This window comes from Pygocentrus nattereri, chromosome 16 (assembly GCF_015220715.1).
Source record: "Pygocentrus nattereri isolate fPygNat1 chromosome 16, fPygNat1.pri, whole genome shotgun sequence".
Classification (NCBI taxonomy): domain Eukaryota; kingdom Metazoa; phylum Chordata; class Actinopteri; order Characiformes; family Serrasalmidae; genus Pygocentrus; species Pygocentrus nattereri.
Genome location: NC_051226.1, coordinates 9157298 through 9265659, shown reverse-complemented (window position 1 = coordinate 9265659; position 108362 = coordinate 9157298). Strand labels below are relative to the sequence as shown.

Below are 108362 nucleotides of genomic sequence, written 5' to 3'. Positions count from 1 at the left end.
TTTGAGCCATTTTGGAGCCATCTGTGACTGGCAGTTAGAGTCTGGAGTGTTTACAACTGACAAATAGAGAGAGAGAGAGGTGGGAGGGCGAGTGTACGTGTAAGTGTGCTTGCGGTCACTATCATAGTAACAGGAACATTTAGTTGCGGGAACGCTCCTGTGAAATCTGGTCACCTCAGACATGAACAGATTCCCAAAATGGAGTCCAGTCTGATTCTGTCCTGTCCTCAGCCTTGATTCTGGGCTGCTGTATTGCCTGAGCAGTGATAGCCAAGCTCACACTGTCATGGAATTTCTGGAGGTAATGCTGAGTGTCCAGTTTAAATTACAACACTGTTGTGGAGGCAAATTTAGCACCGTGCTATTATATTGATTACATCACATATAAAATAATATACAAAATAAGTATAATTTGAAAATAGCTGATTATGAGTTAGTCGTCTGTTACAGTTGCTCATTAGACTGAATGGGATTTTTGCCAGTGTTCTACAAACTTGTCCACTAAAGCTTGCAAAAACAGTTGCTATGAAAGAACGCATTTGTGCTCAGAGCATGGAGAGGCCTGTAGAACTCTCTTCATACAACTGCACATTGAAATTGTACCAAATGTTGACATGAGCATAGATGAAGGATGCAGCCATCCTCCGAGTGGCTTGAGACCAGTACATATAGGAGCTGTTGTTTTTTTTGTTGCACATTGAATTAAGGCCAGAGCAAATTGACAAAACATTCTAGAACAGTGTGAATGGGGAGAGAACATTGTAGAACAGTGTGAATAGAGAAAACCTTCTAGGACAGTGTGAATGGAGAGAGAACATTGTAGGACAGTGTGAATGGGGAGAGAACATTGTAGAACAGTGTGAATAGAGAGAACCTTCTAGGACAGTGTGAATGGGGAGAGAACATTGTAGGACAGTGTGAATGGGGAGAGAACATTGTAGAACAGCGTGAATAGAGAGAACCTTCTAGGACAGTGTGAATGGGAAGAGAACATTGTAGAACAGTGTGAATAGAGAGAACCTTCTAGGACAGTATCAGTGGGGTAGAACATTGTAGAAGATTGTAAATGGGGGAGAACATTCTAGAACAGTGTGAATGGGGAGAGAACATTCTAGGACAGTGTGAAGGGGGAGAGAACATTCTAGGACAGTGTGAAGGGGGAGAGAACATTGTAGTACACTGTGAATGGAGAGAACCTTCTAGGACAGTGTCAATGGGGGAGAACATTGTAGAACAGTGTGAATTGAGGAGAATATTCTGGATTCTCCTGACATTCAAACACAGGTGCGGCACACTGACCGAGCGCTTGTGTTTGCTAGTGTTTGTTTGGTTGATGTGCTCTGGCCTGTAGCATCACTGAGGGAATGTAAGAGAGGGAACAGATTTACTGTTTGAAACTGTCTGCTGATGTAGCAATATCTGTGACATTTGTTTACATTAACACTGATTTTTCTTGTAAATGATGTTTTAGTGCTTTTTATTATTCATATGCTCTTTCCCTCTTAAGTCTACAGACTCTTAACTAGTCATTAGCTTTTCCTTTGCTATCCTTGAGAGAACGGCAGTGGTTCTAATATGTGCAATCTTTGAATGGTGGATCTTTGAATTCTTGATAGAAACTTTAAAACTCTCGCATTACCAAGAACATTAAAGCAGACTTAAAGAATAAACTCTACTGACAAAGCATCCTGGTGATCGCTTTGCTGCTTCAGTACTGTAGCTCCTTTAGCACATTTTTTATCATATTTTTATTTGATCTGATGGCTTCAGTCTGATACGCATATGTTTTGTTCTGATTTTAATGCCATCATCAAAGCCACTGGATGAAAATGGTTCAAATTAGTAATATTTAGTATTGGGATTGCACTATTATTTTGATTCATGAATTATTTTATCACAAAACCAGTATTATACAAGATATTTTGTATTGAACTTTATGGACTGTTTTGTTTTTTTTCTGATTCCTTGTCATTGTTTGGCACACATTGTATTCACAACTGTGTCTTGTGTTTAACTGCCCACAGGGATCATAGAGGAGGAGAGTTTTAGATGGAGCTAATAATAATCAGATGAAGAGGTGGATAACAGCATATCGGAACTGCTGGAGTTTAACCATTTTTACCCAAGTCATTGTTTTCAGCTCTGCTTAAACTCCTTCAATTCTATTGCTGTGTTTACATGTCGGTGTTGAAGAAACCATTGTTCCATGCCTCACAGCTGTGCACAACCAATGGCAGTATGCAGCCATACAGAAACGTTGCCATGGTTACACTTCTCATTTTTGTAGTATTATATTAGGTGCTCCCAGACTTCAACAATGAGACGGTCAGTGTGTGTGGCTCTCAAAAAATCAGCATACAGTATCACACCTTCACGGTCAGTGGTTGATTTAACTCTTGACGGATATTTCCCCTGACCACTGCGGTACTCTGCCAATTTTCCATCATCTGTCCATTGAAAACAATGGAACATACCACCATGATGTGAAAGCAGCATTAGGGCCATACATGGGTCCACACTTCAGTCCCTCAGCATTAGATATATGATAATATATAATAATAATTTATATATATATATATATATATATATATATATATATATATATATATATATATATAGTTTCATAGTAGTTCCCAAATCACACTGAATGTGTCATATGGTTAATAACTACATATTAAGCCTAAGGTTTAAAGGAATACTCAGCCACTTTCTATCTGCTGCATGTGGAGCACCCAGTTGATTAACATGGACTATCATTTATCCCTAGAACACCTGTTGCCTTGAAACGCACTCATTAAAGAAATCAATGGGCAGGTGCTTCTCTGTTTTACCGGAATCTAAATTATGTTCATGACTCGGGAAATTTCAGCCCACAGATAACTCACGAATAAAACTGATTAAATTAGAAAAAATAAAACCTTTGTAATGTACATTTGGAAAACCTGCTTTCCAAATGTTTCACATGCCGGTCAGCATTGGTATGGTCATGTGCAGTTATTACACTAATGTCACTTCCACAGCTCGCAGAGGCCTTGGGTTCAATATGGATCAAATAACAAGCCTACCTGCAGTCTGATAGACAGAATGAAGCACTTCATGCAGTAAATGCAGTGGTTACAACAAAAATGGCAAAGCAGCTTGAAAACACACACCAGAATGTAACAGTGTCACCTTCTGAAGTGGAACAGAAGCTTGAATATGAAGCCAATTTTAGCTTCAGCTGTTTCAAGCTGTTGTGCCTGTTCCCTTTAAACACTGTATTTGCTGCATGTAGTACTTTAGATCTGTCCTTTAGACTGAAGGTTTTCTCTGTAATGTAAGGCTCGGTACTTGAAGCCTTGTTGAACCTCACAAGTTTAAGTAAATACAGGCCTGCTTGTATTACAAAGCACTTTTGTGAAATGCAGCTAACAGCGAAACTGAAATTTCTACTAAAAACTTGAGAGTCAACTCGACTGTCATATATCGATTGTGCACTACAGATGTAGTAGACAGAGCTTAAGCTGAAAAGTACGCGAGTATTCCTTTAAGGGGTTAATGGTGGGGCCCTGATTTGGATATGTATGCATAAAACTCTTGAGATTTCTGTCCAGATGCCCTTCTGGACTGGATAAACTGATGCAGTCCCCTCTCTGGCTCTGGTCCTTCTCTCTGAGGTCCTCATGTGCGTGTCTCTGTGTTGAAATCTGGCCATGTGGGGATGGAGATTAACAGCAGCACAGCTGGCCCAGTGTTGATTGTGTTTATTAGAAGATGATTGATGGTCCTCAGCATGTGCAGGGCTCCAAGCTCTCTTCATCTCACACCAGATTGGGTTTCTTGCCCGATCTGATTGAAGAGCTGACCCTGGATGAATTCAGTGTCTTTATGGTTTCTTCTTTCACACTGAATAATCAGAATCAATTCTCTCAGCATCTTAAATGAAGAAGAGTATACCGTCGAACATAACTGATTCATTTTTTTTAAAACAATTTTTTAATGAGGTAGATATTGTAGATATGAGCTACTTAAACATATAACAAATGGTGTTGGTTATCTCATTTGAAATAAATCACAACCGCATATTTGTGTGTGGTGCACTGCATTGTATAACTGTGTCATTGTACTGGGGAGTAAATTGGAGTATGAAGATTGCAGTTGCAGTACTAAAAGCATTTTGAATGTGAGACATTCTGCCATGCTGGCACTGGACAGGTGCATAATGTTTCTTATGCTTTTTTTCTAGTAAAATGTTCTGTTTCAACCAAAACTGATCAGCTCGTTTTTTTCTTCTTCTTCTTGCTTATCTCTGTCTGTGTCCAGCAATTTGCTTAAAAGGCGCATATCCTACACTTCATATGCATTTTACTCTCCCCTTTATGAAATTTGTATGGTTTTCTGCTTTAAGAAATTCAATCATTTTCATACGATCATTCCCAAACCCTCTTTATCCCAGGAAATTTTTCTTACTGTGCCTTTAAGACTGATATATGTAAATGATCTCTGCTTTGATTGGCTGCCTTGTACTGCGCCTTATTTAAAAAGCAGTCCAGGTTTACACTCTGCTTAAACATTCAGCATAAATGGGCAGGGCTTAAACTGCTGTATGCTGAATAGGCAGTAGTGCCTAAATGCATTTTGGTTTTTGTGACATCACAAAAACAGTTAAACATTACATACATTCCATAAATAGACTGTGGAGTGAACAGTACTTTTAATGAACTTTGTCTTTACATTCTTCAACAAATTCTTATTTTTCATAAAACAATGATATTGCCCTTTAAAGGGGAATTTCATCGATTTTTTTAAATTTTGGGTTGTAAACTGTATAGTGGTGGGGATAGAAACCAGTAGTCAAAATGTCTGCAACACAAATGTGGCCATTTGATTTACTATCCAAAATGATCAGTGAAGCTACATAAAACAAAATCATAAAAAAATGAAGAAAATATGTTTTTGGTAATTATTTTGCCTTATAACACCTGTCATGTACCTCTCCACCATGAATATATTTAATACAATATGTTTTAGCCTCAAAACTATCATAAAACAATGTTTCAGGCATCGTGCAGCACATTCATAACCACATCATGTAATAACTCTTTTGTGAGGGAACTTTTAACGGCTTTAAACCCTTCAGACATCTGGTTCCTATCACTACCACTGTGAACAATTCCAACTCTGTAAGTTTCTCTAGAATGGAGCATTTCACATCCAAGCACTCTGAATGAGTGTTTATAGCTTAACCATGTCATTATGCAGAAATTTGCTAAATCAGTGGAATACCCCTTTAATGCTACACAAATGCCCCCCTGCTCTCTTTTGTTCTCTCTCTTTCTGTTTCTCTCATTTAATATCTTTTTTTCTCAGGATGCATACACTGTGCTGAAGCCCACAGTAAACACGTTTCTTGTAAACAAGCCTGAATGAATTATCAAGCTGAGCTCAGTAAGGGGGCTGGAGCATCAAGAGCTAACATCAATCAGAGCTCCGCCGAGGGTCCCTTAGAAGGAATAAGCTCATATCGTGCTGGGAGTGTTCTTGGGTGAGGGTGAGGGTTCTAATTTAAAAAAACTGGAACTATGAAATGAACAGACCTCTTGAATGCAAGATATGTGCGGCTCTTACCACAGCGCCACTGAGGACTTCATGTAGTCACAGAATCTGCATACCTAATTGAAATTGCTGCTTGTTTTTTGAGGCTAAATTCGAAATAAGTCCACTTTAATGAGCCAATGCTCATTAAAGATAATGAGTCCGAGAACTTCATTAGTGTTCAAAGTATGTGTAAGGCCTCATTATGTAATAATGCTGCAATAACAGCATTTGAACTCAGTTTTGATGTGCATTATTGTGGAGACACAGGCCACGGCTGGATTTCACTGATCAGTGGTTGCTTGCATGGCATCTTAAATCATAAGTAATTTTTGACCATAAGTTGTCAATTACACATCCCTTTAGCTTAAGGGCAAACTGAGTTTAAGATCTTGAGTTTAATCATTTAAGTTGTCTGTCAAAACTATTTGAAATTTACTTACATGGGAACTTCATAACACATGCATAAGCACTGAATAACAATTTTATAAAGCAATGTAAGAATGTTCATAAACAGCTTATGCCAGAAATTGCGTGATGATATAAAATATTTTAAGAAGTAAATGACACTATATTGACTTAAGAGCCTCTAAACCAAAGTGATAGATATTTTTCCCATTTATTACTCTGTTATGAAGCGTCATTCCAAAGTTATGGAACTTAACAAGGTGGAGGCCTAGTTAGGAATGCCGTATGTATCCCATTATGTATATTTCTAGAGTTAAAGTACAAAAATACAGTTTCTATTAAGTCTAGTATTAGGTTTGTGTGGCTGCAAACATGAACATATAACTCTATTTCTCATGTCCACAAACATACATGGCCTCCTAATAGAAATTGCAAAATAATATCATGTACTATGTACAGTAACCCTTAGCAAAAGTACCTTTGATGCTTAAGTTCATTTAAAAGCAAGTTATTTTACACTTTGAATTCAAGTAGAAATACAGACAAGGGACTTCTACCCTTACTGGAGCACAGATGTTTTATGTGTAAATATGTATATTCATACATATGAAAATAAGTATGTAAATGATTACTAAATACTACATAAAGGTGTCTTACATGAATCAAATGCCTGTTACGTTAGTTTAAGGCCCCTCATGTCATTCACTGTCATTTACTTTTTATATTTAATGTCATCTTGTGAGCAGTGAGGTAAGCTGTTCATAAATATTCGGGCATTGCCTTATGCTTTATCATTATTCAATGCGTTTGCATGTGCTTATATCCCTACATAGGTAGCCTTCCAATAAAATGTTACCAGTTTTTGTAAGAGCTGTCAAAAAGTGCATAACTATAAGACCGTAAGAGCTAAGCCTTCAATTCAGGCCTTAAATCTCAAAACTCGGTCAAAACCGAGGGAAAAAAAAAACACCTTTGATGCTAATTTCTGTTAGCATTCTTATGGGAATTGAATAGTATGTTAGCGCTGAGCTAACAGCAAATCACATGAACATTTTTTTATCCACTCGGGATTAAATGTAGACATTTGAAACTTGCAAATGGCATTACATTTCAAGCTTATAACAGACATTAAGTTAAGTGATACTTTTTTAATCCCACAAACGGGGAAATTCCACCTCTGCATTTAACCCATCCGTGAAGTGAAACACCACATACACAGACTAGGGGGCACTTGCCCGGAGCAGTGGGCAGCCCTATGCACAGTGTCTGGGGAGCAATTGGGGATTAGGTGTCTTGCTCAAGGATACCTCAGTCATGGACTGTCGGCACAGTTAAATACATTAAATATGTTAAATATATTAACATATATTTTACTTTTCTTTCAGAGCCTTAAGAGCCCCCCCGAAACCCACTGGTCAGGCTACCGCGATTCACAGTCAGTGATGTATTTTGGAATTACAGAAGTCCTAGAGTGATGTTTTTCTCACAAAATTGGTCCTGCCTATCATTAAGCCTTCTCTGAAGGCCTACATTATTCTCTGAGGGCTGAAGCAGGCTTTTATTTTAAGTGCATTTTCAGTCACCAGGCTTTTTATTCTTTTACTCAGCATAGGAAGACCTGTCAAAATTATCTGTGGTAATGGACAGTATGACACAAATGCAGCAGATATAGATTAAGTTGAAAATCTCTAGAGTGCTCCTTTAAAGAAGTGTAATGCCATGCATGCAGGTGCAGCCTTTAGCTTGGGTGACTGTAAACCTGAAGTATTTAACTCAATAAATATTGAAAATGTATTATGCAAGTGGCCACAGGAGTGCAGGAATGGAGGAATAAAGAAACTCAGGAGAGTGAGTCCCGGGCCCTTTCTCTGCCTGAACTGGAACTGAGCCAGCTGTCTAGTGAAAGTGAGAACAGTGATAAGGTGATAAATCTCTGGGCTCTGCTGTTCGCTGCACTGCCGGAAGACAGACGGCAGGCCGTGACAGGCTGTCAGCGGCCAGCCGCCGGCCTCAGCCTGTCAAGGTCAGCAGGTCCCTGCAGTGCTCTGTGGCCTTCCCCCAGCATCACATACAGCCTCTAAGCAGAGGGATGCATGGGAATCTAATACATCCAGCATTTTATAAATAAACTGGACTTTAATCAAGGCTGTAGTACCATTTTGGGGGTTTTAAATGTATTACAGTTTGGGGTTTAAACAGACTGTTAAACAGTCTGCAGTTCATTCTGCACCAAAACAGGTGCTTCTTTTGTTATGCTGTCAAACTTGTAAAATAAGAAGAACTATATTTTAAAAAGGTTCTAGACAGAACCATATACAATACATTCTTCATCAATCTGAAGAACCTTTTCACCATGCAAAGGACCCTTTAAGCCTGGCACACTAAGCTGGGGACCTTTCAGACCAAAGTGTTTTGTAGCTTAGCTTTTACCCTCATCCAGTACTCTAAATTCAGTTCATGAAGGCTTTGCTAATTAGCTGATGGGCTGAATCAGGTGTGTTTAATGAGTGCTGAAGTCTGCAGTGTTCTGGACCCTGAGGACTGGAGCCTGGCACATCCTTTAAGCCTTCAAATGGTTCTGAGAGTGTTCAAGGTTCTTCACAGAACCTTTGTCTTCACTAAATAAGCCTTGAAGAACCAGCTTTGTTTAAGAGTGTAGGCTTTAGCCAATGCTGTATTATATATATATATATATATATATATATATATATATATATAAGGTTTTTGATTTTATAGCCCTCAGTTCTTCAACTGATATCATCTTTATCCATTTTAGTACTTTAATATCTAAGAATGCACTGTAGTGAGTTGTTAAAGTGGACCAGAAGGATTAGCTCTGCCAATTTTGTTCTGTGGAGCAGCTTTTTTTATGTCTGCAATTTGTCCAAATTGTCTCACAGTGCTCTTTACTGTGGTTTTCATTCAAAGTGACCAATCCCTCTTGCTGCATTTCCAGCAGCAAAGATTATATTATATCCACACCATTGTCCTGCTGCCCTCTTAATGCGTGTGGCTGGTGATGCCAAGTGTGTCCATTAAGTTTTAGTCAGTAGAAACTGTTCAGAGTGCATCCTCAGGCATCCTTTCACCTGTTTTTATTTCTTGTTCTATCTTTCTGTTGTCTCAGCTCTTTCTTTCTCTCTCGAGGTCAAAGCCGTTCTCTTTTTAAATGAGTGGACCAGATGACAGCAAAGGAAAGAAAGTATTAAAGGAAAGATTATGTCAAAATGAAAGGAGCCCAGAAAAAAAAAACCTTTGCATCTGCAGAAGTCTGCACTTTTTACACTGCTGAGTTGCTATTTATCCACCTTTATTCCACCAGTCGCCTAGTAAACAATTAAACATGGCATCTGAGTCTGTGTTCCTTCTACAATCAGCACAGCATGCTTGCTGATGCAGGAATCTTATCCTACACGCGCCACACGAGACCCAGTAGCGGGGCGTTCATGCAGTTTTCTAGAACCATTTCCCCTCAGGAAAAAACAGAAAAGGCCATTTATAACTCTGCTCTTTCTTAGCCGAGTCAGAGGCCCCTGGAGCTGCAGTAATTATAGTATCGCGAAACATGCAATTTTCAAACACAATGCCCTAATACGGGCTTCAAAAGAGTAATAGTGATGTCTTATTTAACTGTTCTACATGTGCTCTAGTTTCATGCCTGTGCAAAGCAATAAGCAGCTAAATTAATCAGCAAATTCGTTTGTCACAGCAAATCTGTCACAGAGCTTTGCACAGTTTGTCAAAGCCTCTTTTAAAGAGATAAACACACTTACAGACGCCATTTAGAAAACAAAACTGCAGTCAGTGGCTTCCGACTGCGCGTAAAAAATGTAAGACTCCACAAAGTCTTAAAGGAATGGTTTGCTAAAAACTCAAATTTACACAATTTCCCACTCACTCCAGATGTAGTCAATGAGCCAAGACATGTTTGGTGTCCATAATTTGCTTCTTTAGCGCTGGAGCTACGAGGCCAACGTTGCTGACAAACAGCAGAAGTCAATAGACACCCAAATCCTTTTGTGTAAATAGACTTCTTAAGTCATTCTGTGGTTATTCTACCCATATTAGAAACCCTGCTTCTAAGCAGAAAGCAAAAATGAAACAGTGTTTACAAATATCTCCCTGTGCTGAACAAAAATGTTCCAATCCCAATATATTTTGTTCTATGTACATTTTTCGGTGGCATGTTATTTTGTGTGGCCCTTTCAGATGAAAACAAAAAAACACTCCACGGACTCTCAGTAACATGTCAAAAATATATGTGGGGTAGGATTAGGGCCAGGGTTAGAATTAGGTTTGGGTTGCGGTGAAAGGGTTAGGATTAGGGCCAGGGTTAGGATTAGGTTTGGGTTGCGGTGAAGGTTAGCGTTAGGATTAGGACCAGGGTTAGGATTAGGTTTGGGTTGAGGTGAAGGTTAGGTTTAGGATTATGACCAGGGTTAGGATTAGGTTTGGGTTGAGGTGAAGGTTAGGTTTAGGATTAGGGCCAGGGTTAGGATTAGGTTTGGGTTGAGGTGAAGGTTAGGTTTAGGATTAGGGCCAGGGTTAGGATTAGGTTTCAGTTGAGGTGAAGGTTAGCGTTAGGATTAGGACCAGGGTTAGGATTAGGTTTCGGTTGAGGTGAAGGTTAGGTTTAGGATTAGGGCCAGGGTTAGGATTAGGTTTCGGTTGAGGTGAAGGTTAGGTTTAGGATTAGGGCCAGGGTTAGGATTAGGTTTCGGTTGAGGTGAAGGTTAGGTTTAGGATTAGGGCCAGGGTTAGGATTAGGTTTCGGTTGAGGTGAAGGTTAGGTTTAGGATTAGGGCCAGGGTTAGGATTAGGTTTCGGTTGAGGTGAAGGTTAGGTTTAGGATTAGGGCCAGGGTTAGGATTAGGTTTTGCATAACGAAAGTAACATATTAACAGTACATCTATTTACTGTAAGAAACAGAACATCTACAAGATATTTACTTCAATGTATTCAGATGCTTCACTACTGCGACTTCACTGATGTCCTGTTGATGTATTACAGATAATCTGTTAAGAGTTTATTAACCATCTATAAAGGACCACTCCAAATAAAGTGTTACCTACAGTATTTTTCCCCTGAGTGTCACAGGGTCCTCTAAATTATAAAGTCATTTAGCAGCCAAGATTCAAATCACGCTACAAAGCTAACACTCTTGCCAACTGCAATGGCATTACAGGAAAGAAGGTCTGCTGTTAAACACTGTCAACACCAGCTACTCAAACTGCAGCCTTAAACTGCCAAAGCAACTCACTAAGCACATTTGACAAAGCTTGCTGGTTTGTGTGGTTTGTTTTGGTGAGTCCGTGAGTTTTATGAGGTCAGGTCATTGTGCAGCAGTGTTCGTTTGCACATAGCAACATCTGTATTTCAGCTCCTTAATAGTCTTGTAACATTTTTGTTTAGCACAGCACTTCCAACACTGCCTGCTCCCAGTGTACAGCTACATGGTGACGTTTGGTCTTTTTTTTGTTCACTGTAAGTCATACTGTGTCCTAAGCCACACTGACAAGTCTGTGTGAGCTTAATTAAGAGCTGGACATGATTTGACAGTTTTGGGTTGTATTTTACAGTAAAGATTTGGGTTAATATTGACTCCTAGCATTAGTGTTTATTAGCTGCATTAGCGTTGTAGCTATATGGCTAACCTAAAGAAGCAAAATGTGGACACCAAACGTGTCTTGGCTGAACAACTACATATGGGATAAGTGGAAAATTGTGTTAGATTTTTAGGCATTTTTAGATTACTTTAAGGCCTTAACATTCCAGGCTTCTTACATACTAAGGCTTATTCTTCATTAGCTGCAGGGACTTCAATGCAAACTAATGGAGCTTTTCTTAAGTTATAGAAGTGTGTAATAAAACTTTGGCTTGGTAAGGGATTAAGATAGTGTGCCAAAAAAATAATAGCAATTGAAGGGTTTCCTTCCAAGCTGCATTATGAACCACTTTTCAGTCATTTCCTTTCTTTTTTTTCTTCTGGTTTCTTTATAATATGCCAGCAGTTATTCTTTTCAAAAACTTGTTACACTCAAAATTATTACAAATGAATATACAGAATTTTGGAATGAGTCTTCAACCCCTCCCCCTTTTAACTTAATGTTTAATAGCCATGTTTTCCTTCATCACCATCATTTCATTCCCCATCTGCTGGACCGCCATGTTCAACACACATCAAATATCATGCTGGGTTCAGCACTGAGTGACCAAAAATTAGCTGTTAAACATTCAGCAAAGGGTATTAAAAGGGAATTGCCCCATTTTTCTGTAGTAACAGCCTCTACTCTTCCGAGAAAGCTTTACACTAGATATCAGAACATTGCTGTGTGGATATGATTGCATTTAGCCACGAAAGCATTAGTGAGGTTGGGTACTGATGTTGCATGTCTAGTTCTGGATCACAAACACCACACCATACCAACTCAATTCCAAATGTACTGGATGGAGCTCCATCACTCCAGAGAATGCAGTTCCACTGTTTCATGGTCCAATGCTGGTGGGCATTATAGCTCTCTAGCTGCCACTTGGCATTGGGCATGGTAACCTTAGGCTCACGTGCAGCTGCTCCAGAGTGTCCCACTCTATTGGCAATACTTTTCTATGGAGATTATATAAGCTGTATGTGTGCAGCTGAATGCCTGTGTCAGCAATAGGTGCACATTAAAGAGCTGAATTCACTAAATAGAAGGGGTGTTTGAATACTTTTGGAAATGTATGGTGTATTTACATTCACAAGTTTGAGTGCGGAAAAAGAACGTTTACACAATTTTTAATAAAGCACTATTGGAAAAGTCATATAAATTTCACACGTGAATAAACATACACTGTGTTTGCACATTTAAGATTGAAACTGTGTTATTGTGTAAACGAAATACTTGCACATGCATGGTTTTTGCACAATTCACATGTGAAATATGTGCGACTTTTTCATGAGTGCTACCTTTGGCATGTATTTCTTAAATGAAATGTGGTTTCTGCTCATTGTAAATTCTCCATCATAACTCGTAGCTGTTTTTTATTGCCTTGTTTTCGCTGGGGGTTTCAAACTGCTGGTGGCCTCCAAATTGATTTTTCTGCTCCACATTTATCAATTAACTGACAGTCATGTCATCCAGACCATGACTCTCATCCTATGGGGTTCAGAAACTCCAATCTATCTTCAGATGTGTGCCTTCAACAGAGCAGTGTATCTGTGGCCTCATATAAACTTCAATTACAGACTAAACACAGCCAGTAATGTAAGATCCAGTATTAGAGCAGCAAAGCAGAGCTGAGGCAGCATACGAATATCTCCACTCTCATGCAGTCTTGACTGTAATTCACTACAAATCAAACTCTATTTCCACAAGCGCCCTTATCCTAAAGCCTTTCAGCTAAGCCCAAAGGTCTCTGCTTTCAGAATTGAAGCCTGAAGGCTAATGTGAGATGTGAGCAGTAATTTATTATGATTCATGTCCAGAATAATTATGGTAAAATAATCAAAGGTCGGAGAATGGTATGTGCTTGTTTTTGTACATTTGCAGGACAAAAATATCCTGACTTTGTAGAAAAAAATATTCTAACACCCCAAAAATGTCTTTGTTTAAAAATAATTAGAAGTTTTTTTTTCCTCGACACTTAAAAAATAATAACATAATGCCTTGACTGGAAATCATATGTATATATGAAAAATATGTGGAACATATTATTACTTATATACAGTCCCCTAAATGTTGGTGCTCCTGGTAAACATGTGCAAAACAGACTGTTAAAAACGTTGTTAACTTATCCTTTTCATTTCATTCAAAATAGTACAATGGGGAAAAAACCTAAATCTTATCAGAAAACATTTTTCTCAAAATTTTCTATTGGCACCCCTTCATTTAGTACTTTGTATAGCCTCTGTTACTGGTATAGGGCCCTACAGTATACCAATAAGAGTCCTTGGGCAAGACTCCTAACACTACTTTTGCCTACTCGTGCAAACTGATTAAACTCTAAGTTGCTCTGGATAAGAGTGTGTGCCAAAAGCTGCAAAAGGCAGATTGGGTTTATGCCACATCTTGACCCGTATCTGGTTAATTTTATGCATTGCACTGTTGCCGCGATTGGCTAATTTGATAACTGCACGACAAAGAGCCATACAGGGGTTCCTGTTAAAGTTGCCAGCATGTCTGTTACACGCTCTGTTTTGTAGCCATGTGCTTGTGTTTTTGTTTTGGTTCTTGTGTTGTAGCCTTTATCTAGCCCTTTGTTTCAGTCAGTGTCTGTCTGGTCTACTCGCCTCTTTGTCTGATGTAGTGGTGCTTTCCCTGCCTCGTGGTTTGTTTGCTCTTTGTGTTGTTGTTTAAGCCTTGTAGTTAGTTACTTTGTACTTTTCTAGTTTGTTTGGTTATTAAAGTCTGCTTGCACTTTTATCCAGCCTCCCTGCTCAATCCATACATGACAGAGCGAGTGCATATATTACGCTATGACCCCTCATCCTGAAAATTACAGCACCACAGGACTTAGTTAAAGATCTTTATTCCACAATCTACCAACTGATGTCAATCAAGTTATTTAGCAAAATGTGTTACCAAACACTATATAAACAAGTAGAATCAGGAATATAAACAGCTGGATTTGATACAGTAAGCAAAATATATTCTAGTATAGAAATGCTAAAACAAAGACATTCTGAGACAGGCTAAGACAACTCGGTGTACAAGGACAGAAAACAGGAAATAACAAAGGTACAGGAATATTCATGTACTCTGAATCCTGAGAGAGCACTTATTCAAGTGCCAGACTAACAGTTTCCTCCAAGTGATGAGAAGGGCTCAGAGGAGACGAGACTATAGTTGTCCAACTGGTGTCAAATCTTTGAAAGAACACACTGAAGTTTAATTCAGCTACAATTACATTTAAGCTGCTTGTGTATAAACTCCCCCAATGCATGTAGTACAGCTGTCTTCATGGAAAACTGGACTGTTATACCTGCTGATTGGAACATAATCCAGAACAAACAGGCTGAAAGTGAAGTGTGCAAGCTTTCTAGGGGAATTAAATGTAGTGTATAAAAGTAGAAAAATAACTCATTCACTCGCACACATCTCTCCAACACAGGTCACCTCGTCTATACAACTTTACGCCCAGTATTCTCCCACATTTAGGGTGCATTTTAAACCCTGTAGTACAAGAATGCCTGGGTACTTTACTCCAAATCACTGTGCAACATCTGCAAAGGTAACTTCTTAATTCCAGTCAATGTTAAATTACACTAGGAGTAAACCTAGATTAGCCTGACTTCCACAGACGTGAGGAATCAGGAGTTGGTCCTGTTTGAATTTGGCCTTTGAATAAAGCCCATTGTCACTAAAACAATGTGGTCCCCCTAAAGAAAGGTTTCATAATGAAAAAAGAAAGCAAAAGCTGTACCGGGGCCTGAGCCACACGTTCACGGCAGACATGGCATTCATAGCATTGAAAGGATCTTCACTGGTCATGTCCTTCATAGCAAAAGAGTTGAAGTAGTTGTTCCTCTGACCATATCGCGCTTGTTATGGTCCACCACTGCAGGCACACCAGCAGGCAGGTCCATAAAGTCCTTTAGTCTGGGACTGTCAATTGAGAGCTTAAAAGCTTTGCCCTCACCCTGTGGTCAGTTGAGAATCTGGTGGCTCCAGGCTCTCCGCTATGTCCTCCAGCTCATCCAGCAGCTCAGAGAACGATGGCCGCCGATATGCATCCATCTGCAAGTAAAGGTTTGGGGTTACAGTTGGTTGTGCAACATTTTACCTCTTGTGGAAGCCACAGAAGGAGAATAACTCATAGAAGCTGCAGGTGATATCCAAAGCATGGTGTTAGCAAGCCACTTGAATTTATCACAGGCAAAGGTTTTAATAACACCCTTACCTGTGATGAAATCACTGTAAAGCACGGTTTCTAGTGCCTGATTACTTTAATATATCCACATAAGCCGTTAACTGCACCAGACATAGACACATATACACCTTTATGAAGGCTTATTCCAATAAGTCATAAAACCTCCTCAGGTGAAACGGCATCAAAATGGACAAAAGCATCCCTTTATGACAACTGACACTTGCCGGATTAAGCCTTTATTAGGGTTGAAACGATTCACAAAATTCATCATTAAATTTAATACGATACATTTTTTAATACAGCTAAAATACAGAATGGCTGAAAATGTGCTTTATGTATAGCACAAATACTAAAATGTTAATGCTTCCATTACCTGCATACTAGAGCATTCAAGGTTATAAAACAGGAAACAAAATTTGTGCTTTATAGTGTCTCTAGCCACAAGCTAATGTGGTAATAATGACAGAAAAATACTATTTGATACAATACGATATGCTGTATTATTACTTTCCTAGCCTTTGTGTAGTTTATGTAGGTTAATGTCAGTTGACATAAAAGGCTTAAGCAGGTGTCATGTTGCCTGATGGCCTGGTGGCTAATGCCACACTAAACAAAATATTCATATGTATATTGTCTGTAACTTCATCTATATACTGCACCTTCAATAATATAGTATTCAGCATCCCCAGATTATTCCTTTCAATGTGTGTACATAAATAAGGATAGAGGATAAAAGCTGTAGCTGTTGTGCAAGTCCAACGTAATGGAAATAATTATGTAATGGAAATAAACTGAATAGAATAACACCAATGCTAACTCTGGACTTTAATGGTTAAAAGAGGTAGATAACAATAACAAGCACATTGCTAAGAATAGTGTGCCACATTCTATGCAGCGCAATGCAATGAAATCCAGTTTTCCACACAGCACACAGTTTTCAATATTAACGCCTCCCTGCTGTTTCTCTTACTTACCAGGCAGCAGCTGGCAGACAGCTCGAGCACCCGCTGTGGACAGCCCTGCACCAACTCACTGAATGCTTCAACATCCAGCCCGTAGTCCTACAGGGGGAGCAGCAGGACCCTCACATTACTGAACTGTTTACACTCACGCCTACTGGTGTTAACACACTGCTGTATACCAGCAGGTACTTTAAAAAAAAACAGCCAAACTTCTGTCTCATCTGAATTAGTCATGCAAGACATGGAAGGACATCAACAGTATCTCCTTTGTATGTGTGCTGATATGTATAATTCAGGACTTCACACAGTCATAATGCTACATTCTGCTCAATGTCCTGAAAAGCTGTTTCAGCACTTACAGTGATAATGAAGGGTGACAGAAATGTAATTCATTCATATGGTGATGAACACAATGCATGAAAGCTGTGAACATATCACTACTGATTAGTGGAAATACCCCAGAGACAATTCCCTTAATCTGCTTCTTCTCCGGCCTAAATAGAGCTTGCTGTCCATCAATCTTAATGATGCAACAATGGCCATATTAATGTACATGAGGGGCCAATCACCCTCTCTGACATTCCCTTCATTTGCACATGGCACAGTTGGACAACGTTTCTTTATTATTGTAGATGTCAAATAAAATCCTTATTTTTTACACCATTTAAAAATGCAAGCCACCATTTAATATGCATAAACATCTCATGAAGAACTAGCCAATAGAAATGGCCCAAAATGGTTTGCAATCAAAATCTATTACAGTAACTTGCACTAATATTATTTGTATTTTTTACCCATTTGAGGTTATGACAATTATCCGGAACACATGGACATATACTTATGCAAATGGAAAATAAATAAGTAAACCATATATGCAGTGGAGGATAAGGTACACTAATCCTGCACTTGAGTGAAAACAGTTATAGGCTTTGTAAAATATTACTCAAGTGGAAGTAGAAATATTTTTACATTTTATGTAAAATGTTATGTAAAAATTATATTTCTACTTACTTTAAAGTACAAAATGAACAGTATCTATTAAGACCTGTATGGCTGACATGAAAAATGGGGCTTGAAATCAGGCAAACTTTCTTGTTTATTAAAAAAAGTGTTATAAATGATAATCAATTTACACAGAAGCAATTTTACAATTTTATATTTCAGAGTAACTCAGTATCTGGTCTTCCACACTGGGTAATCTATCTGTTAAATGACTAAATGTAAATATTTAATCCACCTCTTCTTTTGTGTCTGTAGGATCAGGAAAATTGTACAATTTCACTCCCCCCTCCAATCGCCTGTAAAATCAGATATCTGGTTTAAAAATTCCCCAGAAAATGTTATGAATTGTTATATTGTTGAGTTGTTAAATGCTGAAAACGTGTCAGATGTGACTGGGCCAAGTTACAGCTGCTATGCAACAATTGTAAAATCAGTAATTAGAGGAGAGGTTTAGTGAAAACTACTATGATCAGTTTGCTTTAGTCTGAAAGTGATTCATATTCTTTTGGATATTTTTGAAAATCCAGTTTTCTCATACTTCAGGGTAACGAGTGATGATACACTCCTGCAGAAAGTAGTGGAGTAAAATGTAGGACATTTTGGGGTAAATGTAAAAGTCTCAAAAAAAGCAAATACTCTGATAAAGTACAGATGCTTAGAAGAAAATACCTAAGTACAGTAACAAAGTACATGTACTTTTACTCTTTGCCTCTGCATATAATCCATTTTTACTTCCCAGTATGTAGTCATATACAAACATTTTAACACACAAGTCTCATTACGGTTTGTTTTCTAAATGATTATTTCCTAAATGATAATAATTTAACACATCCTCTATAAGGAACAAAGCTATATATGAAATTCTTAAAATTATAGTGCACAATTCCTGAAAAAAAATCTAAAATGAGCCATACCGTTTGCACAGGCCACAATTTGTTTTATTTTGTTCCTCACTGTTAGAAATTGAGCCAATAAACAGTAAGTGTGCATTAAAATGTGCAGAAGTGTGCTCTGTGTAGAGGATGCGTTCACTTATCTTCACTTATAGAAAAATCTATAAAACAAGCAGTTTGAGCAGGGGTGCTCAAACATTTGCATATGACTGTAGGTCTGTATTTGTGAGATCTATTTACCCGTGTTCTGGGCAGCACCTCTGGGTCGGCAGGAATTCTTGCCAGTATTTCACACAGCATGATTCCAAAAGAGAAGACGTCCACCTGGAGTTAGAGAGACATGCAGACAGTCACCGTGAGGTCAGACCAAGCTGTAAATACACTGGTGCTAACAGTGACCTACTTCCTGAGATACTAACAGTGGACTGATTGCTCTTTATATAGCGGCCTAGTCTCTGCTAACCTCTAACTGATTCAATAGCACCACAATCAGAACTACAAAATACACTTAGTCTGATGTCTGATTACACACCACAGACTAGTTTCCAGAAAGCATTACAGTGCAAAGATCATGCTAACACAGCAGAGACTATCACATAAAGACTCTCTCTCACAGATGATCTTATATAACATCTCTGAAACAGCTTGAAATACTAATTTTATCAAAAACAAGATAATATTAGATAACATAAACTCGTTGAAAGTTTCCATTACAGTAGTGTCCTTATCTTTTGGATAAAGTAAATTAAAATGTCCAAGGTTCACCCTATTAAGGGGTAACACTTTACTGCAGTCAGTGTTCGTGAAGCTGCACATGTACGTAAGCTTGTCGTAACAACTGAAACTTAAGCCTACATATACATTTTTAAGGGCCAACAGGTGTTGTCTGTCAAAAAGACTGCATTTGCCAACTTTGATGGTAAGTTAACAAAACACCCGTGTAAAGTCAAATCATTTTTTTTCTGACACTGATTTGAATAATGACAATTATTGGTCACAGCACAATTACAACACCTGACTTTGTGTATCACAGTGACATAAGACTGATGATGTGACCTACCTTAAATCTTATAAATCATAAGATGAAACCAGCACAAATGTAAAAACATCAGTTACAAAATGCCCCTTTATCACAAACAATATCTACTGGAGTCTCTCAGTTGGCATGATGAGCTTATGTAGGTGTTATGTAGCCTTGTGAACACTGCCATACTGTGAAGTGCTACTGAAAAAAAGTAATGCATTCAGTATACTTTATCCAAAGGTGGACATCTTTTCCACAAATATAAAATATATTTTATATACACTACACTAATCCATAAATAATAATCAATTCATGTGGAAATTATGTGCACAGTGAACAATGGATATTAAGTGCATTACTATTCCAGTGCGGCCTGTTTTTTTACCTTAGCTTTCCTCTAGTGTTATTTACAGTATCATTTGACTTTTTCTAAGAAAATATGTATTTTTAATTTCCTTATTTTAGTTTAGGTTTCCTTCCTTTTCTCAATGTTCTCAGCTCCTTTGTCTTCTGTTTCTTTTCTTTGTAATGCATGAAAAGTGTTATATAAATAAAAATGATTAATATTGTGAGTAGAGATGGACTTGTCCAGGGTGTATCCTGCCTTCTGCCCGATGACTGCTGGGATAGGCTCCAGCACCCCCCTGCGACCCTGACGGAGAAGTGGCGTGGAAAATGGATGGGTGGAATATTGTGAGTAAAGTACCTTGCGGTCATACGGTTCTCCTCTCAGCATTTCAGGAGCCATCCAGAATGCAGAGCCCACCAGAGACATCTTCCTGTCTGGATTGTTTGCAGGAAGGTCCCCCACCTCTCTGGCCAGACCAAAATCTGTCACCACAGCCTCTCTGCCCCGCGTGGTCACTCTGATTAGACAGTTCTACAAACACAAGATCAGATTTCATACAATGAAATTCACACCACAGAGAACAGTGCAAAAGCAGTCAGAAGCAGTTTCACCTGTTCTTCTCTCTCCAATGCTCCAGTAGTATTATTTTATGGGATGGTTAAGATGAGGTATTACAGAAACCCCACCTATTTAATAAAAAGGATTTTTTTTATTCCACGAGGTTGTGCTACTATCTGACCACCACAAGGGGGCAGTGTTGATTTATAGTATGACATATCAAACCAACATAGGAGGTTTCTATTAACATCTTGGTGATATCCAGCTCACTAATGTCAGTGAACCATACACATCTGACCCGGGTCATCTTGTCACCAACACATTAACCACACAGACAAAAGCTCCAAGTATTTGATTCTTGTCCAAATGCTGCATAAAAAATAATGTAAGCAATAAAATCCATATTAAAGTGTAAAAATAGTGTGACTGACATCAGCACAGTTTAAATGTAGTAGAGGAGTAGAGGAGATATTCTTGTTTAATTTACCAAATTTTACCAAAGTTTGGAATCATTTGTTAACAATATGAAGCCAACCAAGGAAACAAACACATGAAGAACAAAATTGCAACAAAAATAAAATAAAGAATGCCTTATATTTCATAGTGTTGCTCAGGCTTGAGGCAGATAAAATAATAGCTAGATGAAATAGATAAATAGATAATTACAGAATTTACCAAATATAATAAATTCAAATCCTTAAAATATTGAACAGAACATCTAAAAAATACTCTTTGGTGTTAATTTTACATGATTTAAACCAAAGGTTTTATGCTGTATTGATTATTATTTTATATATAAACACAATTGATATGTAACAAATGATTCCAAACTTTTGAATGATGGTTAATATATTTCATAATTTGCATTAACCAGTCACATTTGTGGTTGTTTGATTTAGACATGCAAGTTATGTTGTGGTGGATGCAGTGTAGGTTCACTGGTGATTTTTCATAGTAAACGGAAAGGCTACATCTTTTTCACATTGTTTTGTAGACATTTTGTGTGTTTCCCATCACTCTACAGAGATCTGGTTTTCTAGAACAGAGCATCTCACATCAAACCACTCTGAATGAATTTGTTCACACCTCAGCAATTGAATAATGCAGTTTTAAAAATGTTGTGGAATTCCTCTTTAAACCTTCGGAGGAGCCACATTTGAAAAGCTGATATATTTTGCTTTAATTCAACAACTTCTTGTTTCTCCAATTTTGTCAGGGTCCATGAAACACAACATGTCCACTTCATTACACAAAACAAGGAAACATCTTTTCATTATTTTAGAGTTTTTTCATTATTTATGGTTAGAAAGTCTAAGCTTGATGACAGGCAGTGTGGCAGACCGGTTTGATCAGTATATAGAATTGAAATTGTGGAGGGCAAAAAAAAAAAAAAAAGATTTCCAGACATAAAAAAATTCAATTAACAGGCTCATTTGGCACTGATCATGTGGAATGATTAATCATGATCTCAAAATGTTTGTTTCATGCAAATTACTTTAAAAATGTGGCAAGCCATTTAACGTGATGCCGCTGTGTACATCACATACAAGCTACATAAAATTTCAGCACCACTTAAAATGCTTCTGGCACCTTTGAACGTTGTAAAAAAATGCATAAGAGAGAGGCGGAAAAAGGATGCAGCTGGTCTTTCATTAGACTAGTACACATCCCACCCTCTCTTCATGAGTCTCTGTAATTAGAGGGAAGACTGGAGAATCAGAGACACCACCGGCCTCCACCCAGTTACATTCTCACCACACACAGAGGGAGCAATGGTGCTTCTGATCTGAAGGCTCAGGAACACGAGAGGGGTCTCAATGGGTTGTGCATGCTTTTCTGTCCACACACGTCAGGGACAGAAACAAAATCCCTTCTCTGCATTTTAAATATACAGTGGCCATCGACATATCACTGTACTGACCTGCCGTCAACGGAATGGAATCTGACCCTGATTCAGTGTGCCTTCACAGCAACAACAACAGAGCCAACCAGAGCAAAGCCTGTACAGTACAGAGAGGTTTTATCTACAGCAGCACAGCGCAGGACTGCTCTGATTCAATCAGTGAGAGACGCCAGGCCCTGTGGTGTGTGGGTGAGTGTAAGTACATGTTTAGCTGAGTGGGCTTAAGAGCATATGAGTGTGTGTGTGGAAGTGGGGAAATGAACAGGGTAAGTGAATAAATGATTGAAAGGCACTTTGATGGGACGGGTCTCTGTGAATTATGTGTTTGCATACAGGTGTATTAGAGAGAGAGAGTGTGGATAAGTGTGCCTGTGAGTGTATTCACACATGCAGCCCCTAAATGCTATTTCACAGAGATATGCACTTTTGCACAGAAGCAGCCATGTGTAGATTTTAGCTGCTTCTCTTTGAACTCATGCACAAAACACACTCTCACTACTTTTCACCTCACAAAATAAAACAAAAACTTAAATAATAAAAGCCATGTCAACTCTAGCAGGTATTTGACTCCAGCTTGTGTTCACACTTAAGCCCTTTACTGTTTAATTACTGTTAAATTCCTGAGAAAGAGTGCATGTGCAAAAGGGGCTTATGTGTGTTTACATTAAGGCTTCACATGGTGAACATAAATGTGATGCTTGATAAAGATGTTAGCAACAGGAATGATGACATTAGAAGGGAAAACCTATGAATATAGTTTCAGTGTATGAAAATAGTTTCAGATTTTATGTGGTGAGTATTTAACCTGCTTTAAGCAAACAGTAAAGCACATATATGACATATTTGAGTACATATTGTAAGGCCACTAGAAAAATATGAAATATTTTTTCTCTCTCTCCGTACACACACACACACACACACACACACATGTATATATTTATGTACATGTAGGTTAGCAGTTAGATGATGTGTGTGACTTGTAACTGCCTGTATAGCAGAATGATTGTCACTTTGATGAAGGAGACTGGGATTTGAGCCCAAGGACAGATTCCTAATGCTACATTATGGCCAACATCATTGCATCTTTCTAGCTAAGCATGATTACTGTATTTTGATCCATTCTGTCATCTCTGCACTTAACACTGTGCATTAACTGTGACAACACGATTAATAGTACAGCCCTGGTTTACATATATGTAGGCATACAGAAGAAAGACACTGAGAACGTGAATGTGCATGTGAGTGTGAATTTATAGCAGGTTAAATGTTGTGTACAGGAGCTGTGTACTAGCATAATAATGACTGACCTCCCCATCTCTCCTCTCCACAAACAGAAGGTTCTGCCTGCTCTCTGCTGCAGCCTGGCAACCAGGACAGTAAAGCTGTCTAGACACTCATTTCAGTGTTCAGCATTTGAAATGTGGCTGCAACTCTCTGCTACAAACCACTGCACATTCACTGACTGCTTCAACACCAAACAACGCAGACTCATTTCAGTACAAACACTCAGTATGAACTAAAATATACACTCACCCACTTTATTAGGTACACCTGTTCAGTTGCTTGTCAACACAAATGGCTAATCAGTTTATCACATGGCTGCAGCTCAATGCATTTAGGCATGTAGAGGTGGTCAAGACAACTTGCTGAAGTGCAGACCGAGCATCAGAATGGGGAAGAAAAGGGATTGAAGTGACTTTGAATGTGGCGTGGTTGTTGGTGCCAGACGGGCTGGTCTTTCAGAAACTGCTGATCTACTGGGATTTTCACGCACAACCATCTCTAGGGTTTACAGAGAACGGTCCGACAAAGAGGAAATATCCAGTGAGTGGTCAGTTGTGTGGACGAAAATGCCTTGTTGATGTGAGAGGTCAGAGGAGAATGGGCAGACTGGTTTGAGATCATAGAAAGGCAACATGAACTCAAATAACCAACCAAAATCTCTGAGGAACGTTTCCAACACCTTGTTGAAAGTATGCAACAAAGAATTAAGGCAGTTCTGAAGGCAAAAGGGAGTCCAACCTTTTACTAGCAACTACCTAATAGTTAAATAATAATGCCTAAATAATAATGGCCGGGGAGTGTGTTGTTCAGTTTATATATATTGTTGTTTTCAGTATACTCCAAAATCTAAGTAGAATATTTTTCTATATTTTAAATAGGGATGGGCATCGAGAACAGTACTAAAGTGGCACGAGTTCCTGACTGGTCAGGACTGAAATATCAGTAAGTTCCTGGAGAAATGTTGCTGCTATTGGTATTTATGTGTAATGTTAATTTATTCCACATAGCAAGCATTTTCAAATGGTTGGTGCTAGACTGGATCAACAGGAGTGGCGCTCTGCTCTGTATGATGAAAGTGTTCACTTACCTTGGACGACCTTAACCATTTAATATGCCATGCGTCATGGCCTCACTTCACTAATTTAATGATAATGCAGCTAAAACCACTATATGTAAAACCGTAGTTGCCTGTAAAGGTGGTGCTGTGGACCAGTTTTCAGTGAGCTCATGAAACACTTACAAATACAACATTCTGTAAATCTGAAGCAGTGTGGCATATTTGCTTTAGCTGCACGTATATGCCCTTAGTGTTGTGTTGTTTCGGTTCCTGAGTGGTGCAACCATGCAAGGGTCATGTCATCTAAAAAAAAACTATCATCAGAAACACTCCTTCAATGCCTGTCAATCAGTGGAATCTGTGCCAAGCTCATAGGAATGCTTGGACCAGTATCGTCCACATCCTAAAGATACTCATCCCTAATAATAAAATGTAAATAAAATGTAATAAAAGAAGGTCCTGAGATCATCAGATCAAATTAGTCTTGAGCCTCACATAACTGCCATACCAGATGTACCAGAAACGAAAAACTGGTGTAAATTTCCATAACGAAGAGAAGGAATGCTGAACACATTTCTTGAAGTTATATGAAAAGAGGCTTAACACAAACAAAACACTCCTTCAGTGCCTGTCAATCAGTGGAATCTGTGCTATGCTCATAGGAATGCTTGGACAGAATTGGCACAAACAAGGTCCAGCTGGAGAAAAAAGCAAAAAGGAAAATAAACCTTTTATGCTAAGAAAATATCTCTCTATGCACCATGTTAAGTATTAATGATGACATTAATGCTTAGATGTCACAGTTATCATCACAGCAAACACGATATTTTGATATTAATAGTTCTCATTAGTAGCTCATTGAAGCAAGTAAATTTTCAATCAATTCCACATTTGTGTTCATAACTGGAAGAGGAGATATTTTATTACTATTTGGGTCCCACTTTATATTGTCACTAATAACTGTTTAGTTACACACTAACAACAAAACAACATGAAACAACAACATAACTACTGGTAATGTTTTCACTGTGACAAATGGATTACAGAAGTATAGACTATGTAAATACACACATGCATCAACCTCAGTTTTTACTAGTTTAGATAGTTTAGCAGCTTATTTTTCTAACATAATTACACATGTGCAATTGTGACATTGCAGTTCTTTCTCAGACTTTATTATCCATCTTTCAGACTCAAATAAATGCTGTGGTGTTCTCACCTTGGAATTGAGGTCTCTGTGGTAAATATTCTTGTAATGAAGGTAAGCCATTCCTCTGCTGATGTCACAGGCCAGCTCTACCTTCTCCCTCCAACACAGCGTGATGTCATCCCTGGCCAGCATCTCCTCCAGACAGCCTCCGCTCACATACTGAGAGTGGGAGAGGAGCAGGACATTATGAAACATGCACGCACACTCCTGCTGACCTCAGCTCAAACAGAGAACTCAAAAGAGTCTCTAAGCAAGGCTGCTGGGGCATGTTACAAATGCTTATGCAAAACTAAAAATGACTCTGAGGCTTCAAAAACACAGCAAGTCAACCCAACACTGTTGGAGCTTTTCCAAGATTTGCTTGAAATAAAGGGAAATTGCTACTCAGATGAGTACAACACACCACAAATCAGCAGTGGTGTAATAAGAGTACACTTTTTCCAGTAGGTTTTCCAGTAGCATTTTATTTAAGGCTGTCTAGGGACTTCATGACACATGCATAAGCATCAGATAAAGCATTTATTAAGCAATATTTCAGTATGAAAGTAACTGTTGCACCACTTAAGGTTGAATGGGGAAATTCAATAGAAAAAGAGCAAATGAGAAGCTGAGAGCTTCATGAGTTTTAATGTTTGACAGTTTCTCAATGCAGATTAAACATATCATGAAACCAGCTGGGGTGCTAAATGCAAATAAGTTAATTCATCTCCAAATTATCAATGTTCGTCTTAAATCTTTCTCTTTGCCTTTTCATTAGCTACTAGCTAGGTGTAAATGTTGTCTATGGTGACCAACAGTCTGAACACCAACCTTCAGGGTCAAAAGTTGGTGAATTAGCAGTTCTACATTAACTCATTAACTCACTTGAGACCATTTATTGTTAAAACATCGTTAGAACTATTACCAGAGCTTTATTTTATGGCAAAGGAGGATTAATTTTATTTTTGCTTGAAAATCTAATTCTGTTGTGGAGTTGCAACATAGCAGTAAAAGAGTCCCATGTGGCTCCGGAGCCTCACAGAGTTTTTCATATGAGATACTTTCACCTTTAACTTACATTATCAGTCCTTTCTCAGTATTAACAGGGTCCACATAGGCTCTGCTGATAGAGGGACCAGCATAATAATTTGTTCTTCTATCTTATTCACTGAATATAAATACATGATACTAGAGTTTTACACAACTTTTCAGCTGTGAGACATCAGTAGCATTTCTCCCAGTGCTAAATTACTGCTCTGGATCAAGTAAATCTAAATAGTACTTACTGGTTATCCACTTTCAGGCCATTTGTTTGTGTGTATGCAATAATTTATGGAAGACTTTGAACAATGAAACCTCAGAATATAATCATACGTGTAATTACAGGAAAATCTATAATTAGTTAACAAAAAAAACCCACCTCAAGAATTGGGTATAGCTTATCCTCTCTCACACAAATCCCAAGATACCTTCAGTAAAGAGATTAAAGAGGTTTTATTTTTCACAGTAATGCAAAATAGTGCACAAGAATGCCATAATTCCAGGAGTGTAACAACGCAACACATCATTCAGATACAATAAAACTAAACAAGTCAGCCCATAATGAAGATAGATTCTCCCTGCTTCTTCTTTACTTAAGAATTGAAAATAGATAGGAAAAGCACACTCCACACAAGAGCATATTAGATATGCTCAGATCAGCATGTCAAATTTTTACATTTTGGGAATTATTATTATTATTACATCCATACACAATTGTGCAGCTGGTTTACAATATACTGTTACTGTCCGAACAAAACCTTGTATCTCCAATATGACAACTTTACAGGAGAAGGAAAAAACCTTGTCAAGTTTCAATCTAAGGTAGAGTAACAAAGTTCAATGAAAAAAGTCATTTTTGATTTATATTGGTCCATTTGTGTTGACATAAAGTAAAGAACAGCTACTTGTTTGTAAAAAGAACATAGATTAAAAATTGAGGTTTTGTTCAGATAGTGACGATATATCCTTTAACCTCCACAAACATTCTAAGAGCTCTCCACTCAAGATACATTGATCGTAGAAACATCTTTAATCGATGAAATAACAATGTTTTATCCACATCCTGTTTTACATCTGTAATAAAATTTCTGTCACAGGCTCAAAGTGGCTTTAGTTTCAGGATACGAGTGCGTTCCAAACAGAATGAGGCATACATGGGAGAGCAAGTTCAAAATACAATTCAAAGCACAATTAAATATCTCCTCTTCCACTTATAAACACAACTGTGGTATTGACTGACATACTTTGTTCTGAGAAAAATAATTCATTCTGCATTACACCACACCTTTATTGCTGGTGATAAAAGTGAATTTGAAGGGTTCCTTTTTTTTCTTTAAGTCGAAAGCCAAAGATCACAGTCACAACATGTACTACCAACTGGATAAAACAGGCAGACTGCATTAAATCAGGCAGTTAAAACGAGTTCAATGTGTGTGTGTGTGTGTGTGTGTGTGTGTGTGCGTGCGCGTGCTGAGGAGGTGTTGTGAGTGCGATGGCAGCGGGGGGCAGAGTGGTATGATGAAGTGTCAGTGTGGAGGCGGCTCACCTCACTATGTTTGGGTGGGAGAGTTTCTGCAGGAGGCTGATCTCTCTCACAATGCTGTCTTGGTCCACATCATTCTTATAAATCTTCACCACCATCACCTTTTTAGTGGTGCTGTGCATCACCTGTTGAACATTAGCAGCAACATCATTAACTCAAAAACATTACTCACTAAAATCTAAGTAATCCAAATGCATTGCTCCTAATTCAAAAAGTCCAGGCTGCCTTAAAGCTTCAGCATGAACTGGTGGAGCTAGGCTGCTGTATGCTGAATTTCCAGCTGTATAATCATCAAACAAATAATACAAAACAGGCTGTTTCGGCAGCTTTGTTTGCATATATGGACTGAACAGTGAACTGAACAGTACTTTTCAAACATGTCATATAAAACTTTTATATAAAGAAATGTGAGGATTTTATCATAATATGATCCTGTTTCTCTTGTAGAATGTTCATGAAGTTCTAAAATGTTCTTCCCTCTTCACACTGCTCTTGAGCTTTTCCCCCATTCAAATGGTTCTAGAATGTTTTCCCAATCTGCACCATTCTAGGATGTTCTCCTCTCTTCATGCTGCTCTAGAAATTCACACTGTTCTTTGTTCTGCTGTCTTTGTACTGTTCTTCCATGTTTTCCCCATTCAAATGGTTCACAAATGTTGTCCTCCATCCACTATTCTAGAATGTTCTCTGCCACCTTCACATTGTTCTAGAATATTCTCTCACATTTACTGTTCTATAGTGTTCTTATAAATTGACACTGTTCTAGAATGTTAGCACCCACGCTCACTGTTTTAGAACTTTCTCCAATCACAATTGTTAACCATCACAATGGTTCATTTGATTTATCAGTTCCTCTTTCAAATGTTCTAACACAATTGGCAGCATTAGAAAGTTGGTGATTGTTGTTTGTGATGTTCTTGTTTTCTCAGCCATTCCGGTAAATGTAGTTATTGTGAAAAAGAAATAAAATGACAGGTCTCCACATGAAAGCAACTGACCTTAAGGGCTTGTTGTTTCCTCAAAGAGCAAGGCCTCTGGAGGATGAAATGTACTCTAAAAATTATCAACAATTGTCATGACCTCTTGGCTGCTGTTGTGAGAACGGTCACAGTGAAAGCATGCATTGCCTGTTGCCTTGCCTACTGCCATTTTCCATTCTTATCTGCATTCCATCTCATCACTGGCATGTTAACAATAGAAGGAAGCACACAATGGTCACATCTGCGACCTGATTTGACTCCTTAACATCAATGCATGATACACAGCACCATGAGGAGCTGTCAAGCCATGCATGAACAAGACATCTCTGGCACTCATGATGATGCTATGAGGTTGTGCAGTCAAGTTTTTCATACGGATGTCAAACAACGCTTTGCAAAGAAATTACTACCTATAGCCATGTGTTATGTTTTTGTGTTATTTGCCCATGTCTCCAACAAAGCGGCTACCAGGCCTGTGGGTGTTACAAACGGATGACATCATCTTATACAGGCCTTTGTTCAGTGAAAAATCTGCATGAAATGACATGCTGAGGAACCTGTAGCATGTCATGTACTCCTGAAGTGCTGTTTTTAAGATTAACACAGCCATGACGCTCTCACTTTTTTCCTACACCAAACCTCAAAGGAGTGCTTTTGGAGGATGAAGGCCAGTGAAACACTTCTGAGAGTAAGGAATGAAGACATGAAGCAATGCTAACCTTTATTCTAGAATGTCTGAACTGGTGGAACAAAAACACTTTAACTCAAGCATTTCAACAGACTCTGCTGCTGATTTGCTTTAGAATCAAAAATGTGATTATACTACGGGAGCAACATCAGATGAATACACTTAGGGGTCAAAGCAGTTATAATGCAGTTTGCATTATAAAGAGGTATAATAATACCCTGCAGAGCATAAAGAGGAGCTGCTTTATACAGAATGCCTCCCATCTTAAACCGTAATGAAAAGTTTGTACATACCAGACTGAACACATGCTTTTCATAACCTTATAGTCATTTTTATGCTTAAATGCTTAAGTTGTGCTTTTGAGGTAAATGTAAATAGTGAAGTAGTGGACGTACACAATCATCAGATTCATCCACTTGGGTGGCCGAAGCACAATTGATGTTAGGAAATGTGTTGTGTGCAATTACACATCTCCACCAGAGGGGTCTCCAAATCCCCATAACTTACATAGTGTAGCTTTAATTGAAGCATGTCACTAAGCATGACTATCTAAAAGTAAGCTATTATGCTTTTTCTTTTTCTGATCCACCTGAGTCAAGACAAAACTTCATCTACATTCTGGCTATTTTGTTTCTTATGTTGTTTCATAGTTTAGATATTTGCATAATTATTCATAAATGTAGAAATTTTGTACAAATAAGAAAAAAACAACATGAGTTGGTATGTCCAAGCCTATAATCTTACAAAATGTCCCACAGATGCCATAGAAGAACTACTTTAGTATGAACCATGTTTGTAAATGAGAAAAAAAATAATTTAAAGCTATAAACAACCCTCACAAAATGTAAAGATTTTTGGCCAATTTAAGGGCTCTTTCTAAAACCTTTATATCATATGGACGTTCTTTAAAATTTATAAACATCTTCCAAACACACACATTCACAAAAAATGTTAACTGAAAGGTTCTTTAAGGAACAGAAATGGTTTCTTTATAGCATTACACAAAGAACCCTTTCAGACGCCTTTATTTTTAGAGTGTCTGACTTGTGCTGTGTAATATATATACATGCTGGGTACCTTGTAGACCTTGGAGAAGAAGCCACTTCCTATGAGCTCAGTGGTGAAGTCCTCCCAGAACTCTAGCTTTCGGACACTGGTGCGGAGCCGGTGCCAGCGGTCTGCCTGGCAGTAGGTGTCTGCAGACTCGCTGAGCAGCGTGGGGCTGCCAGGCTCAGGGGACACGTCCACCTCACACATCCTGGAGATTTCATCTGCAGTGGACAGGAAACTTCAGATTGAGCCTGCCATTTAAACATCATGTGACCAGAGCAGTGGCAAAAACAAAAACATTTCTCATAATATAGAAGCTTAATGTGGCATGAGCGGAAGACAAATCTAATCAGGCCTGTGTGTTTGTATTTCTATAATTCTATTGCTTCATAGCAATTATGCTGTAGCTGCTGTAACATTTACAGATCCTACATGCAGTAACAGCAGTGTAGCATCAACATTTCTGCAACAACAGTCCATGTTTAGAAACAGTACAGATTACTTTCACATTAATACCATATTAACATACTAACCAGTCTGGGCTGTAAACTAACTGTACAAAATAACTACCAGTGTTAATGCGACCACCAAGAGCCAAGTTTATTGAATAAAAAGCTGGACACTTGTTAACCAGACACATTATAGCACAAAATGTGAATTCTTGACCAACGTGAATTCGCTCATCCAGGATCATGACCTTGAGTCATCACAGACCATTATCAACACGCAATTCATATTTTACCTACTGTGTCAAATAAAGGCAAGAAATGCCACTGACAATGAGTGTTATATAGCTCAACTGATGCAAATAACAAAGATGAAAAGATTCCAGTTTCCCAAAAGCAACACACATAACAAGCATTAAAAGCACACTATTTATTGCAGAACATTTAAATTGTGTCTAAATCAAAATTCTCAACTATCACAAATAAAACAATTCTGCGATAACAATTTATCTTCTTAATAAATATTTTTAATTCTCCTGGGTCTTCTATCCAATAAATATATACATTTATATGCACAGCAAAATATGTTTATAACTTTATGAAATTAAGGTTTTCAAAGGCTTGCTTTTTTTATTAAATGTTAGTTTATTATTTTTCAATAAAGTAAATAAATAACTTGTAACTGTGATATCTTGCCTTCCGCCCAGTGACCGCTGGGTCATTAGCACCCCCCCATGACCCTGTGTGTGTGTGTATGGTGATATAATCCATTTGTTGGGTAACCGTGAGTTACGAGTGAGCTGGGAGCTAGTAAGTGTCGACAGAGCAGATGTTAGAAAGCTAATTGACCAGTTTGGCCACTAATAGCTGTATACAATAAACAAATATATAAATATAATTAATACTGACAGCCCTAATTTTCACAGTTGATCCAACTGAAGTAAGAACAGTGTTTCTCAAATAACATTATTCACCCATCACTAGTCCTTATTAATAATGTTCTGCATATAAAGAAATTTGTACATTTTACATCTACACATTTTACAGGTTAGGGTTAGGGTTTTTAAACCATTGGTGACAATGATGCTTCTTATGGTAGACGTATAATCTTAAATAACCTCTGAATGCTGGAAAACTCATAACTGGCCAAGGTTTGCAGGATATAGCTCAAAATCTGAGACTGCAGTGGCTGAGCACTTGTCTGGAAGTGGAGTGAATTAGTGGTTGAACTCTGCATGGGCATTAAGTGCCAGTATGGAGGCACCTCTCCTCCATCCATTAACACCTCAGTGACTCCACTCACTGCAATGAGACACTGTCTGGCAGACACAGCTGACCTCACAAGCACCTGCCTTGTGTTGACAGAACTTTTCCAATTACCTGAGATCAGTTTTGTTGTTTCTTTTGTAATGGTTAAGATAAGGAATCAGGTAATATAACTTGGTTCAAGATCTGTCCAAAGGAAAACTTCCACCCATAGGTAATCTAATTATCCCCCTACACACTTACAAAAGACCATTGTGGGGTTAATGAATGCTTTGGCCTATTATATCAGGGCTTTCTTAACCCTTAGAAGTCTAGAGCTATTGTTGTTCTGCTATACATTCAAGTTACACTACATAATTATTTATGACATACATTCATAAAGTTAGTTAGGTAAGTAATAAGATGAACATTAGAAGTTACATTCAGTATCAACAGGTTCAAATATGCACTTTTGTGTTTTTTGTAGAGCCCGACTGATATTTGGTTTGACTGATAACATTGATTTATATGGACAACTTGCAGTATTCCTGGATTTGGCAGAGAAACATGTAGATGTCAACTGACGTTTTTGGTCAGCACTGCTAGGATTTGAACTCACAATCTCACAACAACAAGGTGAAATTTTAGAAACTAATGGCACTTGAGGCTGGACTAGTGAATCTGAACACAGCTATACCTAATCCCTAGCATAGGGATAACATTATATCCCTTTTACAAACAAAACTAATGCACACACAAAAAAATTCTGGATAGTTGCAATACAAGTGCTACAATGTATATGCTTTTTGTTGCTTACTTGAGTTTAAGGAGTGTGGAATGGCATAAATATCAGTGAGTAAAACACTGTTTAACAAAGGAATACAACTATACACGCTCCAAATACTACATATTTCTTGTATTGAACTTTGTTTCTTTGGGGACCATGCATACTGTTTGTATGGTTAATACGAACTAAAAACAGTCTAAATTTATTTTCATATGAACATTATCCAACCTCTCTTTATCCCTTTAAACTACAGAGGCTGCTTTGTGCTACAGCAAGACAGTCATATTTAAGTTACCTCTGTTTTAATTTGCTGTCCTGTATTGTGCCTTGTTCAAAAAGCAGTCTGGGAGTTGTCTGGACGGAAACACTCATTAGAACTTTGGTGTTGTACTGCTACATGATAAATAAGCAGATCTAATGATTAAAGATGAAAATGATTGTTTTCTGTGGCATCACAAACACATGGAATTCAAAAAGGGCTATTTTATTTTTAACTTCAACCGTGTTTATTTACTGAATCAAACAGTTTCATTTTAGATGAGGGAAAATGTGATTTTCTAAGAAGTGGATCCTTTGAAATTGGTATCGGCCAAAATACTTTCGTATCGGCTGAGCCCTACATTTGACCACTGGTTTCAAGAAATGACTACAACATGGCAAAAATGATTTTTTTCTTCCAAACAAGACCCACAACAAGAACTTTTCATTCAAATAATAATAAATCATCACCTACTTACGAACACAGATGTGGAATTGACTGAGGGCAGTGAATTATAATTAAACAATATTTACTAACAGAGTTTGAAAGCAAATATGCCATGGTGGTCATAGGAGAATTAAGATGTGTCCCTAAGTTGTGAAAAAAAACAGTTTAGAGAACTACTGAGTGCCAGACTTACTTATTAGAAAGGTTCTCCTAAGAAGAATAAGCTGCAGCTGAAAGACCTGAAGAACCCCTATGTGCTTATTTTAAGATTAAAGTCATGCTCTCATGTACTTGATTACACACTAAATAACTACAGCCAAGTGTGCTCTTGAATCTGTCATCAAATTGGAGGCTGAGGCCATGAACCAATAATACTAGTCTCAGCTCAATTCTGAACCTGTTAAATGGCATGTAATGCTACTGTATGGAGCAAGTGAGACAAATTTGTAAAGCCAGTCTGATGAGTGTGGAATCAAGACACTATTATAATATTACATAGGCTCCTGTGTGTGTGTGTGTGTGTGTGTGTGTGTGTGTGTGTGTGTGTGTGTGTGTGTGTGTGTGTGTGTGTGTGTGTGTGTGTGTGTGTGTGTGTGTGTGTGGGGCCTCCGTGTCAACCAGTGCATGACGTGCAGGCAGTGTTTAAAGATGATCTTCCTGCACGGAGGCCAGAGTGTTTCTCTTACTGTGTCTGTGACACAACACTGACCCCAGGCTGTTCTCAGCACTGTGTGTGATGAGCTCATAGCTCATGAGGGAGGGGGTGAGGTCATTCTTTAGGGGTTGGCTGGGTTTAAATAAAGTGGACAAGGGGAGCTGACCCCTCTCTTCCAAACCTTATATACATACATTAAGGGCCAGATTTAACACTGCCACTTATATATTTAGGGTCACTAATAATATTCTTGAACATTCACTCTTAATAATAAAGAAGAACCACTTTGCTTCCTTAAAGAAACGTTCAGTGGATGGCTCTTTGGAGAACCATATTTGTGAAGGGTATGTGTGAGTGTGCAGAAACTTTTTTAAAATATTATCAGAAGAGGCTTTAAAAAAACATTGTATTACGAAAAGGTATTTTGAGCCTTTCAACATTCTTCATATAGTTTTTCTATAACATCACTCAAAAAAACTCTTTGAAGCTTTATTTTTAAGAGTGTCAAATAACTTGATAAACTATATACTATGTCTCCACTACCTGCATTCAGCCAGTCCACAGCAAGGTGACCTATACATGATCAATACAAAAAAATAATAGTGACCATTACCGATTTTACAGAGCTAATAAACCATGGTTACTGATATTGGCCATTATATTTTAATCTAGACAAAATATTAAGCAGATTCCACTAGTTTTAGTCAAACAGTGCTATACTGACTACAGTGACTGTGTGATGTGCAGAGAAAATCGTACACTGCTGGCTCTCTTCATCCTCCAAGACCTTTACTCTTTACTGCATCCATCAACCGTGGGGCATTGCGAGGTTCTATTTTAGGCCCAATGGTGTTCTCTCTTTACATACTAATGTGATGTTCCATTATTCAAAAATATAACATAACGCTGCTGTCGGATCAAAACCTTGTATCTCCAGAATGGTAACTTTACAGGAGAAGAAAAAACCTACTTTACTTTTAATGTAAGCAAGACTGAAATCATTTTATTCATCTCCTTCAAGTCAATCAGAGACATAAGCAGCGACAAAAGCAGTAGTAGTTTGTGCACAAAGTTTCATACTCATGTGAAAAAATCTTAAAGTTATCTCATTTTGCCTTTGACAAAAATTTGATAAACAGATTTATTCTGTAGTAAAGGCAGCTCAGAGTGATATGTAAATACATTTCTTTGCCTCTCATTTAGGGACCAGCATTGATGTAATTTTATTCTGGCTAGATGACCGTAACTCTTTTTATATTAATCAGTTGTTTATTTCAAATTTTCAGAATGTTCAGAACGCAGCTTTAAGGCTCTAGACTCGCACCATGAAGAGTGGCAGTAATTCTCCTCTGCTGACATCTCTGCACTGGTTGCCTGATTTGGTATTGAATGTAAGACTTTTCTCTTTGTTTTTTATGGCTCTCCATTGTTTGGCTCCTCATTATATTTCCAATGTCCTATGTCCCTATCCTCCCTCAAGGACTCCTAGATCCTCTGATAAATTGCTTTTAAATATTCCACCAATGGGCCTGTTCTCTAAGTGAGACTGTGTCTTCTCTGTTTTAGCTCCAGCACTGTGGAACAATTCACCCCTATCAATCAAGTCCTCCCCTTCTCTAAATATTTTTAAACCCTGTTTGAAGTCTCATCCTTGGCATTTACCTCTGTGTAAGGTCTGCGGAGTCTCAAAGATATTTCTGTATTGTGTTTGTGTAGCATCTGCCTTGATGTTTTTATTTATGTTTTTCATTGGTTTTGTTTCAACTACTGCTTGTTTAAACTGTCGCACTGGATTTGCTTAAACTGTTGTACAGCACTTTGGCCAACAGCAGTTGACTTTAAATGTGCTATACAAATAAATTTGACTTCCCCTGACTTGACTTACTCATCTATGATGAGGAAGAGAGAAGGGAAAATAATGGGAATATATTAGCGGTTTCCATCTCAGCAAACACCAACAGTGGGAGACCTAAAGACTCAGTCTACACGCCACTTCCACAGCTTCTTTCTCCATGCCATAATCCTTCTGAATAAGGGCCTTTCCAACTTTCCTTTACTGTAGCCAGTGCACACATGTACTTTATCTAGCTGTAAATATTTATATTATATAAATATGTTTATGTGTATTTATTCATATTCACTTCTCACATCTTCCATTGTACATACTATATATATTTACTTCAGTACTTTACTAACTGTACTTCACTTCCACTGTGCACCCTTTATATTAATTGCAGATTGTTTATGTACTGTTTATAGTTATAGTATACTCTTATGTTATTGTATTTAATTTTATCTTCACACCTGCATCAAGAGAACTTACTCGCACATTTGGTACTTGGAGAGTAAAGATTTTGATTGTCAGTCATCAACAACAGAAACTCACAAAGTCTTGCTCACTAATGTCATGCAGCAACATGTTAACCTAATGCTAATGATTATATTTGGAAGCATTTTACATGCTTTTGTTGTTGTAACAAAGACCAAAATTAAAATTTCAAAATTCTGCATCATTAAATGGTTATGATGTAAACAAAATCATTACAGGTCGACACGAAATGTTGCTCCAGAGAAACTCTAGACGCACCAATATTTACAATAGGAACCAGATGTCTGAAATGTTCGAAGCCTCTAAAAGCTCTCTCACAGAAAGCTATTACATGAAATGGTTACAGACACATTGCCTGATATCTGAGACATTTAATTACAATTATAGGCTCCAGCACCCCCCGCGACCCTGACGGAGAAGCGGCTTGGAAAATGGATGGATGGATGGATGGATGGGTTCTGATGTTTGTTGTGGTTGTGACCTAAAACAGATTTTCAAAAATCCATTCATGGCAAAGCGGTCGTCAGGCAAATTAGTCCCAAAAGCTTTTTTCCTATTCGCCACTATTTTACCTTTAACATTACATATAAAACTTAGAAGACATATAGTTAACATCTGAATGACTGGACTATGTCGGAATTTTGAAAAATCTGTGGATTTCCCCTATATTGTCAGTTTATATTATTGGCCAACCGATATATCAGTCAAGCCCTGCTGTGCATATCCACATCTATTATTGTCCATTGTGGCTCAAGAGTCAGTCAGAATATGTGCAGAAAATCTATATATTGAACAGCAGAATTTTTCCCTGTCTTAAGTTTAATTTTTCAATAAACGGATTTTCTTGGGGGCACGGTGGCACGGTGGGTAGCGCTGTCGCCTCACAGCAAGGAGGGCCTGGGTTCGATTCCCCTGCCGGGTGACCGGGGTCCTCTCTGTGTGGAGTTTGCATGTTCTCCCCATGTCTGCGTGGGTTTCCTCCCCCAGTCAGGCCAATTGGACATGCTAAATTGCCCCTAGGTGTGTCTGTCTGTCTGCCCTGCGATGGACTGGCGACCTGTCCAGGGTGTATCCTGCCTTTCGCCCGAAGACTGCTGGGATAGGCTCCAGCACCCTACACCCCCCCCGCCCCCCGCCCCCCTGACCGAGGATGGATAGATGGATTTTCTTGGGCCAAATGTGTCTACACAATCCAAGTGCAATGCAAATGCAACACCAAGTGCTGCAAAACAGATTAGTCTACTCCCCTGGTTCCCTTTTACACGATGCTTAACAAATGAACACAACTTACTGCACAAACACAAGCTCTATGTGTTTCGTGTGTTTTGGACATTTTATTGAATCATGGATTATCATGTCAACTGTAGATTACATCACTGCATCATTATAAACTACGTCACAGCTGAGCTCATGCCCTCAGTGGCCTGCAGTCTGCTGTCCTAACTGCCCTTTAACTTGTTTACTCACAGTCCTGCTGGCTCCCTCAGGCAGCGGTGCCCATAATGACCCCGTTGTAGCAGGGCAGGCATCACCAATGCCCATTATCTGCTGGACTATTTACACATCACTATTTTCACACTAACACATTAGCCTGCAGTTCACCCACAGCAAGTCAAACAAATCACACAGACATACATAAAAAATAAACAGAGACAAACAACAATGAGATCAACGCAAAAATAAACAATTACGAAAGAATCAGGAACAAAAAATCAAATGATTGGTACAAATAAATGAATTAGAAAAACATGGCATAATAGACAACCAATCAGCTACTGGCCCACCCAGAGTGGTTACTGGCCCTGGTGTTATTCGTCATGTGTGGTTCCAAATTTGGATGCTAAAAATAAAAAATAAAAAACCTGATTAATCATAATCCTTGCTTAAAAGACTGACACTGATTACGAAACTGGGTGATGCAACAGAGGCAGGAGAGATGTGGAAAATAATAGGCTGTTCACAATGAAAGCCTGAGCTTCGCCTAGATGGCAGGTTAGATAACTTAATGCACATATGCAGAGATGGAGTGCTAATCGTGGAAGAGCTGTTACAGTAAGAGGGATTTGGAGAGAGAGTTATCATAACGGCATGAGCTCAGCACTCTGAATCATGCATGAGCTCAGAACAAGCAAGAAATGATGGGCTGTCTTTAAATACCTTTTTTCTCCAGTATATATCTCTGAATTTCTGTCTCACCACATTTAAGACTTATTACTCTATAACTAATATGAATTATTTAGTAACTACTATGTTAATGTGTAAGTTCTGGTTTTATGAAAGTAGAATGAATCTCTGGTTTTATGAAAAAGAATGAATCTCTGAACAACAGTTCTATGGATTTGAAGTGAGTAAAGTGATCGTTCAGCCAATATTCACATGCACCTTTTTTCTTTTACTGTAAATGTACACAGTATACCATTTGTATAAATGTATTGTGGTAACTTTGCACTAATGTAGTGTATTCCTTAAAGGGCCCATATCATGGAAAAATTTATTTTCCTCACTTATTTTAAATTAAGGAGTTTGAAGTTATACGCAAACAAGTTTCAATACATGCATTTCTTTCCCAGTCTATTTGGTTATATATGGAAACTATGCTGTTTTGAATTCATTATATCTGCGATCACAAGAATCAGCTCATTTACATACATCCACCTATATGGCCTAAAACAGGTTAGCCCCACCCATTCATAGCGAAGTTAAAAACAATCTGGGATAAAGAAATGTTAGGTTAAAACTGTAATGTAAAAATGATTTATGCTGTACAAGAAAAACGTAGAATATATTTGTGCATTTTCCAAAATATTCATCAAAATTTTCAAGCATTTACTGCCGAACGCTATGTTGCTGTGGGAGCACGTTAGAGCACAAGCAAGCTGTAAACTGTAAAAATATAGGTAACACTTTATTTGAAGCGGTCCTTTGTAGATGATTAATAAACTCTTAACAGATGATCAGTAACACATCAATACCACATCAGTGAAGTAGCAGTAGTGAAGCATCTGAATAAATTGAAGTAAATATGTTGTAGATGTGCTGTTGATACATCTACTGACAATATTTCTTGTATAGTTAATATGTTTCTTCCATTAGGCAAAACCTAACCTTACCCGTAACCTAACCCTAACCCTGGCCCTAATACTAACCCTAACCTTAACCTCATCCTAAAATCTATCCCTAACCTTCATATGTTTTTGAAATGTTTCTGAGAGTCTATAGAGTGTATGTTTTATCTACAAACTCAAAATAAAGTGTCAACAAAATATAGTAAATCAACTATATTTAAAATTCTTTATTGTTATTTTAATTTAAAAGTATTTTGAAAATAAATTAAAAAGTATTTCACACTAAGTTATACAATGTCAGAAACCACATATCACTGTTATTGGAACAAAACCTTGAATCTCCATTTGTGGCATTTTTTAGTTTTTGCCATAATTTGAAAATGCATGTTGCTCTTTATACTGTGTGTAAATTTCATGAAGAATGGACCAAAATAAACAGTCAAAAATGACTTGGGGAAAAACCTAGCTATTGAGATGACTTAACAACTCAGCACAGTTTAAGGGAAAGTGTGTGATGATTCAGGCCGGCACAAAGGTAACTGGTGCAGCTTGCATGCTATATTAGCCTCAAAGCTTTGGTGCAATATAAAGAGGCAAACTTCAGACGGCTCACAAGACTCGGATGATGGCTACATTTAATGTAAGAGGGTAATTGAGTTAACCTGAACAATCATATTGCTTTAAGAAGACATGGGGATTTAGCATACTTGTGTAGAACTGCTTTTGAACTGAAATGAACTGATTTAACACCTAACTAACCATTGACACCTATAACGGAGCATGACTATCTAAAGGAAATCAGCGTGCTAAAATCTGATAGCTCGCTCAACCAACTACACAACAGATAAAATGGTGTTCACAGCACGCACACCTCAGGGCACTGTATAAAAACATGCCCAACTGATTTTCTACAGTGCATATTCAACTCTTTTACAACTGCCCACACAAACACAAACACGCGCACACACACACACACACACACACACACACACACTATAACATGCTTCACTGACTTTAGTATTGTTATGGTTGCGACACTATCTTTGTTTTCAGAACATTTTGCTACAGACACCTGAAACCAGTGCTTGCGTCTTCTTACTCACACGCTGTTGGAGACAGTGAATGTGGTTGCTCAGGTTAGTGTTTCACACAGCCTTTAGGCTACAGTGTGTGTGATCTGTATATCAGAGTGTATCCTCCCACAGCAAGTTTCATAACACTCATTCATCCTCTTACAGAACAGAGGGATTGGGTCTAAAACAAGCATGCTTTCATTTGGCCCAGTAAACAAAAAAAAATAAACCAGACCAGTACTAATGCTGGGCAAGGCGCAGATCCAGGCAGGTTACACAGAGAGATTTTACTCATGTAAAGGACTGTGTCCTGCCTGTTACAGTCCAATCATATCATTCCTGTCTTTCTTATCCAACTGCATGTTCATGCATGTCTTTTATGTCTTTTAGGGCTGAAACAATTATTTGACATTACTGATAATGCAAAAAATCCGAATGCAACAAATATTTCAGTTGACGATTTTTCATTTACATTTTCAAAGTGGCATCCAACTGAGAGTGAGTTAACAACCTGAAGAGAACAGCAATTTGCTTACAGTGTCGTAGCTATACATACATTAGCCAGACAACTACATACACACTTTATTATATTAGCTTAAAATGTTGTAAATAGTTAGTATATGAAACCTGTTGACCTAGCACTCGTCTAGTAAACTAGCAGGGTAAAACTGGTTGATGATGCTGCAGCCTGAAGAGCTTTAATGTTCATCTATATAGTTAATATTATATCACTTTTTCTGTGCTTTCCTGTTGTTTGTGTGGTGGTAATTCAGCTCGTGGTAAACGGCATATTTTATGGTTATAGTTCTTCACATTTACAGGCCACATTATTCTTTCATTCACATGAATAATTGACTAATGTCCTTCTTTGTTCACTATATTATTTCTACTTCAATCTGCTGTCACAATTACTCTGTAAAGCAACTTTGGTCTATGAAAGGTGTATATAACTAACAACCAATTATTATTAGTATTATTTTAATAATGGTGAAGCTGGTACATTCATCAACCCCTTTTCCACAAAACAGTCTGCACGTGTACTGCTAAACAACATCAGGATTAAAAGCAAGTCAATTTGCCCTCGGTTTGTGATGAATTATTCAGCTTAATGAAAGCGGCCTCGCATGTGTCTCCTAGGCCACTCTGTTTCAGAGCACTATTAAGTTTCCTCCTGTCACTGTAGATGCTTCTGTCCTTTAGGTCATGGCCCTTTGCTATCTTTCAGCTGCGCTGGTTTGCATGTTCGCAGCACACAGAGGGAGTGGACAGAGGGAGAGGGGAGTACATTGTAGAGAAACTTCATATCAATATTCTATATCAATTCTCAGACAACTCATACAGCTGAAAGTTACGGTAGTGCGGGTTAGTATTGATCAAACTTAATAGTGATCAAAGTCATGCCTCCTGAGAACTGCGACTCTGAGCTAATATAATGTTTTACAAACCTGACATAGGTTGTTTTGATTGAAACTACTTCAGATGGCTTCATAGCTCATTCACGGGCTTCTCTCTGCATACCACAAATAACGGGTTTGGCACATTAGTATCGTGTTTATTGTTCTGGGTTTGCAGCTGCTCGAAACAAGACTACATGTTTATTTTTTACCACATGTAATGTGTTCTCTATTGATGATGCACTTCTCTAATATTGAGAAGTGCATCATCAACCCCTACTTTGAGCTCCATCTTCATGAGACCTGTATAGGTTTAAAAATTTCCCAGTGTTTGTTCGCACTCTAAGACGTCTACATTCCTGCCAACATTTAGCCCAAAATTTCTTCTGATTGTCCTTAGACATTACATTTCTCAACCACACAGTCTGGTGGTTGGGAAACACTGCCTTATGTAAACCTAGCCAACAAATGACAGGTCAAGGGTGGTTAACTGACAGCTCTTAAAAGATCATGCCTATAGGATTGATGTATTCTACACTTCAATAACACCTACAAATTGTTCAATTGCACTTCAAGAGAAATTCTTTTGTTGCGCCATCATCAAATGTGAGCACAGTAAAAACAGTAAAAAGGCCACAAGATAATTTACATACTGTAATTATTTATCAATTATTAATCTAATTATTTATTTATAATTATTTATAAAGCACTCTTGAAACAACTTGCATTGACCAAAGTGCTGCACATTAAATCAGCACACACGTAAACAACACAAGTAGGAAATTAAAAACATTAAAATAATAAAAATAGGAAGAGTTACATAGAATAGTAAAAAAAGATCACTAGTCAAAAGCGAATGGACATTCTTTCTATCCGTTTCCCTTGTTCTACTGCAACACGCCAAGGCTGCTGAGAATATAAGAGAAATTTAAAGAGGAAGAGTTTGTATGTAGGATAAGTTACTGAAAAAGTTCATCAGCAAATCGTTTCTATCATTTGAAAATGTCAGTTGTCCTTTACAATGTAAACATTTCATTTTCAAATGCTCAGATTGACTTAGATAGATGTTGCTCTTCTCTGAAATGGACTCTTTACTAACAAAGGCACCAACAGCGTTTGTCTTTCAACCCACTGACGTCTTATGCAAATAATTACAAGTGATCGGTTTCTCGACAAAAACAAGAAGAGGAGAAAAACCCAGCAGGAGGTGGGTAACTGAGCTCCTGCAAACAGCGGAAAAAGCTGACATGCGGTAGTCACTGAGGTCAGCCTCTGTGTACCCAGGAAAGAGGCCATGCGTTTTTAACACATACTCGCACACTCACAGGTGAACGTGCAGAAAAAATCTGCCTCTCAAACTCAGTCCACACCTTTCTGTGAGATTCCAGGCACTAGGGAAATCTGACGTAAGCCAACACACATACATCAAAAAGCTTTTGCTTCCATTTAGACTTCCCAGAGGAGTCTCTGCTTACTGGTAATGGGCTTTTAAAGAGAAAAGAGATGGACATGAAACAGCAACAGGAGAGGAAGAACAACAGGAAAAGAAATGCAGCATCATGCAAAGCACTGCAAACGAGGCCTGTGTGATTAAGCGTATTGTAATCATGATCATGATTTTTTTTTGGCCTCTTTGCTAATTGGCTAATGCTAGATATCTACAGGCAAAAGCTTCTATACTGATGTATTAATTTGGTATCAAATGAATTTACCTGTTTTAAGAATAGTTTTGTTTATATTCAGCTCTGACAAATAAAGTGAATAAGGATCAGTTTTATTCTGATTCAAATATGTATACATTTAAAAGCATGTATGTATAAAGTACAATAAGAAAGGGCCTTAAAATGATGAAAGTATGTGTTCCTATAGGCTGCATAATTGTGATTTCAACACTGAGCAAAAAATTGCGATTATAGCCATAATTTATCCTTAAAGAAGTAGCTCAGTGGAACAGTAAATTTACAAAATTGCCTCCTGAGCTTAAATGTAACCAATTAGCCCAAACATATTTGGTGTTTGAAGTCTGCTTCATTACATATGCAGTGGCGCTATGATGCTAATGTAGCTAAAAAGCAGCAGAAGCCAATGTAACCAGAATGATCTATTTCTTGCATTACTTGCAATACCTCTAAACTAAGCAAGCAACGTTTGGATGCAAAGCAAGTCTTGGCTGACTGACTGAGGGCAAAACTATGTAAATTAGATCTTTTTTTCCAAACCACTCCTTTAACTACTGGGATCCTCTTTCTGATGATGGAAAATCAGAAGCTGACCAAGGACAGACACCTGACCGGAATGTCTTAATGTTTTTCCGGACTTCCGGACGGGTTCAGATTTCCAATCAACACGTGGAATGATGTCACGGCCCATGCATCACACGCTGTACCCGTTTCTATATGACTGCTCTCTCACAACATGTTTAATATTTCCACATGGGAGAGCACTATCCTGATTATGTCATGCAAACAGAGATTAGCTGTGGGCAGGGTTCATTAGGGGTTTGCGTGCCACCGGTGTGCTGTGCCACAGCTTGCACACTCACAGCTCTAAGCTCCTAATGAATTACAGCCCTTGTTCTCTTTTGTCTTGCTTTTTGCACAGAGCTACAGAGATGACCTCTGCACTTTCATTCAGCTTCATCTACACAGTGGACGGTAAACAGCTGCTGGAATAAACAAATTCACAAACTCCGCCAACAGGATCACAACTGTGACACCATGTTCAGCCAAAACTGTGATAACCATCAGTGTTTCATTCGGATGTCACCCATCATCATCAGCTCAAGCTGTTATGACAACCAGGATGCTTCCTATGTCATATAAACTGCTTCCAGAATGTCATTAAACATCTTGTTTTTTTGCTGTATGTTTATATACAAACTGTTGTTGTGGGTTTTGAATAGAGGACATTTCAATTTCCTTAAGAAAAGTACACTCAAAATTATAATACATTGTTGACTTCTCACAAACATCCTACATTTTTAATGAAACTGTATTCCAGATGAAGGCCTCCACAGAACTGTATAGAATTTAAAAGAAACGATGTACCGAACGGAGGGAAAAAAGCCTCTGCAGACTTGGCTCAAGCCTACGAATGAGTCATCATTATCTAACGACTCCATCAATGCACAGAAAGCACTTAAAGACTCAGAAATCACTGCAGTTGACAGGCTGGCTTTGAGCACTTTCTAATAGCAAAACCCATCTACAATTACAGCGCTGCTTCTAAAAGTTCTGGTTAGAAACCAACTACACCCCTTAAATGGAAATTCCACTGATTTTTTTTAAGCCAAAACATTCCCAAAACCTGTAAAGTTATATCTCAGGTATCAGTCGGCGTATTCAGAACCATTTCATATAACAACTTTGTCACGTCTGTGTAACTAAATCACCACCACTATGAACAATTCTGGTAAGCGTCTCTAGAACAGAGCTTCACACATCAAGATACCTAGATTTAATTATTTAAAAGGATTTTTCTTAATGATTAGATTATACAGAAATGTTGAGAAATATGACGAATTCCTCTTTAAATGGCCAGAAACTCTCGGCAGGTCTGGGGTTCCAATTCACTTCTATAACTTAAGAAAAGCTCAGCTAATGTGCGCTGTAATTTTCCATTACAGTTACTGAATAATAAGCCTCAGGATGGACTAAAACAGTCACTGTTTCCAATGCAGACAGGAGCCACACTCCAAATCTAATGTTATTAGCGCTGTTGTGATTACTTGATTAAACTAGATCACCTTTTGAAAAGCTATCAATTATAATTTTCCCTCTCAATTAATCAATCATTGATCATTAAGATTAAGTGACCCTTATTAGTCCCACAATGGGGAAATTTCAACTCCGCATTTAACCCATCCGTGAAGTGAAACACCACATACATACTAGTGAGTATGGGGCAATGAGCACACTTGCCCGGAGCGGTGGGCAGCCCAATCCGCAGCACCCAGGGAGCAGTTGGGGGTTAGCTGTCTTGCTCAAGGACACCTCAGTCATGTGCTGTCGGCTCTGGGGATCGAACCGGCGACCTTCCAGTCATGAGGCTGGATCCCTAACCTCCAGCCCACGACTGTGGCAATGTGCATGTTGACGCATATTTCAAATTCTCCTACTGGTCTCTCTTAAGAAACAGAGCCTGACAGACACACCCATTTATGTGCATTTATCCAAACAGTGCCTCTATATGTGCAGTTCTGTACACATGCCCTTCATTTATTTAATTTCCCAGCCATTAAGTACAAGTTATTCGTTTTCAGCTCCAGGAAAAAATGCAAAAAAAAAAATATATAAAAAAAAACCAAAATATCATCATTTCAGCATTTCGTGTGTCCACTCGCTGCCTTTATTAGAGCTTCCACTCTTTTCAGGATGCTTGCTTTCACTTTTTCAAAGAAACCTGCCGCTACATTTTTCCATGCCTCCAAAGTTCGGTCTTAGAAGTTGGTTGTATTTTCTGCTTCTCACAATGCAAGTAATTCCAACACATAGTGATGTTGAGGTCTGGACTCTGTGGTGGTCAGTCCAACGTTCTGAGACGACCAGAAGCTTCTTTGTTGGATTTGCAGATGTTCTTCTTTTACATCTACTTCCTTTTCTCAGTAACAGCTTCTTGGCAGCTAGGCATCATTTCAGACTCAGAGTGTTGAGTTGTCTTCTCACAGTGGAAGGACGGACAGAAACACCTGTGGATTGTGGAGAGTGCAGCTTGATTTTCTCTATCTGAAAAATGAAAGCTTTAAGTGCTGTTTATCTGATGGTGACAGTTTCGGGGATCTAGCAAGTCTTGCATGGTTAGAGAGTCCCATTTTCTCTGGATTTGTTTCATTTCTTTTTGAACTCCATTTTTGGAAACTCCTGTTTTTTTTCCCACTCATCTTCCGTTAACTTTCACCTCCATTATGTTGGGTGAATATCCAATCTCTTCAGAAACATCTGAAAAATGAATATCTTGTACTTAACAGCCGCCTTGATGGGAAATGAAATAAATGCAGGCTGGCTTTACCTTGTTGTCAGAAAGCATTCTGTAATCTTTAAAAGGTTATGCATGGTTTGTTATCAGTCTAATAATTTTTAAATCAGCAACATAATTGGTATCTTACTCTATTACTAATATAATCAACAGAGACCACCTTAAATATAATAATATGGAAAAAACAACCATCGGCATTACCATTATAGATATCTTACTCTCATATGTGAAGGAGACTGATACAACAGAGTACTGCATGACTATAATAATGCTAAAGTGGCAGTGCTAGAGTCCCAGCAGTCTGTTATATATTCAGATATAAATAACTGATTTATGGCCAGTGTTTCCAACACATGCTGTCTATACTCTGCTCTCGGCTCTGTCTGTATACACTGTGTTCCTGGGCTCGGGGGGAACACGTCCCAGACAAACTGTATACTCTGGGAAGTGGAATGTCTTGAACTCATTAATGGAGAAGATGTACGTGTCTTACAAGGGAGTATTATTTTCTTAGAAAAGCCTTCTACATTCTGATCTAATCCCCTGTTTAAGACTGGCACAGCAAAGCCACCAAACCCAAACTAAAAAAAAACACACATGGAGAAGCAGCGTTTAGCTACTGTGCTGCTCTTAAAAGGAACAAGTTGTCAGAAAGCATTAAAACAGCCCTGACACCAGACACTTTTAGATCCAGCCTGAAAATGTTCATGTTTGAGGCTTTCAGCTCAGTCTGAAACACTGTTAGCAACGCTGCCCTTCTCTTCTGCAATGGCATATCATCTTCATTCAATTTTTTATTTAATGTTTAGTTCTTCTCTTTTAAATCTACTAATAGTTTTCATTTTTATGCTCTTACAACTTTTTAGAATTTTAATCAGAATTATCTTGAGCACGCTGAAGCTCTCTGAATGACCACGGTGTATGAAAGGTGCTATATATATAAAGAAACTTAACACATCAATTTTAGTCCGCTTTACATTTTTCACCTTCAATAACATCTTCAAGCCTACACTTGCCTCAAAACAGAGCCACCTTCAAACGCAAGAGAGTCTCTCTCAAGGGGTTCCATACCATCAACATTATAGAATTCAGCCAGAGCTACGCAGACTCAAGCCTGTGCCGCACTGCAGTCCATATGACACTTGGACCGACTTGGAGAACCTAATTTTAACTGATGCCATTAGATAACACATATCTATCTCCATCTGAGACAAGAGAAAGCTGATTAATAGAGACTAAGGGGATCATACCAACCCTTATCCCTTATATTGAGATAACTCACAAAAGATAAGTGCCATGCGGGTATACATGAGGATAGCAGCCATTCTTTTTCTCCATAGAAATATTGTACAGAAGACAGTAAGAAAACCCTGTTACTTACTCCATCGGTTCAGCAGGCTGTTCATATGCATTCTGGCCAGGTGAGTGGATCCAGGTTAGCTTTGTTTGGCAACAGCTAAAAGAGACCACAGAATGAACAGAACTTCTATAAGGAGTGAACATCCTTCACCACAGCACAAATAATCAAATCACGTTTATTATCACAACACATTTACACAGGTGGAAAGTGAGTGAAAATCTTAGGTGTGTAGCCCCCTTATAGAATTTAAATACATATATATATATATATATATATATATATATATATATATATATATACATATATATATATATATATATATATATATATATACACACACACATACACACACACTGACTCTGATTATACACATATACACAACATACACTAGTATTGCCCTATTCCAATGTATAGTTGTACAGTAATAAGTTATGAAATAAAACAATTTTATTTCAGCAAATAAACAGCTAGCACTGCAGCGTTGTGTTCGTCGTGTAGACGGGAAAGCGTGTGATATTGTAATTTGACATCAGTATGTTGGAAATAACCGTGAAACAAGCTTAATACACACTCATATGCTACTCCAGGCTTTCATGTATAACGAGGCTGAAGTTGGCTTCCCATGCGTCAGCTTCGTTAGCAGTTTCCCGTTCCACCTTAAACGGCCCAGCAGTTGCATTCTGAGAGCAGCCGGGTGTGCCAGAATGGAACTACTGCATCATTTAAGGTGGAATGGGAAATTTATAAGCTGACTTCAGCTTCGTTTATGTTTACGAGTCTAACACTCACCACAACTCTTTAAACGGCCAATGTGTGTCAAGCACATACTCACAGGAACACGGAGGCTGCCTGAGGGTTCGGGAAAACTCGCTCCTTTCGCCAAAAAACCAACCAAGTGTTTTTCTCCTGTCAGCCGGTGAAACGGCGAACACGCAACGGCCGCCGAACTTCAGCGTGTTGTTGATCTGGGCGAATGAGCTGCCCGCGCGCGCACGCTGTGAACTCGCGCACACGCCGGCATCCAATCAGCAGCGAGCAACTCGCAGGCGCTCGAGTCTGATCGGTTGCCTTGGGAACGCGCAAAATTCAGAGCTCGATCAGATCAGAGATCAGATCACAGCTCGAGCTGATCAGAGATCGATCGAGCGGCGTTGCCAGGTTACAACCCGCTGACTATGTATAACAGTTACTATCACAGCCGCCTGCAGGCGTTCAGGCACCTCTGGTCAAGTTACATGTGCTCTGAATACAACACCCCGCACAGAGAACACACGTCCACAGGGAACGGACAGCTGCTGTTTATTCGCTGAATATAACTTAAAACATAGAGACTGTGCGCTTAAAACAGCAGAGAAACGTTAGAGGGCGTGTTAACTTATTTTTCAAAAAAAGCAACAAAAGCATGAAACTTGACCCGGGGTGCTCAAACTTTTGCATGCAGCTGTGTACAGTCATTAGCTGTACTCTTACCAAGTTACACACAATTAAAACAGATTGTCTTGTATTTGTATTCCTGGAATATTTTCAGAGGCCTAGCATTATTGCTTATAATATTATAAATACAAAATTTTATATAATATTTTTGGAAAGGCACTTTTTTTTGTTTTGTTTTAGAAGCGCTACGCAAAGAGGGAAAACTCCTTCACTGTAAATGAAGACTTTAATTAAAAGTCTAAACCTGGACTCTGTGTCTGTTCTTTTCACATTTATCTGTTAAAATGCGCCACATTGTTTGTGTTTAGCTCCATCACAGCACTGTAAACTATATATCATATACTAACTATATATCGCTTGTAATAATTAATGAAAATATACATGAAACACTAATAAAATGAGCAAATCCTTCACAGTGGTGGCTGCAATGTCAAGACACAAGCACATATGTGATCTCACTTAAAACAGCATATTTCACTTTTCTAGCTTAAGCACTTTCATATGCTTTCATTTTTAGGGGGGGGTTTAATTTCATTCTGTTCTGTTGGATCAGCACCTGGACTACTTTGCTGATCTTTCATCTGCCAGCTTTGGCGTTTTATTTTAGACCATAAGAACCACATTAAATAGAATAAAATAAGAAGAGGAACTTGGTGCTGAGAGATGTATTCAGATGTTTCCACAGCACTTGCTCATTATAAAGAAGTCAGATCTCTGGCGCCCTCCGGTGGGCCCCCACAGAAACTCAGCAGTCAAATAAACACAAGCACTCATGGTCACTTAGGGACACAATCGGAAATGTGTTTAAAGTACTGTGGTCAGTCTTACTGAAGAGTGTGTCCTGCACACAGTGCAGATCAAAGTGGAACTTGCTAAGCGTCTAATAACATGAATTCATCAGAAAGATCATCAGGAAAAGTAACTTGAAGAACACATTTAAACAGAACAGAGTAAAGGCAACGTTAATTTATTCAAATAATGAACAAGATACAATATGTATAGAATGATCAACGGTGATGTAACGGTGTATCCCGTATCAACATGCTTGGAAATCGACGGTCATGATATCGATGGCATGCAGTTATGTTCATGGAAACTGTCACTACAGTGGCTAAAATCTACTCGTTAAATGATATGGACGCCGATATTCTAGCCCTTCAGGTAAAACTGGGCACATACCATGAAGAAAAAAGCTTAAATATTTACTATACAAATACAAATATCATACAGCATTCTTGTTTTCCTATTCCTTAATATATATATTTCAATTCAAACCTTGCAGGCGATCTCGGTCTATTTTGAGGTCAGGTCAGAAGGTGTGAGCTTGTGCATGCAGAGAAGAAATTAGAACGATAGCTCTTTAGTTGGTGCCTTTTTAGTGAAAAGTATAACAGATATGTTCTAATGAAATGCCATTATTAAATTTAAAAATGTCATTCAGATTGATCTAAATTTTGCTGACATTTGTGGAACGCAAATAGCTACATACCATCTATGTATGTGTTCTAAAATGCTTTCTGTTAGGTTCTCAAGGTTCAGTTCTATTTAAAGGGCCAATAGGCTGTTTTTGCCTCCTAAGGTTACAGAAGCTGTTGTCGTAGGACAGACAATTAAAGGAGAACTCCACCGATTTGAACACATTTCTGCATAATTAAATCAATAAAATGTAAACAAAGTCATTCAAAGTGTTCTGATGTGAAATGCTCCATTTTAGAAAAAATTGCAGGGACAAGATTGTTCACAACAGCGGTGATAGGAACCAGACGTCTTAAGAGCTTAACGCCTCCAAAGGCTTACACAAAGGGATTAGTTACAAATATGCTACCTGAGGCCTGAGACATTGTTTTATGAATGCTTTGAGAAGATTTTGGCCTAAAATGTTTTTTCAAATGCTTTTAAAAGAGGAGCAGTAATGCAGGGTGTTGTAAGGCAAATTAATGCCCACGACTGTTTTTAAACCACAACATTACACACAAAACACAATATACTGACACTCATACGGTTTCTCTACAATGAACCATTTCACTCCAGACCACTCTGAATGACTATATCTCAGTGACTGAATTATGCAGAATTGTTGAAAAACTGATGCAATTCCTCCTTTCATTTTTCCCTCTTCCATTAAAAGACTCCCTCATAGATCCTGCCATTATATGCACATGTTCTGAACACTGGCGTTCATGCATATATCAATTCAGAATACATGTTCCAATGGGATTTCATGGTTTTCCCTTAAAATAACCAACATCCAACACAACAAACACAAGAGACTGACTGACGAGGTCTGGAACTGCACCACAGATCGAGATTTCCGTATGCATAGTAAGTTTCAAAAAAACACAGAAACATCCAGCTCGGAGAATGACCCTCAGAGTACAGCAGAGCCGACATGCAAGAAGCAAAGCGCAGAAAGCCAAAGGAGCACAAGTGGCTTCGCCTGCTTGTAAACCCCAACCCTTTGGCTGTACATTCAAAACACGCTCGTGCTGAACCGCTCCTTAACGTGTGGAAGCATGAACTGTGTTCTCCATATCATTTCATGTGAGTCACAAAGGAAGTCCTGTGGCAGAAAGCACCACTCACAAACACGTTGATCTACATCTAAATCATGGGAAAAGGGGCCGAAACACAAGAGCTCACTTACTGAAGTGCACAAAAAAAAAAAAAAACTCAAGAGCTTTGGGCAAATCAGACTAAGATCAAAAAAAGCATGTTACTAAAATGCTCTTCCATTTCTACATTACTGCAGGACTAGAATAACTTAGCCTGTCTCAGCTCTACAGTATTAAAACTCTCGCTGTATGGTGATGAAATGTAAGGCATACATCTGTGTCCAAAAGAGTTCAATAAGTGACAAGTCATGCATAGATTGTAAAAGTTATTGTCTTTCCTAAAAAAGAAACGCATTCTATACGCCTGATATCGAAATGTCAATAACTAATACACTTTCACCATGACAGCATTAAGATGCACCAGTAAGTATTATTTTGGTCATTCTACACACAAGGGTTTGTAAAATTACAGTAAAGGACCGTGACCTTCACGATAAAAAAGGTTCACGTTGATAAAAGTCTGAAAAAGCTATCACAAAGCCAATTATTTTGGTATACCCTAACAGGCTGGGTAATCCCTAAATGAGTAACCTACTATCTGAAACATGAGATCATGCCACTACTTGAATTCCCTCCTTAACTCTGTGTAAAAAAAACAGTAAATAGTTTAAGAATTGTATAACCTAGCCCATTAGCTAGTGCGTATACATTATAATACACACCCAAAGCTCTGTGACCTTAACACACACACATGCACACATACAGTATCTGCATTATCCCTTAGATATCACCCTGAATAGAGTTAAAGAGTCATAAAAACGTCCTCATCATGAAATATGTTCATTTGTTGGTTGGTGATTTTTAATGAGAATCCTATTCTTTTTACATATTGGTGCCGTGACTAGGCCTGGGCGATATCTAAAAATAGTAATTTATTGATCTAAAAATCAGGATTATATCAACAAACCTCCCCATATGGGAAACACACCTACATGCTGTGATATCTTTATCCTATGTTCTTTTCCATGTTACCTAATTGTATAGAAATCTCTCAGTTTCCATTTTTCTAAGTACTGAATCAGGACGAAAAAAAAAACTGAGTCAGAATTGTTCACAACGCTGTTGACAGGACTCAGACATCTGAAGAACTTAATGCTTTTAAACGCCACCTCATAAAAAGCTATTATCTGAAATAGTTACGAATATGCAGCCTGATGTCTGAGACACTATTTGACAATACTTCTGAGAAAAGCTTTTGAGAACTTTTTGGATATACCTATTTTAACATTATCAACATTACATATTAAACTCATGTGTAGGTTCACTCCTGGTTCTTTTCATCACCGCTGTAAAGAAGTGGGCAGAAGAAGAGGGTACATTTCTCTACAATGCACCATTTCACACTCAATCACTCCAAAAAAGTTTGTTTACATCTTAATAGTTTAATTATGCTGGGAATTGCCCTTGAAATGATGAAGACAAAAGTGACTGCAAATAGTGCCCCTGCTGGAGAAACTCCAGACTTCTACACGTACTCTAAACAAGTTCTGAAGTTGTATGTTTTTTGTTATTGTGATCATTTTTTAGCATGATGCACAACATGAATTAGTAATGTTTAATTAGATTTAGTACAGCACAGTCTGTGAAATGTTGAATACTAATTAGTTTTTAATAGTAGTTTTAAAATGTGACAAATTTTTGCATGTGTCAAAATTTTACAATGCGTATTGTGATAAGTATTGTGACATTGTTTTTTGTCTCTGTTGTTAAAGCAGAGATGCTCTGGAAGTCATCTATAAATGCCTGTGGGAACCCATAAAATATTATTTTTTAGATTTAATCCATCAGAACCATCAAGATACTTGAACTGCACAGAAAAGTTATTAATGCCCCATAATAATCCATTGTTTTAATAGTAAAAGGGAGCAGAACATTACAGGTTAAAATCATTTAAAACTATTTAGCAAGCTATTCAGAATAAAATTTGACTTCTCTTGTTCTCGATCAGTTTTCTTTCCCAAAACGGCAAAGCATGGTTGTTAGTTTACCTGTCAATCATCACTGATTCCCTATTACTTCAATGTATCACCCAGGCCGAGCTTTGACTTGAATAAAACGTCTATGAACAATAATTTCATGATTTTCTTTTTCCCTTTTCTCCCTTTTCATATCAGCACCTGACAACAGTCAGAACAATGACTTTCAAACAGCCTGTTATTCTAAACCGCATGTTGAGGGGGCTGCTTCAGTAGTTAGTATTCACTTATCCTCATTTCTACTGCAGTGCCGCCCCCGCTACAGTGAAAGTGCAAGCACAACCTCCAAGCTAGACAGGAGGAAAAAAACCCACACACACATGCACGCACACACACGCACGCACACAAACGTAAGGAAGAGTAGGTCCTGAGAGCAGAGACCTGACTGACGGACATACAGTGCATGCTACTGTAGGACTGTACAAATGATGCATGCATGGCGTGGGCGGGCAGCCCCACATCAATGACTGAGAGCCGGGAGCCCTTCCCGGAGTCCATGTCCCAGCTACACGTCCACATCCTGGAAATCTTGAACCCTTCCAATCCCCCACTGGTCCACTTCCCAGGTAGAGAGTGTTTGATGCTAGGCCCTTCCAGTACTGCTAGTGAGGCCCGAAGCGTCAGGAAAGCACTTCATCCTCGCCCACAAAGGGCAGGTCCATGCTCCTCATGCCTTCCCCGCTCTCCTGTTTCCTAGGAAACGGACAAATGTGGTATTTTAAAATATCCACGCATTTCAGGCAACAGTACCAGTCAAAGGCTAGGCAGACTGTAAGTTTGGTATTAGTTGTAACATGTTAGAAAAACAATGGAACGATTAGAGAACAGGGCTGTCACTATTGACTATAACAGAAATCATAATCTTCTGATTATTATTTTTATTGATGATCAATGGATTTAAAAGGGAATTCCAACGACTGTTCAGGATTTCTGCATAACTGAGTGGTTGAGGCGTAAACTATTTTGGGTAAATTGGTTCATTGTAGAGAAACCTACTGACCCAGACATCTTTACAGTTGTTGTGATAGGAACCAGGAGTTACAATGTTTACAACAAAAATATATTCATAATTTTTACTATCCAAAATGACCAATGAACCTACATGTGTCTTCACATTTTAATATGTAAGTCCAGTAATACAACAACGTCATGTTACCATTACCACCAACTGTCATGACAGCTAACTAGAGCAATAAACCACATCATCAAACCTTCTAAACTGCTTGTCCCTTAGGGTCATGGTATTTTATATCATTGCACATTATCTGCCATGACAACTCATGACATCATATGACATCTGCTACGACATGTTTAAGTCATGGTTATGCCAATGTTAAGTAGAAGGGTTCAAAGAAAAGTGTTATCTAGATATCTTTGATACAGTTTTTATGATGTCTGTATCATTAGTGACAATGTAAAGGTGTAATGTTATAATGATCAAATCTGTACATATTTAGAAATATTATATGCAATGTTGATAATGATAAAGTGTTAAATCCAAAAAATAAGTTTTTGGGGACTTTTTTCCCCTTTAACACCCTGCATATAACAATCTCATTGACAAGCACGCATATAGAAAATACACTTTAGCCCAAAAGCTTATCTCAAAGCTACAGTAAAACAATGTCTCAAGCATCACACAGATTTTCATGTTATTGCTTTCTGTGAGGGAGCTTTTAGAGGGATTAAACTCTTCAGACAGCTGATCCCTGTCACCACCACTGTGAACAAATTACAAAAAGAAGTTTCTCTAGAAGAGAGCATTTAAAATCCAATCACAGTTAATGACAACCATTACATTATGCAGAAACTTTGAAAATCTGGTGGAACTTTGCACAACCTTTCATGAATTCCAATATATTTGAAAATGATAAATTAAAAAGTCTGTTAAAAAGACTTCTTTAAAAACATTAAAAAACGTGTGGCAAAATGTAATTTTATTGGTATTATAAGAAAAACCAACAGACGAATTTCAAATGTGCATTATGTCTATGCAAACCATTGGCAAAAGGACATTCTAAATTTATTTTTTTAAACATTGCCTGTTTTTATCAAGTAATTGTGACAGCCCTACACCATATTTGTTATACACTCAGATCAGAGGCAGAGACATGAAAACATTTGACTGGCATAAGGAGAGCAGACTTGTAGTACTGCATGCAGAGATAAATTAGTGCAATTAAAAACACACAGAACTGAAACATTTCATAAAACGGCAAGAGGCAGTTGAACTGCAAGTCAGGATGCTCTTCACCCTCAACCACTCCTTAAGGATTCATTGACAAAGACTGGCATGCAGCAACAGGCCTGGGAAAGAACATCTTGAATTGCCCACTTTCTGCACATATAGAGGTGTGCCTCTGAACCAAAATATATGCACATTAAAAATATCACATGCAACGTATGAATATAGGTTACAGAGTTTACTGGACATAACATGAGCTCAGTGGGTAGTTTTAAAAGCCATCTGGCATCGTTAAATCTACTGTATCACATCTAACATGAACAAAGCTCTTGCTCTGAAAACATTAGCGTGACATGCTGTAGAACTGTACTTTCATTCATTTCATTTGCATGGTCATTAAAATGGGCATGATTAATTCCTTGTTGGAGGGAGCAGGTGGAGGGCTAGCAAACCAGCAGTATTTTTTTACCTTTGGTTACCATGAATGTAGCAGTATTTCAAATTCCCTGCTCTCCCTTTTCTAGAGGGCAGGAAAGAGGGAAACACCACAATGAAAATCTGCAGCCCACTATATATAAGGGAGACTTCATAAAGATCTACAAACAGGATGATAAAATCTCAGAAAGCACTTATGTAACTGAACTAAATTTCATTGTGTTTATTGTGTGAAGTGTCCGTAACACTTCCCTTGAATCCTGCTACATAAAACTGACATTAGCATGCTATAAACATGTTGTCATGTTGTTATGACAAATGAAGTCCAGTAATATAGCACCGTCATGTTACCATTACTGTCAACTGTCATGACAGCAAAAAAGTTGCATGTGACAAACCGCCATGACAACAAACATTTTTACATCTATCACTACAATAACCACAATTACTGGTAGTAGTCACTTGACAATATTAAATTACTGGACATTATCTGTCATGACAACTCATGACACTGCATGAAATCTGCCAGCCATGTTTATGGCATGGTTATGTCAATGTTATGTAGAAGGGCTCATGTAAAGTGCTGCCTAGATGTCTTTGACGTAGTTTTGATTATGTGTGTCATTAGTGACAATAAATAGATGTGCTATGTTGTTCTAAAACATTACGTCCAAATCAAAAAATAACCAGTCCATTCCCAAAGGCCTATTAGGTTACTTCACATTACTGAGGCGTTATCAAATCAATTCAGGATCTTCATGCCCAATTAAACAGCCTCCTCTGATTCCAGTAAAAGAAATGCTAGTTTATTGAGTGCTAACTCATTTAAATCTGTGCCTATCATCTCTGTAATAATGTAGAAAGGCAAGTGGAACCTTACGTGAGCATGTGTCCCTGTGTGGTTGGGCTCCTATCTTCCCTACGGCCCCAGTCAAAAGGGTTCCCAAAGGATCGCTTCCGTAACATGGTACGCACCAGGATCTGTGGAGTTTACCACATAGTCATTTTACATTTTAAATACAAAGTCTGGATGCAATGGTGTAAATATGTGACAACTACTTGAGTAAGAGTTTTTAGAAAATGATTAAATGTCATAAACTCACATATTCAACTTCAGATTGAATTCAATTTGATTTTTTGGCATGATTTAGTATCATTTTTAAAAATGCACTGCATACACAAATGTTAAAACTGCTCATACAGTCATGGAATACATACATTCACACAATAAAAACAAAAAACTTTATTCTCAGCACATTCATTTCATTAATTACCATAATTCAGAAAAACCTAATATTTCAATTTTAAAATGTAAAGAAATTAGAATTTGATTATTAGTATTAGTGATACTAACATTTCAAAACCAGTGCAGGGCAACTATGTAGTTAATGTATAACAACACATCAAATTATTTTTACATCCTCATGTGCATGTCATTCAGCATTCTGTTTACGTGTACTTGTCCTGGATACTACAAATAAGGTACTGTAACCATCTTGGTTCTCACCACTGTGGCCAGACTGGGGATGTGCTTAACAGAGTTCTCCACCTCCTCCTCTGTCACCTCAATTAGACTGCAGCAGTTGTCATCCTCAGGAGGAAGGGGCTCAGCACCATGCCGTGTCACCCAGGGGTGTACCTACAAATCCACCAGAGACACTGCTGAACTACTGCTGCACATAAGGCAACATAAACAGCAAGACACTCTGACAAGCATGTACATAGCAGGAGGCGAAACACCTATGTCTTGGCATTTGTCTGGTGTGTTTAGTTTAGTGCTAAACATTTCCAGTTTCCCCACTAAGCCAATAAACATGCCAGTAACATGTTTACTCACACTCACCTTAATTTGTGGCACAGTTATTCTGGTTTCAGGATTTTTATCCAGCATCTTAAAAAGCAGGTCCTTCAAATCGTCAGACACATCTGCACTGTAAGTGGTTAAGAACACTGGGTCAGTGACAGAGACAGAGAGCAAGAGAGAGAGAGAGAACAAGAGATCATGATCATAAATAGTTAAAGACTTACTGCTCTGGCAGTTCCACTGGCTGAGTCTTAATCTTTTGATGCAGACTCAATATGCGCTCATCCATAAATGGACACTGCAGGAGGTACAGGTATTGACAGCTTTTACAATCCAATGATCAGAACTACTTACTGCATCAATGACACAGTCAGTGATGTGAGATGAGAACAGAGTCTTACCACGCCAAAGACAAAGCAGTATAATGTGACTCCCATTGCCCAAACATCCAGAGCCTGAAAGCAAGCACATATTAATTTAAGTCATGATTGTATTTAAATATCTTCTGTATATTCTGTATTAGTTTGCTAATGTAGAAACAATAGATAGTAGATAACAGATAATAGTAATAATAGATACTTGCACCCTCAATGCACAAACTATAAAAAGGGTCAAATGAAACCATCATAAATCTGTCTATATCTAATATTTCTCTAATATTTGATGTAGAAATAATATTAGATTATTTAACCTCATTAACCTCATTTTTTGAGACATTTTTTAAATAATTCCACCATCACTTCTTTGAATAATTAACTTTATCTGCAAAGAGAATAAGACAATTTAACTTTAACCTTAAAATAGGTTTTAAAAAAAAAACAGAAATAAGCTGATAATTGACAGTTAATAATCGCGTAATATTTTTAGAATAATCTCACAATTTCAGAAGCTTTCATTTGCTAGGAGATATATATATATATATATATATATATAATGTCTTTTTTTTTGCCATGTATTAATTTGCCCTCTTCCTGACCTTGCCAGAGAAGTTCTTGCGGGTCTCAGAGAGTGTCTCTGGAGCCAGGAAGGCAGGCGTTCCTACTGTGCTGGTCAGCAGTGCATCTGCTCCCTCAAACTGGTTGCTGACCCCAAAGTCAGCTATCTTAATATGTCCATCCTCCCCTACCAGCAGATTAGATGGCTTGACGTCCCGATGAATGATTTTCTGATAATGTACTACAGGGAGTGAGAGCGCATTTAAATGTCAGACAATTTTTAAAAATAGGAGACAGTCACTTAAGATAATATTAGAGAGTAAATCAACATTAAAGACAACTACATCAAAAATAGACCAGTTCTTCCACGGTCAACCCTATAGATGTTTTTTGACAAGTACTGTGTCAAAGTCTTTTCTGAACTCACAGTACTCAATTCCTCTGAGCAGGTCCTGAAAGTAGAAGCGGGCCTGGTCTTCGTTCAGTGGTTTATCAGTCGGGACCTCCATCACTGCACTGTAGACACACAGACACAATAGGTTTGAGCGACAGTGAAGAAGAGATAAAGCTCAGAACGTAAAACAAAATGTGGAAATATTGATACAAAGCAAAAGTCAGAGACCCTTAATTTATGAAGAAGCTGTCACTGAATAAAGGAAATAGACAAAAAAAACGTGTCCTCAGAACAGTAGGCTGACCATCCTAGAGTCTAGACCTCAACATCACTGAATGTGTTTGGGTTTGTGAGAAACAAAAAATGCAGCCAATGGCAGCAAGTGTTCTAAAAAGAATGGAAGCTGTAATAAAGGCAACTGGTTGACACATTAAGTGCTAAAATAACAGATATTATATTTAGTTGTTGAGGCTTCTGTGTAAAGTTCTGAATGTTTTCTATATAAATATGTTGTCCGTTTTACTTTCTGACACTGAAAAATTAATAACTTGTGCCTAACGGGAGTTTTGACTGGAAATTAAATAGCTATACATTCTTTTAGGCCTAAAGCTTTAAGTCTTCTCACAGTGGAAGGTTAGACAGAAATACTTGTGGATTTTTTTGATCTGGAGCATGAGTTAGGCTTGACTTGAAAGCTTTAAGTATGTAAGTGTGGTCTATCTGATGATGACAGCTGATGGTCTAGCAGGACTTTAGTCTCATTTCGTCTAGATCTTTGGTAACTTCTATTTTTATTTATTTATTTATTTATTTTCCTTCCTCCGCACAAGTATATTATCAGTTCTCCTTTGAAATATCAGCTGGAAAATTAATATCTTGTACTGAACAGCTTATTTAATTCGAAATTAAATAAATGAAGAGTGAGACCTTTTGCACATCGCTGTATATTGAAATCCTACTCACCCTTGTTTGACCAGCTCAAATACTGTGAAGAAAAGATAATTAATGTTGGAATAAGAATAATGTATTGAAGTGTAAGACAACCAACATGACAGAAGGCACAAAGTTATGTAGCCTTACTTACCCATGTATAGATGGTCTTCACTGGGATCATCCAACACCTTCACACACAAGAAACAACAGCAGGTTCAGCATCTGAGAGACCTGAGAGAGGGACTACAAATCATATTCAAAAACACATACCTCGACCAGCTTGACCACATTAGGATGGTCTAGCTTCTTGAGGATGGCGATTTCCTGGTACACCCGCTCCAGAGGGCCTTTGGGCTGAGGCTGGCCCTCTGGGGCTGATTTGGCCCCTCGGGGAGGAGGTCTTCCTGTATAGCCAGAATATGCAGAAACAACGATTATCTGAGGATCTGAGATTTAGCTCATCTCCTAAATACGCACACACACTCGCAAACACACATACACCCTACTGAGCTGTCCATCTGCTTTACGGCAGACACTTACGCGGGAAGCCAGCCTGTCTCATCAGTCGTTTCTTGGACAGAACTTTCATGGCCTGCGGGGGAGAGGGGGAGTGAGAATTAGAAAATAAGAGCAGATACCCAGTGTCAGTGCTGTGTGACATATGCACCAATCTGCACTTGTAATTCAGGGTACGTTATATATATTTATAGTGTGTCAGGGGCTATGTGGTCATGCAATTACCGCCCGACTTCATGGTAACAGATGCAATAACCAACCAAATTAATCAACTGTGCACAGTAAAACTGTCACTAGCAGTATATCTGCAATGTTATTTCTGCTCATGTGTGATAGACAGGCCATCATTTATTCATACTGCTCTTACTTTATTCATACTGGTATGGCAGACTGTAAAGTCTATCTGTTCTTAACTGCTGTTTTTGCAGCTATCTGGAGACCTTAGGACATGAGCCCATAGAACACAACAGGGAAAAAATGGAAGAACTGCTCCACACTCAACATAAAGCTAAATTGGAGTGATACCACAATACACGTGATTAGCCCAGGGCTTAATTTGTCCCAGAAAACTGAGAAGTGATGGATAACGCATTCAGAAAGCGAAGGTCCCAGGGAAAAAAACAAGCAAGGGTTCCCCATAACTTTGGATCTTACAACCAACCTGTGCGTTAACGAGGCTCTTGAGCTTTGAACAAATGTTCTCTCAACAAAGACCGTGAGCGGTTAACAAATGGATGTCACAAGCAGTTGCAGGGGTGTAATTGGCTGTACAAACAGTACAAACAGTTACTCAACTCGGAAAGGGCTCATTAAATCTGAACACAGAATAACATTTAACAAGAGGGAAATCAAGCAAGCCGTATTATTATTGTTTCAGGTTTTTTTCCATTTTTTTGAGGTTAATGCTTAGCAGAGACCTCATAATTATGGTTACATCCTTGCTTTGCTGTAGCCATCAGCACATATGTTGAGTTTTTTGAAGAAAAGACTATTAGTCATTTTTCTTCGTATGAACACATTTAAAAAATTAACTTGGTGCCGGATCCACTAAAACAGCTGCGGGTTCCAATCTGGGACGTGCCATATCCGGATTCCGCTTGTTCCGGCATGAATTAAGCCGTGGATTAGCCAATGTTTTGCTGTTGCCAAGGAATGTTTTCCCTCCAAACCGTCCAAAAGTAACTGGATGCTCAATAGCTGCATTTATTAGCTTTTTCCTGTATCTATCTATATCTATATTTTATGTAAGTGTCATCACATTTTGGACTGAATAATGTTTTTCTATCTATCTGAAAGAAGCCAATAGCAACCTACACGCATGCATGAGGCCATGCACAGACATCATATATTCACAATTCCGTAAAATCTGTTTATGAACATTTGAATTACATTAATAATGCTATTACAAAAATATTAATGATATTAATTCTGAAATTGTGGATTTCAGCAGTTAATAACTCCCCTAGGCTAATAATTCCATCGGCTCACCGCCACATTGTTGAGCTCTGGCATCCAGTAATCCAACAGGTTATTACACTGCATGTATGTACGTGTATTATCTGATCCATGTAGTGTTTGTTTAAGACAGTGTCATGATGTATACTTTTTGCTCCATTTTAGCAAAGTGACAGTGTGACTGCAGCTTAATTCTTCACAACATTTCTAAAGGTGGGAGAACAGAGAGACACAGAGAGAGGGATGTATAGCACTCACATAGTAGGTGTTGTCATCTTCGTTGTAAGCCAGTTTGACGACTCCGTAGGAGCCCTTGTTTCAGACAATGAACAAAGGCACAGGTGAGATACAGTCTCACTAAATGGAGACTAACACAGATATAATAGAAATATAGGAAGGTGAATCTTTTGCTACACTGGCCAGGTTTTTAACCATTGTTTTATTCAACTGCGGAACAGCAATCCAAACCTAGACAGCCAGAAACAATCTCAGATAATGGCTGTGTCTCATTTCTGGATAATAGCAGGCACAGCCTTAGTTATCTTTTTCTCACACTCACACACAGACCCACACACACACACACACACACACAGCAGGTCCCAGCTGGGAGAACAGATTGGGGTTACAGCAGGGGCTCCAGTGCTTAGACAGAGAGATGAGAGGATAGCAGGAATCTCCCTATCCGCTCTAACAGCCTCCGGGAGGCTCATATGAGCCACCGCTCTCACTCACAGCATCAGTGTAAATACACAGCAAATACGCTGCTCTCAATATCCAGCCCATGTCTGCGCACATTGTATGTAGACCCATTAGTGTCTGTTGAGCTGTGTGGGACAAAATCCCTCTCAGCGTCCATGTCATTCTCACAGAACCGCCTCAAATTATGCTCATAAATATTTGAGGCACATATAAACATGCAGATAAACAACATTCATACAATTTAGTAGATCGATTGGGGATGTATATGGTTAAATTATTCATTTCTCTATTTCTTACCTCAATTAATTTCAATATTTTCGATTTTTCATTGCTCTATTTTCAACACATTTTTACCCTAATTCTATTTACCACATTCATTGCATCCATACGTCTGTTAACACAAGTAAAATGTAAAACATCAATGGCTGCCAATGTGGTAAAATTACACAACACTATACTTTGTAAAAAAATTAATATTTCAATAATCAGCTTAGACTGACAACAGTATAGACATAGGTAAGAAAAGAAAAGACAAATCATTCTAATGGGAAAATGCTACTAAAAATCTATTTTAAACAAATGAAATCATTCAATTCCTTTATTTAATCATTTGACTAGGCATCGTTGTTTGTATATCCAAATGAAAAAAACAAGTTTAGGGTCCCAGTATTTGTCGCGCATGTGAGAATAACCCATCCTCTGTTCTAATCACTTCAGTTCCATCACAGAAATTCCAATTCTATCATTTAGGGCATTTTATTTCTCCACACAAGTAAAGTAATTACTTTACAATGAAGCTCCAATCATTCTGGGCTCAGCAGGAAGCTGTTTGTGTATGAAAAATTAATAATAATAATCAAAATACCTTTCCAATCTCATCTTTCAGCTTGTACTGGTTGAGCTGCACGCAATCCTTTAGAAATAAACAGAAAAAAAATCAGTTAGCTTGTCCTGAATTAAGCAAAATCAAGTCAAAACAGACACTACTTTGCTTTCCAATACCGTAAAAAAAGGAGTATAATTTAAGTTCCTGCAGATAACAGTTATGCTACATCAAACCACTATTTTTAGTAGCCTACAATGCAACTCATGCTGTAGCCTAAATAACTGTGCTTCCCAAGGGAAACTGCAGGTTTGAAACAGAAAAGCAAGCACTGACACACACTGCAGGAGCAGGAACACTAGCTAAACATCTGCGACCTCCATTTCTCCAATGGAGTTTGCCTCCTATTGGCATTACAAGTAAGCTACAGGGGAACGTGCTCTAGCAGGGCAAAGACGTCTACTCATGTTTGAAACCTTACCTCAGGCTCTTATTCTCAGCCTTTGCTTTGCTGAGGTTGCAGCCATTTCAGAAAACGAGAAAAATACAGGTTCTTCTCAAGACTGAATAATTTCTTGTCAAAACGTATCTGAAGAGGTTTGAGTCATCCTGGCACATGGGATTAGAATTTTTGGGGCAACACTGCAACTATTGCATAACGTTACGTAATTTTGATACTTCATTAATACACAGCTTTACTTCAAAGTGTTTGACTCCCCAGCAATAGTGACATCTCCCAGCAGGGCCTGCAAATTCATTTCTTTGGTATTTAGACATTTCTGTTATATTACATTGTAACATAATTGTCTGGAGTTTTGGAAAAAAGCTTTCTTCTATTTTCATACTAACAATTAACTGTAGCTCTGTACCTGCAGGTCCGTGATGGAGACTCGGTGGGACTCCACGGTGGGTCTGCGGGGTAGGCGCGGAGATGAGTGGGGCGAGGTGATGGGCGAGTAGGGCAGAGATGGGTAGATGTATCGGCCGTTCAGGCCAGGTGATCCGCAGGGTGAGGAGAGGGTCTGCGAGCGCTCCTGAAGTGACAGTTTCCTGTCTGAAAGGTTCAGTCTGCCCCGGTGCTCCTGTGCCTCTGGGAACAGAGCCTCAGGCCGCCCCACTGTGTGAGATAAGAGGTCGCAGGAGGGCGTGCGGAAGGGTGGTGTCGGACCGAACGATGGCTCGGGTGTTTCTGAGCTGTCCATGTCCTCCACCTCCTCGTCGTCTCCGCCCCCCTGCCCCGGGGTGCCACTGGGCTCGTATTCGGTCACCACGATGACGGACTCCATGTCGCTGGCACAGGGACTCAAGGGCGGGGCTGAGGGCGGTAGCACAGCGCAACCGCGCAGCAGGTCAGGAAGGGGTTGACTGGGCGGCTGGCCTGGAGGAGCGGGCGGGGCATGGCCCAGAGGGGCGGGCGCATCAGCAGAAGGCCAGGATGAGACACAGGGAAACATGGCGTCCTTCCCAAAAACCTCCCAACTGCCCCTCCATTAGGAGCGCAGAGGGCCCTGCTATAAAGACCAGGGAAAAAAGGATGAATGAGTTTTGAGTACTGCCTGGACACACTGTACGCTGAGGCTCCTCAAGGACAAGCTCTAGATTAGAGAACAGAAAGCACCTGGACTGCTAGGCAGCCTTTGTTCTACATTTTGAAAATAGAAGTGGAGATGAACTCTCATTTTCTGTGAGGACTGACCTGAAGTCAGGTCACTAATGTAAAATTAGACGATACGGCCCGAAAGGGTTGCACCACAACATAATGAAGGAACTGAGCTCTACCAGGAAGGCTTGCAAATGCTGTGCTTGTCTTGATTTTCCGTCATATATAACACTACCAGAAAGGGATGGGCAAGATGGCAAAAATATCATGATACTTAAGCACATTTTCACAATACGTATCATGACACAGTCACACTGCACTAGTATATCAAACTGTCATCAAAAACTCCGGGTACAATAATTCAGTTCAGTATTTTACTGCTCTAAATTCAATTGAACAGGTCTGCTCAGAGAAAGCTGTTTTACTGATATCAGCAGAAGAAGCCTATGAATACAGTTAAATTCAATATGCTCAAAAAGGCATGTTGTTTATAACATAATGATAAAATATCAGTATACTGCCCACCTCTAGAATCAGATGATGTTTAAATTTGCATTAATAAAGTAAATGAACATTTTCTTCCTGAACAATGGTACTCAATACTGAACGAACGTTTAGGAAACATTATGTTGCTCCTTTTGCTTCTGTTCTGCTTCCCTTTACCAAAGGAAACCTTAGTACTGCAGATTTTGCAGAAGGTAAACTGATTATTCATTTTGATCTTCTGTACTTGGAACTGTTTTACATATTTCTGCACTACTATGTGTTCCTAAAGTTTGATTGAAAATGTCAGTCTGCTTTGACGTTGTTATAGCTACATTCTTCTTCTAAGCCTCTGTTGGTTCTAGGCTCGATTTAGGCACATATAAAGCTGTATCTTTGGCAGGCAGATTCTTTGTTGGTGTGAAAACTGGAGATATTCACTGTGAGTGTGGGAGCAGTGTGGGTCTCAGGCAGCAATAGGGATAAAAGCAGGTACAATAAAAGACATTCATCACTCTGGAGGGTTCAGAAAGGAGAACTCGTGTGGGCAGGCCCACCCCCGTCCATGCGTCCTCGTTTCACTCGCATCCACAGAGAGACGGTCCTGCTTCTACCTTCCATCTCTCAGATTCTCTCTGCCTCTCTATCTGTTTCTTCATCTCTATTCCCATTTCTCCTCAAGTCTTTATCCCAGAGTTATCTCAGTACCTGACTTTCAGCCTCTTCTGTTTCACTGTCGGCCAAAAGCCACACACAGCGAACAATAAGAAATATCTTATTCAACAAGAGAGGATTTTAACAACTGTGCTGCAGAGCTATGCACGCTGAAATTCAACCATGCATAACCAAGCGCTCTATTATTGTTTAGCAACTGGAGCAATACTGTTAGTGTTTTGGGCTCTGATGAGATCTTTAAGCTACAAATGATAGGCCCTCAATCTAGTCAGTGTTCTGCACTCTGTTTTATGCACATGCTGACAATAACTTTATTGAAATCGGGAAGAGGAGCTGAATGCATTTGATGTCATCATTAGAGGAGGGACACAGGCCAACAAGGAACAAATTTCACTGATATAAAGAAAAATTGGATGAGGAAAAGTGGACTGGGCCCACTAATCACTGTTACATGAGCAGGGTTAAACAAGGCAAGCCATAGTTTGAGCAGAACAACATGAAAGCTAAGCTTGATAATGCAAACGATGGCGATGATGCAAAGTCCAGTAGCGCAAACGATGAACCTTGATTTTAATTCCACGTTAATTTGTACAACATCGGTTTTGTCAAAGGTTCAGTTTAGAACAGGTTTAACAAAGGGTTCCTTGGCTCCACTATGAATTAGTGAGTTTTAATCTGTTGCATGCTGTAACAAAACCTTGTATGTCTGAAATGGTATCTATATAGAAGAAGGAAAAAGGTGGTTGCTAATGTAACGATAATTTTTCCAAGCTATTGTGGGCCATTTTTTTGGCCCATTCCTCGTACAATGTAAAAGGTCACTCGCATATCCAAATAATTATTAAAAATAACAATGGATACAAACAAACTGTATATTCAAATACCACTGCTATGTTATGTTAGAACTATGTTATAATATAATGAGGTTTCAATGTTATGTAGTAAAAAGCTAACCCAGCAAGCTAACTGGTTTGAACTCACAGCAGTTATAGCCTAAATGTGGACGTCTGAAGCTTGGAATAGACAATCAGGTCACATATGTTTTACTCTGTATGTTTTACAGCTTACCTACATTACTGGATTAGCCCCGTCTTGGTGGCAAATTGCTGAGATGGTTGTTAAACAGAGCCGAATTATAAAGCAGGGTCATATCTACTATGATTTCGGGCCTTCTGGGACCAATTTGTCACTGCAAACATGTGCTTTAGTAAGATCTCTAGGTCTCCAGGAGCTTTCATGCCGAGCCAATGATGATGTTTTGTGAATTGATTCTGAAACCTTCAAGACAGGACTGTGATGCATCTGACATCATTTTGATACTGAAATACTGGTGTCCACAGTGCTAAGCGGGACTGACATGCTAAGAAAACTATTAGTTCTGATTACGTCTAGAACCTAAACCACACATACAGTTCATCACATGCTAAAAGAGTGCAATTTTGCCATCATTGGAGAGCGTGATGGAATGAAAACCAGCCCTGTGGCGAAATTGCTATATATTGTTTGAGGAAGTACAAACTGAGTCAACTTGTAACAGCAGGTACACAGTCAGAACAATAGAACAGGTCAGATCAGCCTAAAAGCTGTGCTACTAAATTCCTGTCTGCTCTGACATTTGATGGCCTTCACATTAAACACACTCGAGTTATTAACTGTATTCACCCTATGGTCTTAAATCTCAACAGTCTGGGGATTCGTTAAGGGAGACAAGTGACTCTGTGGCTTTCTCCAAGCAGAGGACAAGATGAGACATGAATCATCTTCGGGCAGACTCAATCTTTTCTGATGTAACAGAAGCTATTCCATTGAAATAGATGGAACAGAGGCGATCTTTAATATGAGACAATGAGAGGAGAAGGGAGAAGAAATTAGCTTCTCTCTCTGTGTCATCAGTCTAAAAGTCATCTACTGTGAGACTACGCCAGTGGGGCAATGAATGATAGATGCCACATGACAGCAAGACAACAACAAACATCTTTAAGGTGAACAAAATACCAAGAGAAATGCTGTTTTGTTTCCCAGCATGTTAAACACCCATGATGGTGAACTGACGCAGATTACAATTATTAATTTCATGCACTACTCACGATTAAGGCTATCACCATCTATTACATTAATAATGCAGTAATCTCCCTCTTATCTGAATGATTAATCTAGTAATCTGAACTGAACAATAGCAAATGATGCTCAGCCCCCAAAGTACTTTATTCGAAAAAGTAGGAATGCACAATGATATCATAAACATACTGGCATCGGCAGATATTTGCTTTGACAAAATTATCGGCATCAGACAGATGTTTAGATTTGACTAATATTTCAAACTGATGCTTGATGAGGTATTTATTGCACACTGGATGAGGCTTTACTGGGTTACTGCCCTAAAAACTGTATTTTATACATTAAAACACTGCATTCGTAACTCTACAGAAATACATGCTACATTTCTTTATAATGCTAATATAGAAAGATGCAGTCCCAATTTCTACATTTCATAAATGTTTATGTATCAGTATCAGCAGATATGGTCAGAAAGAATATCAGATGTCAGCCTACAACTCCCGTTTCAGTTCATTCCAAAAAGGTAAACAAGGAAGCTCTCAGATGAGAAAATATGTGGCCAAATGCAAATAGACGGGTCCATTGGGTGCTGTTTCTTAATGTAAGACAGATCAGTAGGAGCATCCAAAATATCCATTATCATTCATGGATATTTCCAATTTATCACTGTTGATTCACTGGGACGGTAAATTGAAGCTCAGCCTGTTACAATTATTACACAATCATCTGATCACAATTATTTAAGATTATCACAATCATTTTCTGGTCATTAGATTTTACAGTTATATTTCAGCTTTACAACTAGTATGTGAAATGGGTTCATTTCATTTGTTGGGCTGAGGCAAATGAATGTAAATAAAAGAAGCAGACCATGCATTTACTGAGAGGATCAAGGGTCTAATGAAAACAACAAAAGTTCAAAACCTCTAACTTGTCAGTACTAATCAATTTACTTATTACCTAGGTAGTTAACACCACTGTTCTTAGTACGTATGCTTCCAGAAGTGTTTTTGACTAATATTTTTACACTGTGGAGAGAAATACAGTGGGGATTTTTCTGGGATCTGGGATTTTTTTAAAAAATGAAAACCTGGAAAGAACATTTAACAAATTTTTTAAACACTGAAAACAAAGAAAAGTCATGAAAAGTAACAAGTAAAAGATGATGCAGTATTTGCAGATCACCACTCAGATTTAAGCAGGTTTGTAGCACTGATTATGTTGAGGCCTTATAAAGGGCAGTTTTTTTTTTAGTCTTATCTTTTTCATTAAAGCACAAGTTAGATGACACTCCAGTTGATTTGTTCTACTCATCAGATGCTTCTGCACAAACGTGTCCATGCCAGCTCAGGTGCACTTGAACACAACAGAAGGAAATACCAAATACTAATAAATCCGATGTTCATGTAAACACTACAAAGATTTCAATTTTTACTCAAACTGTTATACTAATAATATGATTTGTAATGAAAAACTTGTATTACATTAGCGGCAGAAGCATTTTCATTAATGGTTTCAGACCTTTGGACCCCCACTGTATGGGTATAGGGTATCATGTCACCTCAATTCAGCCTAGTATTACATAACAACAGAACACAAGACAGCTGATATATATATATATATATATATATATATATATATATATATATATATATATATATATATATATACATATACATACACACACACACAGACACACACACACAACAATTTTATGATCGTGACAGGCCTAACTGTAGTGAATTCTAATTTAAAATCTAGTTTAATCAAGTAATCACGACAGCCGTACTCATGATTCTGAAAAGTGCTCCCTGCTGACTAAACTTCTGTAAAAGACATAGAAATGCTTTATTCACTATCAGAAAACCTACCGTAAATAATTAAAGATTCACCAGAAATGAAGTAGCCTGCGCATTCTGTCAGATGCTTTTACTGTCAGAAAGGATTTGTGTCAGCTGCATGGAGGCCGTTTCAGACTACCTCTCCCCACCTCCTCCATCTCCACCTACAGAAAGCCTCACTGAGCCCTGAGGACTCACCCATGTCAGACCCATTTGTCAGAGCAGGTGTCACTGTATTGATACCACAATGACAAAAGGGTGCCGAGTGGCAGTGGAATGACTGCCTGGTCTTATTCAGTACTACTTAGAAACATTCCTGCAGTCTCTAAAGCAGGGTCAAGCCTATATCACAGGATTTAATGCTCCTAAATAAAGAACTGGCCCTCTTCTTTGACATACACACTTTAACATACTGCAAATGTACATAATGTGTTTGCGGCTCACATAATATGTTTACTGCCCAAAGTTTTAACTGTACAGCAAAAACTGGGCCTGAAACAGAACCAAAAAAGGTAATAGTGGAGCCCATTTTGGTCCTATACAGAACTGTTATATATAACAAGTTGTTCATCATGTAGCAGAACCATTTAAGCTTTGAAATGGTTCTCCGAGTTATGTTTCTGTATATAAACTGCTTTTAAAAACTTAAATACAACATATAATCTGTACAACTTTAAAACTGCATACATCTTCAATATTTATAATTAGAGCTTGAAACAGTTACTCAACATTATCGACTGTCGACAAATATTTCTGTTGGCGATTTTACTTGTTTACATTTTTAAATCCATGTCCCACCAAGAGTGAGCTGATGAATTAACCTGAGGAGAGCAGAAACTTATTTAAAGTGTTGTACCTGTGTGGACAGAGAGCAATAATAAAATAATAATAAAATAATAAAATAAATAAATAAGAAACAATAATTATAACAGAAAGTTTAAAACAAACAGCAAAGCCTGGGAGCATCTTCTTACAATGAAGGATAAAATCATCACATACAACACATGCAAGCCTGACTTGGCTTTCCACGCACGCGTAACGTTACTGTCCAACATGGGACACGAAAACATAGTCGATTTCAAAAACAACAGAACAGACGGTAATTAATAGCTTTCGCTCCATGCGGGTGTTCGCGGGTGTAAGGGATTTGTCAGAATGAGCTAGTTACCTTTACAAACATCACTAAAGCTCATCATGTTACATCACTAACATCAGTCTCCAGATAATACAAGTATTTAGGAGCCATTTCACTAAACTCCCGAACATACGGCAGGTTGTCCTGTGACAGTCTTACAAACGTTAGTTAGCTAACTACGTCTAACTGGTTGATTATGGTAAATTATGGACAGGCTTAATGATCGTGCTTTTTTTTTCCCCCATGGAGGTAAAGTAGCTCTTAGTGAACAGAACCAAAGCACTGCCAAGCATTTTATTGTTACAGATCTTCACATTTACAGCCTGCATTTAAGCCAATTAACTGATTAGTCAATTAATTTAAATGAATAAACAACTTTGAACCTTATTGATAATATACTTAACATAAGCACTCCATCTCTTGTGTATTATTTTGTGTGTTGTGTATTTTTTTCTCTATTTTTATTGGAATTTATGTTGACATGCATCTCAACAAAACTTGCCTGTGCATCTTGTACTTGACAAATAAAAAGATTCTGATTAGGAGTGACCCTCATGCATTTCCTGACGCACATCCAAAGCTGCCCTGTCCCATTCAACTAAACTCAAGGAGAATGTGCTGGTGTAATACAAAGACCAAGAGCATGATGTTGTTGAACCACAGGAAACTCAAGTCTGCTGAGTTATTTTAATCTCAAGATAGTTACTTTGCTGGATGACCTACTTTGATCTTTGATGGATTGCAAAGCATACACTGGGACATTGCTCCATGTGCACAGCCTATGTAGGTCGCGGAATATGGACTCATTTGTTTGCTGAAGTTTATGTACCCGAGTTTAGCATTCATGCAGAAACGAAGAGGTTCTACCAATCAGGAACTGTCAAAGCACAGGAGCTACAAATTTGCTGAGAAAGAGCCTGGTGACCGCCCAAGGTTTCAGGAAGTGCTCTCCCACGTCATGACCAGAGCTTCTGATAAAACAGATACAATACCAGCTGCAGCAGGTATCGCCTTTAACAGGCTTGGTTTTCCAGAAATGTATTCATTTCAGTACAAGATTGGAATTATAGTGTAAATGCCACACCCTTGTGTAGTGTTGAGGTCTGTGGGATCCCTTTTTAAATGTTTACCAAAAGAAAAAATGATGCGATGTATTACTATTTCAACCCAAGATTCTTTGGACTTTGCTCATTTTCTGTGGAGAGCATATAAAATAACACATTTTCAATGGGTTCACCCCCTACACATTTATATTACACGTGGTGTTCAGGTGAATAAAAGTGTGTCCTTTCACTCTGTTCACCTTCTACATGGCGTGCTGTTAGTGTGTGTGTGTGTATGTGTGCGTTTGTATATGTGTGCATGTGACAAGATATGTTATATATATGACAATGTATGTGACGACATGGGCAGGCTGCTGACTGGCTACAGCTGCTAAATGAGAACCCTTCCCTGGCCACTTGTGTTATTTTAAACATCTGGTATTTTTACTTCAATTGTTATGGCTGTATTGATTAAAAAAACAATAATGTGGTGGATTCACCAGACCCACTGAGTAACAAAAACATGAACACTATACAATTGTTAGACAGGCTCGAGCCAAAACAGAGTCCTAATGTCTGAATAACCTATAGCGTAGTAAAGTTTTAACCTCTAAAATTGCAAAGGCCTATGTGTGGGATGACACTTTAATTCCTCAAACTATATAACTTAAATATTAGATTCAAAGTACATACTGCATAAGTCATAGTAGTTACTGAATACCAAGCATCAGAGTTAGTAACAGAACAATATATGACATTTACCATTTTTTAATTACACTGAACAGAATTCATCACAAAAGAGCCTACTGATCTTAGCATGTGGACATATTTGGTGGCAGGGCAACTCTAGCTCTAAAACCAAGCAGATGTTTTCTTTCTACAGATGCCAGTGGTTTATCATACAGTTTGGTCACATGACTGGTCCTCACCATTATGGCAGGACGGGCCAGTAGTCAGGGCATCTAAACACAGGACACACTATACAGAATCATCTGCTGGAGAAAGGGCTTATCTGCATCTCTGTCTAACAAAGAATCGCAAAAACAAGAGTACAAGAGGGGTGAATGATAATCATCCATCCAGGTATGTTAACCTATAAACTGATATGACTGCTGAATGGTCTAAAAAAGTCACACTTTTGCTTAAATGAACAAATTTAAAGCTTTTTTTTTTTAAGCTGTCACATTTCAGAAAAGGCCAAATGGCAGGAGCAAAAGAAAATTATTAACATCAACGTTTGAGATTCTACACACATTCCTGAAAAAAAGTCCTCCAAGCTCAGAAATGTGGCAAAGCTGATAAGCACAGTTTAGTGTCATATCTTAACTCTTAATACAGCTGTTTTAAAGGCCATCACAAATCGCCTACTTCTCCTTCAATCCGCCTAAAAAGGAAAGACGGCAACAAACTGCCTCACGAACATGACTGAACATGAACGGCAGTGAAGAAATTCTCACTGCCCACGGTATGTATAAAGGCCTAAACGCAAATGTATGAAAACATTTTTGACAGCTTGCCTTGGACTTCTGCCTTTCAAACTATCACGAAGCTGGAGTCAGCTTCTTGGTCGAATTTTTTTCCGTTCCACCTTAAAATGGTGCAGCAGTTACGTTCTGGCACCACCATTTAAGGTGGAACGGGGAAATTCGAACAAGAAGCTGACGAATGGGAAGCCAGCTCCAGCCTCGGAGCTATTTTGTCTTCTGATTAAATGTCCATTTAGCTGGCATGTTTTCAGAAAAAAAAGCTATAGTTACTTCCTAGTCTGTCACTACTGGCGTTAGCTAGCAGCCAGTACGACTTCACGACTTTGGAAGTAGCTGTTAGCTTGCTAGGTTAACATACCAATAAAAGAGTTTTGGGGCTGAAAAGGCAAAGAAAACCAATCCGTAACTAGTACGTCGACATAAACACGTTGAGAAAAGACCCCACAAATATTCCAGTCTAGCGAGCCAAATATCTAATCGGCTAACGGCACCGATATTCAGAGTTTATTTTTATTTACATCCGCCTTGTTTCTGCTAAGCAGGCTAAGCTAACGGATCTCTTATGAAACAGATGTTGGGGGAAAATCCTCACTGGAGCCAAGGGCACGCATCAAAACAGAGGGGGGAAAACGTCTCAACAGTCACTGCAGATGGTAGTAAGTGCTCATTCTTACCTCGGCTGGCCGTAATGGTCTCTCACAGTATCTGAGGCAGCTTCGTAGCCGTACCACCACCCTGTTTAATGGTATTTGGAGTGATGTGGAAGTGGTGTGAAGGCGGGCAGCTCCGCTGTGATGCGCGGCCGCTGCATCCTCTGCTGTGCTGTGCGCGGGCGGACTGAGAGAGCAGCAGCTCAGCCATGCCACCCTCATGCACACCCCCAGGGACACGCTTAGAGGGAAAACATTCACCAAGGGCCAGTATCTTAGACCCAGGTAAAGCCTAAGCCTGCACTGAATAAACACTTTTAAAAGGTAAATCCCCACTGGCAGCCCTGCTGAACAAAAACCATACAAAAGTGTGGGTTCTGGGTGGCGTTCAGTGCTCAGTAATGGTACTCCGAGTTCTGCTGATGGGTTGACATCAGTGTAAAGGATTCTAATGGTTTTAGAGGTGTTTTGGGAATGACTCCAGACAGAGCTGATGGTTGCCTAAAAGGACGTCTCTTGCAAGAAAGCTAGTGGTCACTAATGGCAACCATTAAGCCACTTCCCATTAGCAAGCAAAACCATCAGGTTCTAATGGTCTTTTTTCAGTAGGGAGCTCCATCAAACTGGCCCAGAATGGCTCATCATAACACCTTAAACTACAAGGGCCCATCTTGCTTTTCCCTATACGAACAGATTTACATTAAAGTCTTGAATGTTGTTTTAAAAATTAGGGTTCTTTGGAATAACAAATGAATGGATTCCTAAGGAGAACCTTTCAACAGAAGGTTCTGTATAAAACTATTTAAAAAAAAAAGGTTAATATAATGTAAATGTTTACCAATTAGAAAAGGTATTTCCTGGAACCAAGACAACCACCTTTATTTTTAAGGATGCAGTTGATGAACAGGTGAACAGAAGCTGAAGGGGTTTTTTTAAAAAAATGCACCCAAAATGCATAAAACAATTCTCATTTCTGCATCAGTGTGTGAACCTGGGAAATGAAAGCTGCATAATTTATACCAGACAAAAAAAGCACTGTAAATCTAAGCTGTACTGTAATCTGATGTCAGCCTTTTAACAAAAAACAAACCCCCTAAATATTCTCCACAAAAGTCAGACTCAGCAAAGACAAAAATTCTAATTACAAGTGTGAAGTTTTAAATTAAACCTTATTCTGTGTTTATATGCAAAACCAAATGAGCCACAGTAAAAGCAAACAGCTCCCTTTATTATGGTAAAGAGAAAAGGTGAAAAAACTTCAATAAAAAAAAAAGAAAAAAAAAGAAAAAAGCGCTCTGAAACATCAGTCAAATCCACATGAGTTACTAACCCAAGCAAGCTATTAACAAGAAAGGTAAAACAGAAAACTGTACACATTGAAGCCATCCCAGGATTCCAACTATCGCCTTTTCTGGAAGATATTTCCTCTTGCTCCTGGCCCTCCTCGGCCCCGACCTCTCGCAGCAACTGCAAGACAAAGAAAAGAATCATTGGTCACGTTTTAAGCCTGTAATTAGTGACACCGTTTCCCAGGTTCATTATTCCAGCTGAAGGCAAGGCCACAGCAGAAACTGCTGGACCTAAATGAACACTAGAAAACTACAAGCACATTTGCTGTGTGATACTGTAAAGGATAAAAGACCATAACTATTGCAATCACATTACAGTTGAGAGGCATTCAACTGCACAGCTTGTATAATCTCTAGAGGAAGGCACTGCCAATAGAACAGACAATGGAAAGAGAAAACCTTGCCAGAAGAGTAGAGGCTGTTGATGCAGCAAAAGGGAGGGCCAAGTCTTTATTTATACCCCTAATTTTGTAAGAAATGATAGATGAGCAGGTACCTACAAACTTGTAGATGTGCAGTGTTCCTTGTGTCACTCAGTCCATTGCGTGCTCCATTTTCAACCATAACTACTCTTATTTCTTCAGTTACTATGCTCAGTAATTTAACTGCATTCATTGTAACTCAAAACTGACTAATAAAAGGCCAGTGGGGAATTGCTGAATTCCACAAATAAGTGGTTGCACTAAATAACTCAAAATACAGCCACTAATAGCACCGTTTCTATAAAGCCTTCATAACGTCTTACCAAAGCTGTTCTTCTAATTTATCCCACTTATAAATACTAAAGCATTATGTCCAGTTGTATTCTTTCCCTTTTGTGCTCTGGTATTCATGCACTTAGTGTGTGGAAACACCAGTCACTCCACTATGTTGATTTTTTTTTTTTTTTTAAAACCAATTATGCAACTGTGATTTAAATTTTCATTATATTCTATAAATTCGGCCCAGGCCTGTCTTTGGCCAAGACTACCAGCTTCATTTTCTTAGTACAACAATCCCTAGTCACATTAATATTTACTTAACAGATGAGTAGTGATGTCCTAATGTTGGAGAATTCCTTCCTTTGGACTACTGCTCAAAAAACAGACAAGAGGCACTAAAATATTAAAATAACTTCTAGTTTGGAAGAAAAATTCACTTCTTGGGAGAAACATTAAAGCCTCTGTCTGAATGTAGATATGCACTCAAACACTAATCAATAAAATGCAGGTAAAAAGTTTGATGATTCCAATCCAGCAGTGCTTGATAAACACAACAGTGCTAAGTAAAATGCCCCAGCAGTAGCACAAAACATTTAATTATAAAAATACTTATCTACAATGTTGAGTGTCTTACAAAACATTTTACAGACGTCATTACAAATCAGTGCAGAGATAAAAGGTGGCATGCTGTACCTTGAGCTTTAAGAATAGCTGCCTTGCCCCTTCCAGCTCCTGCTCCTTGATTTTTATTCTTCATGCTCTTTAACATGGGTGCATTTTTTAACATGTCAGGCAGGATGAGGAAGCGAATTTTGCTGCCACGGATGTAGACTTGCTCCAGCTGTGATACTCTGCCATCCCGATAAGTCACAGTAATGTTAGACATCTGAAAAATCAAGATGATTTAACACGAAGTGTTAGTTCAAACATCAAGCACCACACTTACAGGGCTTACACACATTTTTAAAGACAAGTACCATAAAGGATTATTTGAGTGATGCCATAGAAGAACCACTTCTGGTTCCCTAAAGAACCATGTTTAAAAAGAGATTTGAGAATGTGAATATTCACATCTTAAGAAAAAGTTCTACAACTATTTAAAAAGTAGCTCCTAGAACTGATATTATATAGAAACCCTTTAATCGTTACAAAAAGTTCACTCACCCTAAAGGTTCTTTAGGAAACCAATCTTATGTGGCAACACAAAAATTTAAAACCACCTTTATTCTTAAGAATGTACATAAAAACAAATGTTAATCAACCTGCACTGAACAGCACAAAAACCAGAGTGTATGTGAACACTACATATAGGAGCTGTCAATTATTAAGTACACTTTCCTTGTGCTTACCCATGTTGGCCATTTTGCCAGGTTTACGAAAACCACAGGTGCACTTTGATGTTTTAGAAGTACAGACTGTAGTCCATCTGTGAGTGTGCACCATTCCTTGGCCACCCAAATACTATATGATACATGGGCCATTCTCAGTATAGCACTGGCCCAAAAAGGGTAGTGCCACATCTGTAGGTGCTGCACTGGCACAAGTGCACTGCCACCCAAACTGTGCAAACAGATGAACCACAGCCAGTCACTCAACAGACAAAGTGCTACCATATGACAGGAGCACCTGATAACCTGGACAATGAGCACTGATACAAGACAGGTGTACGTAAATTGTTACTTCAGTATTAATGAAGCATCTGTACTTATTAAAACACCAGTCCAGACATTACCTGACAGTTCATGTTATCCTCAGCTTCTACCAGTTTCCCCCTGTACACCTCACCAGTATTGGTTTCACAAGTCACAATGTGGCCCTCTGCTTCATGGAGCACTTTGATGGGAACGCCAATCGACATGGTTGTATCTGCAGCAAAGAGAAAGAATTAGTTAATCACAGAAAAAACTATAAACCCAATGGGAAATCTTACTAACTTTTAAATTAGGTTTTGATCTGCATTATGTAAAGGTCTCCCTTTTAGTTTTTAAAAGATAGAATTATATAAACAGGGCTACATTCAAACTGGTGCTTTAATGCTGGATTCAGTTTTACAGTAACATTGTTTAATATTATCGCTAGAGATGGCAGACTGGTTCTGATGGCCATCAGCACTGGACCAATATCAGCAGCCCAATGCTGATGCCCATCAGGATTGGGCACATGATTTGATATTGGAGCGGATGAAAAAAATCTGATCCAACCCTGCTGCTGGTCTAGCCTGTAATGGTATAAAGCCACATTGTGTGTTAGCTGGGTGTTTCATCCTGTAGGGTAGATGCTCATCTTGACTGAAACGAAACCAAAGCTTTAACTAAAGCTTAGTAACTTCCAAAGAAGAATTTTCCAAGTCAGTATCAGTTCATACTTAAGGTTTTCCGTATCTGGATCAGGAAAAAAATGTGGTATTGTGCATTTTTTATTACAGATGGAGATTATTTTGACCCAGGTTGAGGTTTAAACCACTGAATTGTTGAGACATTGTGAAATTAAGCAGCAAGGCTAATCTAATCACTGATTAACTTGTACTATAATCTTGCTTCTTTGCCATGAAAACTTGCAGCAACACCAGCCCTTTGGCCAACCCAGGTCTAGCACCTTAGCCAAATCCCTGCCATGACCTTCTTCATTTGCACAGCACCCCGTGCTCCACAGGTCGCAGTAACTAATAACAGATAAGCTGTTGATGGTAAAGCTTCAGAGTTTCGATATCTGCTAAAGGTCTGTTCTGCTCAGATAAAGTCTTGCCTTCAGGTTTGGGCAGTTGGCTAAAGTAACGTTAGCACTTGCTAACGCAAACAGCCAGGCGAGAACACCACGGGTTTCCGTGGCCCCAGTGAAATATTAAAAGCCAAATTTACTCGGTACCTTTAACACGTTTTAAACACGCACAGACTGAAAAATACGAGCACTATCCTCCGGTTACTGTACCTTTATTGAGCCGGGGTGAAGTCTTTGTGCTCGCTCACTAGCAGCGTGCGTCCGTGCAGCGTTTTCCCGCTCCCACAATGCAGCTGAAATGCATCGCCTCACTTCCGGTGAGTTCCTCACTGCATCATGGGAGTTGTAGTCACTACTCCATCGCCGTGTAAACGCTCACTCTGCAGTACCAGCAGTAGGGTGCGCTGTTTAACTACTTACATTGGCCGATTGAGCGTGGGGCCTTGGCTCAAACGACGCTTCTCATACCTGCTGAAAGTAGAAAGGTACCGACATCGAAAACTCTTAAGAGTCCGTTTACTGAATGTGGCACTTTGACTTAATGTTGATTTGTCTGCTGAGACGAGGAAACAGGGAGCGCTGCCTACATAGAAATGCCTGTGAATCCTGTTTCAGTTCACACACTGTAAGTAGTAACTCGTCTTGCTAGTTCAGTGGGCTGGAGTACAGTAAGTAAACAGTAAGCATGTTATCGGTGTGCGACGGGGTTTCTCTGATTTTCTTCTCTGTCTGCCCCCCAAGGCTAATGTCCTCACACTAATGTGGCCCAGAAGGGGACTTTATAGACGTGGTATGCAAAGCCGCCCCCGCCCCCGCTTGTTGTTTGTTGAGTTAAGCTGTGTTTATGTGTTTTACCGTGTTTATGTGTGGGAAGAGGTGAAGAGAGGAATTCTCAGTGATCTCAGCCTTAAGGATGCTGCCGCATTAACTGATTGGCTGTGGGCTGAACTAACTCCACATGTTAGTCCTCTATCAAGCACTGTGGCTGCCTGGGCCTGCGTATGAGAGGTAGAGATAGAGGGCGGAAGGAAAAGTAGTTCCTGTCCTCCGGTCGTGTGTAAAAGTTTGAGCGCCTCTGCTCAAATGACAAGTTCAGTTGGTTTTGTAAGTGAAAAGAAGTTAACATCCTCTACAGAGAACACACTTCTGCACATTACAAGGCACGGTTTCTGTTCATTTGTTGACTTTAATATATATTAAAATGAAAGCACATAAAAATATGGCACAATTTAAATTTGTAAGTATGTTTTGGTTTTACCCAGTGTGTTAAACTCAGCAAATATAAAGACATTTGTACAGAAAATGCCATATTTAGGATAGTTACCTGTTGAGGAACTTATTTCCTCTAAATCAAAATATGTTACGCAGACTTTTACATCAGGACTTGTTTCTTGGCTATATATCTATTTATATATATAATTTTTTTTCTTTTACCTTTTTACAAGAAACATTTCATTCTTTAGATAGATATTTAGTTTACTGGCTTAAGAAAACAATTAGTATTAACATTTTCGTGTCTGGTATTGATGTTTTAGTGTCAATCCACCCACTCCTAATATTTATCAGAGAGACAGACAGACAGACAGACAGGTCACTTCAGTTGATCGCAGAGGGAAGGTTGTCTAGTACAGCAGCACGAAGTACAGTAAATCAGAATCCTTTATTGATCCCACAGTTGCAACCATTTATGTAAAAGAATAAACACTTTAATAATTTAAAACAAAAGATAAAGAGAAATTTGCAATATGTGCACAAAATGTAAGTTTTTATGAATACAATAAAGTGGCAGTGACTGTGATAATAAATATTAAACACCTTGTATAAAGCAGTTCAAATTATTGCACCTCTTAGTTATTGCACACATAATTATTATTATTACACATATGAACAGTACAGTTAGGTATTGAGTATTGCACAGATGAACCACTCTTTACGAGCAAAGCAAGAGCAAAAGGACTGTTGTACGCTATTATAAAGATGTATAAATTGCATACATAGAGGTAAAGATATATTTATATCATAATTGTGGTATTAGGCCTGTCTGTTGCCATCGACAGTGACAGCAAGGCAAAAGCACTCTTGAGTTTAGGAGCAGCAGTTAACTGCCAGTTACTCAGCTAAGCTCGCAAATAACTGGTTAGTTCAAAACCAGTCAAACTGCTCTGACATACATTTAGCCGAGTATAAAATGAAAACGCCTCACCGCTATTTTAGAGTGAAGTATGCAAGTGGGACCATTTTCAGATTTGAAATGAAACAGTGACCGTGAGTATGTCAGTGTTTTGTTTTTTTTTACTGATGACGTGCCTGCAAGTGAAACGGACTCTGAAGTGAACAGAAGCAACTGAGTTCCCCGAAATTCAGTTGAAGGGCACTTTATCTTGCAGCAGGACAATGACCCAGAAGCAACCATGGAGTTTTTCAGAGCCAGGAAGTGCAATACTTCTGACTGGCTAAATCAATTGGCTGACCAAAACCAAACTGGCCATCTGTTTTACTTGGAGAAGACAAGATAGAAAGAAAAAAAACACAACAGAATCTAAAAATGGCTGTATCACACACTTTGCTCAGAAACGTCCAGAAGATATCCAGCATTTAGTGGTGTAGTAGTGCAGGGCTCAATCAAAAGAAGGGGTGGTTGGTGTGCAAGCATATAAAACAAACAATAATTATTTACATTATTACCCAAGTACCACTTCTTTATATGACCCCATTTACAACATACCTTCTGAGCACTGAGAATAAACATGCAGCTGTACAGTAGCTGTGCTGCACCATTACAAAGCTTTACAAGCATTTTTCCTTCCTGTACGAAGACCTAGACACTGGAGGAAGGAAGATGAGGGGACTCTGTATGGTGCTGTAGACCCAACACTGAAATGACCCAAGTTTAAGTCTTTAGCCACCTAGTCTAGAGAGAGATGTACTAGTTGGAGGACATTGTTTTTTATTATTATTATTATTATTGTTGTTGTGTTTCACTGCTGACTTGCTGTGTGTCTGACAAAGTAGCGATTCACAGTATAATTTAGTTGTATTGATCTGGTGCACAGACATACATATACAGTTCGGGTAGTTATCCTGGCCCTGGCTAAAGGCCCACTTTATCATGTTGCTAACAAGGAGCTGATGGAAAACCGAGCCCTTGTGACGCACCTGTCTTTGTAGAAAAATACAGCACTCTCAGGGTTACCTCCATTTTTTTTTTTCTCACTGAAACCCTGTTGAAATACAGTCATGAGTCACAAAGCATAAATGTTCACCTTCACCTCCATTCCTTCTTAAAGGAACAGGTCAAGTTTACAACAGATCAAGTTTACATTTCTTTTCACTCAACTCAAATGCACTCGATCAGCCAAGCCATGTTTGGTGTGAAAACGTGGCTTCTTTAGTTTAGCCTCAGGTGCCAGAATGTAACGCTGCCCCATTTAAGGTGGAAGAGAAAACCTGATTAAAAAGCATCTGAATAAGAAGGAAAAGTATCATTTTGGCCTGTATTTGTGGAAACCGTTTTTGGTGACTATTTCCTTCCAGTGTTTGTTAGCACTGTTAGCCTGGCAGCTCCAGTTCTAGAAAAAAGTAGGACACTATAAAATGTCTTGGCTTGATTGACTGCATTTGGGGTAAATCCTTTATGCTACCTAAAGAATCTGTTAGTTTCAAATGGTTCACTCTTCAGCTCATCCAGTCCTGCCTGTTTTGAATGAACTGATTTTGTGATGTCACAAAATCCAACACATTTGCATATCCCTGCCTGTACAGCAGTTTAGCTCTTCCCATTCATGTTGATGTTATAAGGAGTGTTTCAGTCAGGGCTAGTCTTTAAACGAGGCACGGTGCAGGGTAGCCAACCAGAATGGAGCTCATTTGCATACATCCATCCTAAAGGCGTAGTAAGTATTTAAAAGAGATGGAGAGTTCACTGTGTTTGGTACATAATCTCAGAGAAAAAAAATGAATGCTAGAAAAATATAAAAAGTATTTAAATGAGTTTCATGGAAGATGATTCAGGAGGAGATAACAGGCCTATTCATACAACACAGTCAAACAGAGCTCTCTGTTCACTACTTTGAAATTGACCTTGTAGCTGTTGTTTCAGAGATTTGAGGAATTTCACCTGCTCCCTTCACCAACGCAACAGGACAGAAAGCAGCATCCTTCCAGCCAGTCTCGCTCAACGGCGCAATCAAACAGACAGACAGCGGGTCAGCGGACAGTCCGCTGATTACACAGTAACTCTCCACAATGTCTCCGAAGCTCATTTTAGCAGCTGAATGAACATGTCAGCAGCCACTGATGTATGTGACAGTCTGTTAGCTTTACTCTGCTCTGATTTACACTGCAGGAACATCCTCGCTGGACCTGCATGGATCACAGCATAAAGGATATTTGTCTCATTAAAGGATGAAGCTGTCCACAAGCACAGAGTCCAATAACACTGCTGTCTGAGATGCATGAAAAAGGGTCAACAGAAACAGGTGAACTTAATTTCTACACACTTAAAAGGATGGTTCTTCAAGGGTTCTTTAGGAAAGGCAACAGATCTATTTAGAACCATGAATGAAGCTAACGTTTATACACTTAAAAAAGATAGTTCTTCTAGGGTTCTTTAGTAGGCAGTGGTTTTCTTCAGAACCATGAGTTCTTTTTCATGCTAAAATGGGCCTTTGTATGGTGAGATGGTTCTTCAGATTGATGGAGAATGTGTGCATATGGCTCTATGTAGAACCTTTTTGGAAATGGTTCTTCTACTTTTACAAGCTTGACATCGTAACCATAGTAAAACCCTTTTTGCTGCTACATAGAACCACACACACACACACACACACACACACACACACACACACACACACACACACACACACACATATATATATATATATTGTATGTAAATTTCATGATGAATGGACCAAAATGAATGTCCCAAAATGACATGGAGAAACATCTGGTTCCACTGACTTACATTAAAAGTAGAGTATGTTGTTTCCTTCTCCTGTAAAGTTACAGGTTTTGTTCCGACAACAGCGATATCTAAAGTAATTCAGTAACTCAAGTAGTTTTCCAATAAACAACTTATTTACTCTTATTACTCTATACTAATAGTAATTTTACTTCAGTATTTTAACAGGATTTTCAGTACTCTTTCCAGCCCTGTCCATGTTCAGTTTGCTGTTGTGCTGTAATTTATGCCACATACTGTAGCTCAGATTTTATAATAGCACCCAAATGGGTTCTTCAGTTGTTAAAAGCTTGACATCATAAAAATAGAAAAACCCTTTTGGGTGTTTTATAGAACCAGTTCCAAAAAAGTTCTATATAGAAACATCTACACCACATTCTCAGTCTTTCATGATGCAGAGAACCCTTTAATCATGTACAGGGTTCTTTCAGTGTTCATGGTTCTATATAGAGCCATTTTCTTTACTAAAGCACCATGTTTTTTAGGAGTGCATGAGACAAATGTAGCTAACGAGCAAGGGGAGCATATGTAGAGCTGAAATCATTACACGTTTACCTCAAACAGCATCAATTCATAAAGTGATATCAAATATACTTGCTAATGTGATTGCTAACATTAATGTAGCTATGTTATAACTGAAGTTTTTTTTTTTTTTTGGGGGGGGGGGGGGGGGGGGGCATGGCTGAAACCCCTCCTTCTGAAACCTCTCCTTCCTCAGTCCTACAACCCCAATTCCAATGAAGTTGGGTTCACTCATTCACTCATTTTGAATTTGATGTCTGCAACATGTTCCAAAGAAGTTGGGACAGGGGCGTGTTTACCACTGTGTTACATCACCTTTCCTTTTAACAACACTCAATAAGTGTTTGGGAACAGAGGACACTAACTGTTGAAGCTTTGTAGGTGGAATTCTTTCCCATTCTTGTTTGATGTACCACTTCAGTTGTTCAACAGTCCAGGGTCTCCGTTGTCATATTTTGTGCTTCATAATGCGCCACACATTTTCAGTGGGAGACAGGTCTGGACTGCAGGCAGGCCAGTCTAGTACCCGCACTCTTTTACTATGACGCCACGCTACTGTAACACGTGCAGAATATGGCTTGGCGTGGTCTTGCTGAAATAAGCCGGGATGTCCCTGAAAAAGATGTTGCTTGGATGGCAGCATTTGTTGCTCCAAAATGTACCTTTCAGTATTAATGGGGCCTTCACAGATGTGCAAGTTACCCATGCCATGGGCACTAACACACCCCCCACACCATCAGAGATGCTGGCTTTTGAACTTTGCGCTGAAAACAATCCGGACAGTCCTTTTCCTCTTTGGCCCGGAGGACACGATGTCCATGATTTCCAAAAACAATCTGAAATGTGGCCTTCTAGCTACAGACAGAAGATGCCCACAACAACCTAAGTTCGGTGAGTTCTCCCCCCTTCCTCAACCAATCTTCCCTCTTACTACCACCACATGTTGAAGGCATGGTCTGAACTCAGAAACATACTGTTATCTATAAAAAATGGACAGAAGTGCATGATATACAGCGCTGTCTGAAAGTCAGAAACCACCCTTCATTTTTACATGTCCAGTGGTTGGTATAGTGTAGTGGTGTAGTGGTTAACACCTCTGCCTTCTATGCTGTAGACCGGGGTTCAAGCACCCTACACTATACCAATAAGAGTCTTTGGGCAAGACTCCTAACACCACCTTGGCCTACCTGTGTAAAACGATCAAACTGTAAGTCGCTCTGGATAAGAGCGTCTGCTAAATGCCGTAAATGTTAAAATGGCTCTTAATTACAAGCCTAATTACACAGAAACCTCATCACTATAATTCAAAACTAAAGAAGGTATTTATAGACACCAAACGTCTTGACTGATCAACTGTATTTGACTTCATTTGAGTTGTAGTACTCCTTTAAATGTTGTATAGATGTGCTACTAAGAAGACCTTTCGCTCAGGCCTCTATAATTCTCTATACTTCAGTTTGTGATTTATGGTCTTGGAGTGAAACAGGAGTTGAAAGTTTTCAGTGGCCAGATATGACAAATGGTCAGCCTAAGCGGAGTAAAGCCTATTGATTGATGCAAAGGAAGAAAAAGAGTGAATCACTTTCCGGTGAGATTCTTCCGTTTCATCCATTCGTTCCATTTCGGAATGGTCAGTAAATGTCTCCACCCTTTCTAAATAGACGTGCACCTCATGTTCCAGAATGTGTGGCCTCATTCCACCTTTCACACCAGCATCATGTTTTACGAAGAGTCCTGTTGTAGCAGAGATCTTTCCCACCCTAGAGCCTTTTAATGAGGTAAAAGGAACGTAATGGCACAATAAAAAGCATCATCAAATGCCCGTTCATTTGATTTGCATTGCATTAAGGCTAGCCGCTGGCGTCAGCAGCCACTTTCTAGACAAAATCATCGCTGGTTTGTGTGAGCGTGTGCATGCAAGGCACTGGACAGCAGGTGTTACAGTGCAATAATTCTTGTTTTGAAGCGCAAATAAACCATGCCTTATTTCCTCTGATCATTTTATGGCATCAAGTTGTTAAGTGAGGTGATTACTCCTTTAATGCCCCGTTTATCATTTTCTATTGCCTTTTTTTATCGTATTGTCTTAATATGACGAGAATCAAAGTCCATCTTCTTAAGTGCTCTAAAGTGATCTGCATCCTAGTGCTTTTGTCATTTGTTTGTACTGCAAGTTTTGAGAATGCTGAAGCTCGCTGGTGTCACCAGAGAGCAATTACAGCCATGAAGCATCAGTTAAACCAATAAAAACAACCTGCTTTTAAAATGACGTAGTTTTCCTCATACTCATAAATATGTGTACTGTTAACGTGATAAAAAAACCCATGTGTGAAATGGAAACTGTATGGAAAGGGGGGCGGGAAAGCACTTCATTATAATGTACAGTGGCCCCAAAAAGTATTTGGATGTTTTAATCATTGATAAACTTCAGGTTATTTCATAAAATGTTTAATAAATGGATTTTTTTCCCTCACTTTTACCACTAAATGAGATTCTGTGTGGCGAAGGCCTGGAGAAGGATTCCAGCCAGACTGCATCAAGGCTACTGTAAAGCACAGAGTTGGAAACGTTAGGCTTTTTATGTTTACATAATCATCTGATGGCAATTATGAGTTGATCGCATTTAATTTCCACAGTTTTAGCTTTTCACAGTAATATGTGAAATATAAAACATATAATAGGGCTGGGTGATATGGCAAACATTGTTATCAGGAGATAAAAATGTTCATATCAGTCGCTACTGATAATGATCACGATAAATGTCCATTATTTCTTTCAAGATTCAAGACTGGTTTTTGTTCTTGAGTGAAAGTTAAAGAAACCAGACGATTAATTGTGGTTTTAAATGATTCTTCATGATCAGATCATGACAAACACTCGCCGAGCAGAGGAGGAGTTCACTGATCTGTCATGGGATTGTGAGGGAAAGTTTCCCAGCTTAGCATTTATTTTTCCCACATCCCAATATTCATAACTTAAAAAGAGAACAGATTATTAGCCGGTTCTAGATGTCATATCATTTATAATAGCCAGGTAGCCTGGGAAGGTAGCGTTCCACTCTCCCATGCCACACATACAGCATCTTCAGTTTCACCCACTTCTTCTTTCACTTTTGTTGCTTGGGAATGCACAGATAATAAAATGTGACTGCTGCAACACACAGACCACTTCAGCTGTAGTTGTGTGAAGCAGACGTGATTTAAAGCTACTAAAGCTCTATAGGATGTTAGGACAGAAGTGAGTCCACTCTGGGACAGTACAGTTCCACCACTTATCCTGTTACTCACATTGGGTCACAGGAGAACAGATCACGGTCACCCCACTCAAACAGGGAAGGTATAACCCTCTTGTTTCAGACATTATCCTGTGGTTTTTGAGTAGTCTGTCTGCCTCCACGAAATGCTGGCTGCTCACATAAATACCGCCTCTTAACACTGAAACACTGGCCATCGCCTCCCTCATATAGACTAAACGGTCGCATGTGTCACTTTTCTTACAACAGAAAATGCCTCCAGGGCTGTCGCTAGACTGCGGAAGTGTGAGAGTGGTCTGTTATATCCAACGTTTACCAAACATTTCTTACATTTCTGTTGAGGAAAGTTGGATTGCAATAATTTCTGTTCTTGTTTTATCTGTTATTGTTTATTGTTGATGTGTTTTCATCTGTTTGGTTAAAGTAAATGCATGAAAATAAATACATTTACTGAGACGAGTGATGGGCAGTGGTGGACTGTAACTAAGTAAATGTAATTCTTTACTGTACTTAAGTAGTTTTTTTGTGTATCTGTACTGATGTTTTTCCATTTTGTGTGACTTTTTACTTTCACTCGACTACATTTGAAATTCATATATCTGACTTTTTACTCCACTACATTTTACTCCACTACATTTTGCAAAATCTGTCGTTCCTTTTGGTTTCTGTGTGTATAAAAACGTAACATGCCAAAACGAAAGAAACGTGAAGGAAGACCACAATCAGGGCACAGAGGTCACTTTGTTTAGAGCTTGTTTTGACCTGTTGGTCATACCGACCCAATGCAGCACACGGTTAAACGTCAGTGCAGCAGCATAAAATTTTGGGAGAGTCTGTTCAACATAAATGATGAACTAACCTAACTTTGTGTAAATAGAGCACAATATAGAAATATGTCCACATATGCAGTCGAGACTGACGCAGCTTTTTTCTGAATTTCTACAAACTCCATTTCATTTTATAGTAAATTAGTTTGGGCTGGTTTATGTTTATGAACAGAGGCCTACAGATCAACAAAGTAAAGGAAAAGGATCCTGAGTTTAAAGCCAGTTTTTATTAAACTTGTAACTAATTTACAAAGTAATTTTATCTGAAACTTTGCTTGTGTGTAAAAAGTGATTTCAGAGCCACTTGGTTCTCCCTGATGGAAACTGTTTACCTTCAGTGTTTTGTGCTTATGATCATTTTAATAGACGTCAGCGTCACTAATTAATGACGTTCTATTAAAAGACTGGTTTACCAAGAGAGACGCTGGAGGACTTTCACCTGAAATGAGTTCATGAAGCCAGTCTGGTTATAAAAATGATAACAGGACCAGATCAGAGCCAGAATTAATCTTTTAGTACTTTTACTTTATACTTAAGTACATTTGACAGCAAATACTTTTGTACTTTTACTCAAGTGGAGGTCTAAAGGGAGGAACTTCTACTTTTACTAGAGTAATATTTTACCGTGGGTATCTCTACTTTAACTCAAGTCCATGATTTGTGTACTTTGTGTATTTGGTGATAGATTACAAAAACAAAAGTCCTAACTTCTGGCTTTGTGCTGTAACACCTTTAGAGGGCAGCAGTGAGTAATGTTTATTTGAGCTGACTGATTAGTTGTGAAGTATCTACAGCTTGAAAGCAGCATAGCTAGTCTGGCAGTTTCCCCTCTTTAGGCCTGTACTTCATTAGTTGCACACAAGGTTGATCACAATTATTTATGTGGCAATTTATCAACAACTAAAATTTCAGGATTGTGATGAGGCTAAGAAACGTCAAAGTCTGGGGCTGTTTTTTTTCCCCAATGGTATTGCTGGGCTTGTGTGCATCGATGGAATCAAGAGCGTTCAGGCTCAAATGATAACAGTCTGAAACACACCAACTGCTTTTAGAAATAATACTTTGCCAAAAAGCACATCTTGTTTTAAAATGTCTAGGAGTGGGACTGCAAAGACATGCAGACAGGCCAATTGGACATGCTAAATTGCCCCTGGGTGTGAGTGTCTGTCTGTCTGCCCTGTGATAGTGTATCCTGCCTTCCACCCAATGACCGCTGGGATAGGCTCCAGCAACCCCCGCCGCGACCCTGAGGGAGAAGCGGCTTAGAAAATGGATGGATGGATAAATAAAGTCACAAGGTTTTAACATGACAACATACACTACCAGTAATCATCCCGATGACATACACAGCACTGATTAGGGACGTTTTTTGTTTTAAGCTGTTTTTATTTAGTAAAATTCAGAACTACCAAAAGACATGCTTTACATTCAATAGTGTAGACTTATGAGACAGTTGTGCACATAGAAGAGGAAATGTCAAGAGATTTATCAAAGCAGCATGTGGAATCAGCAGCTGGGGAATTTGTGCTGAGTTGGGTTTCTCTTACTGTAACTTAACTTAGACGTAAAGTAATAAAAGTAATAGTGCACCCAGTAAAAGTACCACTTACCAGTGTACAGATGCACCTTATCACTGAGATCCCATGTTCTATGTGAGGCGAATGGAAAAAAAGCCGTGTTATCTGAAGGGAAAAAAGGAGAGACTTTCTCCGCACCATCATAACGTACACCAACTGCGTATATGCATAGCCACATTTAAGAGACTTCAGGAAGGCTGAGGTATCCAGCTTGTAGGGAAAAAATGTCTGGGATAGTTTATACACGTTAGAGGAGACACTGGCCTTCTGCCTCTTAAACTGGTGGTGCAGTTGAATGATACAGCATGCAGAGCATGCATTAGGACTATCAACGATAAGGATGGACATTTATCAGTTAAGCTATTAATGATGAGAATGAAAAGGTCAGTTCAGATTAAAACACAACTGCACCACATGCATTAGGAACTGGCTGTGAACAAGTAAGAGGGGTAAAAGTAAAGTTTTGATGCTTAGTACCTTTAAAGTTTAGCTGTTTGTTTGTTTGTTTTGGTCAACAGTTTCAAATGAATGGAAAAAGTATTAGTATTTAACCAGAAACTTTTGTGCTCCTGCTTCATGTATAGATTCAGGCTACACTCTTCAAAATAAAAGTTCCTAAATTGTTCTTGGCCTGGACTTTTATTTGTTTTAAATGGTTTTAAGGCTGTCACTTTTTACAATTATTCTGATAATCAATCAAGGTATCATACACATCATTTTAACCACAAACATTTCATTTTACTTCATATACATGAAATGTGTAACTACAAACGTGCATTCATGAGATCCTGCTGGTGTGGGTTACCTCTTTTTATGATATATTCACGAAAGTGATTTGAGAGCTAATAGCATCTCCTTGTAAATAAAGTTCAGACTGCTGAACATGGCTTTATACTGAGATGTTTAGCACTCAAATTGCAAAGCAATTACTAAGCCAAATGTAAATTTGAATGGATTTCTTTAAAGGTACTGATTTCTAACTGTTTTCAAATGTTTTTTGTAAGGTTCTTCACACTCTTTCATCTCATTGTCAAAAAAAAGTGCCCTTTAAAAAGCTTCTTCAGAGAACCAAAGATGGTTCTTCTATGCCATTGCTTCAAAGAATCCTTTCTGGCACCCTTATTTTCACAAATGTAAGTGGCAATGCAACGCTAGTGAACTAAACCTCAGACACTGTTCGACATAGAAGGGGTTCTGACTGTGTGGAATGTTGGAACTGAATTTGTTCCATCAGATAACTCCACAGCCGGGATATGTTGGAATGTAGTGGCCACATTCACTCAGTTCCCACAGATACAGAGCAGGTACACATACCAATTGCCTCATCCAGCTCCAGATAGTAACGAGAATTAGGTCACCCTCACTTTAACACCAGTGACATTCTGATTTGGGAAAAGCCAATGGCAAGGTCAGATGTATGGGCTGTGTGTAGGTCAAATGAGACTGTGTGTTTGTTTAGTCCAGCTAACATGTACAGTAACAACAGTTAACATGAAAACGAGTCTGTCATGACACCTCAGCAAGCTCCGCTGAGTGATTTGTTCTTGTAGGGAGAGAGCAGAAATGTACATTGGTGATAATGCCACAGTCTTTCACCACCATGATTTCAGAGTTGCTCTTATTAGAAGAGAGTTCATCATCAATGTGTTCAGAACATCCTAGTGAGCAAAGTTTCGATTGGGCAGACAGAGCACGCTCCACTGAGTGAAGCCCGTTGGAGCTGTGGTCTGCTTCTGAGAGGTCTGACCTCGGCCTCCACTGGCTACCTGTGGAATGCATTTCCTTCAACGTTCCACGGTCATTACCTGGAATGGGACTATGCCTGGGACTGTGGTTCAGCACGTTGCCATTAGCAAGAATGCCAAATGAGGAATCTACGACACTAATCCCAATGGAGGTAGTCATGTTTCCTGTAGCCATGCTGCCACTGCGCATCCTGTCCTGCCGTCCAAGGAAGTGCTGCCGAATAATCCTACGGAAAGTGTGCCTGAAGTCTCGGATGCGGTAGGCATAAATGAATGGGTTTACCACCGAATTAGCATGTGAAAGGATGATTGCCAGGTACATGATCCAGACTGGAGGTCGGGCGCATTTGGGACAGAACAGCGTAAAGCAGTTTATGATGTGCAGCGGTAGCCAGCACAGGGCAAAGAGGCCCACTATTATGGCTAGAGACTTGGCAGCGTGAACTTCCCTCTGCAGTGTGGAGCGGGTTGAGGAGCTGTCGCTGTGAGAATGCCCATGCGACAGCTTCTGCTCCGTCTGCCTGAGCTGCCGGCGTGCGGCCAAGAAAATCCGAGCATAGATGACTAGCATGGCCAGCAGCGGCATGAGGACACAGCCAAAGAAGTTGAAGTAAACCATGTAGTCCATAGTGACTACTTTCTCAAATAAGCACTCCGTCATGCCAGCCGGACAAGAGCTGTTAGTGACGTCTGTGGCCCGCATGTTCCAGCCCAGCATGGGAGTCAGCCCGATGATCACTGACAGAATCCAGCACACTGCAATGATGCCTTTGGCTCTCTGGCTCGTCACAAGGCTGTTGTACCTGATCAAGAAGCACACACAGACACACAAAGAAGGAGAGAAGATTGCAGAGGATAAGACTTTTCACTGGGGGATGAACACCATTCCTAATTTGTACATGTACTCACAGGGCTCTCTTACAAAACATGTTTATTTTTTTTGGTTTGCTGCATGAAATCAACTTCCTGAAAGTGGAAGTTCCTTCTGTGAAAATGCTAGAACAGGGATGGCACAATACCACTTTTTCTTTTTTTTTTGATACAGATATTGAAACCTATTTCATGTAATGAAAACCTCAGACTTCCAATCATCACCACTGTCAGCAATTATGACTGTAAGCTTATCTAGAAGGATGCATTTCACATCAAACCACTCTGAATGACTTTGTTCACATCTTAATAATTTAATTATGTAAACATTTTGAAAAACTGGTGGAATTCCTCTTGAGAGTGAGCGTCTAAAAGTGGGCTATAATGCTCAAACTACTTAAATGCTCTATTCCCTGACATGAAGAAATGCACAGCTACCCTCTGAGGCTGCTTAGCTTTGTCTTTTGCCTTCTTCTCTGAAGCCATTTTGCTTGAAGCCATTTGAAGCGGCCAGTTCATCTGATGTATGAGAGCTGACAAAAGATTTTACTCGTGTTACTTGTGTTTTTCCTGATACCTGTTTTGAATGATGTGAAAACTGAGAATGTCCTAAAAACGTACACCATAGCATACAGGCAGCCTTTTGTACAAGTGTGGTGTTTGTCTGCAGCACAAAGCATGTTCAACCCAAGTTTAAAGTTCAATTATGTTAATGTGTGGGAACAATAGTGTACTTGCTACGATTCACATTGAATCAATAAATGAATGACAGGTTTTTAAATGGGATCTACCTAATAAGCGAAATAAGCAGCTGCTTAAGGCCCTGGTGCTGCCATAGAGCCCCAAAACAAATTCTGGGCTATTACTGTTTCATTTTGATCTCTCAGATGCTGGAGTGAGGGGGAAAACACCTGGTTAATCATGTCTAAAAAAAGAACATATGCAGGTGAAGCTGAAAACTTGAGAAAAAGCTTAAAGATAAAGGTATACTTTACAGTATTTATACAATTTTTTGTTCCGTTAACATTAGGCCATTTGTTTTGGCTTGTAGTTGGACAATAATTTGTTAATGTGTTTAACAGCGGTTAACAACCTTTTCTCTTGATTCAGGTTTAGAGACTGAGGCTGTGTTATCCTTGTGCATGCTCACATAAACGCCTGATGTTTACGATGAGTAGCTAATCGCATAAACACGAGGAGGACTTGACAAAGGAAAAGAAATCACCACCTAAATGTAGAAAGTAAAACATATCTAACAGTAAAAATGCAATGCTGTAGCCACTGCTAAGAGGGTTAAATCCAACCAGGCTTAAAGTTAGCTGGGTAAGCAAGAAATACTGCATCCCAAGACACACTGCTGTAATTTAAATTGTAACTTATTAGAACCTCAAACGAGCATCCAATCATCAGCAATACACAAATTATCCCGTCATAAATGTACATAAATCATACAGCTCGTGGTATTCATTGGCCAAAAAACTCTTGCTTAGGGTAAAAGCCAAGATTCCAATAAGGTTATCCCCTGTTAAAGTATAACAGCAATACTAAACTGTTAAATCAGAACATCATCAAACATCAACACAGTTAAAAAAACAAAAAACTTAAACTTATTCCAAATCTAAAATTAAACTCTAATATATAAATACATCAGCTGACTGTGCTGATTCAGGCACAAGATTTTCACATCAGTAGAGCCCTAATGCCAATACCTATGTATAAACAACATATTAATTCATTAATAAATACATAAATAGTTGTCAGAATATGACAAACTTCTTTAAAATTCTCACTAATGAGCCTTTGTATGTTTCTTAGGAAAGACTATTGTTTGAGGACTAGGGGCTCTAATTTAGTTGAACAATGTCCAAAAGTACTAGGATATGCGCAAAGGATGTATTTCCTACCTGTAATGTAACTCTTGTAGTCCCAAGAGATCACACCCATTCTTGTTGATTTAAGACCATTTAAATGTCTTAATATTCTAAATATAATCTTTTGTGTCATTTATAAAACCTACACAAGAGAGGGAGAACTGTAAAAAGTGAACAAGTGATGGAAAGATAATTGGTTCTTCAAATATGAACATGTTTACTATGTGTTATAATTTATTTCCATGTACACGACCATAACTTACAGCATCTAAAATTAAGTGTGTCTGTAGTGTCTGTTGTTTATGGACGGGGGGAGCCAGTTGTTAGAAATCACACCATTATCACCATGCCCCCTTTTATTTTGAACAGCACATAAAACATCCAGCTCTGCAGCATGTATCTTCTCCCAAGTGGCGTCTAGTAAGGGAGGGAGGCTTTTGTTCAAATAATCCAGGGACTCAAATCTTACTCACAGAGGACAGTAGTGGATAGCAGTTCATTAAAGCCGGCAGACTTACAGGGGCTCCAGAGCTACAAATACCTACATTCGCCTGACCACAGAGCCTGCAGCCCTTATACAATCAACACCTGTTAGAGCTTTTCTGCTGCAGATACTCCAGCAGAGCAGCCAGGACTACATAATGAGCCAAACCCTGCATCATTTCTCCAACAGACCTGAAAACTAGATGCTATGGCTCATTCCACTGTCATCAGTGCCTTCTAAAGTACTGGACATCTGACTGGCACATGAAGACCATGTAGGTATCATTCATGGTAAAAATGCACTTTGGCTGTGTAAATGCAGTATATCGCTGTTGCTGGAAGAAAACCTTGTATCTCCAAAATGGTAACTTTACAGGAGAAGGAAAAAACATACTTTTAAAGTAAGTCAATGGAATCTGACGTTTTTAAAGTAGTTTTAGCTCATTTCTTTTCTATTCATCATGAAACTTACATACAATGTAAAAGGTAATGAGTATTTTCACATTATGTCAAAAACGGGAAAACATCAAAAATGAAGATACATGGTTTTCTTCTGACAACAGCGATATACTGTAATAAGTACTGTTCTGTTTAACAAGGATATCCTCAGATTTTTCAAAGTCTCTGTAGAATTAAATCATTACACCATGAACAAAGTAATTAGTAATTCAAAGTGGTTTGATGTGAAATGCTCCACTCTAAAGAAACATACCAACTCAAAACAGTTCCCAGGGGTGGTGATAGAAACCAGACATCTGCTACCTCACAAAAAGTTATATGAAATAATAATAATAAATTACATTTATATAGCGCCTTTCACAAACCCAAGGTCGCTTCACAGAGCACGGGCAAAAAAAAATGTAAAAACTAAGAAGTGCAGGAAGAAAAATGTGCATTACTGGTTAAATATACACTATCCGATGCTGAGACACTGATTTATGAGAGCTTAGCGGTGGTTTTTGGCCTAAAATATATTTTTGAAAACGATTCATGGTCGAGGGGTACATACAAAATGTTTTAAGACCAAACATTTCCAGAAGAAAACTTTTAATTTCAGATTTGCCACAGCAGTGAATAGTGAAGAGTAAACAGCAGTAAATAAAATGGCCGGTAGGCACTGTGATTCCGGGTTCCTATCAACACCATTGTAACAAAATTTGAGCCAGCAAGTTTCTCTACAACAAACCTTTTTACATTGATACGCTGAATGATTTTGTTTCAATCTCAAAGACTAAATAATACAGACATTCTGAAACGATTCCCCTCTGTAACGTTTATGTACTTGCTGCTCAGTAACTGAGGGTAAAAATGAGTTATTGCAGAGAGAGGAATCCAAAGTGTACTGTATTAGGCAATGAGCATGAACCCTTCGGTCATCTAAAGTAAATCACAATTTGGCTGTTTATTGGTTAAGGTAATGAAATGTCTCAGCAGGACAAACAAACTTGCTGTGGAGGCGGTACATTAAACCAAAACCACGCGTTATTTCATATAATAAAATACATTATTTCATATCTCATTTACTAGACCACAGTCCATCTGTACTCCTTTTCCAATTTTATGGGCTTTTTCTTTTTACTGTACATCTGCTTATGTTGCTCTATTTGAATGGGAAATTAAGCCAATCTGAAACACTGATAAGAATTACAATACAGTCTCTGTCCATCATCAGCCAACATCCAAGAGGAAGCATTATTAAGTCAGTGTGTAAGCTTTGAATGTAAAAATGTGAAAATGCATGGAAATATGTGTTGAGGCAAATATTCTAACATAAACATGCAAGCAACACAAACATGGAAAAAATGTATAAATGTACAAACATAAAAAATGTGTCTCTGCCTTGAGTAGTTTCTATTAGCATAAAGCTCTGACCTCATAATGATTCGATTCAGTTACAACTTTTTATGATAATCAATGGATCATAAAAAACTAATTTTGTGGTGATTCGGTTAATAAGGTAGGATTCAGAATTGCTTTCCTGAATACACTAAATAAACATATGTGACTGATCGCGTCCAGGTGTGTGTAAAAGTTTGAACAGCCCTGGTGAAATTACGTTTTGTTGATTTTGTAAGTGAGAATAAATTAATACGTCCTCTACAGGGAACAAACGTGAATAGAAATATTCAATATTAAATATTTTAATATTTTCTACAAATTGTGTAACATATTAAAAAAAAAACAGAAAATATATTATTGTGCCATAACTTTTATATGATGTATATGTACACTCACCAGCCACTTTATTAGGTACACCTTGCTTGTAAAAGGTTGGACCCCCTTTTGCCTTCAGAACTGCTTTAATTCTTCATGGCACACTTTCAACAAGGTGTTGGAAACGTTCCTCAGAGGTTTTGGTTGGTTATTTGAGTTACTGTTGCCTTTCTATCATCTGGAACCAGTCTGCCCATTCCTTTGACCTTTCACATCAACAAGGCATTTCAATCCACACAACTGCTGCTCACTGGATATTTTCCGTTCTCTGTAAACCCTAGAGATGGTTGCAAGACGCGTGAAAATGCCAGTAGATCAGCAGTTTCTGAAATACCAGCCCGTCTGGCACCAACAACCACGCCATGTTCAAAGTCATTTAAATCCCCTTTCTTCCCCAATCTGATGCCGGGTCTGCACTTCAGCAAGTTGTCTTGATCACTTCTACATGCCTAAATGCATTTAGTTGCAGCCATGTGATTGGCTGATTAGTTATTTGTGTTAACAAGGAACTTAACAGGTGTAACTAATAAAGTGGCTGGTGAGAGAGTGAGTGTGTGTGTGTGTGTGTGTATATATATATATATATATATATATATATATATATATATATATATATATCCCTGCTGTCGGAAGAAAACCTCGTATCTCCATTTTTGCCATTTTTCAGTTTTTATCATAATTTGAACATGCTCGTTGACCTTTACATTGTGTAAAGTAGGTTTTCTTATTTCCATCTTTTACAGTTGTAAAATATCAAAAAAAGGGCCCAAAGCAATTGCTTGGGCACCGTCCAAGTTCGGTACTCTATCACGCCCCCATTTGGCAAGTATTACAGCCTGTAATCGGTTTTTGTACCCAGCTAATAGTATTTCAGGTCTTGTTTGGGAGATTTTTGCCAATTCTACCTTCCAAAAGGCATCTAGTTCTGTGAGACTCTTGGACTGTCTTGCATACACTGCTCTTTTAAGGTCAATCCACAGATTTTTAATTAGGTCGAGGGACTTCGATGGCCATGGCAAGTCCTTCAGTTTGCACCTATTGAGGTCACTGATTCTGAGGTGTGTTTATCATGACTGTCCTGTTATAGAAACCATCTTCTTTTCATCTTCAGCTTTTATAGACAATGTACTGTTTGCTTCCAGAATTTGCCACTCCAGAGTCTGCTAAATCTTCCTGAATGTCTTTTGCAGTCAGACAGGGGCTCTGATTTTAGCATGGATAGCAAACCTATGAGCAGTTCTCTCGGAAAGTTTTCTTGGTCTTGCAGACCTCAACTTCACCTCTGCTATTCCTGTTAACTGCCATTTATTAATTACACTTTTGAAAGAAGCAGCTACCTGAAAATGCTTTGCTATTGCTTTATAGCCTCCTCCTGCTTTGTGGGTTGCAATTCTTTTCATTTTCAGAGCGCTGGTCAGCTGCTTAGAGGAGCCCATGGCTTTAATTGTTAGGACCAGGTTTGAGGAGTCAGATAATTTATCAGGCTTAAATCTGCATCATGTGCCCTTTCTTAACAATGATTGTGAACATGTCTAACAAGCTGAGACCTTGGTAAAAGTTATGAGGGCACAAATCTCTTAAGTACCCAAACTTTTGCATGGCACTACTTTCCTGTTTTTCAATATAAAAACAAAGATAATACTTATTTTAAATACTTATTTTTTATTTAAAATGTTGAAAAGAATGGTTCATCTTGAACTTTATGCCTTTTGAATATTAACAAAAATTTTGACCAGGGCTGCCCAAACTTGTGTATGCCTCTGTATGCTTAGTTACAGCTGAATAACAACTACAGGAATAGTGGGGTTGCTTCTCTCTTTGTTGCTACATGTAAATGAGGCACCACCATGTGATGTGCAGTATTAAATAAATTACCATCCATTACTGTCAACCAGCAATGTCCTAATCAAGAAAAGCTGCACATGACATAGAGGTAGGAATGGGATATATGGCCAAACTGATAGATGATATGCAATACATATAATAATATCTAGTATTTCTGGGGTTTGCTAACAAAGTGGAACAGACACAGAGTACCAGTTAAACAGTACACTCTTATAAAAGCCTCACCTAAAGTTATTGCATGGAATGGTTACAAATACGCTGCCTGATGTCATTGGCTGTGTTTGAAATAGACTGCCACATACTGCTCGCATATTCAGAATGTGACCAACGTGAATTTCTCCAGTACGCCAAACATACCCGGATGACGTCCTACTCCGGCAAAATATTCTAGTACGTAGACAGAGCTAACTTCATGATAGACTGCGTCCCAAAATGCAGCATGGTCAGTTTAGGAGACTGTAACCACTAATGTAACCACCTGGTTTACTCCAAATAGCTTTACAGCCCTGGATTCAGTTTTTTTGTGGATATCTAAATGAAATGAATGCAAATAATGTGTCCTGCTGCTGCTTCCTTTGCTGGTCTTGAGATGGATTTGCTTACTATGTCTATGTAATAAAGTTAACTTGCTGTATAAATGACAAGATTATAACAGTAACTCAATAAAGTTGGCATCAACCAAACAATCTGCTCACCACTGGATTTTCAGGGTCATGTTTGGAGTCACACCACTTATTATTCAAACTAGATCATGCACCAACTACCAATGTAATAAGGAAGAAATTATTTGCAAGTGTAGGCAAACCAGTACTGCAGTATTCAGTATGTAATATAGTAGTATGGCATTTCTAATGCACACAACATTTTATGATTGTTCTGGCATCAAGCTTTTGACCTCAAATGTCATTTTTAAAAGGCATTCATGTCACCGAGGTACATGCAGGGCGTTGTAAGTTAAAATATCCCCAGAAGAAAACATTTCAGATCTACCACTATTTGACCATTACCCACAATACATATAAAACCTATATGTATAGGCTCACAGATTATATTAGATAATAAACAAAATGACTATATTTGTGTTGTAGACATTGTGACCCCTGGTTCCTATCACCACTATTGTAAAGAGAAAAGTCTTTTCTGAATATTGAACCATTTCAAATCAAACCACTCTAAACGACTTTGTTTACATCTTGACAACTGAAGTTTGAAGAAATTATGGTGGAATTGCCCTTGTGAAAAACTATACTATCTGCACCCACGTGTTTTTATTCTTATTCAACAACTTAAAGAACAGGAAGAAATACTATTGTGAGTTTGTTATGAAAAAGACAATGGCCATTGTTTAAACAGTCTAAACAATTACTAATCGATCTAAATCTTTTCTGGCTGAATATCCAAAATATCTGCAATATATGACATAATTTATCACGATAACGATAATATATTGTTATATTGCCCATCCCTACACATGGCCCTCTGTGTTGATCCAGTGAGCGCTCATCTGTGTAGCATTCTTACTCACCTCAGTGGGATCTTGATGGCGATATAGCGGTCCACGGCGATGGCGAACAGGCTGAAGATGGAGCTCTGCGTTAGCACCAGCACGAAGCAGGCGATGAACAGGCAGCCGTGAAAGTTGCTGCAGAAGCCTGTGCTGATGGTGATGGCGAAGGGGATAGCCAGGAGCCCCACTGCGATGTCGGCCACGGCCAGGGAAACCACAAAGAAGTTGGTGATGCTTTGCAAGTTGCTGTTGAGGCACACGGCCCAGCAGACCAGCACATTTCCAGCCACGGCCAGCAGCGCGATCAGCAGCTCCAGGGATATGTAAACCACAGAGACCTTGCTCACCATGCTGGCTGAATGGTGGGTGTCATCCGCCAGTGTGAACTCTCAGCTGCACTCATAGCTGAGCCTCGAAGCTCCCCCTGTGGAGTGGCCTGCACTCGTGCTTCAAGCAATTTTCTCCCTGAACAGGTGTGAGGACAATCTGAGGGATGAAGATGGCAAACTCCCTTCCTCTTCCGTCTTTTTCTTAGTGACAAAGCAGGTATTGTAGGCGTGGTGCCATCTGTTAGGTCACTGTGTCAAACGTCCGGACGATCCTGCTATTACTCCTGACGTATCTCCTGACGTGGCCTCCACTCGTCTTTGCTGACCTCCGTTCACCCCCTTTCCGGCTCTCCTGGGTCAAGTATAAACCATCTCAGTCAAACAGACGTCGGAGGACGTTGGAGAAGCTCCAGCAGCAAGTCACTCTGAGGTCCCTAACCCTGCAGACAGAACAATCACATCAAATACTGGAAGATCAGCGTCCCTCCGCTAGCTAGGTCAAAATAGCAATCCATCTCCTAAACAGAAGGTCAGTTTCCCACAACAGAAATATAAGACCGTCCAGTGTCCAACAATACGGTTTTATTTTAGGACTGCCTTCACAAATATTCATGAAATATGTTTGTAACTCTGCAGTTTATCATAAGACCAGGCTGTGTTTCCTCTCGGGTCTCCAGGAAGTGTGCATTTGAACTTTGCAGTGATTGTGCTATTATTGGCTTAAGCAATGTAGAAGAACAAGTATTCTTTTGTACTTGCATTCACATGAATCTGCTTAGTGTGGCCCAGTGCAAAGTTTTTCCTAAACTGCTTGAAAATGATTCAGCCTTTCTTATGGAGATAAATCATTAATTAAAGTGCCCTTATCTTACATTTGTTTGTATTTGAATGTTTTCCTTGAGGTCCTCTTATAACATCGTACATCGTTATTACATCGTAATTAATTTTATATGACCATTTTCCCACCCTTTGACTCTCTGGTAATAAGTGTATTATATGTAAATTACCTTTGTTCTGATTGGCTATCCTGTATTGTGCCACATTCAAAAAGCAGTCCAGGCTGAAACACTCATTATAACGTTAGCATGAATGGGCAGGGCCAAATTTATGAAACTTTAACAATGTTCACATAGTGCATCAAACGTTTAATCCAAAACAGTGATTCAGTTTGCCATGGTCTGGGTCCTTGTAAATGATCTCTGCTCTGGCCATCTTGCATTGTGTCTCATTCAAAAAGCTGAAACACTCCTTAAAACTTCATCATGAACTGGCAGGGCTAAACAATTTTAGGCTAAAATAGGTGGATATATGTAAATGCACTGATTTGGGGACATCACAGAAGCTGTGACCTCAATATGGGCTGATTTTGCAACCTCGTTTACACATATATGGACTACATGGACTGCATGGTGAACAGTACATTTTGATGCTTTAACAGTCTTTTCATGCTGTATCAAATACTTTTATTTCAATAAAGTGATATTCAGTTTCTTGTGATATGAGTGCTTTAAACGCTGCATGTGTTGTTTTGCGCATTACTCAACCGTGTCAACATAAATAACTGAGCTCTTGCGATAGGCACTTCTCGCTCGTTGATTTCAGATGCCAGCCTCAATAAAGCGGTCACGTAGCGACGATAAAGCTCTTTATCTATTTCATAAGGCAAAAAAGAACAAAGATATTTAAGAAAAAAAAAAAAAAAAAAAACGAAACTATGATGGTTTCATGTCTATGTTTGAGACTATGGAAAGAGATAACCCAGAGAGACTGTTTGGACTCTATTTTTGGGTTTCAGGAGAAGTCCTTTATACTCCAATCACTGGAAATGACTTTACAATTCAGCCACAGAAATACTAATATTAGATAAGCTTCTCTTTCTCTGACTGACATAATTTTCTTTTTATAGCACAATGACTTGTGGTACAATGAGGTGTAGTAGCTGATTCCCTTGAGGAAGAGATATAAGCAGCTTTTCATGCAGTTTCTGCGGCACAGCAGTTCTCCTTACACCGCACCTCACGTCTTTCACAATTTCCTGAGAACGCTCAACGCGGCTGCACGCATGCAGAGGGCTTTGTGTGCATCTCAAAGGGACTTTCCAATTGGTATTTTTTTATCGCATTGAATGTAGTAACTTAATGTGGTGGCACCTGAGAGGAAGTCTGCAGACCGCAGACAGAGACACGGTGTACTTAAGCAGAAATAATGAAAATGTGCTGCTCTCATTTCAAACAGTCAAACTATGGCAGGGTGTATAGACACATGTTTGGCAATCATAAGCATGTAAAAAATACATTCAGGAAGCTCTGTTCTGCACATCTGTCAATCAAAACTAGTCACGGACACAAATGTGGGCTCAGTTTAGAGTGAAAGCTGCTGATCCACCGGAACATTAATAACAATAAAAATGAACAAAAAAGAAAATAGGGCCATGGCTAAATGAATACAATGAGGGCCAGCGGTTCCTTAAAGGGGAACTCCACCAGTCTCCCAAAATTTCTCCATAATTTGATCAGTGAAATGTAAACAAAGCTATTCAGACCGTATAGATGTTAAATGCTGCTATAAACTTGCCGGCTTTACGGTGGTGATAATATGAACTAGGGGTCACAATGTCTATAACGTAAAGACAGCCACAATGCTTTTATATGTAATGGCAATAATAGTAAAACAGTGGTAAATCCAAACAAAGTAATTATTCTCTGGGACCTCTTTTGCCTTACAACACTTTACATGTACCCCTCTGCCCTGCATGCACTTCAAAAACTAAATTCCAGGTCAAAAACCTGTCATAAAACTATTATTAAACCATGTCTCAAGTATCTGGCAACCATTTTATGTAATAACTTCTGTGAGGGAGCTTGTAGTGGCTTTAAAGACTGCAGACGTCTGGTTCCTATCAGCCCAGCGATCCATTTAGACCGAGCATTTCACATCACACCCCTCTGAATGACTGTGTTTACATGATCACCATTGAATTATGAAGAAACTGAAATATCAGTGGACCTCCCCTTTAGGAAGACAAAGGCTGAATTGTATTCATTCACTGATGTGAAAGTGAGAAATGATAAGTTGAGGATGAAAATGAAACAAGCAATATTAACTAAACCACAACGGAACAGAACTTTTTGGCCATGTACGTTGGGAACGTGTCTGTATAACGTTCATTAGATTCGTCAGACACATTCGACTTAAACCATGACGGTGGAAACGAAGGCAAAACAAGATCTTTAACGAACTTCTGTTGAGCTCCAACTGAAGATGGAGAGCAACAGTACGGAAAACTGAGAAAACGGGTATTAATACTAGCTCTAAACTAAAAGCTAATAAACCCTCAGCGGGTAAATGAACCTTAAACCGGTGAAGACCGCTCACCTCCGCCGTTGTTCAGCAGACCTGACACTGCTGCGGACACGCCAATCCAACTGTCACTAACGGCCGGCTAGCGGCGCTAGCTCACCTCCCTAACTCCACTTTCTGACAGGGTGGTCACTACAAACCACAGACTGGACTGCTGCTGTGTAGAAAGACCTTTCAGAAGCGTCGACAATGAAAAAAAGATCAATTTCTCCTGGTGACTTTTTGTAGAAACGTGAAAACGACGGTCAGTCAGCGACACAGTGGAGTGTCCGTTATAACCAAACTAACTAGTTAACCTAGTTAGCTAACCCACGTAAGCTAACTAACGTTACTATGCTCAATATTATTAACGGATATTGAGGTAAATACTCGAGGCAGCTAGTCTGATAAATAAATAAATAGCATTTCTGGATGAACAAACTCATATCCTCCAGAAAAAAAGTAAGTTAAACTACTTGACGTTAAGGGAACAGGGGTCAAATCGCTAGAAGATGGGTAATTAAACAAAACAAAGACTGGTTTCAAACCCGGGACTGTAATGTAGTAGTAATAACGAGGCTGAGGCTGAAGGCTCTCGTTCTCGTTCCACCTTAAACGGTGCAGCAGTTGCCCAGCTGGGTGTTCGTATCGGTACATACCTCGCGGGTAGGTTCGCAGGTGGGTAAATCTCTGTTCAGCATCCCGGAGAACGCGTACGCGGAGAAAAGCTGTGGATATCAGGTCCCAAACTCTTCCCCGTCGGCTCACCCCGAAAAGGGATTCGTATTAAGCAGCTAAAGCGCGGCTGAGAGACCATAAGACCGACCGAATGCTGTTTTACAGCGCGAGTTAAGCGCTAAGTAGCGTTAACAGTCCGAGCAGACTCGCCTCAGAGGAGGGAGCCGAGCAGCGCTTTGCTCGGCGACTGGTTAAACGCGCTCTTCTCGCTTTTCGAACTCCTCTCCACTCCTCCCCCACCCACACCCCACCCCACGCCTCTCATCTTTACTTCTGAGGGTCGTGCAAGTCACTTTGATGCAGCCTATCGATCACAGTATGGAAGCAAAGCACCTAATTAGATTAAGCGTTATTTCCCCACAGGTGATCAGCAGACAAGGGCGTGTGCAGATGTGACCCATTCATGAGTGGCCAAGCAATAATAAGGAAATAAGTAAACAAAGGCAAGGAACTGGGGAAAGAAATAAATAGTAAAATAACAGGAATTTGTACACAATGCAAGTGGCCAAGCATAAAAAACAATAATAGTAAAAAATAACAATAAAAGGAAAGCTTAATGATGCATATTGTGTTGCGTATAAGTGTAAAATGCACAAAAACTGGTATTTAAAGCATAGTAGGTCAAAATTGAATGGCAGAACGATTAAATAAGGCACGGTGTGGCTTTGTCATGGCTCAGATATCCTGTTTCACTCCACTTTTGCCTTAAAATGGACACGGTCAGGAAACCGGAGACCAGGCAGGTTCTACACTCAACCCTAACCCTAACTCAAGCAAGCCAGCCCACCAGTTCACTTCCTAAACTTCACAAGAAACTACCTACGTGCATTAAATGTGAAGTGTGGGGTTTATTATTAGCTTCACACCTCATATAATCTGCAATAAAGGAAATACACCAACGTGTTTTCCAATGTGATAAAGTTTAGGTGCTTCTGTAGGTACTGAGCAGCGGA

General features: G+C 38.9%; 4 protein-coding genes across 6 annotated transcripts; all 4 read right to left on the bottom strand.

Annotated features, from left to right (window-relative positions):
- Window positions 1–14473: 14473 nt before the first annotated feature.
- Window positions 14474–50506, bottom strand: zgc:113162 (uncharacterized protein LOC553743 homolog). Its single transcript, XM_017713472.2, has 10 exons — window positions 50221–50506; window positions 49410–49484; window positions 31382–31575; window positions 28640–28761; window positions 27473–27521; window positions 26083–26232; window positions 20419–20592; window positions 18929–19012; window positions 16806–16892; window positions 14474–15698 (listed from the first exon to the last, which is right to left on the bottom strand). Exons 2-10 carry the CDS (start codon window positions 49438–49440, stop codon window positions 15597–15599), a joined length of 993 nt encoding a protein of 330 aa, XP_017568961.1. The 5' UTR covers window positions 49441–49484; window positions 50221–50506; the 3' UTR covers window positions 14474–15596.
- A 1267-nt stretch (window positions 50507–51773) lies between these two features.
- Window positions 51774–76826, bottom strand: LOC108437385 (calcium/calmodulin-dependent protein kinase kinase 2). 2 transcript variants are annotated; one of them, XM_017714443.2, is made up of 17 exons: window positions 76586–76825; window positions 66459–67100; window positions 65632–65679; window positions 64326–64379; window positions 62637–62688; window positions 62367–62500; window positions 62248–62284; window positions 62127–62148; window positions 61197–61285; window positions 60811–61010; window positions 60236–60289; window positions 60059–60132; window positions 59874–59961; window positions 59538–59669; window positions 58911–59011; window positions 58065–58115; window positions 51774–56103 (listed from the first exon to the last, which is right to left on the bottom strand). In XM_017714443.2, exons 2-17 carry the CDS (start codon window positions 67041–67043, stop codon window positions 56031–56033), a joined length of 1794 nt encoding a protein of 597 aa, XP_017569932.1. In that variant the 5' UTR covers window positions 67044–67100; window positions 76586–76825; the 3' UTR covers window positions 51774–56030. The 2 variants fall into 2 exon arrangements, with proteins under 2 accessions (XP_017569932.1, XP_017569941.1); XM_017714452.2 differs by lacking the exon at window positions 58065–58115 and having other exon boundaries at window positions 76586–76826.
- A 942-nt stretch (window positions 76827–77768) lies between these two features.
- Window positions 77769–81668, bottom strand: snrpd3l (small nuclear ribonucleoprotein D3 polypeptide, like). The gene is made up of 4 exons (XM_017714429.2): window positions 81540–81668; window positions 80344–80477; window positions 79305–79497; window positions 77769–78028 (listed from the first exon to the last, which is right to left on the bottom strand). The coding sequence occupies exons 2-4, from the start codon at window positions 80467–80469 to the stop codon at window positions 77961–77963; spliced, it is 387 nt and encodes a 128-aa protein (XP_017569918.1). The 5' UTR covers window positions 80470–80477; window positions 81540–81668; the 3' UTR covers window positions 77769–77960.
- Window positions 81669–92256: 10588 nt separating this feature from the next.
- adora2ab (adenosine A2a receptor b) lies at window positions 92257–107619 on the bottom strand. 2 transcript variants are annotated; one of them, XM_017714408.2, is made up of 3 exons: window positions 107331–107619; window positions 103022–103772; window positions 92257–95016 (listed from the first exon to the last, which is right to left on the bottom strand). In XM_017714408.2, exons 2-3 carry the CDS (start codon window positions 103351–103353, stop codon window positions 93975–93977), a joined length of 1374 nt encoding a protein of 457 aa, XP_017569897.1. In that variant the 5' UTR covers window positions 103354–103772; window positions 107331–107619; the 3' UTR covers window positions 92257–93974. The 2 variants fall into 2 exon arrangements, with proteins under 2 accessions (XP_017569897.1, XP_017569906.1); XM_017714417.1 differs by lacking the exon at window positions 107331–107619 and adding an exon at window positions 106708–106786.
- Window positions 107620–108362: the final 743 nt, after the last annotated feature.

Coding starts and splice junctions, on each gene's coding strand:
- LOC108437385 (XM_017714443.2), bottom strand. CDS start 67,043: ATGTTTCCCTGTGTCTCATCCTGGCCTTCTGCTGATGCGCCCGCCCCT. Junction 62,689..64,325: donor AAGATGACAACACCTACTAT/GTGAGTGCTATA, acceptor TCTCCCCCGCAG/GCCATGAAAGTTCTGTCCAA. Junction 60,133..60,235: donor ACTGCTTTGTCTTTGGCGTG/GTAAGACTCTGT, acceptor TACCTCCTGCAG/TGTCCATTTATGGATGAGCG.
- zgc:113162 (XM_017713472.2), bottom strand. CDS start 49,440: ATGCATATGAACAGCCTGCTGAACCGATGGA. Junction 26,233..27,472: donor AGCTATACCCAATTCTTGAG/GTGGGTTTTTTT, acceptor TCCCACTCTCAG/TATGTGAGCGGAGGCTGTCT. Junction 16,893..18,928: donor AGGTGCTGCCCAGAACACGG/GTAAATAGATCT, acceptor CTCCCCCTGTAG/GACTACGGGCTGGATGTTGA.
- snrpd3l (XM_017714429.2), bottom strand. CDS start 80,469: ATGTCGATTGGCGTTCCCATCAAAGTGCTCCATGAAGCAGAGGGCCAC. Junction 79,498..80,343: donor AGGATAACATGAACTGTCAG/GTAATGTCTGGA, acceptor TTGATTTTTCAG/ATGTCTAACATTACTGTGAC. Junction 78,029..79,304: donor AGCTATTCTTAAAGCTCAAG/GTACAGCATGCC, acceptor TTTGTCTTGCAG/TTGCTGCGAGAGGTCGGGGC.
- adora2ab (XM_017714408.2), bottom strand. CDS start 103,353: ATGGTGAGCAAGGTCTCTGTGGTTTACATATCCCTGGAGCTGCTGATC. Junction 95,017..103,021: donor GCCATCAAGATCCCACTGAG/GTGAGTAAGAAT, acceptor CTTCTTGATCAG/GTACAACAGCCTTGTGACGA.